Source organism: Nipponia nippon, unplaced genomic scaffold, assembly GCF_047370975.1.
Source record: "Nipponia nippon isolate SJK-2023a ecotype South Korea unplaced genomic scaffold, ASM4737097v1 scaffold_3, whole genome shotgun sequence".
NCBI lineage: Eukaryota > Metazoa > Chordata > Aves > Pelecaniformes > Threskiornithidae > Nipponia > Nipponia nippon.
Window position 1 is genome coordinate 55250828 of NW_028262347.1, and position 124056 is coordinate 55374883.

At 38.9% G+C, this 124056-nt stretch overlaps 1 protein-coding gene across 11 annotated transcripts; it reads left to right on the forward strand.

Moving 5' to 3' along the window:
• The first annotated feature begins 7073 nt into the window (after positions 1-7073).
• ATF7IP (activating transcription factor 7 interacting protein) lies at positions 7074-117439 on the forward strand. Of its 11 annotated transcripts, none has more exons than XM_087767988.1 (17): positions 16469-17090; positions 17633-17713; positions 60065-61125; positions 71108-71194; positions 75572-75717; positions 76896-77033; positions 78937-79002; positions 79707-79780; positions 80313-80401; positions 82207-82845; positions 84446-84513; positions 85893-86195; positions 101349-101427; positions 107537-107704; positions 108654-108839; positions 113127-113239; positions 114680-117439. In XM_087767988.1, exons 2-17 carry the CDS (start codon positions 17700-17702, stop codon positions 115094-115096), a joined length of 3648 nt encoding a protein of 1215 aa, XP_087624114.1. In that variant the 5' UTR covers positions 16469-17090; positions 17633-17699; the 3' UTR covers positions 115097-117439. The 11 variants fall into 11 exon arrangements, with proteins under 11 accessions (XP_087624116.1, XP_087624118.1, XP_087624120.1 ...); XM_087767989.1 differs by having other exon boundaries at positions 16470-17090; positions 107540-107704; XM_087767996.1 differs by having other exon boundaries at positions 16478-17090; positions 85977-86195.
• The last annotated feature ends 6617 nt before the right edge of the window (positions 117440-124056 follow it).

Genomic DNA, 124056 nt, shown 5'->3' on the forward strand with positions numbered 1-124056 from the left:
GGTATTGATCTTGTTTTACCACATAATAAAAAGAACCTATAGGAGGAAGTAATGAGAAAGTACTCAGAATGTGGTAAAAAATACCAGATGACAAATTCAATTAGGAAAAAGCTTTAAAGGCAAGACGATGATTTCTAGCAAAAATAACGGGCAACTTAACACTGACAAAACCCAAAACTTCAAAACGTTCCTTTTTTTTTTTTAATAAGTATGATTGCTTTTTTAGGTTTGGCATAAATATAGTGAGTTTTAAATTGCCCTTCATTTTCACTTTAAGTCACTGTGGAGAAAATTCAACCCAAGAAGGAAATACAACAGTCATAAACCAAACAATAATAAATAAATAAACCCAAACAAGCACATTTTTACATTCCACCCCTTTTCTGACAGCCACATTTTTATTTACAAAGTCTCCAGCAAGTTAATACAAGGCTGATCATCCTGTGTTTAAGACAAAAAAAAAAAAGAGAGAATTTTCAAAATACAACTAAGGAGATCATAAGATATTCTTAAGTCCCCATTATTTTGTAATTAACGTCTTCTTGAAAAAGTTCACTGCAGCTAAGCCCAAGTACCTTACCTTTTTAAGTTGTTACTAAACCACTCTGCATCTGATTCTTCACTGGCAATTTCCTGCAGATACACACCATTTATTGAGAAATTTATTACCACTATTACCACTCAGATTTGTTAACCCATGAGCCTTCCACTTTCTAGAAAGATCTAAAGCAGGTATTACATTGAAAAAATCCCAAGGTTAGAGCTGAGAAAAAGAAATTGAGAAAAGAAACTGATTCACCCTGAGGGTAAGCCTTTTTAAACAGTATAGGCATTTTTCTTTTAAAGAAAGTATTTCCATTTCTAAACATTCGAAAAGGTCAAATATTTTCATTCATTTAAACTAAGTCAGTAACATGACTGCATAGAAATCAGCCCACACATTTCAGATTATCTGCATAGTTCATTTGCCGAAGACATCCCATATTCATTACATTCCAGAGTGATGTTCAGATAGATTTCTTCCAACAGGCCAAAACATACTCCCAAGGAGGAAACATATGAAATATTCTTTACATTTCTTCATCAGTTTCTAAAAATACTTAAATGCATTGGATAAAACTTAATGAGACATATGTTCATAAAACTTTACCTGTGTAATTTGGAGGTCAAGCACACTGCATCTAAGCAGCATTGTGGGAGTTAAAACTGAGCACTACTTTCTCAACCTCTACTGTAATAACAATGCTGCCGCAGTATTACTTTGCATCTTCCAAACCAAGCTACTTCTAGAGCAGTATCTCTGAAGTAATGGAGAGATAACTGTGTTCAGGAAGTAAGTTACACAGTCAACAGACTTGATGAAAACCAGATTGTTCCACAGCCACCACATGAATACTTCTAGTGATTCTAAATGAACTGCAAGAAAAGTCGCTAAAATCAAAAGAGCTTTTATGGCTTTAAGGTTCTCCAGTATATCAGGTGCTGTTTTTACAACTAGGTTTCACAACTTTCTCATCTCAAAGAATAAGTGGGACAACGGGAGACAAGCTCTTCTTTCCAACAAACAGATTCCTGATCGGTGCTGAGAATTGACTTAATTTTTAGACCCTTTGGAAAAGGATCTTCATTTAATAGATTCCAATTGTCAATCAGGTCACATTTTGCTAAAATTACTTTTTCTTTCAAAGTCTGATAGACTCTTTAGCTAGATGTCAAGCACAAGAATTCACAGTGCAGATGATACTTGCTTGTATCTCAAAATACCGACAGTTTAGTGTAGTAGAAACAAATTTAACAAGCTATAAAAACATGTTTTTGTCACTACTTCTTCATCGTTGAACTCTGCACTTACTACTGAACTATATCAATATTTATGGTACAAAATACAATTTTCTTATTAAAACCAGAAATTAAGTTAGATCTAGTTTGTTATGGTGGAGGTGGAAGGTAGCAAAAGGACAGGACATCGCAGGGGGAAAAATGACTGGTAGGTGTTTAACCTAAACATGTCTGCTCAGTAAATAAATGAGCTACTTAATATAGCAAAGTCACCACAGAGTAAGTTTGATCACAAAACAGCTGAGCAGCAGAATATTTACTTCATGATTAGTAAAGTTCATTTTTAAAAACTATTATGAAATCAGAGAGGAATAGACTAGATTTAGGAATGTTCCCCAAATCCTCTTATTACCCGTAAAGGTAATGGATATTATTAGCATATTTAGTCACATTACGGGAAGGTAATCTACAGTGGAAAGTAACCTAAGTGAAAATGCCTTAAATAGCTTTAATTCATTATAGTAAAATTTCCTCAAGTATTTTGTTTACATTTACCGTGTTTGTGCTCTTTGTACATTGTTAAATTTATGTTTTTGAAAAGTTTAGGAAATGTCTTAACATATTTTCATAGATTTCTTCCTGCTGGCTGTGCTTTAGGTTTCTGTATTTAAAAAAAAGTGCCCTTATATGAAAAAGGAATTTAAAAAAATCTTCACCGGAAAGGTATCGTGCAATTCCTTATTCAGTGACATTTTAAGCCTTCCTAGTGAAATTTTTGAAGTCCCAAATGAATCATTAAATCACAGATTATGTTGTCAGATAGGGATATATTTTTTTTTTCTTGCCAGAAATATTTCTGTTAGTGAAATTACTTTCTGGTATTATGGTGTTTCTTTTGCCCTGTGTAGGAACTGCTTATAATCAGAGAAGTTGTAATCAGTCCATCCTATTAGGCTATTACTATGCAAGAAATACGTATTAATCTAGTCAATTACCGAGAAAAATTAACATAAATCTTACTGGCTCAAAAATGTTGTCCACTTAGCAAGGTGACCTCTTGTACATACACATTTTCTAGCAATGATTTAAAAATAAAATGTACAAATAAAACAACACTTCTTTTTCTCTCTATTGCTAACCATTTCTTATGATCATATTTTGTTTTCGTTAAAAGTCAGTAGTTGTCTGTATATAAAAAGTACATTTTCGTACTGAGAACTATACCTCTTTTGTGCATCACTTTCCTTTTTTTCCTTTTATCACTCCCATTTGTGACTCTGCAATGTCTCCATTAGCAATTATTAAATCATATGGAGAGAGTTAATATTTGGGAAATACTCAAGGTGTTAAGTCTCATTTTTCTAACACAATGTGACATACAGAAAAAAGGATCATGTAATCAGCTTAGTAGCGATATGTCATTCATAGGTTAGGAGCTGTCATATGACAGTACCTGGAAATAAGAAAATGAAATGTTATATGCATATTTCAAGCCTTAAGTTCAGTGGAGAATTGAGAATATCAAGAAGAAATTCTCTGTTGCACATAAAATACTCTTTTTAAAAAAAAAAAAAATTTGTAATGTGCGTTGGAATCTATTGGGTTTTTCTCTGCGTTTATCATTAGAATACCTGAACACATTAGGAGAGTCCTCAGACAGGAAAGTGAACTACGTGGACATCTACTTCTCTGGGGTGTTACCATTTTAGTATCTTGTAAATCTAACTCCAGTGTAGTGTTTGCTTTACACGTCACTTTCACAGCAAAAAAATACATTTTGCAAATAAAGAAAAACTGCTGAAGTCATGTTTTCTCAACAATTTTTTAACTTTCTTCTTGCAAAGAGTCTGAGCAATATAAACTGATACCACTGCTTTTTCGAATTTATGACCAGCAAGAGCAGTTGACAGAAATCTGGACTTTCACTTCCTCACATTACTAACCTCATAATTCAAATATGGTCATTGCTCTTCAAATTTAAGGGTGTTAGCCTACTGCTTATATTGGTATCTAAAATGCCATAGCAGGGAACTTGCTGTAACAGCTACATTAATACAACCTTGGAGTTAATTAACACAACTGTGGAGTATGTGAAAAAAGTAAATAAAATACAGGTTGTTTTTTTTTGCTTTTACAGCTGAATAGGAATACTGCCTGAGAAAGAAGTTGAAAAAGAACACTGGCATTAAAAAAAAAAATTATGGGGTGTATCCTTCAGTTTTTCTATAAACCCATTTTTAAGCAATAATAAAGCATCTGATATGTATTTGTAATGATAGAAAATGGCTATGATATCATGATGAACATCTTAACATAATTTATGCTAAGTAAAACAAGAATGAAAATAAATTTTCCATTTAAAAATAATTTTGATGCTGATTTTCTGTTAATCTTTCTTGTCTTTGGTGATCAACAACAAGCAGTTCTGAAAACAAAATTAACTGATTTTGTTTGTTTGCTTTTTAATAGTTTGTCTTTCTGTAACTATTTTGGAGCAAAGAAAGTTATTGTATTCCACTTCTGTCATTGTTGTAAAGCTTTGCTGAAGAATAGGACCACATTCTGTCTTTGCAAAAAGAATTCATACACCAAGCTAAATTTCTAGGCAATTATATATATATATACACATATATATGTATATATAAAACATGGAATGCATTTCTTTCCTGTCACCCTTCAAGTGTTTAATTTATTAATAATTTTAAAAACATAACAAAACCGCACAAAAACATCTTTCTAAACAGCATTGGAAATATTTATGAGTAATTCTTAAGAAATAGCCATTGGTCTACTGGGCCTTGCAGAAACTTTCCCATGCTATTTAAGTGTGAGATTTCAATGGCAACTTTCATATTTCTGTATTTCATTACAGAACTGGCTCGCTGAACTTCTTTCAGAGGTTTCTCAGTTTCTGTCCTCGTCAACAACGCATAAACTCTGGGCAGCTGGATTCTTCTGCATTTGAAAGAACAGTAGCATGTTTATAAGTAGACTTACAAACTCTTTGGAGATTGTCACCAATCTAGAGTCTGGGGATAATCACAATCAACAGCATCCCCTCTCTTCTAGTAGTAGTCGATGGGTCCCCTCAGCTGCTGATTAAACTGTGTTTTATCACCAAATGGAGACAGATATTAGGCCTGACAAACAAGATTTTTTTGAGGCACTCAGATTTTCAGTACTATCTTTTCCTCAGACATCCAAGAAAGATTTTTGTAATCATTAGTTTCTTGGTGCATTTCTGTATTTTCTATTTATTTGTGAGGAAAAAAAAAAAAAAAACAAGCTAAGAGCAGCAAATTCATACCTAAATGCAGACTTGACAAACTTTATATTTTTTAGGGTGACAAAACCTTCTTCATTCTTCCTTTAGGTGCACAAAATGCACTGCAGTGGACAAAATACTATGTTGCTGTAACGGCTTCCATACTAGATGAAGTTTGGAATGACACCAATTGTTTTCCAAAGAGATGGCTGTACTAATAGCCAGTCTTCTGAAAACATGCATCTTTTAGCCACAAAGCATTCACTCCTGATTGACTCTCAAAGGATCTATATGCATGGACCCTGCAAAAGTGCTCACCACCAGTGAAATTTCAAGTTAAACAATAGGCATGGCTAGGAACTGCCAACTTCTGGATAATTCTAGCCTTCTCTTTCTGAAATACCTTGTCCTCTGTACACAAAAGCTCAGAAGACTCAACTAAAATTCAAGTCTCCCTTTTTCCAAAACAAAACATTCCAGTATTGCACTGGAGCTCGATAAAGCTAGCTATGAAAGTTACAGAAATTACTGTTGCATGTGCCTGCCACACTTTCTCTTAGAATTTGTCATGCCTGTAGCAAAGATGGCAGAGCAAGATATATGTTCACATTTCGGCAGTTCAAGTTCTCAGGCTAGGACACCTGCTTAAAGCACTGTTGCAGATGCGTTTGCACAAATTTATGGGGACCTGTACACATTTCCTTCTTCTGTCTTGGCTGTGCAATGGAAGCACGTAGCAGGGAGGTCACACAAACCACTGGGAATGGCAGCATCTTAAAGCACTGCCCCTCAATCCGCCAAGCACATCTGACGGGACTTTTACAATGGCCGTGTCATAGGTACTGTTTCATGACATACAGGAACAGAGCGCCCTGTTGGTCAGGCTGGTCTGTATGCGATGGACAAAAACTTAATTCATATTTAGCTTAGTCTTGAAGCAGATAAATCAGGATGCCATTTTTCATGCCTTCAGTAGGAAGAATGGGAACTTTATTGGCTTTAATGGGAGGGAATGGGACTCTCCATTACGGGGTTAGTAGGTGACTGGTACTTGAATCTCAGCACTAAATTAGCACAGATGCTATCTAAGCGTTTCTGCTGAAAATTCTACATGTGTCCTCCTGTGCTCTCGTAGCTTCTTGCGTACATGAGGATACAGCTGCCAGTCTCTCTGCTAGACCGGACCTGTGCCGCGTGGGACAGACCAGCTGTTGGCAATGGTCATTCCTGCCTTTGGCTACAGCACAAAGTGTGCCAAGTTCTGGCTCAGATTAAAGCAGGTCCCATGGTTTTCTCCCCCTCCCACCCACACCCCTGAGGCAGAAATGGAGGGCGGGTGGGAAATGGCCAGTTGTGGGTTTGACCTGCAGCTCACCGAGGATAAGCCATGTGCCGTAGATCCACTTAAAGCACAGCCAGCAGTAGTTTGGTTTCTTGGCACTCTTGAAACCCAAAGCTGGTTATTAAAAAAATCCCAAGCCTGTGTGTTTTGGCCAGGTGCAGCCTGTCGTAGAGATAACGTCAAGTTACCCTGCACACAGCCCACAACCAGAACCAGAGGGGCAGTAAGGGAGCCGCAGCAAGTGATGCAGGAAGCTGATAACACAGGTTATTTTCAGAGATGCCCAGCGGACCTCGGGCAGGCTGTCGAAGGTGTCAGACAGGCTGCAGAGCCACACAGCCCACAGCCGCTGTGGCAGGAAGCTGAGGGCGAGAGGGAGGCAGGGAGGAAGGACGGGCCGATGCCGGCCCATCCCGCCCTGCCCCCGGCCCCACCACAGCGCCCCCTGGCACCGGCGGCGGCAGCGCGCGCCTCAGCCCCAGCGCGTTATCGCGAATAACCGTCGGCCGCCGCCCGCCAAGGGGCGGAGCCACCTGCTCATTTAAATAACTCGGCGGCTCATTTGCATGCCGCCAAGATGGCCGGCCCTGGGATTGGCCGGCTCCGAGGCAGCCCCCACTGCCGGCCCCTGTGCCCACGGAGGGGGCGGGGTCAGCCGAGAGAGGGGAGGGGACACGGGGCCTATTTGCATAACGGCCCGGCGCGTGCGACGAGGGGAGGCGGCGTTGGTGCCCGGAGCGGGTTCCGATTTTGAATCTACGGCGGCCGCGGCACCGGGAAGGCGCGAGCGGCGGCGGCGGCGGCGGCGGCCGAGCGCTGAGGCAGGAGCTGCGGCGGGACGTGGGGGCGCAGGTACCGCACGTCCCCTGCGGGGCGCGAACGGCCGGGCAGCGGCAGCACTCTAGGCGGAACGCTCCCCCGCGCGGTGGCGGCGGCGGCAGTGCGCATGCTCCGGGGCTGCAGCTTTGCACACGCGCCGCTGCGCGCACCCACGCTCGCTCACAGGCGCAGCGCAGCTAGGCGCGCGCTGCATGGGAGCACGTGACGCTGCTCCAGTGCAGGCGGCGGCGCGCATGCGCGGTGCGGTTTTCGCGCAGAGGTGGCAGCAGGTGGGGAGCGGGGTGCGGGGAGGCGCCTTCCTCCGCCCCCCACGCGTGGAGGGATCCCCGCGGCGGCCGCTGCGGGTCACAGGTAGGTCTGGCGTGGGGCAGGGCACAGCTGGGGCACTCCGCCGAGCCCTGAAGGCGCAGAGAGCTGGGCAACACCAGGCAGTTGTCTGCTTGCGTTCTGCCTTATGCACCGGTGAGGTGAGGCGGAGGCGCCGCCCCCGCCGCACGGGGCGGGTGTTTGGGTGGGACGGCGGCACGTCCGGCTGCCTGGCGCCTCGAAAGCCTTTTCTTACTCCCTGTCCGAATTGGGGATGTCGTGACATGGGTGGTGCTGTACGCAGCCAGTGGATATCCTCGCAAATACAGCGGGTGTGGATCTTGAGTGTGGCGGTGGATGGGCTGTGGAAGCAACGAGGAGAAACTGTTTTTCTTGTTATTGCGCTCAGTAGCGCACTGATGAACTTCAGATTAAAGTTTCTGCGGTATACGGGCATGCTAATTTACTAGAAATGAGGGTGTTTCAGTGGGGGGAAAAAAAGGTGGCCTAGTTGCGCATTATTTGTGTGATGTCATCAGTAAACAAGGCCAGAGTGGCTACTCCAGGTTTCTGTGAAGGCCCACATCAAACAAAATGGCAGAAGTTAACAGTTTAAGTAGTATATTCATGTAAAGAAGGTACATTTGAACTTCTAATTTTCTTTGAACTTAAGCATTTAAAGTATTGAAACTGTATTCATGGTTAAGCGTTTCACATTTTAATTCTGATGTGACATTGGAGCCTGTTAGAGGTGTAGCATTGTCCTCAAGCAGTTTTTTCTTTCAGCAGGTATTTATCCTTCTTATTAGATCTCTTAATCTTTGACAGATATCCAGTGGAAATGCCTACATTAGAATATTTTGTTGGATAACCATAATCTTGAAATAAATCTGTGTATTGTAATGTCACTGTGACCCTTAACACAGATACACTTGGTGGATGGAAAAATTGAATGGAATTGTTGATGGAAAAATATTCTCTTAAAATAAAGGAGCGAACAGCTCAATTTTTCTAGGTAACAATCAATGAGCTTAAAACTGCAGCCTTCGTGCAGTCACAGAAAAATAATACTTGTGCATCCAGGCAGTTTATTTAATGTGCTAATTGACGGAAGTAAGTATGTTAATAAACGTGTTTGGTCAATATCTCCGATTATACAAGCAAATACAATATTATTATGAATAAATTTATTGGCATTTGCATCTGCAAGATCAGGATATTCTGCAAGTATGCTGTTTGGCTTTCTTTTGCAAGTTAAAATATATTTTGGGCCATTATCTGTTATACCAGTTTGATCTAGTTACAATTATTACAGTTATTAATATTTACTTTATATTTAGGGTTTTAAAAATAAAAACGTGAAGAATGTGCTTAACTTCTGCTTAAATCTGAAATTAATAAGGTATATATGAACTCTGTACATATATAGCAGATATCAATGTAAGAAATAAGTATGTTTTTCTGGTTAGGTACTGGTTTGTGTAGTCCTACAGGAAGGTATGAAGGAGAGGATCACCTCGAATATTAAGAATTTGGGGGGGGGGGGAAACAAACAGAAAAAACACTGCTGTTTGATATGTGATCTTGGGTAGGTAATTACTCAGTTTTCAGATCTCTGAAATGGGGCTAATGGTAGTTGTCAGGCCCATCATAAAATGAATTCAGTAATGATTGCGTGAGGACTCAGGCAATTCATGAATCATGGCAGCTACACCCACTGTTTATTCCTCAAGTTTGGCAGTTATCTTATTATTTGATATGCTCCAGAAGTATCAAATCAAGTTCCTATGTACGTATAATCCAGAGAGGAATTGTACTAATAATTTCAGGTAGCAATACATTTTTTTGATAAATGCCAAATAATTAAAATACAGAAAAACTTGCTTTGTCACTGTTTATAAGTAACTGCTCATTGTGTGTTCTTTTTCAAAGAATCTCAAGAGATCTTTGTGTTCTCATCGTTATGTTCTTAGTTTAGTAGACTTACTACATCGCTTGGAGTAAAAGGCTTTTTATCAGCTGCAACCTTGCTACCAAGTGTAGCAGTGCTGAACTGATGCTTCCTGTGATAATGTGGAACAGGGTTGTATTTTGCTGTATGAATTAATTTAACAAGGCTATCTTGAATGCTATGTAGGCTTGAAACTGATCATAACAGAATTGATTCATAGAAGGATACAATAATTGTATACATCAATTGAAACAGTCATTTTGATGCTTTCATTGAGGAACCTCTTAATTCTCATTTCCTAGCCATTACGAAGCCTGTTTTCAATAAGATGCTAATCCCAATAGATAAGCTTAGATGTGATACTCTGCCACATTTGCTGATACCTTCTGCTTTAGCTTGTATTGTTATGCCCATTTCACATATTCAGAAGATCAACATTAACTATAGTATGTTAGTTTTCCTGTAAAGGCTACTTTAGTAGTGCTTCCATTTGGGGCATAAAGACAGGAAATGTGGTATAATACAGACATATGTTTTCCTCCCAGCATGGGAGGTGATCTTGCTAGCCAAGAGACTGAACAACCTATGAATAAAAACAGTTTAATTATAAATACTGATTTTACAGAATTTGTTGCAAACAGAAACAGTTTACACGTTAAACAATTTTTTAAATCCTATTTTAGTAACTGATTCCTAATTAGTAACTAAATCCTAATTTTCATTGTGTTTTATTGTGATTTTTGGGAGAAGGCATTTTTTCTGTTACGGACAGACAATATTTCCACAGTGAAAAGTAGCTGACTAAACCAGATACTCTATTTTCCTTCCAGAACAAGAGAAAAAAAAAAATCAAATTTCTCCCCATCTAGATGTCTTTAATAGTATTATCATAAATTAGGCTTATCTGGGCATATTGTCAGATATTATATTTATGCCGAAAACCTTAAGGTTGTTCACGAAATGTAGATAGTAAGGCCAAAAGGTACTTTACCAGTATGTTGCTCTTACTTAAATAGTTTGCAAGTTGAATTCATTTTTTCCATTTGCTCTCCACCTGGTGTTTTTCTATGTTATTGGCTAGTTATATGTTTATATTATGAGTTTATTTTGGAAATTACTGCAGTGACACAGATGTACATCAGAGTTTTCATAAGGGATATTTGATGAGGAAAATAAGTTGCAAGTTATAAAATATATTATGATATGGGAATGTGGGTTTTTTGATATTTTTTTTCCCTAATATATTTTTGAATAATATTTCTCTTAAATGCAGTGAAATCTAAGATTGTTAATATTTTTCAGTTAAATCTGTGGCTGGACTCTTTACTTCTCTTTAGTATGTGGCATTACTTAGAGATTTACCTACACGCACAAAACAATTGGGAACTCATACACTGGCCAACACAAACAATGCTTTCATGATATATATTTGTAATTCTGGTATTTCAGTTATACTCATCACACTATATGCTGTACTGTATGAAAAAATACTCTCCTGTTTCCACCATACTGTAAGAAACTGTTCATCAAGCAGCAGTGACTTATCGGAATGCAGGATAGAGAGTAAGATAGCGTTGTTGTGTGGGTCAACAGAAAACTTTGTATTTTTTTGACAGCTCATTAAGAAGCAGAAAGTTAGGTTCTCTAAAGCAAACGCTGTTCAGTTGGACAGTTACAGAATGTCTTAATCTCTGAATAAAGTTTAGATCTGAATTGGGTAATACTTCATACTTAAAATTCCTGTAGCTCAGTCTTGTTTTGGATATTAAAGCCTGGTGGCTGATCCCAAAGAAGGTAACTGTAAAGTCTTCTAGCTTTGAGATTTTCAGTCAGGAGGATCTGGAGCATAGATTTTGTCAGCCTTTGAGTTCTGGTTATCTTTTTAAAAACAAAATTTTGCATGATGTTGTGGGATCTTAATTTTCATTTGCCCAAAGAGATTTTGTGTATCATTTGTAGTGTGTTTAGGTGTCTTACCTTTTTTGTTTATATGGGGGTTTTTGTTACTTTTTTTTTCCTCCCTATTTCTGTAGCTATAGGGGTCAGAAAATCCTTGAGTTCCTATGATCAGATGCTTCCAGAGACTAAACCATTCTACATTAAAGTTCATTGTTAGCCTACAGATCAGACTATAAAAGTGAGTGTGATCAATTTTAGAGATATAAAATACTGGTACCAGTTATCCAGAAACTGGATCTGCAGAATGCATTAGTATTTTTTTACGATGGTAGAGATTGAACTAAACCAATATATTCTCTAGCTTTTCAGGGTGTAAACAATTGAATTGTGATTCAGAAATGGGAGTGTGTTTTGGTTGGCTGGGGGGGGTTTTGTCTTTGGTTGCATATTCTGGTTTTAGTTAATGTTCTAGTTCTTACCTCTGTTCTGTCTTCACTATTTGTGTGCATATATATATATATATATGCAGAAAACCAAAGTTGAGAGTAGAATTTCAACTAAACTTGAGTTTTATGTAGCTTTGTGTTTTATGTTTTCATTTGAGATTACGTTAGTATTAAAGAAAAACCAGAATGCTGTTAGTGAAAAATAAATGCCTGCATGAAACTTAAAAAATACACGAATAAGATTATTAAATGGCACTTAGGAATTCCACTTATAAATGTGTTTAACAAATATAAATTATCTTTTTTTGCTTAAGCAGAAAATTGCAAAACAAGTACATGACAAAAATGTTTGTGTCGCATCCCTACAAGTTTTAATAGAAAACTGCTCAGTTCTAGTATAGTAGTCCAATTTTATGTGATCATTGTTTGTCAGTTGTTCTATCCTTAGTAATTCTTGAAAGAGTTGTTGGTTTTCAGTAAATTTGACAGAGTAGTAAGTATCAAAGATAATTAATTCCTGAAAATTTTGTGAAAACAAGCAGCTGGGCCAAGGAGAGGCTACCATTGTCCCCAGTGAGGGAACTTGGCAGTTACACGTTGTTTTGGGGGGGGTAACTTGCTGTCAGTCAGGACATAGGTATTGTCTGTCAAAGCAGTATGGAGGCTGTCATGTCAACATGCAGCTTCGGACTAGCCATGTACGTGCACTTGCTTGCCCAGTGTAGTAAGGCACCAATGATAACCTGAGGTTACTCTGATAAAAAGTAGCAAGACAATGTTTATAAATCTGCCAGAGATGTGGTTTCATTAGTTCCATTGCTCACTCATTATCTTATTTAGTACCTCTGATGTATACTTCTTAAAATTGCCAGTGTATTTAACAGCGAGTCTGCCTCCACCTGATTCCCTCTGCCCCTTTTTGTTAGTAATGATTCCTTGGTGGTATAGCTGAAGGCATAATGGTAACTATATCTAGTATTAAAAAAAAGCCTGATCTTCAGTTGTATGTCAGCTTCCATCATAACACTGTGGATGAATTCAGAACACTCTGTATATGTATTTATATTGTATAAATGCCCTTTATTTTCCTTTGGGATTTATGAGTAACTTTACCAAAAAAAAAAAAAAAAAAAAAAAAAAGCTATGCCCTTTAAGATGTTTTATTTTGAGCTGTGCATGTTCTAAATGAGTAAAAACTGTACTCGTGAGTTACCAGCTCTTATTTCTTCCAGGAACAAACATCAAATCATGTGAGATGTTAGTAAAATAGATGGCTGTGTGCAAAGTTTTTTTTGGAATAATTTATTTTCTAAGATATTTAGGTAAACTAATAGAGTTTGTTTGCTGTGTGTAACTTGGATATTTTTAATACAAGAAAAATGTTTTTCTCTTCTAGATTCAGTTTCTGAAAATGCTCTTAAGTAAATTCACATACTCAAAGCACAGGTTTTATGAATGATATAACTGTGGATATGTCAGCTAGCTGTTGAAATAAGCTGTATATTTGCTCCATCATTCTGTGCTGTCCTAAGCATTATCATCCATTTCACAATAGTGTAAAGAAGTGTTACAGTTAAAAAAAACTGACATGAAAGAAAGTTCCTTCTACCTTTGCCTCCAAGTTATTGCAGTTTCCAGAAGGTCATTTTAAAAAGATGTTGCATTCTAATTTTATTTAAGTCTTTCAAAACGTGTTTAGTAGCAGACTAGCACATAAACATACGTGCTTGCTGACTTCAGTCAATACATTGAAAATTTCCTTCATTGGTCGTACCATCAAGTGGCTTGGAATTATGGGAAGACCTCAAATGTCATGCAGACTTTGACTTTCTGGAGTTTAGTGTTCCTTGTCTCATGGTCATCATGGACTCTTTCTTTTCCCCAATAATTTAAGTAGCTTTTATCTGCAAAGTTCTTGCAGTCCTTAAGTGAGAGCTGAGATGTTTCTAGAAGTTGGCCTACTGGCCTGTGTAAATATAGGAATAAAGGAGGGTTTCAGTAGATGGTCTATTGAGACTTCAGTTCAGATCCCTACAAAAAGTAGTAGTCTCTCATTAATTTCATCAGTGTAAGAACTGTTTTGTCCACTTAATGTTAACTAACATGCAAAAAAACCCCAAAAAATAACATGAAAAGAAGAGGGTAAATGAGAAAAGTGGATGAGATGTGGTTTGTACACAAGGCAATGTGGATTATATGCAGCAGACTGGTTTCTAAGCGTGTAAGTAGAGCAAAAGAACTTATTTATGCTTTCGCTGCTTTTTTACTGCCCTTGTAATGTGAAATGACATAAAACGCTGTTTGAAAGTCCAGAATTTTCTGCCTCCCCTTGAGTCTTTAGGGTAGGAGGCCTAGTATAAAGTCTGACTCTATGTAATGATATTTGAGAGGTGTGTTGGGGGATGATATTACTTATATAGGGCAGCAATTAGGGAAATGACAGGGTACTATTCTCTTGAGTTTCTTGTTTGATGTTCATGAGAAGGTTGGAAAGTGGAAGCTCTGTTTTAAGATTTAACTTATGACTAGAATAATTGAACTTGCTGAGATGATACTGCAGTGTGTTGGCATACCATCAAAAGAGGGCAGAGTTAAGGTTGTTTGGAGTTCTTATTGTGTATTTAAGAGAAATCTAAACATAACAGGTTAAGTTTAAATTCCATCCTGAATCCTTTTAAAATGCCCAGTTTTCTTATTTTTTATTTTCAGAGAACCTGTATAGATGCCACCCTAAGTAGCAATGAGAAATTGTAGTCTCATGCTAATATAGGAATTCCACATTAGTGTAGGTTCACTTTAATATTTCCTGGACCAAAGCATTCTCAAATGAGTTACTTCACTCCTAATTTTGTGTTTAATTAAATGTCAGGTTTTATTTTAAAATTAGTTTGGGTAATATTTTTTTAACATATCAACACACCTGTGTATGTTAACCGAAGTATACCGAAGTGAACTCTTGAGTAAATGCATATGGTTTCTTACCATTCAGCTAGATCTTTTGCAACTAGGCGTCTGTATTAACGTATCGGTACTTCTGCGTGTTCATGAAGCTTTCTGACAAGGTAAGGCAATTGACTGCAGCAACTGGCGTGTGACATGGGTTCTGTTTTCTCTGGCTCAGTGGAAGTGTTCTCTGGAATTTTTTTGCCAAGTAGTTATGCCTATTCAAACCTTTTCAAGTCATTGAGTTTCCATATATCCATCTCCAAGGCTGAATGTTAGAGAATGCAGTGTTTTACAAGTGCAGCTCTTGGGTCCTGGATTAGAACCTCCCTAGGTTTTTGTAGAACTTCTAGGACTGGAGGTCAGAATTCACCTTTTGATGTAGGAATTTTGTACGTGTGCTAAACATAGAATTCTCTTCTGTTTAAAACATTGCTATTGTGGAAATCAAAGTGTATGTATATTTTTCATATAAATGAAATACTAAGTTTGAATGTTACAAGGTACTGTAAATCCCTGTAAGCTGAGAGTGTTCTATGTATGAAATTCAGAATAAGCAACATGGAGTTATAACTGGCTAATAGAAAACATTTCTTTTGAATTTGTTGTAAGCTTTATTTTTGATTTAATAGTAGGTCTTGGTGAAGAAAAGCTTCAGTGTAGTGGCTAATTTTAAATTCATTGTAATGAAGTTGTTCTCCAGTCTTCACAAATTTGTTTCCGAGAGACTTGTCTTTTGGGCATTTGAACTTCAAGCATATTTTAATTTAGTCCTCTGAATCTGTACTGTATTATCAAAGACAGTAATAATCAGTGTAGCTGTTTACATGTATGTGGCATGTGCTTTTTCTTGTGTTGCAAATCATGCTTTTCCTTTTGTCCTTGTATTAGCCAGATGGTGTATTTCAACATTTTTAAGTTTGAAATACTAACCGTGGTGCTGATGAGTGCATCAGACAACTACTGCTGGCGTGATTAATCAGTCCTGAAATAACCAGCTACAGCTGGCAACAGACATGCACAGTTACGTAAGTTTAGACATTTTCATAAAAAAAGTAGATGGAGGGCACGTTCTCCCACTTTTTTTTGCGGGGAGCTTACCATCTTGGGCTAATTTTGGATCACAAAGACTATTTTTTGGTAGAAGGTTAGGAATAATACAACATTCATGTCCTTCAGGATCGCCCCATGTGCACTTGCAGCTATTTTGTTTTAAAATAACCGTATTTGGATTTTGTAGAAGAGGTGTACATGATGAAATGAGGCAGATACAGAGGAGTTCCCTCCAGAACAGATCCACTGTTGCCTGGACAAGAGCGGGTGATTGGCATTAATAAACAAATATTAAGAAGAACCTGTATTAACGCAGGCAAGCAGAACTTAAGATAAAATTGTGTATTTTTTTGACAACCCCACTGTCCCCCCCCCGTAGGTTCCCAAAACAGTTCTTTAGGAACAAACTACTCGGTATCATTACAAGAAGATTCCAGCAAAATTGCTGAAGGTGCTCTAGATATGTCTCTCCTTTGAAAAACTTACACAACATACTGCGTCATTTATAGAGAATTAGATACTTGATTTCTGCAGGCACTGAAGTTCTGGAGTGTTCTTGGGTTTTTTGCTAGCTTCCTTATTTACAAAGTAAACTTCCTTTTTTTCCCCCCCCCAAGTAAAACTGTTCTATTGGGCAACTAGTATTACACAATATTTCAAAATAGGTGGTGCTGTAAAAAGGTATAGATCAGACTCTTAAGATTATGGTTTTGGTTTGTTGGGTTTTTTTTAAGACAGAAATGAGGCTGCTCTTGAAAAGTATTCCCTAATGTTTGTCAGTTCTATGCATGACCTGGCTCTGTATCTGTGGCTGTTAATATGTGACATGGATTATGAACTGCCTGAAGTTGGGAGGGATTTGAAGTATGCAAATCCTGGATCACAGACCTAGCAGGGCTGCCTCTCCGTGGTTTTTGGTTTATTTTAGTTTTCTCTTTACCAGTGGTGCTGTGAGTAGCTGCAGTGTTGCAGCCGTGCATTAACCACTTCCTGCCTGTCAAAGAAACCATTCCTCTGGCCCCCCTCTGCCTGTTGCAGTGTGGCAAAGAGGGAGGTGCTTTGCTGTACAAATGTTTTATCCACTGCTGAGTTGTCACTGAGTGGCTGGTCTTGAGTGCACATTGCAGCCATCTTAATCACGTTTTCAGTGCAGCTGAGACAGTGCAGTTTCAAAATGGCTGACAAAGTGCTCTTCATTGCAGCAGTTTAGCTTGACTGTATGCAAATGAGCAGAGCTGTTGCCATCACATGCTCCAGACCGTAGAGGTAAGCACCAGCTCTGCTTTGCTGAGAAACAATTTCAGACTTTGTTTAGGCAAAATTAACTAATTCTAAGCTGTATAAAAGATCTTAAAATACTGTCTTATCAACAGGGGGGTGTTTTTTGCTGGTGTTTTGTTTTGTTTGGTGTTTCTTGGGTGTGTTTGTTTTTTTTTTTCCTCCCCTCTCTCACTGAATTAATGCATAGACCTCTATCCTTTCTCAGTTACAGGGTAGATTGGGTGGGACAGGAGAGGTCAAAGGTCATACCCATGTGTCTTGCTAATAAAACTTTCACTTTGGTTTACTTCCTTACCAGGCCAGAAGAGCTCTCACTTTATGCTGCCCTCTGTCAAGCCTGCCTTATACTTTAACTAAAACATAAAATAAACTCCGTATAAACTTTGCTAAATTTTTGTAACCAAGTGGTTAGATTTACATTTGATTATTTTCAAAATGTAACTTTTTCCAATGGTAGATAAGAACTACAAAACCTGTGTAAATACATCGGAATAGCAATGATTATGTAAATGTTAACTATTTTGCAGGTAGCAGTTATTTGCTACTCAAGAATAGCACTACTATAAATTCTGCAGAACTACTACAAATGATAGAATGAAAGTTTCAAGGTAAATTATTCTTTTATTTCTTTTGTATAACTTCTGAGTTTCGAAGGGCTAGTGGTTTCACGTGGCCTAGACTTTTCCTGTGTGTGTTACTGGTTGGCGGCCTAGCTATCTGTCATCCTGAATGTTCATTAAAAGGCAGTTGATAGGTGTCAGTGTCCAGGGATGTGAAGGTGGGAGAAAAGCAGTGCTCAGCTTTTTTCCATTGGGGAGGGGGAGAACAGAAAAGGAGGAGGAGAAAGACATTTTTCCTCACAACTCACTCATTTTCTTGTTTTGCGTTTGTCTCAAATACCTAGTTAAGGTCTTTATGGGATCTTAAGCTGGTTATGAGTTAATCTGAGAGTAATTAAATAGGGAGTTACTTGAAGTTCTCCAGAAACATATCAGGAGCAGCAGCAGAACTGGATAACTCATCAGGATGTAGCTCATAGTATTTTCTTGTCTGCAGTTGAACTTAGTGCTAAGGATGTGAAAGTCAGTACTAAACGCCTAAAAGTTTAGTCCTTCCTCAGTATTTTTGCATATTAATTTGGTGCTTTTCACATACTCTGTAACAAAGCCCTTGGTGGTTAAATTATTTTTTAAATATCTGTTCCCATAAATGATCTTCTATAGTTAACGACAATACACTGTTTATAAAGAAATGAAGTATTCTGGGCAAATGATGTGCACATCAGGTTCTCAGGAGGTGTGCTTTCTTCATGTTTACCATGTGCATTTGGTATGAAGAAATAAAAAGTAAAATACAGCATTTTAAGCCCAGGTTGATTGTCGACTTCAGCTAACTGTAAATTTGTATGTAACTGGTTATAGGATTTTCCTGCTTTAGGATAAAAGATCAGTGACAGGAATAATGCGAATGTGTGGTCACAGGTGATGATGAAATTCAGGTAGGTAGGTAGTTTTATTACTTGTTTTATTGCTAGTAGAATTTTGTTTAGTGGGTTTTATTTAAGACAGATTTTTGTTCATAGTGGCTTTTCTTGATTGGGTAAAATAAATTAAGATCCCAAGAATATTTGGGCAATTCTGTTGTTTGAGTTTTCAGACTGAAAATTTCTACTGAAATGCATTTATCTTGATAAGATGTGAAGTTTTGCCGTACATTCACCTCATCTAATGAATGCAGATTAGTAATGTAGTGAGATTCCTTCTTCCCATCCCCCAAACAATAACTTTTCTGGTTTTCTGCAAGATACTCTGGGTCAAGTCACCCTGACCCCAGTCTTATAAATGATTACTGAGGTTTGTGTTTGTGTGGTTTTTAGTCAGTTATTGTTGTTGACTAATTGCAAATGTTAATAACTGATATTGTTCAAAGCAAGCAGAAACAATTTATTCTTTATAGCAAGATCACCGAACCCCCACTTTGTAGTCATTGAAGGTGATAAAATTTTATGTCTAAAAGGTACTTTACCATACACATCCTGTGGTGGTTTTGGTTTTGGTTTTTTGGGGGGCGATAGGGAGGGGGGGTGGTTGGTTTTTTTGTTTGTTTGTTTGTTTTTAAGGACCACGTGAAAATGTTATAGAACAGTAGGCGTATGAAAATTGTCAACTACTTTTGGTTCTGTTCGTTTGGGCTTTTTCATTAACACTCTCTTTAATGGGAGCGTGAAAAGGAAAAGTATATTTTTCTACATTCACTGTAAGGAGTGGTTCTTCACATGTATTACATTTGAGTAAAATATACGTTCACACCATGTCTTTCATACAGTCCTTTTCATGCCTTTTTTGTTGCCCGTGTTTTTTTTTCTGAGCTGAGTAAGCTTACTTCCATTTTACAGCAAAGACGCAGAGAGATTGACAGAGTTCAGAGGAAAGTTTTTGTCTCAGTGTCTTCCCTTTCCTTTGGTTTTCGTTTACTTTGCTCTTTAACAGGCTGTTCTGAAAACAGTACTAGAAGTACTGTACAAAGTGACTGGCCCAGCAGTGAGCTGTAGTAGTGTTTTGTTGTAGTGAGCTGGGTGGGTGGTGTGGTTTGGGGTTTTGGGGGGGTTGTTTGTTTGTTTTTTTTTTTTTTCTTTCCTAAAGTGGGTGTTGGAATGCATAAAGTATGGTAGGTTTTGAAACCTGTGTTGCATATGGAATACAACCCTGTTTCCCAAAGTCCAAGCACACTGTAATGCTTGCTGTACAGTAGCACTGGTAGCTGACAGCATGATTTCTTCTCTGTTCCCTCCCATGGTGTTAATAGTTTGTTCTTTAGTAGTCAAAAAGAAAATGAAAAACACTGATTTACCTGCATGGGAACAAGGCACTTAAGTGGATGCTTTAAAAAAAAAAAAAAAAAACCTTTTATTAAATATATAAATTGGATGTTAATGATTTGAATTAGAAATAGTTGTGTGTAATGAATTAATGACTTCAACTGAATTGATCGCTATACATTTTTAATGCAAGATGCATTGTCAGACTCTGCTCAGTGTTCTTGTGTCTGCATTTTCTCCAGTTCTGAGACCTGCTGCATTCTAGAACAATTAGCTTTGGACTGCTGATAGGTAAACTTGAAAGATAGGCTTTCAGAAGTAAATAAATTGCTAATAGGGTAGCAGTCTCAAATACATGTGACTTTCCGAGAGAAATACCCAACAATAGTTTACTCTGAAGGAGTGTATAGATTCACATTTTTTTCAGTTGTTTTTTTTTTTGCAAATGGTGTACTTGGTTATAAGAAAATTATTCTTTCTTTTCATTTGTGCTCCAGCTATTTGGATAGTTTTTTCATTACTAAATTGTACTTCCTTGGAACCATTCTAACATGGCTTGATTATTTTTTTTTATGTTCCTCTTAAAACTCAGAATTGTCTCAATTTGCACAGCTGCATTCTTCTATTTTGGTAGATATTTTGGGAGCAAACAATTTCAGGCAGGATTCGAAACAAACTGGAATGGACTGCTGAATTAACACAATACTGTTTAATGCATGCAAATCACTTTCAAACAGCTGACTTGTTTGGTTCTTTAGGTACTAGAAATAAATGGTTACCAAGCAGTTAGAACTGTTTTGAATCTTAAATACTTAATCGCATTATGACTATTGTTAAACAGTTAAATTGGACCTTTATTTTTAGCTGTGAACTTTACTGTGTTTTTCTCAAGAATGTAGTGTCTTTGAAGGAATTATGAGTAAGGCAAATGTTAATGTCTTCTGCATCATCTTGATTTGCAGGTTAAGATCTGTCAGCTTTTCAGTAATTGTTTAGTAAATGACAAAATTCTTCATGTAAATTTAAGTGAGTAAAATGTGTTTTTTCTAAAGTTGATAAGGAGTCAAAATCAGTATTTTCCCTTTCTAAAAGAAAGGGAGTGCAACATTAGACTGTTACTGCCTGGAAGTTACCTGGTTTAGACACTTTCTTACCCCTTTTCTACAGTAGAAAAGCGGATACAACTAGTGTCAGCCCCCCCCCCCCCCCTTCCCTTCCCTGCTCCTCCTGTTGGTATAGGCTTCTGCTGTAAAATATCTTGAAATAAACCACACTGGCTAAGATAATAGCTTGATAGACAGTTCTCCACTACAAAAATGAACATAATTTTCTGTGACTTTCAAAGACCAACCTGAGAAAAACTTAGGAACTACCAAACTTCTGGCTGACACTTACGTGAATAATTTGTTCCGTTTCGTGCTTTGGAGGAGAGTTGACATCGGAGGGCAAGGGGCTGTTTTGGACTCTGTGTGTGTGTTGCCTACAGAAGGCCCAGGGCCTTTCATTTTCTTTTGTTCTGTGGTGGGTTTTTTCCTTTTGGTGGTTTTTTTTTTCCTTTAGATCAAGCTACAAGATGAAGGGTGGTGGTGGTGTGTTTTTTTTTTTTTTAGTCAAACTTTGTCAATGAAATGCTTTCATATCTAAAATTGTGTCTGAATTAGGCAAATCATTCCGTGGCAGACTTTTCTATACCTTTCTAATCTGAGATGAATCAACTGACATGCAAAATTTGAGGTTGTCGTCTTTGATAGGTACCAATTAAAACCATATAGCTAATAGTAATTACTTTGAACGCAACTGTCCTTATTACTTTTGACTGTAACATCTGCTCTTTAAGGTCGCTTCGATGAGAGACTAGAAAATTGTGTGCATGCTGGAGAAAGAGTCCCGTTAACTGGCTTTGAGAAGGCAGAGTCAGAGAAGCTCTCCGGCCTTTCCACTGACTGCATGCTAAACATGGGAAAGGCAGGCAGACATTTTGGCTTTTTCTGTAGTGGCAATCACTGGAGAATATAATTGAGTACGCTATTGTTTATTCTCCCAGGTTAGACTCTCACATTAAAAAAACAAAAAAACAACAACAAAAAAAAACCCCGCCCCAGCGCCCCACCCCCCCAAAATAAACCACACCAAAAAAAAAAAAAATCGCAAAGAAACAAAAAAGTAAACAAAAAAAAAAACCCACCCAAATATCCTGTTTTGGTAGCAGCTGAAGAGGTCCCTGTGCCAGTGCTCGGGGTCGGTGGGTCGGCTCTGTATGTGCCAGGCAGACGCTGCTGCGGCTGGTTTGGGGCTCAGCGAGCCCCCCAGTTACTTCAGCTCACCTCTGCCTGCGGGGCAGCCCCCCGTGCTCTGTATAACCCAGCTGGTGCGTTTCTAACTACTAAACCAATTGCTCCTCCTCTCCGTGAAAACATTTTGCCGTGGTAAACGAGGTTTATCATAGGTAGGGGTGCGAGAGGCAAGAGGGCGGAAGGTAAAGCCGAGGGGTGTGGGTGCCTCTGCGGAACGTTCTGGAAGCGGGGTGGTGCCTCCCCCAGACGGCAGATGGAGAGCTCGCCCTCGGGGCCGCCGGCAAGCTCTGGCCTGGATCTCCCTGAGCGGACTGGAGCCGAGAATAGAAAATGCTCCAAGTAAAGGCTCTTATTTTGCAGTATCTGTTTTACTGTGCTGAGAATCGTACTGTTATTCTGGTATTTGTGCGCAAGGCTGTAGAGCTGGGCAGCGGGGGGGCGGCTGTATGTGGGAATCACAAGGGGGTTTTTGGTTTGCCTTTTTTAAAGCAGCATTGGTGCCTTTTATTTTCAAGCTCAGAGGCTGTTCATCTGATGATTCATTCTGCAAATGACAACATCAGTGAAAAATGTATTCTGCACAGCACTTAAATGTGCTAACATACACAAATCTGTCTGAAAGTAAGATAAATCAGAAGATACACGTGATGTAAAAGAAGAGCAGTACCAGATCACTTGTATAGTTAATGGCTCTCATTTTAATGTGACAATAGTTGTGGAAAAATAATTATTTTTCCCTTACACATCACTTGAGGCTTTTGGATACAACAGCTGAGGATGAATTGCAACAACCAATGAAGAGTAATTTGCATTACTAAATACTTTCAGACACAAAATCGGTGTCTTTGTGACTTTAGATGAGCAAATTGTGTTATGTTCAAATAACCTAGAACCAGCCATACAGCAAATTGCGCTCACAGTGGAAAAAGGGACGTATGAAGTAATTTGACTATATATAGCCTTGACGCTGTTGGCATTCTAAAGAGGAACAACGTGGGGAACTAGAAGAGGCCCGTGATGAAAAGCAGGCTCTTCTGGTCCTGAGGCGCTCTGCCTTTGCCCTGCTGCAGTTGGCGTTGTCTCCTTCACTTTCCTTTTCCACTAAATGGTGCCAGGCTGCAACTACAGGTGTGTTGCTGGATGTGTAGCTAGCCAACCATTTCTGTGGGTTTAACTGTATTTTATGTAGGGTTTCACAAATTCATGTTTATAGTCAGTGTAATAAATAGTATGTTTATTTGCATTGTTTTATGCTTTAAGAGTTTCTTGTAAGGCAGCAAATGAGGGGGGGAAAGGTATTGGCAAATGATTCATCCTTTATATACACACATTTCATAGTAAGCAAAGCCTGGCTTCTTTTTTTCCCCGTGAAAAGTACAGTGACTTTTAGAATAAGCATTTGTAAAACATAATTAATTCATTAATGTAATTGGACTTTGCTTGGAAGGAAAAAGGTAAGAATTAAGAAACAAACTATTTGAAGTCAGAGTGAGGCTGAAATCCAAGCTGCTGCCTCCACCTGTCACTGTACCTTTTAGGTACTTGAAAAGGTAGAAGTCCACGGCTCCGGATGGGGGATTTTTTTCTTCATCTGCCTAATGAAGAAAAATTAAATGTGAAGTGGCAACAGCAAATTAAATGGCCAGACAGGTTACCTGTCAGCATTAGGTTAAAAATGGATCTGTCCTACTTGGAGCTGATACTTATCGGTAGGCTGTGAAATACTGGAAATAGCAGTTTAAGAAAAGCTGGTTGCTGAGCATTGAGCATACTCATTTTTTCGGTGTTATTTCAGTTACTACTGAATTTCTTTTGCTGAGACTATTGCCAATTCTCGTTGATATAAACAGTAAGAGCAGCACTTGACTTTTGACGTGGATCTGGATTATTAGTAAGCAAATAACTAGACGATATATTCTAGAACCCGTAGTAGTCTCGCAGGGGCGGGGGAGGCTTTGCTCAGCAATATCCTGCTGCAATTTAGTCTTGAAATGAGGCCCCCTTTATGTAAATTTTTACTGGCGCCAGCTAGCTGTAACTGCAGTCTGGCTCCGCGTCGGCAGCAACTAACATGTGTCATGGACTTCTCCTATGCACGGATTGCAGGAGCACTCGGGTTTCCGGACCGAAAGAGCCGCACTGATGAATGTGAAAAAATGTACACAGGAACCTCGGTGTAATTAGATTGCTAGTAAGTGAAAATACTGAGGAAATTTCAGCTTTCTTTTTTTAGTGTGCTGTCTTGCGCTGTGCTGTAATAAATTTATGCTTGTTGGTACTACTGTGTGGTATGTGGGAGGTACTTCACTGCACATAGTTGCTGCAGTGCTAATAGTTGGCAGCACAGAAGGCAGTACAAAGAGTCCGACTGGAGGCACTTGCAGTTGCAACGCTCCCTTGGAGGCTGTGGCATGCTCAGTGAGCTGCAGGGGCACTCCTGCCACGGTCAGCCACTTGTGTGGAAAAGTGGGAGTTCCAGCAGGCTTTAACAAGCAGATGTGGGCTAGTAGCTGAGAGGTACAACAGCATAGCTCAGGCTGGCTAAAAAATAGTACTCATGCTGCTATGTAAACAAAATAAGATCTTAGTATCAAGATGGCCGACCTGGAAGTCTACTTGTAGCTCGTGATACTTATGCAAATGAGCTACATGTAAGTGTCTTACTCAGAGGAGGAAGCTCATTTTGCACGTGCCACCTTCTCGCCAGGTAAGAGAAGCAACTTGTTTTCTGCATTAATGTTTTGGAGGCCTTCGAGGTTTTTTCCACTTAGGTGCCCATCCCCCACTTTGGCATAATGCCAGGAATTAAATTTAAATATGAGGCGTTTTCTGGGAAGCCCGGAAGTCATTTGTTCTTGCTGTAATTATTTTTGGGGCACTGTTGTTACGGGGAATGTTAACTAGTAATCATTGTAAAATGTTTACTTAAGTAAAACTGAAGACTTTAAAAAAACTAGAAATTTTAGTATGTTGTTTTTGCTGCTCCTGTTACTGTTTTTGTTTGGGTCAAACCTCTACTGTTTTGCTACTGTGTTATTTTTGTCTCTATAGTGACACCAGTTGATGCACATGGAGGCTTAGCAATACTGTGAGCTTACGCCTGAAAAGGGTACAGAATTAAGAAGCTTGAACCCACCAGTGGTGGTTTTTTGGCTTCATGGTATTATGAAGAAGCTTCATTATCCTGGTTGTAGTTTGAATTCTCTTCTTTTTGAGATGGCAAGGCTGTTAAAAGTATTGGACTGTGGTCCATGTATCTTTTGGTATAAATGCACATTCTCAAGTGCATTTATGTAAATTTTAAAAAGATGCATTTGTAAATAGGGAAGCAGATCAGAATATGATATTTATCGGATCTCCCTTCCCCCCGCCCCCCCCGAAGACAATAAGCTTGCCTTACAGTAGTAAATTTTAACAATGGCAGTATTGCTAATTACATAATATATTGTATTGTGGTTATGCATGTAGTGCATGAAATGACTGCATAGGGCAGATGTGCTAGTTCTGCACAAATGTATTTGTGTTGTTTCTATTTTATAAGTCAAAAAAGTTGTGACAGGGTGGGAGACTGGAAAGGGGAGATGGTAAAAGAAAATTACTGGATCTGGGAAGTCTGTGAGCAAGAGAAAAGAAATAATTGGAGATGTATGAATAGGCCAAGGAAAACATAGTCATTTAAAGGGAGACAACAGCTCAAGATAGGGATGTGGAACTGGCAGTAGGCGGGCCTGGTCCAGTTGAAGGAAAAATGAGATTAATTGAAGAGGATAAAACTAGAAAGGTAGAAGGGCAAAGTAGGCAGGTCGATTATTTGAGCATAAAATGGCAATGATAGGGACTAAAATTATTGGAGCCATTCTGAAATGGACTGTGAATTGAGGCCAATAGAGAAGATGTAAATATGCTAGGAAAGAACTACAAATGGTTGATATTGAGGAGGGGGGAGATTCAGTGGTAATAAAGGTATACTTCTGCATTGATATGGCAGAGTAAAATGCTGCCTGCCAACAGTTTGGGCCAAATGAGTCTTTTGTACGTATCTCATTTACTTTGAAACCTTTGATAACTTTTTGTTTTAGCAATAACTTAAGATTTGATATGGGACACAATTTGGCTTGTCATTTAGAAGTCTGGTTATATGCATGTTCAGACTAAAAAAAAAAGTACAAAAATGGTGTCTGGTGGTGTGCGTGCGTGTGAGAAAGTATGTAAATAGGTATATGGTAGATTTCCCCAAGTAAATTACATTAGAAATTGCAGTTAACAACTGTAAAGATTGTCCATAAAGGGCAAGTTCTGTTAAAATCAGTCTTGCTTTCATTGCAGTGGGAAGGAAGCAATTCAGGGCCCCTCCCTCCTTTTCTGTGAAGTATGTGAGGATGGTAGAGGAGAAATGGCATTGAGTGGGGCATGAAAAACATAGAAAACTGATGAAAAGAAATAAAGTGTTCCTGAGAGAAAACCTTGACTAATAAAGCAAAAGATAACAAAGGTGAGATTGTTAAAAATTGAGAAATAATTTGAACAGTAATGTAGGTGACAATGATAACATGGTTCATAGTGAAAGAGAAAAGGCAGATTACAGTGAATATTTTTGGTTTTTTTTAGATAGAAGCAAGATTACATTACAATATCTTGCAGGTGACTTAAGTACTTAAAATCTAGAAGTTGCAAGGAAGATACTAAAGAGTCCATGATAGAAGTTTCTTGACAAAGGCTATAAGCAGCTCTTTGTAATCTGCATCCAGGAGTTCTAAAAGAACTGGCTGAGAATATTTCTTTTCTGAGGTGTCCCTCCCAATAATTTAAAATACAGTGGAAATTCCGGAAGACCTTGAAGACTTCTTATTTGAAAAGGTCAAGCAGGATGACCTCAATAACTATTTAGCCTCACATCAATCCTATGGAAAAATAATGGCGGGATTCAGTAAATGCAAAAGAATATGATTAGAATTAATGCTGAGGTGGTTTAATGGAAGTAAAACATTATTTTAAAAAATTCTAATGTATCTTTTTTTTTTTTTAGAACAAGGTTCCTTGGTGTAAATACCCAATATGTATAACGTAGTTACGCTTTGATGCAGTCTTTTCCTTAACTAAAAACCACACCCCCAACTCTGTATCAATAAAAACATTAAATTGATCAAAAAGCTTTTTAAAGGTTTTAAAGGGCAGAGAGGTAGGAAGCATGCTCCAAGTAAAGTTTCTTTATGATTGGTATTGTAAAGCAGTTACTTTTGTTAACTTGTAGAGGACAGAAAGGTCAACTCTTACAGAGTCATTTGGATCGTTTGCTTGGTGGGACTCACTCAAAGAGTCTACTATTGCACAGCAAAATCTGAGTTTGTACATTTAGAAACTATCCATTATAGAACATACCTGCTTAACAGGAAACCCTACCCTGGAATTAAGTAGGGATCATAGAGACAAAAAAGTGAGCTGAAGTCCCTAATAGAAAGTTAATGTAGAGGGGCTGAAATTCTGTTGAACACTAATAAAGTGTATGACTGCCTTACTCTTTCTCTATCTGCTTTGGTTATACTGATGATGTGAATTCTGCATCAATACAGGTTACAGTCCTCTTGTCCATAGGGGTTTGGGGTTTTTTTGTTTTGGTTTTTTTTTTTTTTACAATGTTGAAAAATTAGGAAGGGTCCTGGGAGAAGGCACAAAAGTCACTCTGGCTCAAGGACGCAAAATTGTGAAATAACTTGAACGTTAAATTGGTAATTTAAGTTGGAAGGGACCTCTGGAGGTCATTTAGACTGACACCTTCTTCAAAGGAGGGTAACTTCAAAATTAGACCAGGTTGCTCCAGGGTTTGTCAAGGTGAGGTTTGAAAATCGGCAACGGTGGAGATTCCACAACCACTCTGGACAAGCTGGTTGACCACCCTTGTGGTGAAGAACTGTTCTCTATCTATCTGGAATTTCTCTTGCTGCAAGCTGTATCTGTTTCCTCTTGTCAGTGTGCTGTGCATCTCTGAAAACAGTCTGGCTTTATCTTCTCTGTGAACACCAATTAGGTTGTTCAAGTGAGCAATTAGTTCACCTCGCTTAGGTATCTATTCTTCATGCTACACAAATTCAGCTCACTAGTCTCACCTTGTCTGTCATGTTCCCCAGCCCTCAGCCATCTTGGTGGTCCTCCACTGGACCTGCTTACCAATCTCTCTCTCACATTTGTGGTCCCCAAAGTGGTTGTACCATACTTCAGATGTAGCTACACATGTGCCAAGCAGAGTGGAATAATAATTTCCTTTGATCTGCAGGCTGTGTTTTTGCTTATGCAGCCCAGTCTTCAGTTTTAAAAGGAAGAATTAGTATAAAGCAGTAATTCCATTGAATATGTTCCTTCAGATATCAAAAATTACTACTAAAATAGGTTCTCCGATCCAGAGGGAGAAAAAAAACTCATAGAGGGAAGGGTGAAGCTTTGTTTAGCTGTTCTGAATAGATGTGAACTCTACTTAGGAAAGATCAGCTAATCTGTGCTGCAAACAATGAATATATTACCTTTACTGAAAATAGTTCTACTCATTAAGTTTCCAGCTTTGATTGAGGTAGAGCATCAGCAACTTCCAGTGCATGGAGTTGGTTTCATTATGGGGCCAGGAAGGGGAAATTATGAAGTTCTGTCACACCTGGATTTGCTGTTACAAGATGTGATGAGAAGAGAAGTCTGAACATGCTGTAGCCCAGGATTTTGTGCTGTCTTAATGGCATCTATTACATGTTTGACAGCAGCAGGGAGAATGAAACTATTGTCTGATGAGCTAGTTCTCAAAGTGAGAAAGCTGTAGAATTGCATCTGCTTTCTTTTATTGGCTAGGATAAATCAAGTATCATGCATGCCAGCACAAGAGCTGCATGTGTGTTCCAGGAAGCGTTGCTGATGGTATAAGGCAAATTTTGTAAATAACTTGCGTTCTCCAGGCTAGGAAGTTATCAGTCAACTCGATAATGGAGCAGAAACATTGCAAAACCAAGTCTAAGACTGTTCATGTGGCACAGAAAATCCAGCTATCATAGGAACTATCAAAGTTAAACTGTTAAAATTTGACTTTAGTACCACTTAAAGTAGATGATGCAGGCTATCAGTTGGTTTGGACATGCCATGATTATTTCGAACTTAGTATGGGAGGTGAACTTCCTCTAGGAGGAAGGCTTTGCTTCAGTGCTGTTTGCTTGTACACAAAATCTGACCAGTTTTTAATCTCTAAGCACAGTTGTGGTTTGGTTTTTTGTTTTGTTTTGTTTTTTTTTAAATCTCAAGTCTGTTAATGAAAGCAGCATGTATCCCTGACTTATTAGTCCCTGTTTGCTGCTGACTTTCCCTAGAGGAAGATGGAAGCACTTCGGTGATCAGTACTGTAGTTATGGTAAGATGGAAAAGAAACTTTTCTTCCCAAACAGCTGTGGTAATTAACTGTTTGATTCAAATGCAACATATGTAGTAGTTTGCAAATTGTTGATAGGATCTTTTTCTTCACACATTGAATGACTGCTGTGATACTGCTGTATCTTCTGCATCGTTTGGTAAGGCCATCATACCGTTAGCAGCAGCCTTCTCTTTGAGAATTGTGCACTTTGAAAACAAGATGGAAATTCTCAGGATTCTTTGACTATTTAAAAAAAATACATGTTAGTACCTGTGCTCAAACTTCTAGCTTCAATCGGTTCTGAATAATAAAGTTAGCTTACAATTGTTTGAGTTTTGAGAAGAAACCATTTGGGTGTCCCGTGTCGCTGTCATGATCATCAAGAAGGCTGGTCTAGAAAAAGCGTCTGCACAGGTCTGTACTGAGGTCAGTAAGCACTGTGAATGGGAGTCAGTACTATGAACCTGAATGCACAACACTAGTATCTTAAGATGTAGAGCCTAGTGGAGCTTTGAAACTTTAGCATAAGCAGGCTAGGTCTACCCAAAAACACAATGACCACATGTAATTCTAAAATTATAGGGTATCTCTAACATGAAAGACCAAATGCATAAAATGGCAGCATCTACTTCCCAGACCTCTTTTGCGTTATGCTGTGCTATACGACTAGTCAAACACTTATATGCAAACGTATTGTGGTCTGGATATAATGTTAAGAGATTTCACTAAACTTTTGCATCTGGATACCAGTTGTGGGAGTGAGGTTTCTGTGGACACCAAACTAAGCAGATGCTTTCTAAGCTTTATAGCTTGCTCAAAGAATTGCTTCTTGATTTGCAATACAGTTTAAGTTCCAAGGAATAGAGGTGGTTTTGATATAAAGCATTTTCAAGCTGAGGGTAACTTATAGCAGGATTTCAGTCTTCCTTTTAAGATTCACAAGTAGATTGTCATGTTCTGACAGAACATGACAACGTCATGTATTTTACAAAAGATGAAAACAAGCAGCTGGTTTTCTGCTACCTATCAAGCAGGTGCTTTATTTCATGAATCACTTTCATTACTGTGCATCAAATCACTTATTTGTTTGGGAGATTAATCACCAGGTTAAAAGCATTACATAATTGGAAATACACAGATTGGAAATACAGTATTCCAGATGAGTGGTTTCTCAAGGTCAGTCAAGGGGTGAAGTGATTTGATTTTTTAATTTTTATTAGAAACATCATGAAATTCCATTCATTCTGATTCAGAAAGGTAGGGGACCTTGACACTTTCAAGATTTTAATGCAAAATCTTTTTCTAAGCTCTTCTGAGCTATCATTGTAGAAATTAGATGGAACAAAACTGTGCTGGTGGTGTTTCTCATTCACATAATATAAACTTTGCATATGAGAATCCATGTTTGTTATTAGTTGTTTCCCTGCCAAACTGGGCCAGGCTTCTTATTTCACCCCAGTCCTTTTTAGAGGTTAAATAAGCCTTCCTTTGTGTAAAATATGAAATTTTCATTAACTTATAACTGTTACCGAGCTACTACAGTCCATGTAATCTGTGCCATTTGGTGAAGCACAAGGATAATTTTGAATTGGACTTTGCTTTTGATGTATTAATCATATGAAGAAAATGACATTTTAGGCATTTGGGTCCCTTAAAAGTATACCACAAGATATTCATTTTATTATGTGGCTTAGGTAGTCCCCAAGACTTTCTCTACAGCAGCCAAACCATTTGTTGGCAGCTTGGAGAAAGAAAGGAGGCGTTTGCTGTGAGCTTCCTACATTTCTGGAATTTAGCACCAGTTAGTTTTCAAGGACAGGATTCACTTCACAGACATAGTCATGCAGAGCCATTTTGGATACTCTAGGATGTGGCTTCTGCAGCTCAGCTGTGATTCCAGAAGGGCACTGGTCTCCTCTAGGTCTTGTGTTACATCTACTAGCTTCATGCAGATTCTAGAGCATCAAAACCAGCACTAGTTGCCTGTGCTTAGGCTACTGAGTCTCATCCTCTGTGTTCTTAAGTTCCTTGAACTTTTACAGTTACCACAGCTTACTATAACCTCTGCCTCTCCATCCTGTTGTCCTTAAAGTTGGAAGGTCTGAGCACTTCAGAACTCTTCAGGTAAAACATGGCATTGTACTCTGCTTAAACTAAGATGCACGTGTTCAGATAATGGAGCACAAGTAGTTCCGTTTTCCCCCCATCAAGATACACCACTTTCTCTGTTCTGTGCTCTCATAAATTTGAATGATTTGATATAGGAAATGGATTCTATAGAAGCACTGTCTAAAATTTTTGGTGATTGATATTTTCTAGAAACTGTTTTCATAGGAGAAGCATTCTAATCCTCAGCAAAAATGCTGAAGCACTGAAATCTTTTTGGTTATTTGGGGGGTTTTGGTCATGTTCATTTCAATATCCTTGTGAAAAAAGACTACACAAACAGTGGCATTTGGAATGAACTTGTAACTTGTGGAATTTTGTTAGGAGCCATGAAATGATTAATGAAAACTTCCACTCTTCAAAATTAATTCAATATCTGAATAACATTCTTAAATAATAGGGAAGTCCCTTACTTGGTAAAATACAGCCTGCACAGTGTTATAGTGGCCCTAAGATCAAGAATTAAACCCAGGGTATTCAGAAAAAGTGTTAAGCTTCACAGAAAATCATGCCAGATCATAGAAATTCATAATTTGACAGTCATCTAACTTTACCTTTTTCCTCAAATAATACCATGTAATCTGACAAGAAAAGCGTTTTGGGTGGTTTTGTTCCAAAATTGCATAATGTGTGTTTTCAGATGTTTTAGAAATCTTCCTCTCATTCTTTGTTTTACTTGAAAAGCAATGATTTTTATGCGAGGTGTTGATTTTTTAAGATTATGAAATACGTTCCATATCCATTGTGAACTTGAAATATAGTCGTCTTAAAAAGCATAACCTAGATAAAAGCTGTCTTTTCAAAATTATTTGCTTTTGTATTTACTGACATGTGTTACTGAGTCTTCCACTTGTACCTGCTGACTAGCTGAAGCTTTTTTCCTAAGAAAATGCAAGAGGCAAGACTCCTTGACTCGCTTTCTTCTCTCACTTTGTCACAATTCTTGACTTTTGGCAGTAAAGTTTATAGAAAAAGACTCATCTCTGTATCTTGCTTTAGTCAAGAAAAACTGAGGCAGGAGATAATGCTGATTTGACAGGGCTAAATTGTTGATCAGTAATAGAACTGAAATGGAAACAAGATCATCTTCAGCACCAGTCTGGTGCTTTATTCTCCAGGTCATAGTATCTTGTGCTAAAGGTACACATCCTGCTTCATGATTTGTCTTTGCACATATGCATGCACACACTGTGGGTAGGAAACAAGTGTTAGAGTAATCCCAAATTTTTTATTTTGGGGTTGCCGAAGCAAGTTGAGTTGCCCACGCTGTCTGCCTGTAGATCAGTTCTTCTCTACATGGTGTTGAATTGCTTTTGTGTATTTAACCAATCTATTTCTTCTGCTCTAGTTGTGATGGCTTAGTGAGATGTAAACACAGTCTCTGCCCTAATAGCTTAGCAGCTTGAGTCCAAATCTTTAGAGAATCTAAAGTCTTTTTTTTTTTTTTTTTTTTTCTTCCTTGTGTGTGGCTGTTAGTTTGAGGAGAGGGGGAGGGAGAGTTATGGCAGGCATTTATGTAGTTCATATTGTGTTTTCACTGAGTGAGATCTCTAAGGAATTATTCTAAGTTTTCTTTCTTCTTGGTCACAGTACTTAATCTTACTTGGAAGGTTTCTCTCTTTTTCTGAGCATTAGTTTCAAGTGCTCAGGCAACTGTACATATATTTGGTATGAGAAGAGTCTTAATTTTTATCTGTGGTGAACCAAAACTTTATGGAAGTTTTCTGAACTGCTGGTTTTCATTACCAAAAAACATTAACAAAAAACATTCATGACCACAAACATTGAATCTGTCCAGGAACCGTTTAGTTGAATATTGGATTGTGCCACAGTTTGCAGAGGTGAATCAGTTAAGGATGGTCAGAGCTTCTCTGTTCAGCAAAAGCCGAATCCATTCTCTGGAGTTTGTCTGTCATTAAATTTGTTTTTTTTTTTTTTCAGGGCAGCCCTTTGGAATTTGGTTAAATGTCTAAAGAAAATACTGTGATGGGCAGAACAGACAATTCTTTTCAGAACCTGCCCACATTATGTTCTGAAAGTGGTGGTCCACTGGTACGGTGAGGTGGTTGTGGACTTCTTCAGACATAAATTTGCAACCATTTAGAAAAGTTTTATCAATAACTGGAATTCCTTGAGATGCAGATTTTTCACCTCTGGCTTCATTTTTTGACTTCCCAGCAGTCTTTAAAGGAAGACAGAGGTCACTGATAGAGCTGGAATGGCTTAGTTTGGGACAGCTGGTGTATTCACTGTTGTTCAGCTGCACAGATTTTTACTTGCTTGACAGTGTTCTGATTTTTTTCTGGTTTACAGCGACACTTCAAGTTCTAGTTTTGGTTTATCATTAGCGCATAATGTTGAACAGCTCAGACATCTTTGTGGCAGTAAAATTGCCCTGATGAGCCAAAAGCGTGGGGTTTTTCTTAACTTATTTGCTATTGAGCATGAGGAAAGAGGGGTGCACAGCTGGGCGTACAGGGAGGAAGAAATTGAGTTCAGAGTTTTGAGAATGTAGGCATACATGGTGGAAAAAGCATCTAGACAGCGTAGCTTAAGGAACTTCACATATAAGTAGACACACACATCCCCCCCATCATATGGTGGTAAAGTACGTAAGCCACCGATAGTTGTGGCTTGAGTAGACTGAAAATGAGCTGGATATAATCTAAGCTGTGATTTCAACATTTTGCATCAACATTGCTTAAGCAGCCCTTGTAACTTCCTGGTTCCAGCTATTCGTTCCTAGCCTTTGCTGTCTTGTTCATTATGTTGGCACAGCAAGGAGCTACATCAGAAAACTGATCTGAAAGGCTGCTGGGTGGGGAGCTGGTTCAATGGCTCACTATGCTGTGTTTTACAAACTGTTCTGCCAACATAGAAATAGCATAGGATGGAAATGGGGGGGGCTGAGGAATATGGGTGTAGGGTTTGTGACTGCAAAAATGCACATTGATCCTTTACTTCAGTGTCAAGTATCCTGTAAATATGTGCAGTAATTGTAGAATAGAATTTTTGATGGTTTGGGGGAAGGACCATGTTTTACAAGGGCAGAGAAAAATGAAAGATTGATTGTTTCCCAGGGCATTACATAATTTTTATGTGTTAAATTTTTGCTTTTGGTTTGGAGGGGGTTGGAGTCTAATCTCTCTTATTGAATTTGGAAAGTATTCTTATTATGTTGGCTTTAAAGAAGCTATGTCTGTGTAGAATAACAATGAGGAAGTTCTATAATTGTCTGCAAGTTGTGGTGTAATGTGAGATGGTTCTTTCTCACACTCTCATTTAGTCTGACTGAATAAACACCCTTCTATTTTCAAGTCTAACTTCTGTTGAAATGCTTCCTACCTTAGCTCTGTCTTCCTTTTTGTTTCCTCCACTTACTCAAGTACAGAGCAGAACATGAAGAAAGCCACAAACAGAGAATCAAACTAGATTTTGTCTCTTCTTAAATTTGAGCATGTAGATGATCCTCCCTTTTTTTTTCTTCTCCTTTTCTTCTTGGAGAAGTCTCAAATAGGATTTTTTTCAACCTTTTTAAGGAAGATCTTTCAAGAAGTGTTGAGTGTTGGCAGACCTTCTGTTGTAAAGCCTCTTCTGCTTAAAAGAGAAGCAGCTGTTCCTTGCCTGGATAAGAGTGGAAAGATGGAAGAACTTGAACTGACTGAAACAGTTACTCAGCTCTTCTGAAGCTCCTGTGGCAGTAAGGCATTGGCCAACAGGATTCCGAGACAGAGGAAGAGCCTCTAAAGCTCATTACTCACTCTTCCTTCATCATCTTTGCACAGTTTCAAAGTGAACGAGAGCTGTGTCATGCCAGCAATGTCAGCCCAGTTGCGTCTCAGTGGAGAAAGAACTCTGATGGCTAGTTCTGGATCTCGTGGTTTAGAATCTGGTACTCTGGTTGTAGGCTGAACACACTCTGACTGTGACAAAGGATCTCCACTGAATAAAGCAGAGGTGTCTAGGAGTTGGTATTGCAAACATGCATAAGACTTCAAGTTAAAAAGACTGCTTGAAAGAATAAACCCAGAATCCTGCTGTCAGAGGACTCCTATCTCAAAATGTGCTCTACATGATAAAAAGAATTGGGAAGCACTAAACTTGGATCTTGCTGTGAAGCAAAAAATATGCAGCCCCAGCAAAAAGGATACAAAAATGATTGTCCCTTTCTTTAACTGCTCTCAGATGGAGAGTGAGAAAATCCATCTAAGTCTGATTGACAAACTCAGTGAGAAAAACAGCGAAGGAAGCAGTTTTCTGTCGCTGTCATGCGAGGATTTTAGTAAAACATGGTAAGCAGAATCTGTTTCTCTCTATTAGCATTTTGGAGAGAATATCCTAATATTGTCCATCAGAAAGCGTAGCTGCCTCCAGTTCTGATGTAGTTCCAGAGAGAAACATATTTGTCAGGAGAGGGTGTGCCGTTCCTATCAAACTATTCAGTATTTAAAAAAAAAAAAAAACAACAAAATAACTTTAATAAGGAAATCTCTCCAAAAGAGGAAAAGCATACTACTCATCCAATCTGAGGTAGAATCCTTATTCAGTATCATTCTTTTCAGAACAAAAAAACTTCATGTTTGGGATGAAGGCTTCTTCCAGGCAAAACTGACAGACTGCTAGGTATAATTATACTGTTAATTCAAAGTCAGATTCTTTTTCTCTCCATAAAATGGACATGCTGATACAGAAAGAAGATCTATAGCCAAACTACCTCATAAACAGAACAAAAAAAGTGGGATTTTTCTTTTTTTAGGGGTTACCTGTGATTTACACTATTGTAGCCACATTTGCTATTATAACCACTTCATTTGTTGGACCAATACTAGCATAGATTAGTAATCCAGCAGCTGCTAAAAGGTGGGGAAAAATTTAACCATTAGTCTAGGCTCAATGCCAGAAAAGAATCCTCGGATTCTGTATTTATAGTCAACTCAATTTTATACCAGTTCATTGCCATTGTGATACCTATAAGGTCTTGCCATTTGAGGAGAAGTACTATGAGCATTTTAGGAGGTTGGCAGTATTTCTGGTTAACATCTTAATGTCATCCTTTTGAATGTCGTCTTTTTGAAGTCTTTTCTGGAATCAAAATGTCACAGCTATGGAGTAGAATGTTCTGTTAACAGGTTTTTTTCATAGATGGGGGTGGTCTCTTTTAACACTATCCTGGCACATCCAGTCTTGAATACTCACAGAAGATGTCATGGAAATTTGCCTTATTTCAAGGGAGAAAATAGAACTTATAGGAGACATTTGTCCTCTCAAAACAAATAGTTTTTTTAAAATGTCCCTTCAAGGATCAATAGCTTCTTGTGCAGGCAGTTTTTGTTGGAGCTGTACAAGATTTTAAAGAAGCAAGTAACAGCTTCCAAAGAAAATGGATTAGAAGGATTCTCAGGAGGTTACCCAGTTCAAGAGCTTCTGCTACCCTTTCCTTATTGTTCTATTATTTAGAGAAATTCTTCCCCAAGAAGGTCCCATGGTGACATATTAATATGACCTGGTTAATATTCATCTTTTGGGTACATAAATAAGATACTTTCATAATCACAAATGCAAACTTGGAGAGAGATGGTCACACATACAGAATCGTCAGGAGAGTCTGGAGTTAGTCTGCAAAATGACCAGGAAACAGCTCAGCTATGTTTTGTGCCAGCACATGAAGAAAGGATGTATATTGATGTCTTCAGTCATTCAAAGAGGAAATTTAGCTTTTGATTTTTGGGATAAGCTGAAACTGCAGTCCTTTCTTTACAGGAAGCAAGCAAACAAGCATTGTGGCTTGCTGGTTCACAAGGCAAAAGTCAGCCTGTGGAGGAGCTACATTTGGAATATCCCTTTTTGATGTTAAAGGTTTCTGAGTAGAACCTTTCTGGAGGTTGAGCTATTACAGCTAAACTTAAATCGTCAAAATCTAAGACAGCTTTCCTTTGAGGCTTTTATACCATTTGTCAGTGGAGGCATTCCTCAGTGTAACTCCTGCTGTCTGCTTCTGGCATCTAACTCTGGGTGGCATTTGGGAAGCTTTCTAGGCAAGAAAAATGAAGCTTATTGTAGGTGATCACTCTGAGTGACTCTGTGCAGAGGCATTTTTCTCCATATAATTTTCTATGGAGTGTGGGAAGGCAAGCAGTCTAAAATAGCTGTATAAATTCTTCATGTACTTCTGTGTTTGCAGTGTGGTGCTCCTGGATTGTTGCTTCATCAACTGCTTTTCTCCCTCCCACAACAGTAAAATTAAGGATGTTTTTTGTAGAGCTATTTTGAGCTCTTCAGACAACAGTTTGGAGAAGTCTTTTACAGACCAAGTGTTAACCACTACTGGAAGTGCTGGCAGTATCACTATAGCCTGGCCATCATTTTTTAGGTCCAGGCTCAAAAACTTTTTTTGGACTGTTGTGGCAAAATTGTTGCCAAATAATATATTAGTTAAGTTAAACTTGCAGCTCCTTTTTTTGGTATTGTATACTACTGTGAATGCTAGTTTGATGTTTTACGCAGACTATCAATGCTTCATGAATTCGTAATGTTGTCTTGTTTTCTTTATTTTTAAAGATTTGCAGTAGCAAGCAAAACAATGACGACATTACTGGAAGAAATGTGTTTTGCTTTTGTTTACTTCCATCCTTTCCACTTAGGAATGCAACACTGGCATTGGAGGTAGCTCTAGACCCGCTCTTTCTGAGCAGAAGGAGACGTGGTTCCTAGGAGGATTGTATCTCTAGATATATTTCTCTGGTTCACTAGGGTAGTATCTACAATCTTACCAGTCAGCATCAACAAATGTTGCTGGCTGACTTCTGTCCACAAGTTCACTGCCAGCTATTGTGCACAGTTGATGGTGTTGAGTGACTTGCAAACTGGGACTTAACAGCTGTCTTTGAAAATAATTCCACAGGAAAAAAAAATACAAATCTGTCATCCGAGGTGTGGAGATTAAAGCCAGGAATGCCTTTTAGAGTATTTCTTGTGTATCATGCATGATTGCAAGCCTCATTGGGGTCATTAGTGAAGAACCTCTTAACTCAAGACATAAGAAATACTCCTGGAAGTGTAAGTTGATCTCATCTGAGGCCTGTAGCTTCTTATTCTAAAAGACAGAGGTCTTCATTTATCAGGTGGAACATCTCTGCGGTCTTCCTTTTTATTTTGCATTTGTATCCTCTAAGAAGCCTAGCCCAAGAAAACCTGCAGCCTGCTGTGTTCAAGAGGACATTTCACATATAACTTTTTTCTAATTTCTTCTTCAAGGACCTTTCTCTAAGAAATTGAGGAAACACAAAGATGGATTCTTTCTTGGTCATGGAGAAGAGATGCCTTCAGACTAAAGATTTTTAATTTCCTTATGTTTAGAAGTCCCCATACCTTTGTAATACTGACATTAAGCTGTAATTCACAGGAAATATTTCAGATTCCTAGTACTGGTGTTTTGCTACAGATATGGCTGTTGACATTGGATCATCCCGTAACACAGAAGATAAATGCAAGCTACTTAGCAGCTAGAGCACCTTGCTCATAGAGACTGATGATTGAAAGGTTAATCCAAGAGACATCACCATGTAAATAACCAGCTTTCTCCAAATAATTTTAATCATCTTAATGGTTTACTGATTGCAGAAATCCAGTCTTCAAAGGGACCTGTGTCAATATGAATTTGCAAGAAAAATGACTAACTGAAGGGAAATTTTTTAATAAAGAGTCGTTGCCAAAAGTATACGTATGATTTGTTGGACTTACTCATGCAGCTGGATGAAGCAATATGCCAGACTTCAGAAGTCCTCTGCAGAAGTACCTCCATGCAAAAATTTAGAGTGGATTGTATCTAGACCTCAGTGTTAGAATGTCAGCTGCATCCCATCAAACCCTCTCTTGTCAAATGGGTGAAAACATAATGCATGCAACATATTATCCATGCTTTACCCTTATCGAGGCATTTGGGAATGATACTTCTAGCTGGAGACGGGCAATCTAGCTGTATCATCTTTCAGAATCACGGAATTTCTTTTTCCCTGAAGATGCTTAAGAATGTTCTGGGAAATAAGGCCATCTAATTAGTCTGCCAGGCAATTTTACCCATGAGAGAGTTCAGGTACTGACAGTGTAACAGCAGCAGGTTTTATATATTCATAGAAAGGGAAGAACCAAGCCCTTGTTCTTTCAGAGAATCATTATGTCTGGATTTTGAAGCAGGGTAGTATTCTGACTGGTATTTTCAGGTATTATCCAGAAATGTATCTAAAATGTCTCTTTCGTTGAAGACTACAGTTCATGTATGCCTCTCAATACAGAAGATCCTGAAACAAAAGAAAGGTCATAATAGGCTTAAAATTGGTCATGCAGTTTCTGTACACACCAACTTACCAGTTCATTCTCAGTGTCTGTCTCGTTGATGTGGTCTGGCAGCATATCCCCCAGAAGGTTCTGCTGTAAGTCCTGAACTAGACTTACTTATATAAGAAATAAAAATGGAAACCATCTTTCTCTGCAGTGTTTGTTTGTCAATCTGATACTGCTTTGAAATCTTCCATGACTTTCATTTTTGATGGAGCAATACAAGTTGACTCCTTTTTTTAAGGTTCATATTGCAAGATGAGAAAGTTCAATAGTTGGATTACTTTTGGATAGTTTTTTTTTTACTCTGTGTCTTTGAGACATCTGTGTAACATCAGTCAGGTTTGTCATTTCCTATTTCAAATGGTTAACTAAGCACTTACTTTTTTCCCTGATCTGTTTAAGGCTATGATTTGAAGAGCTGTCGCCTTGTGCATGCATGATTCCACTTACTTAGTATTTCATAAAAATATAGCTATTTACAGTTCTCATCCCAAGAGCCTACACCTAATTATTAGAATTTCATCCTCTCCTCTTTCTTCCTCAATCCTTACTCAACCCAAAGGGAAGTGTCACGGCATACAGCTCACATAACAGAATCTTTAGTACAGGACAGTCAGGAATACTTCTTAATGCTTAAATGCTACTTAATAAGGTCAGGAGAGAGTTTATCAGAATGGGACTCTGTGTATGAACATTGACTGAACTATTTAAGATAGTGCTGCATAGGAGTGGTGGTGCTTATTCTGCTGGAGTTCTGGAAAACTCATTGCCTCTTTTGAATACTATATACTGTATTCAAAGTGTGCAGAATAACTGTGTGGGGCATAGGATGCTGTCCTGTAAGGCATTGTCTGGTAGGAAGCCCCTCTGGGTTAGATGACAATCTGTGTGAGCAGTTTCTCAAGAAGCAGTTACCTCATAGCAATATTATCCGCAGAAATAGGTTGACTGCATGGATTTTTGCAGTCTGTTTTCTTTTCCTGCCACTGTGGAATCTGCTGCTTCGTGTCTGCGTATTGGTAGAGTCACTGAAGGTTATTTAGATTGGTCCTTTTTTGGTAAGATAGAAGGAGAACATGTATAGGCTCATGTGTGATACTCCTTGAGAGGGTTCAATCTCATTTATGGAGTATATGTATTCCAAGGGTAGAATAAATGTAGATAATATGCTAACTGCAATGTGGTTTGAATTTTTTATTATTGTTGTTACTATGAAAGTCTCTACTTCTCTTCTAGCTTACCTTAAGTGGAGAAACTAGAAATTAGAAAAAGCAAGACAGTCACTGAAACTGAGTGGGGTTTCTGTAGCACTATGATGGCTCTTTCTCACCAAATGCAAATATTCTAAGATATTTTATCTGCCGAAGATACACATAGATACTTAGAAAAGCGTAGAAGAGGCAGCTTTTCTCTCCTTTTTTTTCTTTTTTTTTCTCTTGTCTTTTGCTACCCCTGATTTTGATGGCTTAATGTGCAGACTGGGGAGGGGGGGTGTGTGTGTGTGTGTAGTATTTATGGGAGAGGATCTCCAAAACAGAATTATATAGGTGGATTCCTATAAATAAAGAAAAAGCACTCATTGGTCCATGAAAAATCTACTGGATTGCATTTCATAAAACAGCTGTGAAAAGCTCACTTTTTCATTTGGTATCTGATGTTATGCAATCAGCGCATTATAGATCTTTGGAAAAGGAGAGGAATGAGATGGGGTGGTTAAATGAGCGTTAGGTTCCAGTGAATACTCCCAAATGGCAAATGTCAAAATTGAGATGAAACTAAGAGATGTTGCTTAGCAACTGTGGTAGTCTCTGGTGGCCACAGATGAATACAGTGAGTGTTTGCAGCAGCAGTGCTGCTGTAAAGTGATTCTGTCTGAAGAAGAATGTCTAAAAAAGCTAGTTTTCCTCATGAATTTCAGTAATGATTTTTTCCTCGTTTTGGTGTGCCTTCAAACTACCTTTGTCAGGGATGGGAAACAACAACCTGGCAATAAAATTGATTTTGCAAATTGATGTTTTCCTAGTGGTGAACAACACTTTCTGTCAAATATTTTGGTATTATATTTTGTATTGTAGCAGCAATAAGCTGTAGTATTTCTGTTCCTTGACTTGTCTTCAGAATTTGAGGCAGGACTATACTGGATTAGTTGTGCATAGGCTATAGTAGCAGAACTGGGAGAAAAAAATATTATATCTGAGGATAAATTGCTTTCAGTATTTTTTCTTGTTGCATCAGCCCTGATATCCTCTGTGACCCTTGCAATGCTCCCTGCTGTGCGTTTATTCAACTGTACTGTGCACTCTTAGAGAAGTTCTGCAAACCTACTGTCAGCAGCTTCATTTCTTTCCTTTGCTTAAAGATTTACTAGTGCAAACGTATTTTGAAATCTAACTTCTTACGTATGCAGCTTTTGAACTGTTTTGAACATTCTTCTGAAATGAAATTTTGCAGGTGGAAGATGACAATGAGTAAATGGGATGTGAAGGTTGAAACCTATCTATGAAAGCACAATTTAAATTTATAGAAATTTTAACTGTACTCATTTTAATCAACAAGTTTTGTAGGTGTGAGGATCTGAATCAAAAATGCATTGCATTACGTTGCACTTCAAGTTCATCCTGATGTATGAATTCTTTGAATTAAAAAAAAAAAAAAACCAAACAAACAAAAAAAACCCGCACAAAAACGTGTTATGTTTCTGACAGGCACTTTAAAGCCTTTGTCAGTTGCTCAGTGTCCCCTAGTCTGGACTTCTGAAAATAACCTTCCTGTTCTAGAATGGGATCTTAAAGCTTTTTAGTGTACCTTGCCCTTAAACACTACTATGAATGTCTTTGTTTTATTTGACATCCTGTTTACCTACATTGTTACACAGGGTATTCCTAAATAGAAACAAATTCTGATGTATACCCTCTCTTTTCATTACTCTGCTTCACCCTTAAATATTAAACCTACTGTTTTTATCTATTTGCGTCTAGAATTTTGTAAGATCCTGTTAAACTTGGTATTCCTCTATATTTTTATCAGCAGCATTTAGTGAATGAATGGTTTATCTTAACCATGTCAGAACGGTAAACAGTCAAAAAATGAATTCAAGAAGAAGATGCAAAATGAAGCTCTAATCATATAGGTTGACCAAAGAAATGGAAGTCAGGTACTTGGAATTCATATCTCAGGTCTGATAGAAGTCTGTGTCTTATATCATATAAATGAGAAATTACATTTCAGTTGTATCCATTTTTTGCATATCTGACCAGAGATGCCAAACAAGCTGAATTTGTTTTCCTGGGAGTAAGGTAGCTAAAGATAAATTCACTTGTGCTTATTTCAGTCTGATCTTCTACTGTTTGCATATATTTCTCAGCTTCCATATACAAGAATTATATTTAAAACCCTGTGCAAATAAGACTAGATCCTTAAGTTCACAACCTAATTACCATCGTTTAGACTTTTCTTATTATAAGCTAGCTAATCACATTTTCTCCAACCACGTATATCTATATAAATACACAATATATGAAGTATATAAAATGTATTTTATATGTGTGTGTATGTGTATAATTGAAGAAGAGTATTTTTTTTTTAATGGCTTAGCTTATTGGTAGAAGATTGTTTAGCTTGAAAGGTACCTCCTCAACTCTGCAATTACTGCTCTCTTGCTGAAGATGTAACACTCCTTCAGAAGATTGGTGGACTAGTCACCTGTTTGCCTTTAAATTTCCTATTTTAGAGGGGGTTTTAATATCTGTCAGCTAATGCTGATCTTTTGGTCATAAAATCAGTCTTACGGCTAAGTTCATAGAATAGCCTAGGTTGGAAGGGACCTCGAAAGATCATCTGGTCCAGCCTTCCTTGGGAAAGGGAGCGTAGATGAGATTATCTAGCACCCTGACCGGTTGCATCTTAACCTCCAGTGATGGGGATTTTACCACATCCCTGAGGAGGTTGTTCCAGTGAATCACTGTTCTCACTGTAAAAAAATTCTTTGTTACATTGAGACAAAAGTTCTTCCTTTTCATGATTCTTTACCCACCAACTGGTTTCAGCCGAACTTTAAAGGTATAGAAACCTTGAAGTTGGTTCCTACAAGCTTTATGAGAATTGCTAGTTGGATAGAAGTAGAAGGGGTCTCTAGTGTTCCTACTGAGGTAGAGGTAGGGCTCTTATACAGTGGCTTCTGTTCAGTAGCAGTGAGCTCATCAATTAGCACACGTATAACTTCGGACAAGCCTGGGGAGATGCTTTCTTTTCTCTCCTGGGAGAATTCCAAAGCCTGTATTGACAAGAATAAGTTATGCAGAACTGGAACAAGCTCTGATTTTCATAGTTCTGTTTGTTATTTTTTAATGTGAAAGTATGTAGAAAAGACTTCCTGATTTTGTGTGTATGTATGGGGGGGTTTTTTCTGCCTGGTTATTGTTTTTTCTTACTGATAACCGCTTTTTTAAGGTAGCCTGCAATGGCATCAACAGAAATAAAGCTTTTTCATTTTGCCTTTTTGTTCTGGACAGTGCCAGAGAATAGAAGTGTAAATGCTTACGTTGTGTCTTTTGGAGTCGCTATGCTCATCTTTGTACTGCTTCTACTTAGAACTGGTTAGTACTGACCTGTCCAGAGAGGATGCCGTCCAATAGTGAAAACTAAATCTGTGCGTTGGTGGCACTTGCACAGGTTACTTCAATTGTATTTCAGCTCTGCCAAACATAAATTTTTGTTTGAAGGACAGAAGACTCAGTTTAGTTATCTGGGCATGTCATGGAAAAAATCAGAGATCGGTTCTTCAGGTTATTTCTACTACAGGTTTCACTCAACCGAGAAATGTGTTTGGAAAGGTACTAATGGTCACACTGTTGATCTTTCTGTATTTACGTATTTAGCATACTGGGTTTTTTTTGTTTTCAGTGGTGGGTTATCAGCTTCATCTTTCTGAAAGAGTTGCTAATACGAGCAAACCTAAGTAGTTTGTTAATGTTACCAATTGTCATGTAGAATAGCTAGGAACCCTCAATAATTTAGGAACTAGGCTCCAAAAAAGCTTGAAGTGCTAGGGGCGTAGGAGTTTACCCCCGCCTCACCCCTGGTAAAATATTCTGAAAACATTTTGTTCATCTTAGGCTTCTATTATATGCATCTACAAGATGTTTACAAATCAAGACATGGCACAAGACTGTTGCCACATGCAGTCTTTGCTGTGTGGCCTTTTTGCATTAATTGTATCAAATAAAGTATCTTCCTGGTTTCACCGTATTTGTCAAAGCACCTTAGAGTACTGGACAGATGAAAAATACATGTTTAAGTGGTTGTGGTAATAGGCTACAAAGGTAAATGTGGGCAAAAAAGGGTAGATGTCACTCTTATTTCTTCAGATAATATCAGTTTTCTTTAGAAGCATGTGATGTAATGCAAGACCTGATCTTACAAACTGAGTTAGTTTGGAAAGTAACTAGTTTAGTGGTGTTTTGTTGTTATTTTTAATCAAGACAATGCATAAACGAAATGAAGGTAGGAGAGACTTGAGAGTTGCAAATTGTGGGGGTGTTTTTTCTTGTTGTGGTTGATTGATTGGTTTTATTTCTAGGCTTTTTTGTCTGATCTTGAGTAAGCCAGTTAGCATTCTTTCTCCATCAGTAAAGTAAGTGCAAGATATATGCATTCAGTAGAGAGATAAGCCAGGTCTTTCTTAGCAAAGGAGTCATAAAGTACCAAGCAAAATAAAAGTAAATTTGACTGCTTGCTCACTCTGGTCATAATTAAATTTTTTCATAATGCAGTTAGAATTAAGATTCCTATCTCATGTGTGTCTCTCTGTCCCTCCCTCCCCCCTACCATGTTTCCACTTCCCCTGCATGAACTGTGTGTTTTCCTTTTTCCCAGACTTAGACTAATGGAGACATTTGATGTTCTCAATGAAGGGTGTGTGAGGACAGAAAAAAGAAACCGGGGTAAACCAGCTTTGTCTAAAATTGTTGTTGGAGGGAGATTTTATTGGCTTTTTGTATACATTAGAACTTATTGTCATCTATTTTACAGCATTTTTTAAGTGCTGTTGAATTCATGCATAATTTATCATCCGTACCTGGTTTCAAATTTGGTAGTTCAATGTTTGAAATTCTTCCTTAGGGATTCAAGGACTGAATGCTATCAGTTGAGATCAGAATGATCATATCTAGAATATTTATTGAAAATTATTTCAGTCTTATAAGTGTGACAGAATTTCTGGATGCCTTGTTCAAGATCAGTATTTGATATCTGGGTTGAAGACAGGTGTGGCTGCAGGTAACCGGCAAAAGGAGAGAGTCATCTAATTCAAACTAGTTAAACAGTAGGTGTATTTAGAATGCTGTCATCCAAACTTCTCTACTTTTACGTGTTACTGTTTGAAGCATGTGTCCCCAAATGGTCAGATCGGTTATCAGATACTATTTCTCCTGAGAAAGCAAAGCTGCATCACATTTGAATTACTGTATTTATAGGTGACTTTCGGCAACTTAGTGCAGCTACATTATAGTTTGCTTAGGTTAGCTTCTTTGTTGTTCTGTGTATTTTCAAATTATCTTGGAAGTTATAAACTCTAGAAGTGATTTTAATCCCTGGGTACTAAATGCTGATAACGTGCACAGGAAGGCACATTTATTATTTGTATTTGCTGTGAAGTCATACTGTACTGTGTAATTAAAAACCACAAATGATTACTTGTAAGCTGTCTTTAATACTTTGTGAAGAGGTTTAGATGAGCAAAAACTCCAATTGTTTGGTATATGCCAAGCAGAACTAGTGTTTAGGCGGTTTTATTCTGCTTAATTTTTTCCTAATATGGTTTCTCAGGTTTTTGGTAGGGTTTTTTGTTTGGTGTTTTTTGGTTTGTTTGGGTTTTTTGTTTTGTTTTGGTCTGTTTTTGGGGATTTTTTGTTTTGTTGGTTGGTTTTCTTTTAGAAAAGAATAGGGCCAGGAAAATCAGTTTTCTGTCTTTGTAGAAAAAATGATTGGGGGCAGGGGAGAAATGCTTTAATGCTGTCAACCTCTGCTAAAGATTATCCCAAAACTCAAAAGAAGATTTCTAATCTGTGATTCCTTAAGGGGTTACTTCTCCCTGTTGGTCCTTGTCACAAATCACTATTCTCTTTGATTATCAAATGCAGACACATGAATTTTGCAAATCATGTTTATGTAAGATGTAATTAGTTTTAGGCTAAGCTATTTCAAGCTTCGATAGTTGTATTCCCTTAAGGATGTTCTGGCACACTAGACATGGATTTTTCTCAGCAGTCTGACCTTTTTAGTTGATGCAATACTCAACTTTGTGATGATGACACTTTGTGTTTGTTTGAATGTTAAGTAGAGCCATCCAAACGAGCTGTGGGTTATAAATATACTCTTCCTTAATTCATTTTCCTGGTATGTTTAAAATAGACACCAAATCACTAAATGGATGGATAATCCAAATAGATGAGTGAGCAGAGAATTTGCACAGAAAATTTCTATAGCTCAAATGCATGTAACTCTGGCTTCATGTGACCAGGAGAACTTGAGAATGCTATGGAATAAAGTTTGTCATCCAATTTAAAGCATCAAAGTAATGTTTAGTAATAACATACTTGGATTATCATCAGGTCAATTGGCAGAAAGCTTAGTATGTGTATATATTTATATGAGCCACCACAAATAATTTTTTTTTTTAAATAGAGAATAAAATGTTTGCACATACTGCAGGATGTTCACTGAAATTTTTTAAAGGGATGGGATAGTATGGATTTCCATATTTTCTGTCCTAATACTCATGATATTGAATTCATAATACAGAGTATAATCAACATGTTATCTGTAATGGAGTACATAGGTCTGGAAATATTTAAATAAAATTTCATGTTAGGAGCTTGGTATTGGCCATAGAGCAGAGGCAAATTTTGTCTCCCTTTCTTCTTAATACTCTGTCCAAAAGCAGTGTGTGTTTCAGGGTCTTTCCACCACTGTATAAGCTAGTACAGTCCAAAACAGGAGTTAAATTAGATCTTTAATCTGCTTCTTTATTTTTGAAGCTTTCAAGAAATAACTACATATTGTTACATATGTCATTAATATTATTGCACTTGTTGCTTTTACATCAGAGGAGTAGTTAGGAGCATTTAAAAATAATTAAGAAGATATACACTTGAAGATATGAAATATATTTCATTGTGGGAACACAGTCTCCTTGTCCTGTCCCTAAAAAGCCTGAATAACCAGATGAAGCTGACTTTATGGGACAGCTGTAGTGCTTTGTCAGCCTCTGGAAGGTCTGCCTGTCCATTACAGCAAGTCCTTGACTCATACATTCACACCCAGAAAACCCAAGGCTGTTGTGTTGCATGTTCTGGTGCAGCAGCCCTGGTGTTCCTGTGATTGTTTTGTCAGCCAGTTCAAGGAGCTGAGTTTAACAAAGCACCGATCCTACTAAGTATATATCTGGAGGTTAAGCTCCCTGATCTGGCTCAGTGCTGTAGTCGTACAGGTAATGTAAGTTGGTATTGAAAGGCTGGTATGCAACACACTAGCCTTGAAGCTGTTCTCTGTTCCTGCTTCTGCCCCCCGTCTTGTGCTGGCCTCAGTGTTAAAAGCAGCTGCATCGTTAATAGCATCAGACTACTGATCTGGGCTGAGGCTTTTTTACTTGCTGGGTTGTTTAGTATTTGCTGGGTTAAACTAAAAGGTTAGCTTTAACATGGCTGAGGTCCTGGATCTAAATTCACATGCAACCTCACCCGTGCTTGCATCATATTGTCCCTTTATTTCATCCTTCATATGCGAACATGACTGCATACTGTGTAATGTAATATCAACACGCTTTGTGGAGTGGATGCAATTTTGTTATTAATGTTAATGCAAAAACATTAATAGGAAGAATAAATTTTTAATTTTTTTAAAGAACCAAGTACAAAAGGATTTTCCCATCAACGGAGTGATTATTTTCAGGACATTCCTCTAGTCCTCCCTTTGCTTTTGTTCAAATATCTTTGTTTCTCAGAGTATGTAACTGAGTTCACATGAGCGTATTAGCATTAGGTATAAGTCAGCACCTCAGAAATCAATAGGGCATATCGTGCTTTGCTGCTTCTTTAAGATGCTGTTGATGCAGATAAATACAACTGTGCCACTAGTGTGACGTTATTTAAAAATTTCTACCTACTTCCATGGAATTTTAAAAGTGTGGCAAGAAGATACTAATGAGAAGAGTGCGTCTTACATGGTAACAATTAAATCTAAGATGCCGCATTTGATCTCAAAAGAACTTGAGCAAACGAATTATAGCAAGATCATAAGTCTACTGACTATGCAGCAAGTATAGTGAGAAAGGGGGGGGTATGTTGAAGGTTCTAGAAGAGAAGAATACAGCGAGAATCAATACCTTTTCAGGTTATTCTTTGTCATCAACCCCCCTTTCAAAACTAGTTCTATTGTTCTTAATGTTTATTTCCATGATTGAAACTACATACAGAAACCATCTTATGTTTGTCCGCTTCCTGCTTCCCTTTCCTTGGTCAGTTTAGCAAAGAATTAATTTAAGTCTGGCAATCTGTGTCTGCAGAGCTTGTTCTAAGCATCCTTAAGTTGAAGAATCATCTATGCTATGGTTGCTTATATGTCTGATTATGGAATGTTTAAAGTGCATTTTGGGTAATACCTTGAGTAATTTTTCTTACAAGAGAATTTAATCTGCTGCTGTATACTTTTACTAGGGTAAATATATTTTATTCTGTTGTATGCTTGGTATAATAAGAAACTGGCTGCCATAGAAATTTATTAGAGAATGACTGCTTATCATTGTAAAAACGTTAATTACCTGCATTATCTAGGGTTCTTAGCATATTAATACAGTGGGTTACCAGCACTGAAAACACACTTTTTAATTTTTCTCTTGTATCTAGTAATGAATAGAGTATTAGGTTGATAAGTTTGTTTTGCAGTTCCCATCCTGCCCCAACATTAGTTTCTTTTGGAAAACATTTAGCTTCTGATTTAATGAATAACTGTCCTGTGGGCAGGAGGGCACAGTTGCTAGTAAAATTTATTAGCAGTAGCTAACTAACATCTGCGGAGTAAGCTACCTTTCCTTAAAGAAGGATGCTTGTGACAAATAGTTCTATCAGTAGGTATGGGTAATAAAGTTTCGGTAAATTGTAGCTTTTACAAGAAACTCTTTTTGAGATTTTTTTCTTCTAATGTTATTTTGGAGACTTCTTATATTAAAATTTTTGTCTTCCTTCACTTTAACCTTTCTATTGGGATTTTTGGTTAATTGTGACTCTGTTTCGTCAAGTCATTCCCAAGCTATCAGCTGCTGTCAGTGGTCACTCTGTGCCCGTCCGCGGTGGCCACTTTTCTTCCTTCTCTCCTTATGTAATTGCGACAGCCTTGTATAAAATACATTTTTACATACCAGAGGTGCTTATGTATACCTTACGTATCAGGTGGTGCTTTTCAGGCTGCCAAAAACCTGGATTAGGCAGCCGTACATGTCCTATGGGCATTGGGTGCTGTTCTTATCCAGCCCGCTATGTTGGCTTTCACCCGCCTTTAACCAGGTTCATGAAACAGAAACCTGGGGGCAGATGTGGTGCATAGGAAAGTACGGAAACCTCTTTACTTGCTTCTGCTGCAGTCAGAAGAGTTAATGCTGTCAGATCAGTAGTACTGAAAATCAAACTTGTATAGATGATAACCTGTTTTGTAGGTTGAAAATAGTAAAATGCTGTACATGTAGATCATTGCTGAAGTTATAATAGACCATGCATTGACATAATCAGTTTTAAATTGTGTGCTTTACTTACCCGTTTCGTATTTAATTTTTATTCTCAAAACGCCGTATCTATTTATGAAGTTTCTTTTCTTGGTTGAACCTGCTCGCCTTTCCAAGTCCCACACCGTCTTTAGTTTGAGTGCATGAATTGTACGGGTGTGTCCCTGATGAGGTGTGACTTACCAAGGGATAACTCAGGAGTTAAGAGTGTAAGAGTCCACATTTAATGAGGTTCAATGACATCTGTTAGGGATGTTGTGGGTGACTCAATTTTCATGTCACCGAACTGACATGGCATATTAAACAGAGTAAGAAAGATGGTTTCTGTTCCTGCTTCCTTAGAGATGAAGGCGAGAAAGATGATGTGCAGATTATAATAGTTTATGCTTTGATTTGAAAAGAGAATGACTTCAGAATTTTTTTTTTTCTATTAAAAAAAAAAAAGCAAACCACAACACCAAAACACAAAATCCCGGGAGAGTTCGGTGTGCCATACCCCCGCGTAACGGCCCTGCTTTTGGCACAAAAGCTGAAGCTCGGGTGTCGCTTCGTTCCTCGTGTGGGCAGAGCGCGCCTCCGCGGCAGCGGCCGCGCCGCCGTGCACGTTCCGGGAGGAGCAGGACCCCTGCGGCGTGTTCTCACGCGCGCACGACGTCACCAGGGGGGAGGCGCTCTATCGCGCCCCGGCTTGGTGACGCGCCAGGGCGCCCGTTCTATTTTTAGCCGGTTGCCGGGCAGATTTACATCGGCCTCCTGGGGTGGCTCCGCCTCGCGGTTGCGGATTGGTTCATGCAAAGCAACTCCCGCAGCCAATCCCGAGCGGGTATGCAAATTTCCCGCAGTCCCCGGCCATCGAGCAGGGCAGTTCTGGCTCTGCCGGGCCGGTAGCTGGTGAGGAGCAAGGTGGCTGCAGGGGCTCCCTCCTGGCCTCCCTCCGACGCTCCCAGAGAGAAAAGTCATCATTTCACGTGGAAAATAGGCAAATAGCCTTCCTGCCTCCAAAATCTAAAAAATTCTGAAAAGTCCCTGCCGGGCTTCAATTAGATGAAATTACGAAACAGCTGGGTCCTTCACATGCTGAATACCTGCCTCCTCCAAGCTGAGGTGATGCGCGCGGTGGGAGTTCAGCAGTGACTTGTGTGTGTGGAAGGACTGGTTTGAGCAAGGGACAAGCAAGCAAGGCAGCAGGTGCACTGCTCCTCCTGAGAAAGGGTATCTTCCCTAGAGGAAATACCGATAATACTTTATAAAGCAGCAGGTTCCCACAGCCAACTAATCAACTGCTATTTTAGTTCCATTTTAAATAGTTGCTTTTTTGTTACTGCTTTGCAAAAAAAACTTCTAAAAGGTTCTTGTATGCATGACAACACTTAGTAACATTTTAATGCAGCATCACCTTTTTTGTTGCAAGTTTTCTTTTCACTTCTGTTTCTTCTTCGGACATTTGAGAAGCGACCCCAGCGGACCACTGTTAGCATCAGACAGCTCACCTCTGAAGTCTAATGTCACCAAGTTGCAAGTGTTTGAAAGCTGAGGTTACATCACTAGTTAGTTGCATATGTAATATGTGAACTAGTTTAGAAAATACTTTACAGAAGGTTAAGGGTAAATACATCAATTTTTTTCATTAGAATAGTGTGATTCTTCGTTTTATCTAACAGAAAACTTGTAAAGAAATCGCCTTAAAAGGATGCAGTTCTGCATACATTGGAGTATCAGAAATTGGATAAATTTTTAATAGCAGATGTGTTCTGGCAGTTAGTGTCCACTTATGTGGACTTACTAGCTCCTCCTCCTATTTAAGGATAATGGTAACTGTTAATCCTGAGCCAAAAATGGAACTGCAGTATAACATTTAAACTGTCTATAATAAAAATATTCCACAAATGTATCTTAAAATTCACAAATTCCATTTTATATAAAACTTCAGTAAATCTGTTTTTTACAGAAAGAAACATACTTAGTGCTTTAGCTTGTGCTAAAAATTCAATCTGTAACAAAGCTGAATTTTGCTGTTACAGATATTTCAAACAGCAGCACTTGTTTTAGTGTTTGGAAATTTCACAGCTGAATTGAAAGCTTATGGTTTAAGTTGTTGATTAAAGTTTAAATCTTTAACACTTGGGGGAAGTAGGAAAACACAGTATCTACCACTGTTGTTCTGGCTGAGTTCCACTCAAGCAGTTTTACTGTTTTAATGACCTAAATGGCTGTTAAAATTTAGTTCACAGAAAAATACAAAACTCATCTTGGAGAATGAGCTTAAGCTTCACGTGCTAAAGAGCGGGTGTTTCTAAGGCACTCGAGTTGCTTGTCTAAGGCTAACTGGAGTATGTATTTTAATTAAAAGTTGTCTAGGAAAGATTCTCAGTTTTTTTCCGTTCTTCCATCTTCAAAAGTATGCATTTTATTTGTAGCAGTTATCAAGGCATAAACTGATGAACCATGTAAGGACAATTCTGCAAAACCCCCAGCAGATGAAAGATCTTAATTGTGTAAATGGACCTAACAGTCCTTTTTCCCCATGAGGAATCCATTTTTCCCAGAAGGCATGGCAGCCTCACAGGAAAAGAACTCTACAATGACTACTTCAGTATGAGAAAGGGGTTCATGAGCCAAAGTCAAAGGCGATATTATTCTCTGGAGGTAGAGAAGACACAGGACAACTGCTTAATTCACTGTGACACCAAAGCGATGAGAACGTAGTTCAAGTTTGTACATGAAGTTGTCGATCAAGTACAGTACACAGGACCATACAACCTGTTTGAAACTGTACTGTGAATTTACTCTGTTTTACCAAGCCTGTAACCATACATTTGGGTGTTTTTCTTAGGCAGAGATACACATGTGGACTTAATGTTTTACTGAACTGGTTCTTCAAAAGACAGTTTGCAAGGGTGGGGTAGAATGGCCTCTAATTTCAAGGCAGAAGTCATATTGCACTTGTGAAAAAAACACCGATTTTGACACTTCTGTTGGGACGCTAGAAAAGCACGGGCGCTGCACGGTATTTGAAGAAAGGAAAGATTACCAGCTGCCATACTTGAACCTGGGTTGGATCTCAGCAGGTTTTTTTTGATACAACATTTAACATCACAGAAATTCAGCAGTCTCAAAGTAGCCTAAAAATGCTGCTGCACGTTCAACACGGAGTCTTTTATTGCAGCTCTGCACCCCCTGTGCACTGCAGTTGTGGGTTAGCGCTTTTGTGCAGCTCCAGGTCTCAAACTGAAAAGCCTTGACTTTTTCTTACGTCATTTACCAGCTCTTTGGAAAATCTTGTTGGCTTAACGCAAACCTGCTCGCCTGCGCCGTGGGCCCCCGCGTTCGTGCCCTGGGCGACTCCTCGCCGACGGCCTGGTGGGGGTTTGTTGCTGGGTAGAATTTAAGGAGCCGCTGTCTGATTGGCTGCCCTGCAGCTGCTCCTTCCAGCCAATCGGGTACGGGGCCCGAGTGCGTTCCCCCGCGGCGCCGAGGCGAGGCCGCCCCGCGGGGAGAGGGTGCGGCGGGGCCGCGGCCGGCTCCCCCTCGGGCTCCCCCTCGGGCGCGCTTGCGACATTGCAGGGCTCTGCTGCAGGGGAAAATGCCGCTTGTCTCTTAGAGCGCGAACATCAATACTGGATATTGAACACGGGGGGGGGGGGGAGGGTGGGGTGGAAATAAGCGAAAGTGTTTTGTTTTGTTTTATTACAGTGGACCTTGTTTTGCTGTATGGTCATTAGGTGAAATAGGACTGGATGGTGATGTAGGGTTTTTTTCTTAGAAAATGGCACATTCTTCTTTCACTTTGTTCAGCCAACACTAACATAATTTTAGCCTAAAAGGGAGGAAAACTCAAATCATCTGTCGTGTGCTAGAAGAAATATTATTTGCACTTATCATATGTCATCGGTTTTGTTTATTACACTCTAAAATAAAGGCATAGTTGTATGTGGATCTCCGTAGGCTGGTGGTGTGTATGTTGCATTCAGTCAGATAAGTAGACTTGTATTAGTGGTAGAAAAACAAATTGTTGGCATGTTATTTCAGCGCATGTTCTGTAAGAAAAGATCACATGGTTATTTTTTTTCTTCTTTGAAAATAGTTTTTAAATTTCTGACAATTTATATCAACATTGCTATAGAGGATTTCAACTGAAAACTGCTTTTTATGAACCACTACTTAAAAGGTAGGTTCTATTCACCACTTTCATTCTCTGGGACTCTCCATCTAGAACAAAATACTCCTGACGATTTGCTGCCTCGCTTTCCGTGATTTGGCTATGCTACATTTTAAGTAACTTGCATATTTGAACACTGATTTTTATGATGAAAGGCTTTACTTCCTCCATGTAGTTCTTGTGCTTTGGCAAATGTTTTATGGTTGTGGTGCTTTTGGCTAGCACTGCGTGCACTGCAGGAACCCTGTGCCAATGCTGTTCTAGACTGATGATATTATGCAAACCCCATTGTGCGCTATTGTTTAGATTCCAGCTTCCCTCCCCCCCCATGTTTCCATGACCTTCTCTTTGTCTGCTGCCTGTTACCAGGCAGGATTCAGGCAGCTCCTTGCTGATTGGCTAATGTTTCGAGCAGCTCTTGGGCTGCTCGTATGAGCACACGATTATAGGCTGATCCATAGCAGCTAAGCTAATACCTTTGTTGCTTTAGAGCTGCAATCTCTCTACAGAGTAATAATAATAAAAAAAAAAAATAGGGAATAGGGGGGAAACTTTTTAATTGGCTGAGAGAGGAGTCCTTCACATATTTCTTGCTGCGCTGGCACATTTTGGTTTTGCCGTGTAGCACACATTTGGTCATGAGAAAGAAATCTCCAAATATTATTGGAGGGAGGTGCCTAATGGTGTGTTTGTCTCTCTCATGCTGAAGTATATATGACTTTCAAGCTTAAAATGAAAAAGGGAATTTTCATAAATGATATCTAAACAAATATACACAATGTTTGTGTGTGTTGGTGTTTTAAAATTGATTATTGTGTTTAAATAATCAAAACAAAAAAAGCAACCCAAAACCTACCACCTTATTTACAGCATTTAACCCTTACACACTTAGCTTTAAACGCAGGAGTTATTTTGTGGTGTTCTGTACAAATGCCTTTCTTTGAAATAAAAGAAGCCTCTCCGTTGGCTTGGTGCCTGGGCTACTGCTTTCCTTCTTGTGACTTGGTCACACGATGAGTAAAAATTGAAAATACCCAAGCATCAGATGACGGGAGTGCACAGCAAACATAGCTGAACTTTGTGTTAATTGTTAAGTATAAAAGGAGACTACCAACATACATTCATTTAGAACACTAGTAGTTTTAAATGTTTTATTTGTGTGAGACTGAATTCGCGTAACCTGCTCTGGAGTTGCTCTCTGAAGGGCAACCTCCTTACCCCTTTGAAAGACTGGAAGGCAGTATTTATCAGGTGAATGGTGATTGGCTTGCACCGGTATGACCAAACCTGTCCAGACTGGTTACCGATTTATTTGTTTCTTCTTTTCCTCCGCTCTCACATGAGATCTGTTACTTGGCTGCAGTGTGCTCCCTTGTGGGTATGGCTGGAAACGCTTTCAGGCTGGTCTGCAGCGATACATGATATTTAGCTGTTAACCAGCATTTAGTATTCATCTTTTAATCTCATTTATTCTTGTAATTTTGTCACTTATGGTAGCTTTTATTGGATATTCTTTGGTTGCAAAAGATGGTGGGATTGAGCTGAAAATATGCATGAGTTACTCAAATAACCGTTTAACAATGGAATTTTATGAGAAGCCTTTTTTCGTACAGGTTCACTGTAGAACTGTATTAGAGCTTTGTTTTTAAACTAGATTTTGGATAATATCCTAGGATATAAAATAAACGTAACTTTGAAATATATTAGAAATTCCACCTTATTCAGTATTTTTATTTTTTTTTTTTAAGGAAAAAGTAAGGATGGATCAATATAAAGGTATTCTGATTTGATTTTTTAAGACTGCTGTTCTTGGCAAATTTAAAAAGGAAGCGCCCTTCATTTTACTCTGTATTTACTGTATTTTATGTTAAAAATATGAATTAAAGATTGCTTGGATGATTAAGGAAACTAGAGCAGAAAATGTTAATTTAAGTTATATTTTATGATTAGTCAAGTGATGTACTTATGAATTTGATTTTAAGTTGTCTGTGAACATTTTATTAATCTGTTAGTATATCTTCCAGTCATAGGAAAAGTAGGACTGTGAATTTTGTAATATAAGAGCTTCTAAATTCTGGGTAATGCTTATAAACAAAAGCATTGTAGTCTGGGAGATCAAACTATTTGTCTGTCTTAATTTTGATACAAAGGCCCTGTATCCTTGTACTACATTAACAGAAGACTCTCACTAGCTGGTGACCTATTAGGAGCTCTTGGAATTGTTCAAGGTTAGCCAAGCCTGGAATTTTCCTATTGTTTTCCAAATTGCTTCTACAAGATATATATATCTGTAAGAGCATGAATGTTGGTTGTAGGGGATTATATGCATGGAACGTGAGTATGATGATCAGTGCTCTATTACATGACAGTCTGATACATGCTTTTATAGTGACGTGAAAAAACGTGCTTTACATTCTAAGTTCTTGGGAAGAAGGAAGGGATGTGCTTTCAAGAATTGCACGCGCACTTCTGAAATATTGGAGGCTTTTATGTGTTTGTCCTAACCTCAGGACTAGAATTACTGTGTTAAATGTATTCTCTTCTGATAAATGAAGATACTGTATTTAGCATGTAGACAGCTCTGGAAGGACATTAACAGCTCACCTGGAGTTCATATTTCATCTGACTGGAAATGGTTATGTGATGAGAACATTTTCTAAAAACAAGTAAACTGACGTTTCAGATCAGTGTTTCTATAGGTGTTACATTTTGCTCCCACTAGTGGCAATGGAGTAATAGACAATCCTGTTCAGAAAATCTAGTTCAGACTGGCAAAAATTCATGTTTTAATGCTATTATTGAGAGTCTATAAATAGAGCTGATACAACCTTTTATGAAGATTTGTTCATCTGTTCCTGAGGTGTGAAGTGTTGTTTAAGCACTATCAGTTACTCAAATACGAGAATTCTAGATTGTCATGCAGAAAAGAACTGAAATAAAGTGGAAAGGAATCTCAATGTTATGTTACTAGGAAATGCAAAACAGGGAAAAAAAATCTTATTTTTTTTTATCTATTGCTTTCTATTTTGCCCATATTTTTGTCAGGTCATCTTAACTAAGTGTAAAAGAAGCTTTAGAATTGTAAAGTACGGTATGTCATGATTGTAAGATTTAGAGTTTGTCTTGATAGTTGAAGTCATATTTTACCTTGGACTATATATCCATATCTTTCCATAGAATATCCCAGTTGGGCAATGCATAAATGTTAAATAATTTCCTTCAGAAACAAACTGTTCCAAGTAAAATAGGAAGGATCCAGCAGAGTATTACCAAAATGATAGGACCCCTAAAGCATGTGACCTACGATGAGATGCTGAGGGAGCTTGACAACTTTAATCTGCTGAAGAGAAGGCTAAAGGGCAATCTTACGACTGCCTAAATAAAACTTGAAGGCAGGACTAGTTGCAAAGAGGGTGGAGCCAAACTGTTACTTAGATGCTGCGTTATCTGTTTTGTGAATTTTACGACTTCGTTGTACAAAACCGTTGCTGATCTGACCTAGTATTGGCAATAGTCCTGCTTTTTTAATAAAAAAAAATTTATAACCCACCTGAAAAGACAAAATGCAGTTTATTAATGAGTTTCTCAGCTCTGTAAATGAAAGGGGATTGGGGGAAGTTGCAAAATGAACTGTACTAAATATTTAAAATGCATCCTTTGTGTAGTAATTGTGCTGTATTAATGATATAAACATTTGCTTATCTGGTGCCAGGGGCGGGGCGGGGGGGGGCGCACGATTCATATAGCGATAACTGCCTGATTTATTTTCTTTTTTTTTTTTTTTTATTTGCTGTAATATCTTTTAACTACTGTTACCCAAGTGAATTTTTGCATGTTTTGAGAAACTTAAGAAAAGCCATATCCTAGACAGGAGTAACTTACGATGGTGTAGTAGCTTCAGTAGAACTAAATTGGTTAGCATCAGCTGATTCAAGATCTTAGTTGCTGATTTTGATTTAGGATATAACAAGTTCCTTAACTGCTTTCTGCTTCTGAATGATATTATCATATCTAAACCCCAAGAACACATGGGGAAAAAAATATAGTTTAAAAACCCCTATGGATTTTTTTTGTTTGTTTTGTGTAATGGAAACAAATGAAATAAGATTTTGATGTATTTCAACAAAATTATTTTAACTTACTAGGTAATGCTGGATTTAACTCTGGTTTGATAAAGCAGATTTTCAAACATTTTTTCTTAATTTTTTTAATATATTAATGTTCATATTTTTCTTAATATTTGCATGGCTGGATGGAATGAATAAAATGATATGAAGGGCAAACCCATCAGTTTTCCTTGGAAAAGGAAATCTTTCTAAAAGGAGCTACAAAAACTGCAGTTTTTATGAGCACAAATGGTCTTAGTAAAATATTGCAAATTGAAAGAAAGTGCTCTAAATACCCAAGTTCAGTTAACCATTGTATAAATATGGAGGATGAAGGTCTCTCTTATCTATACAGAAGAAAAAAGTATCTTAATGACACATTCGGAAATTCTTTCAATATATTGAAGTTTTCTTAAAAGTTACTTGATATAAAAATCTTGTCATTTATCCCAGTTGTTAATTCTATTTGAAACTCGTGAAATTACATAGTTTTAGAAAGATAAAATAAATATAAACTGATGGACCAAGAATATTTCTTTCTTTTTTACGAGAAGAGAGGCTGCTGGCTCTTAATTAGCACAATATCTGTTTCTAGCTAGAAAACCTCATTATGTGGCTTTGCTGTAATAATACTATGAGACAACTGGTCTAAAATGAGTAGTCATAACATTACTACATAATGTTATAGTGTGATCTTGGTGATCTTTACATACATGTGCTTGTGCAGCATACTGGAAACTTGTATTCACTTTTTCTAACGACAAACAATTTAAGTGTGTTGTCAGGTGTTTCTTTGTTTTTGTCGATACAGTTAAACCGATTTGCTTTAAAATGTGCTAAATGCTACAGTCTTACTTAGGAACACTGTAATATGAGGATAATAAATTTTTTACCTTCACAATTCTTTCTGAAATTTTTTTTAAGGGTCAAGATGGATAGCACAGATGAACCTCAGAAAAAAGTCTTTAAAGCACGAAAAACAATGAGAGTAAGTGATCGACAACAACTTGAAGCTGTCTATAAGGTTAAAGAGGAGCTGTTGAAGACAACTGAAGTTAAACTGTTAAATGGAAAGCATGAGAATGGAGATTCTGATTTAAATTCCGCTTTAAGCAGTACAGACTGTATGGAGGACAAGAGGGAAGTTAATGGCCTAGTGGAATTGTGTGTTAACTCTGAAGAAGGAAGAATAGCGTCTGATGAAATTAGTGAAGCTAAAAGCCCTGAAAGCAGGGCAGGGAGCATAGTCAATGACATTGAACCCAAAACTCTAACGCTGTCACCACAGAATCTTCCTGCTGAGCGAGGTAAAGATACTGATACTGCTTTAGCTTGTGAGGCTGAAAATGGAGTGCTTGGTAGCAATAAAGATAAATTCCATGAAGAAAATAATAGAAAAGATCATTTGGACCAAAGAGAGAGTGACATCCCATCAGAAGGTGAAAGTAAACCAATCTGTGATATTAGTGACTCTTCTGAAGAGAAGGGAGAAACAAGTGACTTAACTATTAGTTCTGATTCATCTGGTGAGGAAAAGAGGACTGAAGAAATAACTGTTGAAGATGCTGTTGGAGAAGAAGTCATCTCTAGCAGTATGGAAGCTGACCAGAAACCAAAGGACAAACGAGACAGCACTGCAGGTTTTTCAGAAACCACTGTTCAGAAGACAATAGATGAGTCAAGTGAAAGTATCTTGGACAATACTGACTCTATGGAAACAGATGAAATTATTCCAATTTTGGAAAAACTAGCCCCAGCTGAAGATGAACTGGGCTGTTTTTCTAAAAGTTCTCTGCTTCCAGTGGATGACACAGTCCCAGATTTAGAAGAGAAAATAGACAACTGTTTGAGTTCACCATCCAAGCAGGAAAGCAATGAAAGTCTGCCAAAAGAAGCTTTCTTAGTACTGTCTGATGAAGAGGATCCCTGTGATGAGAAGGAGGAACGTGCTGAAGTGATACTACCAAACAAGTCAGGTCTTCCAGGTAAGAATTTTCTAAATTGGTAGTTTTGATTCAAGTCTGGGATTTTGTTTATTTCTTAGAATGACACACTTGGACATGTTTCTGAATCAAAAAGGCAGTCTTACCCACCAATTCTGTGTTACGTAGCCTTACAATTGTCAAAGATGGAATTTGAGGCCCAGAAAAAAATGAAAGTAACACCAAAAAACTGTCATCTTTGACATCTGGTTTGTTTTGGGGTTTTTTTTTTCCTCATACTCTTTGCAGACTGGGGTGGGGTGGTGGGTGGAAGAAGGGGAAAGACGAGTAATTGCCAGGCATGGAACAGAAAGATTTGTGGGAAGAGAAATGTGTTCATTTACTGGTCTCGAGGGGAAGAAAGGATTTCAGCTTTCTTTAAGGTGCAAATAAACAGTAAGAATGAAAACATGCTGGTAATCCAGGCATGCCACAAGTCCCATTTGTTTCAAATTTCTTTTTTTCACCAAAAGACGGTATTGGAGGGGTTTCATGAAAAACGCAAGTCATGTATGGTTTTCATGCCATATAGCTTTTATTATTTCACTCATGGTGGTTTTTATCTAACTTTTATCTGATCTCTATGCCAACTGATTAACATTTGAAAACATTAAGTGTAGGAAGCTGGTACTTTAGTCTCTTCATGTAGTTAGCAGATTTTTGTAATGTTAAACTGAATGGATGTCCTCTATAGTCATTTACTGTCATACAGTTTTGTAAGCATATTTATTTTTTGACATAGGGCACTCGTCATACTATTGCGCTTTTGAAAATAAAACAGATTAATAGTTTCCAGATAAATTGACACTGCTCTTTTATCTGTAATTATGAAAGCCGTTATTTCAAATGATCTTGGGGTGTTTTTTTCTTTTCATATAGCTTTTTATGAAATTATGACCATGCTAATCCAAATGTGTTTAAACATGCTTGACTGGGTAGGAATTCACAAAGCTTGCCCATCAAGTTGTGGAGAAGGGAATTTAAATTTTTCTGAATAGTACATTCCGTGTGAAATATTTCAAGCAAATCTTTTGGGGACCCATTTTGTACTAAATTTAACATGGCATTAATACCAAAAATTTTGCAGTCCTTTCACCAATTTCAGTCTTTCAGTAACAAAGATAATAGCATGGAGGTTGCAGGGGCAGGAAACAATTATGTGAGAAAACAGGTGGAGTTATCTTAGAAGATAAAGATTAACTTTTGGAAAGAACCTGTGAGGATTAAGTCTGTGGAGACGGTATGGAGATCATTTGAAGATGCTATATTGGAGGCACAGGTGCAAGCTGCTCAGTTAAAAAGTACGGTTTTCAAAAAGCCCAGACAAAAAACAGCATGGCTAAACAACGATGTAAAGAATAGTACTAGAGTACGTTCTTCAAATGGGCAGATTAATAGAATCTTTTTCTCAAGTAAATATAACAGCTATGTTGGCACTTAATGGAAGATCATGCATCAGAAGACCTTGGAGCTCGTCAGGTAAGTAAACAAGGACATGACAAGGAAGGCCTAATTGATGTATTTGAATTCTTTTGGATATCCAAACACCAATGATTTCTTACCAAGAACTTTGGGAAACTGATCTGTCTTCAGTTAAGGTGGCAAGTCCTCATGGAGGAAATAATAATTTGAAAAATGGAAAGTAAATCTACAGTGATCTGTTCCAGAGACTGTGCTGTGCGACAGAATTAATTTACCTAAAATGGAGGGTAACTAGTGAGGTGACAGTTTGCTGATGATACTATGAAGAGCTGTAGAAGAATCTTGCAGTGCTGAATGACTGGGATGTGAAAATGGCAAATGAAACTCATTGTGGTTAACTACAAAGTGGTACAGATGAGTATGAAAATGTTCGTAACTTGATAGGAAGATAGAACTGACTCGCCACTCAAGAAAGATTTTCCAGGATTATGGTAGGTAGTTTTGTGAAGACATTGATACAGTAGCAGTTGAAGAAAGCAAATAAAGAATGCTGGGAATAAATTAAGAAATTGAGGAAAACTTCACTGTGGGACACCAAGCTGTTAAATGTTTTGTATAATTCTGTTTCCTTCCCTCTCCCCATATCAAAGAACATGTCACAGGACTGGAAAAGGTACATGAAAGAGCAACAGGGAAGATGATGGGATTGCAGAGTAATTTTAATTCAACCCTGTGATGGTCTTTATTCCAACCCCCTGCTCAAAGCAGGTCCAATTATATCAGATGGCTCAGGGACAGTTTATTTTTGTGCATCTTCAAGGACTGATATACCACAACTTCTTCTTGGGTAGCCTAATATTTAACCAACCTCAATAGTGAAAAACTTTCTGCTTAATTGGAATCTTCTGTGTTCCAACTTGGGTTCATTGCTTCCTGTCCTGTTGCTGTGCACCTTAAAGAGCGGTGGCTCCATCTTCTCTCTACCATCCCGTTATGTAATGGAAGGCAGCAATACAATCTCCAATTAGTCTTCAGTTGTTACAGCTGAGCAAAGCCAGTTCTGTCATCTGTTCCTCATATAGCATGTACTTCATCCCCTTGACCTTTCTGGTGACCCTCCACTGGACTTGCTGTGGTTTTGTCAGTGCCTTTCTAGTACTGGGGATCCAAAAACCGGGCATAGTGCTTCTGATGGGGGTTTCTCAAGTGCTGAACAAATGAGAATCACTTCACTTATCCTGCTGGACACATTTCTTGTTAATATGGCCTGAAATGCTATTGAACTTACTTCACACTGCTGACTAATGTTCAAATTGTTTTCCACCAGGAATCAAGGCCCTGTTCTACAAAGTTATGTTCTAGCTAGTCAACCTCCAGCCTCTCCCTGGGGGTTATTCTTCCCCAGATGCAGGACTTCGCATTCACGCTTGCTGCATTTTGTGTTAGCTCATTTTTCCAGCTTGTCAATGTGCCTCTGAATAGCAGCTATGCCCTGCAGAATATTTACCATTCCCCCACCAGTTTGTATCTGCAAACTTGCCAAGTGTGATCTCCTGCCCACAGGTCCAGGTCACTTGCCAAGTGTGATCTCCTGCCCACAGGTCCAGGTCATTAGTAAATATGATAAACTGCATCAGCCCAGTATGGATCCCTGAGGACTGCCTCTAGTGCTAAGCCACCAGCTGGACTATATATCACTGATGCCAATTCTTTGGGCCCATCATAAAAAGCTACCAGGTCTGTCAGGCATGATTTGCCCTTACTAAATCCAAGCTGGCTACTGCCAGTCACCTTCCTCTCCTTTGTGCACCTGGCAATGGCTTCCTATGAGGATTTTTTTCCATGACCTCCCCAAGATGTCAGGTGAGGCTAACCAGCCTGTAGTTTCCCTGAATCATCCTCCTTGACCGTCCTGAAGATAGCTGCGACATTTCCCTTTTTCCAGTCATCAGGAGCTTCCCTTGGTTGCCATGAAGATGGTAGAGAGGGGCCTCACAATGCCAGCAGCCTACCTCCCTCAGCACTCTTGGGTACATCTCATCTGTTCCTGTGGACTTCTCTATATCCACCTAGCTTAAGTGTGTCCTAGCTCTTTCTCCTTGACTGTGGATAGCGCTTAATTTCTGCAGACTCTCCCAGGGTCTCTCCCTCTGTTCTCAGTAACTTAGGAGGGAAACTTGCCAGTGAAAAATGGAAACAGAAAAGTTGAGTTCCTCAGCGTTTTCCATGTCCTCAGTCATTAGGTTGCCTGCCTCAATGAGCAGTGGCCCCACAATTTTCCTTAGCCTTTGTTTTGCTGCCACTGTAGTTACAGAAGCCCTTCTTGCCCTTCACATCCCTCACTGGCTTCAATTCCAGTTGAGCTTTGACTTTTCTTATTCCATTCCTGCACAACTGGACAATGTCCCTGTATTCCTCTTACTTCCTCCTCCTGTGTAATTCTTTTTTACATTGGAGCTCTGTCAGGAGGTCCCTGTTCACCCATACTGGCTTTCTTCCATGCTGGCTCTATGTCCTGCACATTGAAATGAACTGTTTTCATGCTTTGAGGAACCTGTCCTTGAAGAGCAACCAGCTTTCCTGGGTCCTTTTGGTTTCCAGGGCAGCTCCCTTCAGGATACTACCAAGTAGGTCCTGAATAAGGTGAAATCTACTGTCCGGAGGGCAAGGACTGTAATGATATTCATCCTGCTGACTTCTTGCAGGATTTTTAATTCCAGTCTCATGGTTGCTGCAGGTGAATCTACCCTTGACCTTCATGTCCCGGACCAATTCTTTCTTGTTTGTGAATAACAAGCCCAACGGAGCATCTACCCTAGTTGACTCATCAATTGCCTGTGTCAAGAAATTGTCTGCAGCACACTCCAGAAATGACCTGGATTGTGCCCAATCATATAGCCCTTCCAGTTAAAGTATGCCCATGAGTCAGTCCTAAAGCATGCAATTGTGTGAGATGGCTCTATTGACTTTCTCTCCTTGGTCAAGTAACCTGTATTGAGTGCCTAGCATAACATTGCCTGTGTTGTTGCTTTGCCATAGTCTCCTTGCCCACAAGCACTTAATTGGCTCATCACCTCTCCCATGGCAAAGCTCTGGGCGCTCCTCTGCATAAAGCACTACAGCTCCTCACCCTTTCCAGCTTGTCTTTCCTGAAAAGACTATGTTCATCTCTTGCAATGCTGTAGTCATTTCAGCTATCCCACCATGTCTCTCTAATCCAAATGAAATCATAATTTTGCAGTTGTGTAGGGACTAGTAATTCCTCTTGTTTCTTGTGCTGCATTCATTTGTTTACAGATACTTGAGATGATGAACTCTGAGTCACGATGTTTTCACAAAGGATAAATAAGCGCCTTCCCTGTCATGCTGTTCCTCAGATGTTTCCTCACTGCTTCCCATACCTCAACTTCCAGGTTATGACAACCATTCCCTACCATGCCTAGTCTCAGGTCTTCCTCATTAGGTTAGAAAGCCTGCTTGTAGAACTCTTGTTCAATTTTGTCAGATAGATTCAGTCCCTGCTCAGTAATTCTTGATCATCAGAGATTACCACAGTGAAAGCTGTGAAAACCTTGCCTGCAACACCTGTCATTCAGCAAGGTGTTGATCTTCTGGATGCATGCACTCTTACTAGAGCTTTCTTTTGTTCCAGTTCATTGGGAGGATTGGTGATCACACTACCTTAGGCCCTTGTGCCCTTCATCCTTTTCTGCAGAGATCCATTGTCACTCTTGGTATGCTTAGAATTGCTTCTGGTAGTGGTGTTGGTGCCCGCCTGTGGATAAGCAGCAAGAGGTAATAGGCTGAGGGCCAGATGAGCCTTGGTAGCCTCTTTGCAACACTGGGGATCCAGACCCTCAGCAAGAGCTAATATCTTGAGGCATCAGGCCAGGTTGCTAGGTGAGTACCTCCTGTGGGAGGGAGCCCCTGGTGACTATCACCAATGTCTCATTTATGCAGGTGGTTGGTTCAGACTCACCTGGCTCTGATGCCTCTTTTAATAGAAGATTTTCCTCTTAATGTGTTCTATCAGTGCTATACCTGTTCAGTAACTGCAGATGTAGAGGAGGAGTCTTCATTTTATTGCTCGAAGTCACATGCTTCTTACCTCCTCCATTTTGAAGATCTCCAGTTGTTACTGTTTTGAATATACCCTCTAGCTATCCCTATTTCCTTACACTGTGGGGCTTGCATTTTTGTCTGTGCAGGGTTGTAGTTTATCCCCTCTTTGTCCATTCTACACAGTCAATTCATCTCCTCCTACAGCTTCTTCGCTTTCTGACTCAGATCAGAGAGAGAACTTCTAGACAGGGATGGGACTGTACTTTAGAGTAGGATCTTTCAGACTGAAAAAAGAGATGGAGGAGAGATGTGACAAAGATCTGTAAATGGTAAGTGGTATGGAGAATGGATATTTGCTGTCTCTTCCTCTACAAGAACCTCATGTATCAAATGGAGGAAAGGAAAAAAGTGATAGGCAGGATCAAGGCATGGAAGAAGAGATGATTCTCCATGTGGAGAACTATGGAGCTCCTTGCTAGCAACACTGACTGCTAGAAGTTTACCTACATTCATCTTCTGTGGAAGAGGAATTTTTTTGAGGGCTGCCAAGCACAGAAACCCTAAGGCTCTGGAGGTCTTCCACCAGCAGTTTTTCAGAAAGCTGAGGAAGTTTTCTGGGACAGTGTAACTATGTTCTTTTCTCCTCCTGTTGACATGAAAGTGTTGGAGATAGGATCCTGGATTAGATGAACTGTTGGTTTTACCTAGTGCAGCTGTTGCTATGATCTTTCTCTTACCTAATCTGTACATTCTCAAGTTTAACCAGGTTGAGGTCTGTCTTTCTCAGAATTGCTAGCATTTTTAGTATATTCTAGACACCATGATTCTAGGCTTCTCTACAGCAGTGGCATTTCATGCCTTCCAGGAATATTTTGAAAGAGAACCTACTAGTTACTGATCTTTAAGGGAGTCTGAAGTCAAGCAGCACACCCAAATACAACCTTTTAAGAATAGAGGATGCAGTTAACATAAAAGAATACAGCTTGTCTTCTAGAAAGTAGCATTTGAAGAGAACTTCAGAGCATGTGAATGGCAGATAAATAACTAAACATGAACTTTTGTTCCTGTGTTGTGATAGAACTAGCTGTCAGAGTTGAATTCACAAACAGGAAAATAAGTTACACTTAAATGGCACCAATGAAACCACTTTTCTGCAATAATATTTCTAGTTCTGGTTTTTACTTCCAAAAGGGATAACGGAAGGCTTTCAGAGAGTTGCTGCAAAAATATTTCAGCATTTCAGAAACAAACCTTATACTGGAAACCTTAAAAGAACATAAGTTTTGTTCATCCAATAGAAGATTAAGGAGGCTTATAATATCTGCAAACGGGAGCAGAATATATGGTGGAAAGAGGTTTCTTTAATGTAGCAGACAAAGACACAACGGCTGCATTTTTGATCCACTGGATTTTGCAAACCAGAGATCAGGCACACTTCTGTCTGACAGACTTTGGAGGACCAATTAATGGATGTTGGATTCATCAGTTGTAATCTTTAAGTCTTTTATGGCTTTTTTCAACTAGAAATGTGATTGTAAATAACAGGATGAGAATATTGTGCTTTGAGTTTGAATAACTTGATAACTTTTTTTTTAATATTTTGTGATAGGCAGGAGGGGTAGTGACGAAATAATAGAGTAGTTCAGGTTGGGAGGGACCTCAAGAGGTGTCTAGTCCAATCTTCTGCTCAAAGTAGGGTCAGCTGTGAGATTAGACAAGGTAGCTCAGAACTTTATATAGGTAGGTCTTAAACTTCCACTGATGAAGATTCTATCAGTTGGAATCTCTTGTTTCTGCCTACATGTGTTCTCTCTTATCCTTTGCCATGCACCTTTACAATGAGCCTAGCTCCATCTTCTCAAAAGCCACCTCACAGGTATCAGAAAGCTGTTTTTAAGTCCCCATTAAGCTTTGTCTTCTTCGTGCTGAACAAACCCAGCTCCCTCAGCCTCTCTTACAGGTCATGTTCCCCAGCCCCTTAGCAGTCTCTTGCTCCTTACCGAGAGATGGCATAACAAGTGCCAAGTAAAGAGCAATAACCACTTCCTATGATATACTGTCTCTGTTCCTGTAAATGCAGCTCAGGATGCTATGGACCTCCTTTGCTGCCAGGGCACGCTGTTGGCTGATACTTTGCTTGCTGTCTATGCGAATCCTCAAAGCAGAGCTGCTCCCCAGCCATGCGGGCCCTAGCCTGTGTCATCGTGAGGGTTCTCCCTTCCCAGGTGCAGAACTTTTGTATTTGTCCCTGTTGAATATCATAAAGCATTTGCCATCCCATTTCTCCAGCTTGTCTAGGTCATGATGATTCCTTTGAAAATATATGAATCCATGATTTCTTCCTAAACAAAAGTAGTCAAATCCTGTCATGTTTCTTGGGAAAAATCTGTATTTCTGATTTATAATAACTTTTGAGTAGAGTTTGATCAAGGATTCACTACTCAGAAAGGCTGTGCTTTTGTACTTGTGATGGCTGTCTGTGCACATGAGTTCTAGCCAATCTACAAGGAGAATGTTGTGATTACAGGATTATGGAATAGTGAGAGTATGATTCTGCAGTCCAGAGTAACTTGGAAATACTGTTCAGATGCTCTTAGGCTTACTCATTTATGTTTATTTCCATTTGTATGTATATTTTGGCAGAAGTGGCATCCAAATATACATCCAGTCAGTTACTAGGCAGATCTAAATGCTTGCAGCTGTAGAAATTACTAAAAGATATTTTCATTAAGAAAATAAGAGTATAAACTCTTTAGTGACAGGCAAACATCTAGTAAAAAAACAACCCAAACACCTTTGTGTTCAGATCCACAGCAAATAGTGTGACTTATTAAAACGACTGTGTGATAAATACAGTGATAACTTAATGATATCATCAAATTATTATTTTTTTAAAGGATTGCATTCATTGCTTCTGCCTGTCTAGCATCAGGATAATGAGATCGCAGCAGCTTATCAGTGAAAAATAAGCTGATAGCCAATTGTAAAATTATCTCCGTATTATGGTTCGAACCTTCTTAATTAGAGACGTTAGCTGGGCATCGTGTTTGAACTACTTTTAGTTAAATGAGCTAAACTTATTCACAGAGTGATGGAAGTTTGTAAGGAAGGGACTTCCTCATGCCTGAAACTACGTTGTTCTCTACATAGAACTCAAAAAGCTCAGCTTTGAAACTCGTAACGTGGTATTTTAAAGACATTCTAGGTATGTGTATCTTTGCATGGAATATTTGTATCTTTCAGTTGAATATTAAAATCTGTAAATTGTGGAAAAAGTACTCTTGAACTTAATGACTCTTCTTCAGATTCTTAGGTAAGCAAGTCCTGTTTTACTGATAATGATTAAATAAATTAAGCTTATCTATAAGTCTTAAAAAGCAGGTGGCATTGGCACTATGCCATTTTATTACTTCAAAAATAAATCGGATCGGTTTTGAAGAATTTATGTGGCATTAATATTATTTCTTGCATAAATCAACAAAATTAAAAATCTCATCATTTCAGTTTTTTTTTCTGACTCCTTCCTTTTTCTGATTTGTTAGGCGACTTATTTTAAAGTGTTTAAATCTTCTTCATAAGAGAAGTAAACTTCAGTGTTAAGAGAGCATCAAGCATATCTTTGCAGCCAGAACTTTCTCTAAAAAAGCTAGTAAAGTCTGCTGTAATAACAAAATGAAAACAGGAAATTGGAGAAGCGTACAGATCAAGATGTGCGTAACAGTGCTGACTTGTTCTGTTATATTCTGGACAGATTTTAATATAATTTTAAAAGTAATAGTTTTATCTATCTGTATTGAGCAAGCACAGGAGGCAGCAAATACAGCCTGTACGAAACACATAACAGAAGTTCATGGAACATATAATAAAAGTGTTCAGGAAGTGTTAGCATTTTTCATTTCAACCTGTGTGCATTTCGGGGTGTTATTTCAGATTTTTCTTTATTTAAGAATTTCCTAAACTGTGTGTTTTTAAACGACTAGTCTTACATTGTGATACTTTGTATTAGGAAGAAGCTTTAAATGTAAATTCATATTGGTGACGAAAAGAAGAATCTGGGCCTTTTCTACCATAAAGTGAACCATGGGTGAATTTGCTAATCGTAAATAAACATACATATTAATATTTTGTTACTGAAATTTTATTTTTTATTTCCTAGGTGAAAAATAAACTAAAATAATTTATTGAGAACTTTAACTACATTTAAAAGACATCATTTCATTTCAGAGCTAACTTTGAGGCATTCTGTTGATTTTAAAGCTCCGCAAATCCAGAAGTGAATCTTACTGTGTTGTATGGTAGTTCAAATTTTTACTCTGAAGGTTTCCTCTGCTTTTTTTTTTTTTTTAAATCTCTGCATTCCCTCTGTGTCATACTTAATTCTCTTGCCTTCTCCAGCATGGTTTTCCGTAAGTACTCTAAGTTCGCTAGTCAAAATGGAACTCTTATGAGACTTTTGTAGGTCAGCATAAGTAACATATGGGTTTTTTTCTTCTGTTTGTAGAAGAGGTGGAGGAGGAGAGAAGAAAGAGTGAGGATGATAAAGAAGAAGAGGCCCACAAAGAAGACGAGGAGAAACACACAGAGAGAAGTATGTAATGTTAAAACTATTATGCTTCACTGGTGGCATACGTTAGAGAATCATTGAGGTTGGAAGGGACCTTTTGGATATTATCTAGTCCAAACTCCCTACCCAGAACCACGTCAACTAGAGCAGTTTGCTCAGAACCATGTCCAGACGGGTTTTGAGTATCTCCACAAATGGAGAGTCCACAACCTTCCAGTGTTCCACTTCCAGTGTTTGACCACCCTCACAGTAAAAAAGTTTTGATACGTTTGAATGGAACTTCCTGTATTTCAATTTGCATCCATTTCTCTCGTCCTTTCACTGGTACTAAGAGTCTTGCTCCGTCTTTTTCACTCTCCACCCGTCAGGTAATTTACACGCATTATAAAATCTCCCCTAACCACCTTCTCCAGTTGAACAATGCTAGCTGTCATTTCCTCATATGATGGATGCTCCAGTCCGTAAAACATCTTGGTGGCCCTGCACTGAACTCTCTCCAGTATGCTAAAATCTTTCCTGTATTTAGAAGCCCAGAACTGGACACAAGACTCAAGGTTCAGTCTCACAGCACTGATTAGAGGGGAATGATTATGTCCCTCGACATGCTGACAATACTCTTCCTCAGGCAGCCAAGGATGTTGTTGGCCGCCTTTGCGAACAGGGCACATTGCTGGCTCATGTTCAGCTTGATGTGCATGAAGACCAACAGGGCCTTTTCTGCAAAGCTGTTTTCTGGCCAGTCAGTTCCCAGCCTGTACTAGTACATGGGTTTATTACTACCCAAGTGTAGGGCTTTGTATTTCCTTTTGTTGAACTTCATGAGGTTCCTGTTAGCCTGTTTCTCCAGCTTGTCAATGTGACTCTGAATGGCAGCATAACCATCTAGTGTAGCAACCACTCCTTCCAGTTTTGTATCATCTGCAAATTGCTGAGGATGCCCTCTATCGCATTATTTAGGTCATTAATGAGGATGTTAGTGTTGGTACCAGTATCATCTGCTGGTGTACGTTACTAGTGACGAGCTCCAACTGGACTTTGTGCCACTAATCACAGCTCTTGGAGCCCAGTAGTTGAACCAGTCCATTTATCTGGGCCATACATCATGAGTTTGTCTCTGAGGATGTTTTGGGTGTCAAAAGCATTGCTAAAGACAAGATAAATGGAATCTACTGCTCTCCCCTCATCCACCAAGCCAGTTGTCTCGTCATAGAAGGCTATCAGGCTGATGAAGCATGATTTCCCCTTGATAAATCCATTCTGACTATTCCCCATCACCACCACCTTAATATGTTTAGAGATGATTTCCATAATTACTTGCTCCATCACCTTGCCAGGGATTGAGGTGATGCTGACCATCCTGTAATTCCCGGGGTCCTTCTTGCTCTTCTTGAAGATGAGAAGAAAGCAAATGTCACTTCTGTCATCAAGAACCTTCTGCTATTGCCAGAATCTTTCAGAGGTTGAGAGTGGCCTTGCAGGTACCTCAGCCAGCTCTCTCAGCACTTGTGAGTGCATCCCTTTGGCTTGCATGGACATGTGTATGTCCAGTTTGTTTAAATGTTAACTCGGTGCTTCTCCGCTGAGAGCAGGTCTGCCTTTGCTCCAGACTGTCCCACTGGTCTCAGGGAGCTGGCATTGCTAAGGGCAAGTCTTTTCATTAAAGTCTGAGGCAAAGAAGGCATTGAGTGCCTGGGCTTTTTCTGTGTCCTTTGTCACTTGCTCCCGTGCCTCATTCAACAGGGGTGACATGTTTTTTCCTAATTTTCCTTTTGTTGCTGGTATACTAGTAGAAGCCCTTCTTGTTGCTCTTCATGTCCCTCACCAGATTCAGCTTAAGGTGAGCTTTGGCTTTCCTAACCCCATTCCCACCCACAGTGACTTTACCTTTCTCATAGGTCACCTGTCCCTGGCAGATGGGGGCCTCTGCCCCCTGCAGGCAGGGAGTCACTTGCTGCTAATCTGTAGTGGTACTGCATCGCTCAGGCTTAGCCAATTCAGACATTTCACTGGGCACAGCTCCCAGCCCCATATCTGCTATGAGGGCACTGAACCAAATCTGTCGTTGTCCTGTACATCTGCAGGCAGAGCGGGGGCTGCTGTTCTGGTGCTTCCGGCCTTTGTCATCATGGAAGTCTCCATTTCCCATCTGGATAAGCTCAGGCTCTGACTGTACCTCCTTTGGTACAGCTGGGTGTTACAGTTCTTGAGGCTGCAGGATCTTGGAGTATATCCAGTCAATCTGTTTCTCATAATTTCCGATGCTGTGCCATTCTCTGACCTCGTCCCATAGCTCTTTTAACTTGCCAACACAGCTCTCCCACTAGTTTGCACCTTCTGTAGCCAAGAAGCTCATCTCCCTCTGCCATAGCCTCAGCCAGAATGGGAGGCCCAAGATAATACCTGCAGCTCAAGACTTGCAAAGCCATATCTTCCCCCAAAATAGCTCAGTCTGGGTGGAGGCTCTGACATTACCGGGAGAGTTGTTCCAGTGGCTGCCAGAGACCACACCATGTGGTACATCACCACCATTACTGACTGCAGGGACCATCCCCTTTCTGTGCGCCCCGCTGTGCTGTGTTTGTTAGCTGCTCTCTGGGAGCTGTGCTGTAGGCCCAGCAGTAACATAGGCCTCTCCTAGGACCTGCTGAAAGGGTGTTTGAGCCTCCATAAGGAATTCAGCTGGAACATAAGCACAAAGCACCCTTTGATCAAGAACAGCTGATGCAGCTCATTAGAAGCTGTTGGAGTTTCCTAGAAGTCACAGCCTCCTTTACATATCCTTTCCTTTCCACTAGTAGCAAGCACCCTGAGGCTCTTTGAGAGAATCTAACTGCAGTAAAATTAGATGTAGCATCTGCTTCAGAACAAATTACCTGAACATTAAACATGTTCTGTTAAATATGTAAGTAGCTCTTGAATGTTACAAACTACTTGTTGTACTATTCATTGGTTAGGCTGACTGGGAGTAGGAAAGAGTTGTATGGAAGATCCTAATGAACTTGTCTTGACTAGTCTGGGAATAGTGTTCTAACTATTCAGGTTTTTTATAATTTTGTTTCTACAAGTTTTTCTGATGGATGAAAGAAAGCTGGAGATGTACCTTTTTTTTTTTCTTCCTTCGTTTTCCACTGTTTACTGTTATTCTTAAAAAAAAAATAAAAATAAAAATCATACCTTAGACATTTACATTGCTTGCAAATATTCAGCATTCTGCAAATGTTTATGAAGAACCCTGTGGCCCTGTAAAACTTAACTAAAATTTGAGGACCTAAGCTTTCACAAACTTTTAAAAATAACCTAGGTTGTCATGCAGATTTTAAAATATTACCTTTTAATAACTTTTAGTACGTTAGTGCATTTTTAGTGCAACTCAAAAAAAAAAAATCAGAAGCCATCAGATTAGACTGAAACCATCAGAAATCTAACCATCAAAAAAATCAGACTATAAAAAATTTGTGAAGTTAGAAATATGACTCAGAGTGTATGTAATACTTAAGAAAAAATAAGAAAAAATGGCAGTGGAAAGGAACTATTTGTTATGCTATTGCAGTCTCCAGTGAATCTTCGTTGATGTACTACTAATTCTGTTTTTTCTGTATCATCCTCAGGTTTGGGGGGGTTGGGGCTGTGGTCTTTGGTGCTTTGATGGTGGTCACGTACCCACAGTATGCTCTGTAGCTTCCCTTCCTGATAATTTACCTAGGCTTGTTGTTTTATATGTGCATGTCTAAAGGATACAGTGCCAGCAGCTGGAGGAGTGAATGAGGTCTCTTTTGGTTCTTTTGTGTTTCAACACTGTGATGAAAATGACTTTTATAATATAGTTCTGTTTTGAGCCTGTTCTTTTGTTAGATTTTTACTTTCTTTCTTACCCAAGAAGTAAGAAAAAGGTTTGAATGTTTTTTCAGTCAGGGATTGGAGGTACTGGTTGAAACTTTATGACAGGTAGGAAAAAAGCTCATTGCTGCCACAGGCAGAACGAGATGTAGTTTTATTTGGCTGGAATCCTGAGAAAAGGGTTCCTTTTTCAGAAGAGGGTTTTGTTTTTGAAGCATGCAGAAACCATGTTTCATTATGGGATGGTGCTGATAGGAGCAGGAAGAACTGGAGGCAAGTTCTGGAGAAGGGAATGGGGGTACTAGAGCCATTTTGCATTTGGGGCAGTGGTTTGGTGACTCACAAAGCAGAACTCACTAACAGGGCAGCAATATACAGAGGTCAAAGGGACTGTTGTTCTGCTTTGATGTCGTCAAACATCTTGTTTTTCCAAAGGCATTCTTAGTGGTTTAGGATGAAAAAGCTTAAACTGGGGACAAATGAAACTTCATAATAATCATGGCATTATGCAGATACCTGTTTTTTCAAAGCTTTCTCACGAACATTTGTATCTAATTGTTCCAGGTGAAGTATTGAGGAGAAAACGTTCCAAATCTGAGGACATGGACAGTGTTCGTTCTAAACGTCGTCGGTACATGGGAGAAGATTATGAAGCAGAACTCCAAGTAAAAATTACAGCCAGAAGGGATGTTGATCAAAAATTACAAAAGGTAGAATTGAAGGTGCAGAGCGAAGATGGCAAACACACACCTGTCACTTGTCTTACCATCTATGAATTAACTATCCTTTCCCACGTGCTCCCTGCCTGTCCAAACACTTTCTCTTTTTTGTGGTTGAAAACTGGATGTAATTCAAATAACAAAGGTGGCTTAATTCATATAAAGTCCTATATAGCCCTACTTTTAAGAAGAGACCAAATATAATTTGAAAAATATGTTGCAAGTTATATTTGAAATGTATTAAATATTTAAACTCTTAAGTCTCATGTGACTATAGATGGAGAATCTTAGCAAAGGAGGTATTTCAGTGTGGTAAAGGTTTGTGGTGTGCTTTATTGTGTACCTAGCTTTAAAGAAAGTCTGTTTCCAAACAAGTGCAACCAACATAGTGTTTTGTAGATTTTTTTACAGCTGTTATTTGCCTGATTGCACCATTGGCATGTAAAGAAACCTACTTTCTTGAAGAAAAGAAAAATGTGCCCTTCTTCCATTAGTTAGCTAGTGTGGGTTGTAGCTTTGTTAACGTAGGATGCAGAAAACTGAACCACGTTTGTTGCTTGTTTATTTTTGTTTTCTAAGGAAAATTTTTGTAGTGCAACAGGTATAGGAGGGAGAAAAAAATTAAATTTTAAGTGTAACAAGTAAACTTTGCGGAAATCAGTCTCTTCTTTTTTCCATTTTTAGCTTCTGCAAGAAAAGCAACACAGGGCATTTCTGCTAGGGGAAAACGCATCTCAGAAATAAAGTTTTGTTGAATGTCTTTAGTTTCTGTTCTTTGAATGCCAGTGCCCCTCTCAAGAACAGAAAAGTAAGAGGAAAAATTAATTTGTGTAAACACAGCACTTCATGAAAATATCTTGTGTTGTTACGGTTCTTTTAATATGTAATAAGGTTTTATACACTTATCATACTGCAATGGAAGTAATTTCTTGAATTAATGGCGAAGAGGGACCATTGGTATTTGCCAAAATAGATGTAGAAACTTTTCTTAGCTGTGCCACCACATGCTTATGGGTGACTATAGATTCATTTGATTGACACGGCACAGCCGTTGTCATTGTTCTGTTAGTAGCAGGATACTTGTTAAGAGTTGAGAATATTTTTATAGATGGTCTCCCAAATTCTGGGATTGCATTGCTATTTTTCTGTTTTTTATAATAATTTTGCAGGTTATCCAGAGACTGTTAGAAGAAAAACTTACTGCTTTACAGTGTGCTGTATTTGACAAGACTCTGGCAGACTTGAAAACCCGAATAGAGAAAGTAGAATGTAACAAGAGGCATAAAACTGTGCTTACTGAACTACAGGTGAGTGTTTGTGTGTTGAACTGCATACTAGAGTCAAATTTAAAAATAAGTTCCTCGACCTTTGGTAGTAAGTTTTCTGTAGTTGTCAGTAGGGAAACCATTTTGACTCCACAAAGGGAAGGTAGAGGGAAGCAGCAAATACTAATGTTGCTTTTGAGTTGTAAAATTCTGTTTGCCTACTCAGAAAAAAGCAAGCAACCAATTAATCATCAAAAAAACCCAAAGTAAATCTGCCTTCTGGTGAACTGATTAATTAGCTGTTAGTAAACAGCTTTTCCTCTCTTCTGTTCAGTTTAGACATTCTTCAAATAAATGTTAAGTATGAAAATATCTAATGCCTCTTTGAAACCAGAAATTTGCTTAAAAACAGAAAAGTGCAGAAAGGAGGGGACAATAGCACTGGACTTTGTAGAATGTTCAAAGAAACATCACATGACACTTATCTGTGTTATTTCCCCAGAAACTAAATAATTACGTTCTAGCACGGAAACAAATAGCTAGCGTTGAATGCAGTATGCTTTCTTGCACTCACTATAGAAATGATGTACGTAGTGGTGTAGGATGAGGACCATCATAAAAATCAAAGAATTTTGAAGTGACAAGACAATTAAAAGCTTATGTCGTAACAAATTCAAACAATAAGGCTATTTTACTTTTAACATAAAAAAAAGTATGGAGTTTGCCAGACCAATTCTTACTACATAACTCTTCCCCCTCGCTGCCCCAGGCATCTTATGTTGACTTTTTGTTGAGTGCTGTCTAAGACTCTTTCAGTATACTTGTTTATCAGCATCTTTAGCCATCAACCACAGTATCGAATTAATAACATCGTATAAGGCTGTGAATGTGTTGATGTTAATATACTTGCAATCTAAGCTTACTTGGTTTTATTATGCAAGGTGCTCCAAAAGACTTCTACATTGTAAAAGACAACAGAAATTGAAATGTAAATGTAATTAAAGGCAGACTATAATTGTATCCTGTCATGTTGCTTTGTAAAAAACGTGAAAGAGGTGGGGTTTCTAAATGGACCAGCTCCTTTTAAGTAAGAAGTTCTGAAATCATGGTATATAAAACGCACTTGTTTTTTAAAAACTTCTGTTCTTCGAGTGCTAACCTAGTGTTTTCAGGAGTTTGTAAGAAGAATTTAACTCTTCTTTGGGGGGCGGGGCGGGGGGGGGGAGGTAGGGGAGAAAAGAAAAAGTACCTGATTAGAACAAGTGGCACAGCTACTGCCTCCAGAATAAGTCAGCCATCAGAACTGCAACCTAGACAGGCTAAATTAGGATCTTGTAATGCTAATTACAGAAGGAATGGTCACCAAATAGTATATTGAGGGAAGCACAAGAAGTAAAAGATGAGATGTAAGAATGGTGCTTAAGATAATGAACCTGACACCTGAACATCAAATAGAGTAGAAAAGAACAAAGCTGACAGTAAGGTGTGTGTGATATGTAGTGTATCAGTGAGAGGGAGAAATAGGATAAATGGGGGAAGAGTAGATAATACGAAAGGCAAAAAAGGGTGTGTTTTTCAATACGGTTGGTACATAAGGCATTAAAACAGTCAAGTGCTTTCAGTTGCTTTCATTCATGCAGAATATTGCGTGAACCTCTACAAGATGGATTCTGTTTGTGCAATTGCGAATAGAAAGGAAAATAATTCAAGTTGTCTCTAAGATACCTTGGTTGCGATACACGTGTGTCTTTCTGCTGCTCTGAAGTAATATAGTTGTACTGTATTTCAAGGAAGAATAATTTCCCCTGATATGAAAATGGCCTTTGACTTGATGTCTTAATTATGTATCTTTTAGCTTATATAATTTCTTTGATGGTTCTTGGAGAGGATATTTATGGTTTTGTCTGTCTGTCTCTTTGTTTGTTTTCATCTTCTTCCCATTTAGGCTAAAATTGCTAGATTGACAAAGCGGTTTGGAGCAGCCAGGGAGGACTTGAAGAAAAGACAGGAAGTAAGAACTAGATTTGTTGTATTTGTTTTTCTGAGTTAGCTTAAACCTTGTGGTGAAAAATAAAGATATTCTATATGCAGAAAGATGTGACCTGGTTATTCAGTGGTGTTCACAAAGTAGGTTTGTCTTGTTTGGTTACAGGCAGTGATATCAAAGAATAGTCTTTTAACATCTGTTATGTAATTCTGATTTGTACAGAAGGTTCTTTAGGCATTATTAGTGTGAAAGCACCTTAAACTGCATTGAAGTAAATTAGATTTACTTACATATGAAGAGTACAGAGTAAATAAGAATGAATCCGAGTACCTTGATTTTTGAGGGGGGAGGGGAGAGAGGGGAGGAATGGTTACAAACAATAGTATTTGTCAGTGTCTAGAATGAGTATTTTGGATTAATTACTGTGAAGAAATGGAAGCTAAAAGTCCATTAACATTCAAGAAGAAATTTTGATTCCCATGCTATACAAACTTAAACACAAGAGACTTAAAAAAAGGGAGGATATAGGAGAGGGAGACAGGTAGGACCAAGGAGGTTTTGGAGGGTTGTAAAACATGTCAAGCTCTCCTGTAGTGTTGACTCCAGAAAATGTAGATCTCGCACAGAAATGAATAAATATGAAAAATAATGAAAGCATAAGTTTGCAAGCTGACTTATGGTTGTTTTGTTATGGCTTTTCTCTCTCTCTCTTTTTTTTTTTTCTTTAGAATTCACCAAATGCACCTCTGTCTCCAGGGAAAGCAGCAAGTGACACTACAAACACAAACAATGCGACATATCGGTAAGCACACTGCATCACTGTGATCATGTTAAAATTTACAATAGGATACTTGAGATACCTAGTGTAATAGATAATCCATGTATTTTCTTTTTTTTAATTAAAGTGCTCTTCCTTTTCCTTCATTGATCTTCAATTGTACAATTCAATTTTCTTTCACAGAAGTCACAAATAAACAGTATTGAATCCATTCTTAGGTAAACTGAGATGAGTGTTGTTTCAGTGGTTAAAAAATAATGGATAAAATGGAATTTTAATTTCAAGGAAAGGAAAATTCTCATGGTGAAAGGCAAACTTGGTGCAAGCACTTGAAAATTTACCAATAATTCTGCCTTTTTTTTTTTTTTTTTTTTTTTTTTTTTTAGTAGAGGAGTATCCAAAGTTAATTTGCATGGGGGGCAGAAGATAAATGGGTTTAGAAAATCTCAATGAAAAGAATAGCTGTAAAATAAGGGTTTTTTTTCATCATTGTACTGTTCATAATTATACCTGGTGTGGCTCATTGAGAAATGTGAACTGAAATTTCATTCCCCAGAAATGCTGGCACAGTGAGGCAGATGCTGGAGTCAAAGAGGAATGTAGGAGAGAGCACACCAGCAACTTTTCAGGCCCCTGTGAATGCAGGTAAGAAGCTGCCTATGGACTGTAAACACACTTCTTAGAATCATAGGATCATTTACGTTGGAAAAGACCTTTAAGATCATCAAGTCCAACTGTTAACCTAGCACTGCCAAGTCCACCAGTAAACCATGTCCCTAGCACGACGTCTACACGTCTTTTAAATACCTCCAGCGATGGGGACTCAACCACTTCCCTGGGCAGCCTGTTCCAGTGCCTGACTACCCTTTCAGTGAAGAAATTTTTCCTAATATCCAATCTAAACCTCCCCTGGCGCAACTTGAGGCCATTTCCTCTCACCTTATTGCTTGTTACTTGCGAGGAAAGACCGACACCCACCTTGCAACAACCTCCTTTCAGGTAGTTGTAGAGAGCAATAAGGTCTCCCCTGAGCCTCCTTGTCTCCAGACTAAACAACCCCAGTTCCCTCAGCCGCTCCTCATAAGACTCGTGCTCTAGACCCTTCACCAACTTCCTTGCCCTTCTTTGGACACGCTCAATGTCCTTCTTGTAGTGAGGGGCCCAAAAGAGGTTTTATTGTTTTCCGTTAAATGGAACTAACTGAACAGAGCAAAACCACATCTTATAGCTTTTTTTGCTGACATCAAAAATCATTATTTTTAGCTCCCTACCACATTCCCAGTTTATATTTGTGTAGCGTGCTTACCAGGTAAGGGAAAAAGATTGTTGATTTGGCCAACCAGAACATGTGGGTAAATTAGATACTTCAGGAGACTACTTGCTGGGTATGGCAGCAAAACTTGCAGGCTCTCAGCTGCCAAGAAGTGAGACACGTCGCTCAAAGGCCATATCATGCTCATATTTTCCCCTCTAACCAATAGCTACAGAAGTTGATTGGGGAACTAAAGAAAGTCACAAGCCCCATTTCTTAAGGGAATCAAGTTGAAAAATTGAATTCCTAAATTAGAATTTTATAGGGAATGTAGAATCAAAATCATCATTAATTATATTCATCGTAGTCACACCATCCTTAGTTTTAAAAATAGTTTACCTGATATTGAATCTGAATCTTTTCCACAGAATCATCTCATAGTAGGCACGTACTGGCTTTCTGTAGTGTATTATGCTCCTGATCTTTAGATTAAATCCCGAAATTTTGTTGCTTAAAAGCGAGTATCTTCTCTGACACATTAATACTTGGTTTAAGTGGAACCTTCTGGATACGAGGTCCTACCTATACAAAGCAAGTTAGTTGTAACTGACTTAGTTTTTCTTTTCTTGTGTTTTCTGAAGGACCAGTTGTTCTACCATTTCTGCAATGAGTGTTTAAAATGCTATAGTTCATTGTTTTCAACAGTTAAATCTTGGAGCTTCCTTCAAGCCTGTTTGTGTTGTAGTTCTTTGTATATCTTAATTTTTTGCTATTTGTATGTAGTTCTTCCAAACAGAAGTACAGTATTGACTGTATCTTTAACTACACCATTGAATATCAGAGTATACAACAGAAAAAGAGTATCTATAGCCTTTCTTAGCAATAAGTTAACCATACACCACTTTTTTCATAGAATCATAGAATGGTTTGGGTTGGAAGGGACCTTTAAAGATCATCTAGTCCAACCCCCCTGCCATGGGCCAGGGCATCTTTCACTAGATCAGGTTGCTCAAAGCCCTGTCCAACCTGACTTTGAACACTTACAATGATGGGGCATACATAACTTCTCCAGACAACCTATTCCAGTGTCTCACCACCCTCATCAGAAATCATTTCCGTTTGTTGTGTTGGAGTGAAACTGCCTGTGTGGTTCAAATACTTGTTTGTTTTTTTGTTTTTTTTTTTTTTTTTGGTGTAGTGCCAGCTTCCGGTCTTGCTGCGCCTCTGACAGTTGTCAGTGGACATCCTAAGCCTCAGACTCCAGTGACCTCCACCAGCTCTTTGACAACAACAGTTCTTCCCACATCTAACACAGCTACGGTTGTAGGCACTAACCAAGTGCCCAGTGGCAGCACTCAGTCAGTGTCTGTCTCATTGCAGTCTTTGCCCGTAATCTTGCATGTACCTGTTGCAGTGTCGTCCCAGCCTCAGCTCCTGCAAGGTCACACAGGGACTTTGGTCACTAACCAACAGTCAGGCAACGTTGAATTTATATCTGTACAAAGCTCATCTACAGTTGGTAGCCTTACCAAAACTACAGTGTCTTTGGCATCAACTAACCCAACTAAACCAAATAACAGCCCATCTGTGCCCAGTCCTGGTATTCAAAGGAACTCTCCAGCCAGTGCTGGGTCAGTAGGCACAACATTGGCGGTACAGGCTGTTTCTACTGCACATCCTGTTGCCCAGGCCACAAGGACTACTTTGCCCACAGTGGGTACTTCAGGACTTTATAATGCTACCAGCAGTCGAGCCCCCCTACAGATGAAGATTCCCCTCTCTGCATTTAGTAATACAGCTCCTATTGAACCACCCACCGTTACAGCACCCAGAGTTGGTAAGTTATGCTTGAATGTTGACACTGGGAAAGGAAAATAGTTGTCAAAGGAAAACACAAAACTCCACTCCTGTGGAAATTTGTTTGTGTATTTTACCGAGATGTTCCTTCTGGGTTGCCTTTCTGTTGAAATTGTCAAGATCAAAATCATCTCTGTCATAGATGTGTTTTAGCCATTGTTGAAAATCATCTCTCTTTAGAAAGAGTCAGCAGTGTGGCTCTGTAAGCTTTGTTTTATTTAGAACTTGATTTATATTATTCCTAGCATGAAATCAGAAACTCCTATTCTACCATTAACAGCTTGGTATTTATTTTTAATATAGCCTCTCAAAATAATCTGGCTGCTTTTCTAAGAAAAGGCGTACTGAAAGGAAAGTATAATTATTAACTTAATTTTCACAACACTTAAACAAAATGGGGGGGAAACCACAACTGAATACTAACCTAGTTCCAAAGAAGTACATTTATTGTTTTTAAAATAAAGTCTCTGAACACAATGAATGTTCAAATACGGTATTGAGATTAACTATTTTAAAATACTTTCTCTCCATCTTTGGCTATGCCATGATGATTCTCTGCACTTCTGATTTTACATACCTTGAAAATTTTTTTTTCTAAGAGGTCCTCAAGATTTCTAAGTGAGTTGGAATTACAGCAAGTTTCTCATTGGCACAATATGATGTTAAAATGAACTTAAGCAGAGCTTGACATCAGAAGTAGTTTTATTTCATTTTCCCATCTCTAAGTTACCTGTGTTAAAATACATCTTCCGTAAAGTTGCACAGTTATATGCTTTGTATTGATTTTTCACTCTAAAGCTAATATAATGATTTTAATACAACATAAAAAGGGTTGTGACAGATCAGGCACAGTGACCAAAGGAAGAGCCTATGTGTCCAAAAATGTGTCTGGTTTTCTCTAGTGCATATAGCCTTAGTGTATACCCTAGTAGTTTTCTCACCAGAATTGAAACACTGCTTTGGGCCAGCACTGTTGCTGACAAGCTCTGGTTAAAATGAAAAGGAATGAGAAGGGAGAATTTGGATTTAAATGTTTACATCAAATATTCAAGCAACTTCTGCTTAAGTTGCTAGTGTAGATATATGTATGGCTGAGGTAATAAAGATACTCAGTCTCCCTGCGCAAATCGTCTCAGTAACGTATTTTGCAGTCTGTTTAACCATCTGTTCAGTCAGTTTTTTGTACAAAAGTGTTAACTGTAATTTTTTTCAGTTTAATATCTTGTCAGTTTACATATAGAGGGAGGAGAATTTGGAGTTAGGATTTGTCCTCAGATAGGCAAGGGAATTGTTCATAAAATATTTTAAATACACTGTCAGACTCTCAAGGAAGGAAACATACTGCTTCTAGGCTGGAAAGTGCCATTTTGCTTTTCTGTATCTTCTGTTCCCTCTGAAAAATGGCAGTAATCAAGCTTGAATACTTACAATTGAAAATTAGGGCTGAAAAATATTAAATGTGCCACATACTGAATGTTTAGTATCAAACAATTTTGAATATTGCTTCCAAATTTGTATAGTGGATAGCAGTATTTAGTACTGATTAGATACTGCAAATGAACAATTTCTTGACCCCTCAGAAAACCAGACAAGCAGGCCACCAACAGATACTTCGGCAAACAAGCGAACTGCTGAAGGAGCAACACAGGTAGGTTGTTGATTATGTTTCTATATAAAATTCTAAAGTTACAATCCACAGGAGGAAAGTTCTTTACCTTTATTGCTCATGATGAAACAATTTTAGTTTCTTTTTTTGTGCTATCCTTTCTAGTTTCTGTCCATTTGTATTTTTCTTCTTCTTCTGATCCAGAGTATTACTTGGAGCATGAGCTTCTGATAATCTTTTCAGAAGTTTTCTGATGGGGTTTGTGTAAGTAGATGAGTTAGCAGTTCAGGAGCACACTAAAAACATGTCTGATACAACAGAGCTAACATACAAAAGAAAACCCTGCCCAGTTTTTGTCTGAAGGGCTTGAACTTAAAGCTACAAATACTCTGTAAATTATTGCAGCTCTCTCATTTCCACACTAATCCAGAAGTTAATAAGAATTGGGGTTCTAATATTTCATTACCGTATGTCATAGGAAAAAAAAAAAAGGAAAAGAAACTTTCTTCAGGAATAACTACTTCATGATAAAGGAGAACTTGCAGTACTTCTGGATTCCTTGTCTAAGATTTGTTGAACTTGCTTTGAAATTTAAAGGTTGACATTAAGCTATTTAAAATTATTCTTAATTAATTTTATGTCTGCATACAGATATTTCACAAAGCACCTCATACTTACACTGCTGTTAACTGGAAGTCATTTCATTAAGGGGAATAAAATAAATTTCTTTGAGCCAAAATTTCCACATTTAATAGTGTTTCAAGGTACAGTTAAATCTGAATTGTATTTCAAAGCAAGAAGAAAATATACTGGACAAGATTCTGTTTTACACCTGTTGCAGAAATAGTCTGAAAAAGATAACCAATATTATAGAGTATAAACTGTGCCTCACTCTACCTTTTTATTAAGGTATTTCATAAAGAATGGTTGTTTGGAACTTCATTTTTCAAAGATACCTGTGGATTATAGCTATTAAAACATTTGTCAGTACTTGATATGTAGGAAATTCAGTACCAGAATGGATGACAGATGTATGGTTTTAAGAATTAATTTTCAATATAAGATGCATATTTTGGAATTTTTCTTCTTTGGTAGAGCCTGAAACCCGGAAAAGATTTTAGAAAAACAGATTGTGTGTGATGGTGGTATTTAGCAATGGAAGGTGAGCAAGGAGGGAAATAAGACACGTGATGCTTTCCGGTTTTCAGTCTTCTGTTATAGTGTACGTTTCTAGGTTTGCTTTCAGTCAAATCAGTTAAAGCATGTGTAATGCCATGGTTAATAAAGAAGGACCTGATGCATTTTAATTGGCTAGTGAGGTAGGAAATTGACATGCCCTATCGTTTGAAAAATCCAGTTAATGCCACCTGCTTTTTGTTATGTAAAATCCAAAATATTATGTATTACTCCACACTTCACAGCTCTCAGAACAAAAAGTAGTTCGCTGTGTGCCGTATACCTGTGGCATATTTGATGGTACAACTTTGATCAATTGTTTCGAAAAGCAGTTGAAACAGGAAGAGACTTCATCAGAAAATAAAGAAGCGGTAGAAGCAGCACAGACGAATTTTAACTTCCCCGAGGATGTCCTCTTTGGCTTGGAGGAAGAGGAAGAGGATGCTAAGAGCATCAAAAACACCCACAAGCAGACTGGCTGGGCAGCTAACCTATTAAAACAATGGCTGGCCAAAAATGGCAAGGATCCTAGCTTTGAATTGGTCCCAGTAAGTGAACTCAATGATATCTTAAGAGAGTTTTATTACACAATAAGGAATCATGATGGAAATACCTACAGTGTGGCAAGCTACAAGTCAATGCGTGCTGGCTTAAACCGGCATCTCAAAATGCCACCTTATAATCGTCAGATTTGCTTGATGAAGGACAAAGAGTTTGCTGGTGCAAACATGGTATTTGTGAGCGTGCTGAAGATGCTGCGCATGCAGGGAAAGGATGAGACTCATCACCATCCTCCTATAGCTGTTGAGGACTTGCGTAAGATTAAACAATCTGGTGTGCTGGGATTGCATAGTCCACTGGCACTTGTCAACAAGGTGTGGTTTGATTTGCAGTTGCATTTTGCCAAACGAGGGAGGGAAATTTTAAGAGATCTGGCTCCAGATGCTTTTGTTGTTGAGAAGGACAAGAACGGGCGTCGATATGCTATGTTTAGGTATCCTGGCAAAGGAAAAAATGGAGAAGATCCTCATAAAATGGGTAAAATGTATGATATGCCAGGGGACCCAAACTGTCCTGTTTTTTCCTTGGAGCTTTATTTGTCTAAGTTGCCTCCGGAGCCCCCTGCCTTTTACCTGCATCCTTTAAAGCTAACGTCAGAGCAAATGCAAGAACAGCCTGTCTGGTACAAAAGAGAACCAATGGGTGTGAACTACTTAGGTACCATGATGCCCAGGATAAGTGTGGCAGCCAGGCTCTCTCAACGATATACCAATCACTCGCTCCGAACTACCACCATCCAGCTACTGTGTGAAGCAGGACTGGGGCCTAGAGAAATAATGGCAGTGACAGGCCATCGCTCTGAGTCTGCTATTAGACACTACTGGGGAGCAGCAGAAGTTCGCTACAGGGCTTGGTCAGATATAATGGAGAATAACGCCCCCAGTTACCTATATAGCAAGATCCCAAATGAAGTGATAAAAGAATCACTATCTGGTGCCTCCACCTCTTCTATAAACCATGTTGTTCTAGAACAAAGCAAAATTTTATTCCCTAAGAAATCTGTGGTGCCACCTGGCACTAATTCTGTGACTTTAGTCCCTGAGGGACACCCAGCTCTGAATTCCAAAAGCCCCGTCCTGTTGAACCACGGTTCTTCGAAGGTGTTTCTCCCCAGGAGCATGGCCAGTGGGAATCTAACTGCCAGTCCCCTTCAAGGCTGTTGTAATGAATCTGTCTTTATAAAGCGTGTGATAAAACAAGAACCAATGACTTGATGCTTCTGTAATGGAACTGATTTCAAATTAATTGCTAAAATGGAAAAATTACCAGATTTGCTTTTTCACTTGGTCTACTAAAGAAATTTCTTACGGTCTAGTTCAGCAAGAAGTATCCTGTTCGCCCTCCTGAAGTGAGTTATGGAACAGAAACTTAAACAGAGCAGGGCTTGGAGTTTGTATGACTTTCTGTGGCAGCTGGGACTCTTTTAAGTGGCAGAGCAGAGTTATTTAAAAAAAAAAAAAATGAAAGGGAGATACTGATTTCCACTTAGCTGAAGAGCTATGCTGTCTTCACTAAGTGCATGGCTTTTATGTTTTGTGAAGAGTGTTATTTATTATCCCATTTTGTGCCTGCTGGCACTAACGTAGCATCTTACAAATCAAATACTTGATTACTGAAGAGCACGGAGAAAGTAGAAGCTGAATGAAATAGACACAGATATGCTACAAATATACACATATGCATGAAAACACCTGGAATTGCTTGACCACTGTCACACTCTCTGTGCAAATTGTTATCAGACCTACCAGAGGATTGTGCCTTTTTTTGTTTGTCCTTTTTTTAAACATTCTTCTAAATTGATTTTTTTCTGTGAGTTACAGATCTGTATTGCAGGTCCTTCCTTTTCGTATTTAATATTTCTGGCGAAGATTTCAGTCATTCTGTTCTCCAAAGGCACTATTTGATACAAATGATATTAAATTGGGATCTCTTCAGTTGTGCATGAAATGGGGAAAACATACTCGAAAGTATGGCAAGTAATCAGAGTTGAAGTGTTGTCTCTGTATGTGCTTATCTTGTGAGAGGTTTGGTTTTATTTCCTCTCACCTGCCCCTTCCATTACATTTCGCATTGTCCTTGCAGTATAGTCAGTATAGTCTTCGTCGGTATAGTATAGTTCACAGGAAGCACATCCTGTTCTTCCCCACCAAACCCTATCCAAATATTATTTTTGGTTTTAACTTACTTAGATTAGTTCACTATAGTAAACTGATCCTATCATTACATTTTCCATTGGAGATTTTTACAGGTTAGAAATTCTCAGGATAGTGGATGTGAATTTTGTTGGAGAAATGAAATTGTAGTTTAAAAGGCTCTTTAATGAAGAAAAATTACAAATTAGGAGGGCTAGTCAGAGCTCATTTTTAATGAATCACACTTGAGAATCTAACTCATGGTTTGTCTCTGCTATTCTATGCCATGATTTTTGTCAGCAATTCTGACAAATTGAGAGAGCTTCCTGTAAATAAAAATGGAAAACTGGTCATCAAATCGCAAATTATGGCAGGTCCGCTTTGGAAGAAGGAACAGTGTAGCATTTAAAACTGTTTTCCATTATGTTAACTGAATGAAATGGCTTCATCTTTTTGAAATGCATGTGTATATGTGTATACACACACACCCACACACACAGACGGTTTATCACACTAAGGACTTCACTGGAAGTGTTTATGTTGCTCAGCAGTGGACAAAATAGAGAAAAATCCCAGCTGAAATAACAAATTGACCATGATAAACTCGTAATTCTGTGGAGAACTTCCTTGCTGGGAAAGGTTTTCAAATATTGAATGAGATTTATCACTTTGTTATAGTCTGAACAGAGGACTTGATGCCTGAACTTTGGAGTTTTTATCTTGGCTGATAATGTTTACCTTTGTGGCCTTGGGTAGGTTATTCATACTGACTGTGTCAATTTTCCAAAGTGTAAGACCAGCACAGTGTGTTCCATTTTCTGATGGATCATGTTAAAGATTAAAATGTTTTGAAAGTGCTATATACATCTTACGTATTGTGTTTACAGTCACTTTTATTTGCTGTTGTTATGATTGAGCTAGTTGATCAGATATGATTGTTAACATAAAAATTACTTCTGCACAATCCTGCACTTCCTTAGTTGCAGCATTAACTTACGACATCAATGACTAGAGGAAGGAAATCATGGATCCGGGATTATAATTTTGTCAAACCTAGAGTAAATCAAATGGAAATGGTAAAAAAAGTAATCCTTTCTAATGGCTAGAAAGAAGAAAAATTGAAAAATCGAAGGGCAAACAGTTCTCAAAATATAGGAGAACTGTGCAGTAACTTATTCTAAGATATTTTAGAGTAACATAGATTTCCAAATTTTAGGGATTCCTAGAATTCATAATTCAGCCAGACTGGCAAATTTAATTTCTTGTTTGAAAAGACTTACTTTAAACTTCCACCAAGGTGGGTATGTATTATTTTTTTCCCCAAAAAAAGTATTCCTGTCTTTGTCTCAGGTAGCTGCTTGTTCCAGCATACTGGTGTTGAACACTTATCCTGCAGAAACAAGAAAAGTATGTTGCCAGGAGATGATTCTTTGTTCCCTCTTGCTGCATACTGTGGTCATACTGACCACATGCCCTGCTCTGATCCTAACTGCATCTAGGTAACTTACTGTAACAGCATATTGCTGATTGTTTCATACCTTAACACAGATCTAGTTGGTGATTTAAATTGAAAAAGGGACTCTCTTGGCCAATCGGGGCATGTCTCTGATTCTTTTTAATTATCATTTGGCTTCTAACTTGACTTCCATTCTGTTGGCTCATATTGGATATTTTTGGCTTCTCATTTGTTAAATTCTAATTCTATTGGCACCAACTATACGATGTCCTCTTACTACCTTCAGTTTGAACCTGATACTTCAAAGCTACTGACTGCTGTATTACTAGCTTTTTATTTTTGTATGGGAGAAGTTTTTTTTTGGAAATGAAAAAAAATCATTCCTGGTTTGGGCTGGAAGTATTATTGCTTCACAAGAGCTGGAGTTGGTGTTCACTAAGCTTTCTGCTAATATTTGAATTAATTCTAATTAATAGAACATACTTCTAACCTTCCAGAACTGAAAAAGCTTTCTCCTGTTCCCCCTTCCACCCAGTGTTAAATGAATCTTTCCTACATGTATTTCCTTTCTAGAAAAGCTGAAGTAGGCAAACAAAACGGGTGTTTTGCTGCTTTTGTAAAGTCAGCTTTGGCTATGTGTACGGTAATACGGGGAGCAGGGGATCTTTTTTTCTTTTTGTCCTTTTTTTTTTTTTTTTTTTTTTTTTTTTTTTTAAAACTGTGAGATAAAATTTCAAGTCAATCCTGTTCATTGCAGTACAGGTTATGCTGTGTGGACATAATGAATTCTATCAAAATGGGCATGAATTGGACTCCTCAGTGGTGTATCAGCAGAGAACCTCAAACAGCAGGATAACTGAGTTCCTTTTTTTTTTTTTTTCTCCTTTTTTCTCCCTTCCCCTTTCCATTATATTTCCATTATAGGTGAAGCAAGTTAGCGAACCAACAGGTTAAGTGCAGTTTGTCTAAACATAAATTTAGATTTGGCTGTAAACTTCATACAAAATTGTTAATCCATTTAAAATTCACTTTAAAAATCTGAATATAACAAATATACTTTGAAAGCAATTACTTTGAAATCTATCACTCTTGAACTTTCTAAGCAAATCTTTTCCTAAAATAAGAATATTTCATTTCAGTTGCAAAAAAACAGCACTTAGCCTTAGCCAAGTCAACTAAACTAATTTTTTAAATAATGGCTGCCATATCATTGATTAAATTCCATTCCCCTTGATGGAGATGGCTCTGAAAACAGTCGGGAATGACTGGAACCTTATATAATACATCCATATATTTATTTTTGCATCTCATTTTCATAATGAAGTTCTGGTACTGGTTCTATGCATCTAGAACTTGTGTTTTATGTGCTTTTTCCTGATAAGTTTGGAAATCTCTGCTGTTACTTCAAGGAGTACCCTAATTACTTTTTATGAAGTTGGCACAGTGTCTTACAGTATGTTAATTTTTTTTATTCTTCTATTGCTATTTAAGGAATTCATCCCCACTGTAAGGTACTGTGATCTACAGTGAGGGAGATCTGGAAGGTAAATGTTTTTCACTATATGCACCTTCTCTGTGCCCCCTGAAGAGCTCCATTGTGCACAATGTCAAATACCTGAAGGCATTGGAAGGATGCTTTGAAAATGAACGTGTTCTTGGCTTTGTTGTGGTTTTAGTCTGGTACCTCTTTTTTGGTTATCCTGAACTATACAGCTTCTCAATAGTTGCATACTGTTTAGGTCAGCGTAGTCAAAGTTTTCAGTAAGCAGCTTGGACGTATGATTTTGCTGTATGACTGCTTCTCCTTTTTCAGCCTTCCTCTGCTTCTTGCTCCAAAAAGAATGGCCACAGGGATGTGGAAGGGGGGCATCTTACTGTTTGTGTTAGTCTCTCAACTTCAACTTTTTCCTGCGTAGGCAGAAATTCGAGGGTTGTTATTCAGTCCCAGTCATTTTACCAATGGCCGTTCCAGTGCCTCGGTTCCTAAAACTGCATTTCTGAAGACATGACAAGCACTTTTAATGTATTGGGATAAATATTGTTACAGAGGCAAAAGCGTTTTTAGCTATATAACAAATCTTTAGGATGGTTTTAAAGTATTTTATTATGAATCCCAGTTATAGATAGAAGATTTATATATATTATATATAATATACAAATATAGCTATGGTATACTGAGGGAATCTATGACAGCAGCTTTTATTACGTTGTGACATAAAATAACAGTGAACAAATTTGAATGGGGTTGGATGTGTTAAAAATGGCTGGCATAAAGTCAATCTGTTCAAGAATGATTACGTGATATTTATTAAACCCCAGGTCAGGTGAATAGTCTTTTCTTCCCTGTTCCCCATTCAAGGTGCACCTTATCCTCTTACGGAGTAAATCTTTTTTCAGTCTAAATTTCATTTGTGCATTTCACCTTTTCAGCTAATACTAGGTTTAAAAAAAAAAAAAAATCCACCAGTGTCCTATCCGTTTCCCATTGTTTCTGACGTGCCTTGATTTGTTTGGTTGAACTACAGTTTAATTTAAGCTATTTTACTGACTATTGGAAATTCATCTGGTAAAATGTTAATAAAGTACATTTATAACCCCTGTCCCTTTACTCTGCAATGTGTAACAAACTTTGTGAATGTCTGTTGGGAAACAATGTGAACAAAGTGGATATGTCAGCTTACAATTCATAAGCAGCTATTAATTCTATATTGTTGAAGCATTATTGATGAATATGTTTCCTTGCATTTCATGGTTTTGTCACTGAAAATAAACATGCATAATTATATATGTAAAATGGGATACTTGATTTTTGTCTCTGACCCTGGGGTGGTTTGTGCTGTTTAAAATGCAACTAGCTCTCATCTGTGAGGTGGAACCTTTACCTGAGACTAATTAGAAATCTCAATTATAAAGATGTTAGCAGGAGAATAGTTTAAAAGTCATACAAGAATAGATTCACTTGAGTTTTGTTCCTTACAACAGCTACCCAATTCAGCTACATGATGTCCTGTTGGGAATTTTTCAGATTATTTTTTAATTCATTTTTTTAAAGTGGTTTGTCTTTCTCTGAGACCATACCTGTGTCACCTAAACCACCCCCAGTTACTGAGAGCAGCTTTCAATAAGTAAATACGCTTGTGTTTTGTAGACTCCAATTTGTCATTTGGGGCCAAAAATTTGAGAGGAATATTAAAACAATCTAACTGTCATTACATCAGACATGGATAATAGCTTTTAAAAGCTGCATTAAACGAATCTGGAAGTACTATAAATAAAATATATTTACTGATTAATAAGATGATCTTCCATCACCCAAGATGGCCATCTTACATAATACTGTTGGGAAACTGTCAGTGGGCTTTGGGGAAACAAGGTAGATGTTTCACCTTAAAAAGAGTAAGAACCAGTAGAGACACGTGTGTGTGCACATGCACGTATGTATGTGTTTATTATATACCCTTTCAGTTGTTTAATTAAGGAAAAACAAAATCACAGCAGTAGAGAAATACTTTAAGCATTGTGTCAAGTGTTCCTTTATGGCTTTTAGTTGGAATTATGATTGCTAGCACCTAAAAACAGCATTTCTGGCAACCAGTCTCTTGGATAGCCTTCTTGATTTATGATTCTTACCAATAGGGGTAGCAGAGCCCATGTCTACTCTTTGCACCAAAGAAATGAGAGGGTATATAATATTTAGTGGTTACTAAGAGTGGTTATTCATTTTTTCCATGTTTGCATTGTTCTTGTTCTGTAGGAAGAATTGCACAGTACCGATTAAGGGTAAGGGGAACACAGCAATCTTGTAAATGCAATACGTAAAATGTCTGTTAATAGTGTTCAAGTATTCTACAAGTATGCAACCACACACTATCAAAACATGTATTGCAGCCCTGTGAAATTTTGTTTGTGCAAACTGTGATCTCGGTAAACTGCTGACTTTATTGCATTATCATTTTCATTTTTATCTTGGTAAGAGATGACAAATACATTCGGTACCTGGTCAAATAAATTTTCATGACAGCTTTGCAAGGCTGGAATAATTACTTCAATTTTGTGGGAGTTAATGCATTGGAAAAAATAACTTTTAAGGAGTGATAAATCTGACATTGAAGCAGTTAGTGACTGAAATATGCTCAAAAATGTATTTAAAAAAATCATTTCCACAGCTGCTTAGACTGTGCTTGAAATCTGTAGTTTTGTATATGGATGACTAAAAAAGTAATATGGGCCTTATAATTATGCATACAAACAGAGTATCACCACCCTCCCCGCACACACCCCATTCCCAGAATGTATTTTTACATTCCCCATAATTTAAGATTGATTTTGCTATTATATAACGCCTGGGTGCATCGTGTATGATTGTGGTGGTGTGATGCTTCATGGATTGTCTGTATTACAACCCCCAGAATTTTTTCTGGTTTGTTACTGTAGAAACTGTTAATAATAACATTGTCTGCACTGTGTCAGTGCGCCACATGTAATCTAAAGAATTTTGATCTTTTGCTACCCTGGAATTAATTTTTATTTTGCACTGTATTTTTTGTTGTTGCATTTTTTTTCCCCTTCGTTTTCCACTTTTACATACTGAAATGTTCCTTTATGAAAAGCAGGTGGCATTACAATGAATAGCTTTGTTATCACTATGTGATGAACTGAACCATGGCGTTATATAATACCAAAACCTTTTTTATTTAATCATATGTATCATGTATGAATAGAGAAGTGTATATTCAGAACTTCCTTCAAAATACTAACATTTACCTTTTGGTTTTTCGTGTGGTATAATACATGTGCATGTTGGTGTGTGTGTGTGTGTGCGGTTATAGAAAACGATGTAACAGGTAACATTTTCTGTTCAATTTGAGTTTTAGAGATTTCTTTCCCAGTGTTGTGGTTTAAGCGCAGCCAGCACCTAAGCACTACACAGCTGCTTGCTCACTCCCCCCCTGGTGGGATGGGGGAGAGAACTGGAAGAGTAAAAGTGAGAACACTTGTGGGTTGAGATAAGAACAGTTTAGTAATTGAAATAAAATAATATTATAATAAATAATAAATCGTAATGAAAAGGAAAATAACAAGAAGAGATAAAACCTAAGACAGACAAGTGATGCAAATGAAAAACAATTGCTCACCACCAACCGACTGATGCCCAGCCCGTCCCTGAGCAGCGTCCGTGCCCCGGCCAGGTCCCCCCAGTTTATATGCTGAGCATGACGTCATATGGTATGGCATAGCCCTTTGGCCAGTCTGAGTCAGCTGTCCTGGCTGTGCCCCCTCCCAGCTTCTTGTGCACCTCCAGCCTCCTCGCTGGCAGGGCAGTATGAGAAGCTGAAAAGTCCTTGACTGCTTAGCAACATACTAAAACATCAGTGTGTTATCAACATTATTCTCATGCTAAATCCAAAACACAGCCCTATACCAGCTACTAGGAAGAAAATTAACTCTATCCCAGCCAAAACCAGGACACCCAGTTTTCTTCAGTAGTCGGCTATTGACATATATATGCTGCGATGTTCTAACTACTTACTTCTTTCTGTGTTAATTTTCACAATTGTGCAGTTATGGTGGAAGATACCTCCTTTTCTCAACATCATGTCTACCAGATGTGCTTTGCCCCTCCCCGCCCCTTTTTTCTTTCTTTTCAAAATTACAAATGATGAGTCAACCTAATTTGCAGCAGTGCTGATCTGAAAAAGATGCTGGGCAGCAAAGCGAAGGGGATATTCTTTCTCCCACTACAGCGCAGTTTACAACAGTGTGAAATGGTGTCAGCATGTGGAAAAATGGAGCATAGCACATAAGATAGTAGCCTGTCTCAAATGTCCCTAGTTTTCCAGAGGCAGATGAGGAAACTGCCTCAGGATCACTTCAACACCAGAGACAGCCCTTCATTTTATTGCAAGGCTGATTCCTTTCTGATTTCCCTTTATTAATTTACTATTGACTAGTGTGTAGGTTAATTATTAGCTATTGTAGTGGATGACATATGGAATATAAAGTGAGTCTTCCAAAAGAAGGAAGAAAGTTCTTAATTACAAAGCATTTTACATTGCTTTTATTGCAAATCTTAATTGTGACTTCAGATTCAAGTGACCGTGTTCACTGTACTTACGCATTTTTAACAAGTCCCAGGATTTTTACTACCTCTAAGGACTCTTTTTCTATTATACTTCTTTTCGAAATTTCTATAGTACACATATGGCATTGGTTCTAGAAAGTCACTGTATAGTTCTTTTCTTCCTCAAGGAAAACTGTATTATTGCTGCTTTTTCCTGGCACTTCTCATAAGTATACCTTTTTGTCAGCACATCTGTTTTTCAGTACTTTCTTTAATTATTAAAAAGACTTTTGTGGTTGGGATTGAAGAAAGCAGATGTTATGTTGTCATAGTATGTGCAGTGGAAAATGCATGAAATTCTGAGTATAGGTCACTCTTACCAATCCTTTGTAGAAAACCCTGAATCAAAGTGTAATTACTGTAATATGAATAGACATTTTGTGTATGAAATTAAAACAAAGTCTGTTTCTAGTAGTTTGCATGGTAAAAAAAACATTCTGAAAATGTTGCTCAGAAGAATCAGTACTATAGATCACTTTTCAGCAGAAGTTTTGCAGCTAGTAGAACACTTAGAAATACCAATTTCTAATAATTTAAGTGAGAAAAATGTACAAATCTGAATAGTTGCTTTCATTTATGCATACTTGTCATTATCTTCCATATGCACTATAAAGCAGTTTGCGGTTAACTAATTAAGTGGTGTTTAAGAAGGTTATGACTTAGCCTCTGTTGCAGAACTTAGCAGGTGTCACTCAGATATTTGAAAGCAATGAGGATTTACTTTTTTGTTTTTACCCCTCTTCTAGGGTCTTTCAGTTGCTGCTTTCACAAGTTATGTGCTTGGCATTAACATACTTTTCCTTCGTACTTGCCAAGTTAGATGCTTGCCTGGGGCATTTGGTATGCAAACACAGCCTGGGGATAGTTATATATTGGTAAACGTGGTAGGTGTGGACATGACTTAGCAAACTGAAAAAGCTGGGGCAGAGGGCCTGCGATTTAACAAGATTTTCTTTAAAGGAAACACTTTTCAAAACAGATCAACATTGTGAATGTGAAGTGCTGCCTTCTTGGCTGGCTGTTTTGGGAAAAATGCCCAACACTGAATGAGAATAGCGGAGTAGCATTACAGTACACTCGCACCATCCTTCCACATTTGGGCAGGTGCATGCTCGGCTGCTGCTTGGCTTGTCATTCTCTTTTCCCCTGCTGCCTTTTTTCCTCCTCCTGCTTCTTTTTTTCACCTTTGTTTCTGCTCTTGGTCATACCTTGCAGTCCTCTTCCCCCACTTCACCTAGTGTTTTGCCTTGCAACTCCAAGTTGCGTGCATCTTCTTGGGCTGGATCTACATTAGACTTGAGTATGAAATGTTCTGTTACAGGACACATAGTTTTTATGCCAAAAACCTTAATTGCAAATGGAAGTTCACCAATCAGATGAAGAATAAAGATGTGACTATATTAAAATCAGGAAGTCGGAAAAAATGAAGTCTTGTATTTTTCTTGTTTTCTTCCTAAAAATTTTTTTCATGTTTATCTTTAAAATGATGATGTTTCAGAGTAGGGTTTGTTAAGTTTAATTTTTAGTTTAATTTTTAATTTCATTTTTCCGTTCCATTGTTCTGTATTAAGTTAAAATTGTTGCACTACTTGCTGCTATATGAAAGCAGAGAAGGATTTAAATTAAGGCAGCTCAGATACAGTTGTGGTTAACTGGATGGTTTGGTTCGTGATGTTACTACTTCCAGGTTGTACAAAGTTACCTTATCAGCTATGGATAAAACAGGTCCAAAATGGCAGTGTGAATGACAATACTGTAGAGGATTTCCAGTTATTTGGAGTTTAAAGGCATGTACATTAACATACGTGAGCTGTTATGAAGGATGGAAAAGGGAGTTTGGCAGTTTATTTTAAATCTCAATGTAAACTTTTTTTCCTGTTTGATTACTAGAAATTACCTAGGTGCTGTTGGAAACAATCAGATTTAAGTGCCACTTCTGGTCTGTTTGGAGACTGGTGCTCTGGTTCTGACAAATGATGAAATGGTGGTTTTGGAGGTTGTGGTTTTATTTGCTGTGAGGTTTTTTTGTAACTGTGATCTTTAAATAGATAGAGATCACTTCATGTCACTGTGGTTATTTCGTTTCTGTTCCAGCTTATTTGATATTCTAACATGACTGAATCTTCTGTTATTCAGACTTGCTAGGCAATATGTGAACTAAAGCACCAGGCATATGTTTTGGGTTCTCATTAAATGGTTTTAATTGTTTCGCTAGTGTCACTGTACTGATTAAAAGGTGTTATGATTGCATCATCTTGCTCTTCTGCAGAGATCAGCTGAAGCAGATTCAGGTTCTTGGCTTCCTGTGTTTGGAGAAAGCTGAAAACCGATAGCAGACCAGAATGCGTTGACTTTGCTTTTCTGTGTTAGCAGTTTCTGCCCAAATGCTTGCTGAAATCTAATATTAGGAGCTGAAAGACTTGTCCTCTTATTTCAGTTTCTGACATAAATGTGAAGGTTGTTCATAGATGACTGAAAGTCCAATGTCAGGCTTCCTTTTGCCTTGATCAGGGCTGCAAGCCTTCTTAAGCTGGTTTCTGATTTTGCTCAGAGCAGCGTGTCTGAATCTCCTCTTCTGATGTGTGACATGGCAGTCTCCTCCTCAAAATCCCATTCCCTTCTACTTACAGAAGCAGTAGCAGTTGTTTTTCTCTAGCCTTTCCTCAAAAATAGCTCTGTTATAAACTGGAGTTTTCACAAGTCCTTGTAGCAACAAAAATTTCCCTGAGAGAATTTCTGAGTAAAACAGTCATGATACTCAAAAGGGGTGTTTTTTATATTCTTGGTTGGTTGGGCACAGGATTTTCTGAAAACTATTTATTACTTGCTTTTGGCAGGGATGATTCCAAAATGGTTCCATTTGTAGGTCTTAACCATTCAGGTGGTAAGTGACAACACTCCTACACCATACCCCCCTAGGTAGGAAACACAGTGTGCCATATTTTGAGTGTTTCAGGTTTCCTTAAAATTTTCCTCTACCCCTGAATTTCATTCAAAGGAGATGCAAGGTCAGTGAACTAGGGGAATCTAGTTGGGGAGGCTAGGGAGTTAGGACTTCAGTGTGTGCCGTGTGTGGGGTACACAGTCTTCTTGGAGTAGCTGGAGTGTTTGCCCTGGAACCAGGACTGTGGAATGTAACACAGCACCACTCAAAACGCTGCCCTGGAGATCTGTACCTTCTAGTGTTGGTTGTGCAAAGAACCTAACTGCTTAGGGGTTGTTCCTGTTGAGGAGATTGCTACTGGTGGTGTTTAGTAGAAAACCTTGAATAGCGTGGCTAACTACAAGAAGGTCTTTCCTCCTGAGAAGTGCACGTATGAGACCTTGTTGGCTGATTGGATTTCTCATTTAATATTTGCCTGTTTAACTAACTCAACATTTTGGCTTTCCAGATACACCAAAATAAAACATGCATGCGGTGACACTTGCTGACTTGGAAATTCAAAGAACTTTCTTGACTGGCACAGTTAAGTAGGGCTTCAAAACAGTTAGCTCTCATACAGAGCATTTTTCTAAGGATTTAGATTTCCTTGCAGAGGAAGAATTGAAAGGAAATTACTTCAGATTAATGTATTTTATAGTGGGGAGAAATGAATAGCTTAGTGTTAGTTTTTTCTTTCTCTAGTTCCTTATAAATCCCCCACTCCATTTTTCAATCTGCTTTCTCCTGGCAGTGAGGGCCATAGTTCAAAATACACATCGTTGACTGGGAAGATTATCAAGTTGGAATGAAATTCCTCTTGACTTTATGCTAATCGAGTAGTCATTGATTATTTGAATGTGCCTTTTATCTTAAGCTTCAAGTGGGTAAATCAGCTCATCATACTAAGAAAACTGAAGCTGCAAAGTCTTTGAAATAGAAATCGCTCAACAGAATTACATGGTTAATGCATCTGAAAGATGTTTCTCTATACATAGATGGAGTCCCTATAGAGGTCTCTTCTATCACCTGTGACCATAAGTAGTTAGATATTTCTTACTCAAATTGTGCATCATGTAGGTTATTAGCAGAATTTCATCAGTGCCAGCATCAGAACTTAAGGCAAGAAGAAATATCGGTTGTAAGAATGCATAATGAAGAGATCAGTTAATGTCAGGCACTCAGTTCAGTGACCAATAATTTGGACACAGCTTTTGTTGGCATTTAGTAATCATATTATACCTCTTTTCCCTCTCTGCAAAGCCTTGCCCACGTGACAATTGTCTTTAGGACCGCCTTAAAGGCTTAGTTTTGCCCAAATGAAAGGTTATAGAGCAGATAATCTCAATGCTTAGGCTTTTTGCATCTGTCCCCATCAGACTGCACAGAAAAATCTCTAATATTCCTAGGATTTATCATGTTGGCATTTGTACAGGCCATGTCGGGCTGATAACTCTTACACTTTTTTCCATGTTAATTGTTCAGAGGTTTTGATAATTATGTTATTGTCTTAACCCTTTGTCTGTCCTAAGGAACTCTAATCCAGAAACGGGTAGCAGTTCAGTCCAACAATAAATTATCATCTCTTCTGCAAAACCAAAAAACCTCTAATTTTTGCAGCAAGTTTAAGGAACTAGAAATTCACATCATTCAAGATTTTTTTCTCTAAAGTATACTTAAAACACAGAAACATATAGGACCTCCCCCAGTATTTGTTCCATCACCTCAAGGAAAATGTTGGTGGTCCCTCCAGTCTGAACAGCCAAGGGGCAGCAATTGATGCAGAAGATAAATTTTGTTTGATGCTCCTCTAGGTTTTTTTATAACATTTAACCTTCACAATAGCTTAAAAGATCCCTTTATCCTCTCTAAAGAGATGGTTACAAGTGGCTTCATAAGTAGAATAATAGAATGCTAAAATTTGTGGTAACAGATAAAAATATAACAATGAAATTACTTTTAAAAGCTGGATACAATTGGAGTTGTCTGATGGCTTTTGATATGTTTTATAAGCATACTGGTTCTAGTGTAACTTCCTTTTTCTTATTGTGAAGTCAATTTCTTTATAGGCACATAGGCCAAGCTGTCTCAAGATAAGTAATATATTGTCTTGGTGACTGTTCTGTCAAAAGGCTATACTACTATAGAGATAAGCACAGATTACAACTGAATTAAAATATTAAGAGTCATAATTGAAAGGTACTCTGTAACACCAAATTGTTACTTATTTATTTACCTGTAAAATAATGATATGCTACTGGTCATCAGGTTTTTTTACTCCTTACAAAGCTAAAAATACTTTGATACCACAATACAGTCATTTGGTTATTGCCTGTTTTTCAAGTCCTGGGAAATTTGTCTGAAACTTCCTCCTCCTCCTCATTTCATCAGTTCCTTTCTAATAAGTGCATCAATTCTGAGACCTCTCCTTCTCAATGTTCAATTCGTATCCCTTTTCCACCTGTGTTCCCTGGATTTGCTTTTGCAAAATGAAGGAGTTTTGTCTTTCAGAGCGGGAAGGTCACAGGAAGCGATTCAGGAGGTGTCATTGATCTTACACTGGATGAAGAGGATGATGGCTCTTCTCAAGGTAGGTGAAAAAGATGCTGGGTAATTGAGCTACAAGTATTAATTCATCCCTTGAATGACAGAAAGGAATAAGCTTCTGGTTCTGCTTAGTGTATTTTATTTCTTGGTGTTTCAGTTAGACAGGGCTGTTATTTAAGAATTCTCATAGGCATTAAATAAAAGGAATTCTACTTATTGTAAAACAGTCTTTAAGATTTTTACCTTTCCGTTAATTTAAGCATTGTTGCTGTCTATGCTTAAATCTGTTAGGCTTGTGGAATAATTTGAGATGTTTGAATTTTTTATTATATTTTGGAAAGTTCTTCTAGATGTATTTTGTTTTTCTGTTTACTGATTAATTAAAGACCTTTTAATTCTACAGTTGGTATTCAGGGATTAGATTATTACAGCTTCTAATCTTTTGTTTAACTAAAAAACTTTGTGTGCAAAAGTTTAGATACCAAATGCAGATCTGTTCTTTGCTTTAGGACTGTATGCCAAGATGAGAGTAAATATAGTTGTGCTCTTACATCGTTTGGCAGTGTGGATGCACTTCATCTTTTAAAAGAATACTTTTTTTTTCCTAAATCTTGTGTAACTGTAGGCAGGTCTAATTATAATTAGCATTGGATTAGTGAAGTATTGTAGTATTTCAGAGAAGTAATAAGAGTCTGTATTTAAGACCATATATTATGCTGTCATCTTAACTGAAAATTTGATATTTCTACTATTAGAGATAAAATTTTAATTCTGCATGGTCTCTAAATGCATGCCCCTGTGTTGCATTCTGAAGTCCAGCCACCACGAAGTTTGATTCCTCTAGACAACCTCAGTAGCTATCTCTCTAGCTAGTGCATTCAAGTTTTACACATACATTCTTAATATTTTGACTTGCTCTGTATTTGTGTTACACAAATGTAGAGAATCATACGAGGATGTGGTGGCATTCCTTTAAGTGAGGGAGAAACGTAATGTTACCACCAAAAGGAGTTCATGTGGTACACACGTATTAGAGAAGCACTATACAAGTCAGATAGCTGACGGTTTGGTTCTTTTATCAGGAGAGGATATATGGTGGACACTGAATTGAGTATGAGCCAACAGTGTGTTCTCATTTAAATTTAAGTTAGTATTCCCCCTACATTGACGCTAGCGTGACCACACCTGAAATACACTGTCCAGTTTTGGTTCCCCCTTCTTTGAGTTCAAGAGAGTTGTGGTAGCACTGGAGAGGGCCCAACAGATGGTGTCAGAATGGGGGGGGCCTAGAGCACATGACTTATGAGAAGAGATCGACAGTCCATGGCATGTTTGGCAAAGAGCAAACCGAGAGACAATGTAACAGCAGCCTACAACTACTTGGAGGATAGTTACAAAGATGATGGAGCACAACTCTTCTCAGCAGTGCCAGATGATCTATCAAGGGACAGCAGCCATGAACTACCAGTTCAGGAGGTTCAGGTTGAGCTTGAGGAGAAAAGAAATCACAGTAGGAAGGTAGTGCAGCACAGAGGTATGGTAGAAACCCCACTCTTGAATGTTCTCAAGATTCAGCTGGGCAAAGTTGCAACTCATTTGATTTAGTGTTGGTGACAGTCCAGCTTCAACAAGAGGTTAGACTACACGGCCACCAGAGGTCCTTTCCAGCCAGGATTTTGATGATTCTGTGACTTGTTTAGGTGAGTGTCAGAATAGCATAGGGAATCAAGTTTTTACCACTGTCATGTCTTCTGAGGGTTAGTTCTCAAAAAGATAAAAAAGATGGTTGCACTTGGACTGTGGAACTCTGTCAGGTAAGATTAAGCTACCCAGTCCTATTTAATATTCTATAAAAGACACCAACAGATCTAAATGGATTTGTGGTATGTTTTCAAGTAGCATGTCAGTATTGTAATGTATTTCAGCTAAACTTTTTCTATCAAAAGTCATTTTTCAGAGAGGTTTTTCCTCTCTCATTGCATAAAGTATTTCTTCACCTCACAATTACCATAAAAGATCAACACCATGGTTACATGTGCAACTATAAGAATGCTTCTCTAAGTACTTGCAGGCTGGGTTAGCTCCTGTGTGTCTCTTCACTGCAAAGCAGAAGCCAGACTCTCACTGATAGTCCGCAGCCTTGCAGATTAGTTTATGTTTAGAGTTTGTGTGAGGAGTCAGTATTTTTCATATAAGCTGCAGAAATGTATGGAATAAAACCCTAATAAAAGTTTGACTTTCACCATACAGTGAAAACACATCTCTAGGATTTTGAACATAATCATAAGCATGTATATACTTTTGGCTAAATATTTTTTCCACTGAACTTTGTTTACAGCGATTGTGGAGCAAGCTTTATTTTGTTCTAGATAACCTCAGGATAGAAAGTACCTCCAGCATTATGGAGTTTACTGCAGTATGCTGGAATATCAGTTCAGTACTAGTTCAAATAGAAGAGCAACACTTACAGAGTGTTCCCAAGAACACTCAGATCATGATTATCTTGTTTAAAGCACTGTCACCCGCATACTAAGTAAAACTAATTCTGATACTTATAAAAGGTATTTAAATAGATGATAATGTCTGGAGAGAGATGTCTATCGTGCTTCTCTTTAAATCTCTCGTGGTACAACTAAGAAACAAAGTTATGCTATTTTGGTAGTATACAACTACAGTGTGTGTCCTTGTTGGTTGAAATTACTCAAGATTCATGTTGAGAGTAAATTTTAACATTGTGATAAATTTTTAAACTTGTTTGTGTAATCTACTCTCCATTCCTTCCAGTGATGTTTCCATTTGGATCAATAATTAAAATGAATATCTGTAATACTGTATACCAAAGTATGCATAAAGGGTAAATTAGACCTAAACTTTAGGTTAAGAACCATGGAATTTGTAGGTGTTTTGTGAGGTTATAAAACTGAAATCAGAATTTCTGTACTGGGTCATAGAAGAGCAGACCTGTATAGACTGTCATGAAGCTCAGTCTTCAGTCATGGTAGATAGACAAAACCCTGTGCGTTATTTTTTAAGGGCTAATCGTGGTTTCGAGGGTGGGGGATTTTTGTTTGGTTGTTTTTTTGGGGTGGGCTGTTTTTTTTTGTAGTGACTAGGGCCTCTAATGATATGCTTGAGCCACTGGCTTTGGACATCCTACAAAACAGAGTAGCTGTCCTTCAACAGGTGTTGCTTTGGCATTTTGAAAACCCACTCCTCTGTTATCACAGAAACATGTGTTTCTGACTTCTAACCCCTTTTTTACATCCAGCAGTTTGCATTCAAATAGTGTTTCATGTAGGAAAAAAAAAAAGTATTACCATCACAGTGTGGAAAGACTCACCCGATACAACCTAGGTTTGCATTTCCTCTTTTTACTTTATTAGACAAGCAACGCACAGACATTCCATGGTCAACAACATATGCAGGTTTTCCTGATTATCTTCACTGCGCCACACATGATTTCCCACATTAGTAGTAGAGGTTCTTATCAATTCCTAAATGGATGATGTTGCAGTCTCTACTATCACCATCTTTTTTCTCGTTCTCAAGTCTTAGCTTTGTTCCTGTGTGATATTTTGGTCCACCTCCATACCGGTAGCATCTTCGAGTTTAGTAGACTGGCAACTAAATTTAGTGCACACCTTCTGATGTGTGGAAAAATTATTAATGAAAATTATGCATAATATTTGAGAAACCATGTTGTTAATTTCTGTTCAGAACAATTGTCCTTTTAGCAGAGAGAAATCTAGATACTTTTCTGTCTGCAAGTATCTTGCAATACTTGTACAGTCCCCTTGCTGTCCTTTTTATTACATTTTTATTAACTATTTGTGTAGCACACTGCATCAAATTATTTCATAAAAATACTAAAACAACTAATAGATTTAGCTGATACCTATCCCTAGTCTAAAGTGGATTTGTAATCTAAGAAAGATACACAAGTGTACTCTCAAACAGCCATGTTCCAATTTTTTTGCATTTATCTTTTTGTATGAAAAATATTTATGAAAAATACATACAGTATCATTTTTTGTCTTATCCTTGAACATGCGTATGGTATATTTGCTGTTCTGTAATCCTATTATACCACTTCTGAATTAGCATGCTGATTAAAACTCCTTCCTGCGATAACTGCAGTGTTGTAGGCCCATTTTTTGGCATGGAAATCAGCCCCTCTTCTTTTTCATTTTGTGTATTAGAGTTGGAGTTTTGGTTATGCCTCCAGGGCTTACTATGCACCCAGTCTTCCTGTTTGCCTTTTATTACTTAGCTAAATTAGCCTTTGCTATTTGTTGCCATTTATTTGGTGAAGTTTAGTTGGTTATCTTTCATCATTTCCTGTGGCTGGTACAATCCTGCCCTAGTTTCCAGCAACTGGAATCTCCTCAGGGCTCTTGATTTGTCAGGGACAAATGAACTTGCTTCTGTGTGAGATTAAAACCAAAAAAGCCCTCACGTTTGTCCAGACTGTCATTTTTACTTCAACTACATTTTTACAGCAGTAATGTGTCTGGATTTTTACTAGTTGGGTCATGAGCGCATCTTCTCTAGGTCACGACTAAGAATGCACTTGCATCACTTAAATTATCCAATGGCAGTTGAAATGTGCGTCAGTCTGTAAATATTCAAAGTAAACAGGCACATGCATCTCTGTAGGAATCTCTGAAGAGTCAAATAATTTGTTGAATAGTGGGAAATCACTCATACTCACGGAAAATAAAAGAAGCTTTAACTAATCAAAAGACCTGTTAGTTGATGAAAGAGCAGGAAACATCTCACCTTTTGTTTTCAAAATGAGCATCCCTTTACTGCTCCTTATATAGACTTTGGAAAAAAGGAGGAAAAGAAAATTATATTTTCATCAAATGGCTTCAGTGAAGTAGCTCGGCTATTCAGTCTACAGAAAGACAATATGGTCTGCAATTTGTATTGTATTTTATTTTTGAGGTCTTGAATTGTATTTAATTTATCATATAGCAGTTTGTGAAGGGTACTGCTACTTCAAGCTAGTAGTAGCCGTTGTTAAAGACAGCTCAGTGAGACCATCAAAACAGTCTCCCAACTACTAAAAAAACCTAACATTTTGAGCTACGCTGCCATTAACCCCATTCTTAATGCTTTGCAATCTAGTTATATACTTGATAGTTTCTAAATGTGTTTTTCAATATGTTGTTAATATGTTTTCTCAAGAGCAAAATACGTATTAACGTCTTTATATTGTGTGCTCTTTTACTAAATTAGTGGCTGCTCCATGTACAATTTTATTAGGGCAAATCTTTTTTGAATGAGTGCCCTTAAAACCTACTCTTTTACCTTGTGTGTTTTAGTTTTTGGTGCCTTGTCTGCCTACTACTACTGTAATCTAGCTGAAATATCCAGGCAAAAGCTTCGCAATTCTTCTTTATTCAACTTGTGCACAGGCTTGATTACATGCAAACTTGCATTCAAATTAGTATTTTATCTTGTCACAAATAAACTGAAGCAGGAAGAAATATTGCTGTAGTAAACTACAGATACAGACACTATTTATCACTTCTCACAAGTCAGTAGGTCATGTTGAGGAGGGTGTCAATGTGAGAAAACACCTTAAATTCTCTTTTTAAAGTTTTCTACAAATAATAAAGCAATTCCCCTTTTTAAGAAAATAGCATGAAAATTCAAAACAGCAGCAAACGGGGCTGCGTAACATTGAACAAAGGAAAGAGTCAGCAAATAACAAAGGGATATAAGCATCAAAGGTAGACAAGATTTATGTAGGGAGCTCTGTCAGTTTTTTGAAACAAATTGAGTACAGCAGTGCTTAGGCCTTTTTAAGGTTTTAGGCTATTTTTGGTTTTTTTAATGGAAACTTTTAAAGACTTTGGCATAGTGTTCCATTAAAGTCAGGTGTCCAAATTATGCTGAAATACACAGATTTCATGATAGAATGAAATGTTATGGAGCATGGGGGAGGGGGAAGATTGAGATGATGAAAGTGAGGGGAATTGAATGAATTTTCTAGTTTTGTTTGCAGAATGAAAAGATCAAAGAAATGTCATGCTAGCAAATATTCTTTGCTAATCTGTGAATGATACAGGAAAAAAGAGATTTAAAAACTCTGTGATGTTCTAATTTCTGTTTGCTATTGTGTATAACTTCATTTTGTTTTAAAGCAGATGGCAAGAAGCAGAACCAGACACCTGTTACAGGATTGAGCATATCCACCCAGCCCTTGGCTCGACCCTTGCAGCCTTTGCAGTCTTTACAGCCAAACCCTGTGCAGCAGACAGGTGTGCCAACAAGTGGACCTTCCCAGACCACCATACATGTATTACCTACAGGTAGTTTCATTTTACATGTGAATGCAGTGACTGCTTTTTTTCTTAAACTAGACTCTTGTGTGTTCTACATTGTGCTCATCTCTTCAGGTGAATGTTCAGAATGTTTGAGTCACTTTAATCGTCCACTCTAGTCAGTTTCCCATAAGGTTTTTTTAAAAACTGATAAAGGGAAAAGGAAAGATGGTCCTCTTGGTTTGGAAAGAATTCAGGATCAAATTAATTCCATGGAGAGGAAGAAATCCTGCTAAGGATGGTCATGGAAATTATTAAATGTACTGTTGTTTGTAAAAGTGAAGGAGAAGAAACCTGTAGCAGTTGCATCATTTAAGTAATGGGGAAAAAAAACATTAGCAACTTCATTCCTAGCTCTGTTCACCTGCGCTTGGCAATTAATCCTTTTGGCAGAGTGAATGGCAAGGCTGACATTGAAGTTCCATCCCTAGTGAAATGTTATTTTGTCTGCAGTGTAATTTCCCCCCTCCCCTTTTCTTTCTAACATAAAGAAACATAGATCCTCTTTTTTTTCTTTATTTTACTCTCTTCTTCTGTAAATGATTGTTGAAGATTAGTTGGCATTGGAATTGTCTTATGACTGATCTGTTCTACAAACTCTTTGGTGGTGGGTTTTATATTCTCCACAGCTGTGCTTACATTCAAGACCTTTTTCTTTTTTTTTTTTTTTTTTGGGGGGGGGGTACTACGTTTCTCTCTTCTGTTTGCCATTTGTATATATATCTGCATTATTATTTCAGGTGAAAACTACCATTTGTTTAGGCTGGATTTTTTTTCTTGCATTATCAAAAGCAGATAGAATTTCGCAAAGGCAGTTTGTATTTTGCATGGCTCAGATGAGTCAGGTTTCCAAAGCAAGTCTGTACTCTGGAATAGGCATATCAGCCTATTATCATGGAATTCCATTCTAGGTTGTAATCTGTCTGTCTTTTTGCAGCTCCGACAACAGTGAATGTAACTCATCGGCCAGTGACTCAAACTGCTGCAAAACTTCCTATACCCAGAGCCCCTGCTAACCATCAGGTGGTCTATACCACTCTTCCTGCATCACCAGCTCAGAATCCTATAAGAGGAGCTGTCATGCCAAGCCCAGGTTTAAGGCCAGTCAACCCACAGACTGGAGGTAGGGGATGCTTTCTTCCATGTGCATTTTAGTCCAGCACAGTTTGATATGTTCTACCTGATGGATGTGGGGTTTGGTTTTTTGGTTTGGGTTTGTTGTTTGTTTGTGGGTTTTTTTGCAACACTAGTCCAAATTATAGAGGTTAGGGTTTTTTCCCAGCTTACAAACGTGAGAAGATCTCAGGCTATTAACAGATCATTCCCCCTGCAGCTATGTGAATGAGGAAAAACTGGATTTAAGTCCTCTCAGGCACTAGCTCTGACAATTAAACTTCTCTGGATGACATGCCCAATACTGTACAAGGTAGTGGAAGGTAATGTGATGAGCACCACTGTTTTGTAGAAAGATAGTTAGAGACCATTTTGTTATTATGGAGTAAGATTAAAACATACAAGTATGTAGTAAATTCTGTTCTATTTCCTGTCTAAAAGTTACATTTATATTAGGTATCCTAATGTAATTCCTTAACAGGTCTCTGATGTCCTGTGCCCAGCAAATTTTCTTATTATCTCTAGGCCTGGACAGATGAAATTTCTCACCAAATTTATCAGAAATGGTTGCATGCTTGAGTTTCCTTGACTAGAGATGTCAGCAAGTTCATCTTGACTTTGCAAATGTGTAACTGGTGTCTTCCTACAGGAGGAAACTCATTTTCTGAAATGAGTAGCAGATGTCAAAAATAAAGACCTTAAAGTGAAATGATAGTTTATATTTTGTTGCAAAGTGGTGAATCTTAATTGCCTTTTTTTAGCTCCCCACAATTTCTACACTATGGTTATTTTAACACAGTTATGTTAAACATAAATTTCCCTGTTCTATTGCACTGAGTATGAGGCTATTTTCGTGATGTCCAGGTAGTGATTTTTTTTTTTTTTTTGACACCCTCTGTATAAGCCAGACTCATGACACTGCGTGCTTGAGCCATGTAGGTTTGTGCAGAAATCATTCATTCATTGTTCTGAAATGATAGTTTTTGGAAAGGAGAATACTCACGTATGCTTATAGTATTACTTATGACTCCATTCAGCTGCATTGCCATAGGCTGTGAAAAATCAGCTGTGCTAGCTGAACAGAAGTTGATCAGACTGTTCTTGAGCTATCTCCATGAAATGTCGGGGTGTGAGGAAATTGCTGTTCCTTTCAGAGTACTTGTTCATGTTTCTTAAACTTCCTGTACTCTTGTGCCATGTGCGTTTGAGTTCAGGCTCTTCTGACTAGCAGTATCTTTTGAGGGGCATGTCTGCATCTTGCGTTCCTGTTGGCAAAAGGCCATAAAAGGCAAGGTAACCTCAGCCCGCACTTGGTTTTCTTCATCATTACCCTTAGCTACACGTTAGACATGTGTGATCTACCTGTTGTTTTGGAAGGAGTTTTGAGTGCTTAAGCATGCATTCACTTATGTTAATTATTTTTAATAGTATTTTCTTCTTTTGTGCCAAAATATAAAATACATGTTTTTGTCAGAATCTACCACTTCTTAGAGCAGTTATTATGACTAAATACACATCACTAGTATTAATATCTACAGAATACCTGTTAGTGTCAGACATGCGAGATAATTAATGTGTTGTTGAAGAACATAAAATATGTAATTTGCTATTTTAAGGCCTTTTCTAGGAGAACTCAATGAGGTAGGGAATTCATATGTTTGTCGGGCAAGGTCATCCAGCAACAGATCTCTGTGTAATGCGCTTCTGACCTGATGGTCCAGTGACAAAACGAATGCTTGTCCTTCAGTTGTCTGCTTACAAATTCTCAGAAATCAAGGCAGGTTTCCACCAAAATAATTAAGATTCAACTTGACCAGACCCTGAATAATCTAATCTAAGAGCATTCTTTCAAGCGAAGGTTGGGCCAGATCATCTCCAGAGGCCCCTTCAGACCTGGACTTTTCTGTGATTCTGTTAGAGGCAGTTCCGTTACTCTGGCTTGAAAAGCATGTCTGCATATTATACAGTACTATTGTCTGACAAGCCACGTAAGACCTAAGAATATGGCGGTTCCTCCATAGCATTGTGCATTCCCTGTACCTCAGGACAAGGAAGCCAGATGATTAGCCTGAGCAGATAAAAGGCCAGTTTAGAATACAAATTATTTCAAGGCTTCATATTTGCATACTGGGTAGAGAGGTTCCACGTATTGCTAACAAAAAAGCACTCATGTTTCTTGACCCCTTTTAGCTGTCATGAGTTTTCATCTTTTAGTCCATCCTACATTTTTCACCATCTTTTTATGCAGCTTTCAGAAATGCTGCTACTGATGTGTATTGGTTTATATTACCGTTGAAACAGTCTTTAGTGTCAGGTGAACTGAAGCAGATGCTTCAGGAGCAAGATCTCTGCACTTTGTCTTTGAAAGATTAACTGTGAGAACTCATCCGAAGTGTTTTGCAAATTGTAGTTTTGTACTTCTACCTCAACTAAGTAGTATGCCTGCCTAGAAATAACACTAAATTTGTACCTTGTATCTTATTAAGGCATTTCCGTCCATCTTTCTTCAGATTATGGTCATTTCCTGGGACAGAATCTCAGTCATGCTAAAACAGCATATCTGATTGGATTCTCATAGATGAGAAATAACCAGTTTATCCTTCAGGAGTTTGTATAGCTTCTTTAGCTGCTTAGATAGATGTGCCAATAGGAAAAAGATGTGAAGCAGCTACCTAGAGTTCAGCACTTTATAATAAAAGCATTAAGATTTAGTACTCTGAGCTCCCTGCCTCAGATTCACAGATTACGTAGACTTCTGACACTCATCACCTATGATCATAGCTTGATGACTGTTAATATAGAGAAGAAATTACCATACAATAGGTGTGGTTTTCTGACATTTGTCGCTCTGCAAGCTTTTCTTCTGAAGTATTGGAATGCTTCAGGTTCATACAAGTGTGGAACTAGGGGGTGGTGGAGATTGCCCTAAATCTTGTATTTCTAAACAGAAATAGAGGGACACCCTAGGCAACCCATAACAATGAGCAAAAGCTTTGAGCTCACAGAACATACATGTTCCAAGAGTAAACGGACAAAATGTTACTTAAGAGAGTGAGATGTAGTATAAAAAGAATGAAAACTTAGTAGTTTGCAAGAGTTCTGGATATTATCTACAAGGCTATAAAATTACCTAGTTTTTTCCTGCCAGTGAGGTCAGTCTGCTGTGGGAATAAATGAAATGGTAACGCCTGTGAGTAACATCCATTGTGGTGTCCATTCTGTGAGGAAGGACAAGCTTCTTGGACAGTGACGACTTGTTGTGGCTTAACCCCAGCTGGCAGCTAAGCCCCACACAGCCACTCACTCACTCCCCTCCACCCCAGTGGGATGGGGGAGAGAATCAGAAGAGTAAAAGTGAGAAAACTCGTGGGTTGAGATAGAGACGGTTTAATAGGTGAAGCAAAAGCCGTGCATGGAAGCAAAGCAAACCAAGGAATTCATTAACTGCTTCCCATCGGCAGGCAGGTGTTCAGCCATCTCCAGGAAAGCAGGGCTCCATCATGCGTAACAGTTACTTGGGAAGACAAATGCCATCACTCCAAATGTCCCCCCCCCCTTCCTTCTTCCCCCAGCTTTATATGCTGGGCATGACGTCATATGGTGTGGGATATCCCTTTGGTCAGTTGGGGTCAGCTGTCCTGGCTGTGTCCCCTTCCAGCTTCTTGTGCACCCCCAGCCTACTCGCTGGTGGGATGGGGTGAGAAGCAGAAAAGGCCTTGACTCTGTGTAAGCACTGCTCAGCAGTAACAAAAACATCCATGTGTTATCACATGTGCTGTTTTCAGCACACATCCAAAACATAGCCCCATCCTAGCTACTATGAAGAAAATTAACTCTATCCCAGCCAAAATCAGTACACTTGCCTCTTGTTTTCGGTGCCATCCATAGCACAGCCTTCTGGCATTTGAATACTGAGTGGCTATCATTCTGTTGCAGCAGCATTTATCTTCTCCTTTCTGAATCCCAAAGTGACGTAATTTTTCTTGTCATACTTCAGCTCCCTGTATCGCCCACACTCCCCCTCCCCACCCATTTCTTTCATGCTACAAATTATTACAACATCATTCTGTCCCCTCTGCAGACATAAGCACTTGCTCTCTTTCACTTTTACAGCTTCAGGGGATGGGAGGTGGTTTTGTTGGTGTGCAATACTTCATCAGTCTGTTGGCAGTTTGAGGAGAGTGTGTCAGTTTGAAATTTAGCGTCATCCAACTGAACCAAGGAGTTGGTCTTCCCGTGTTCTGTTTAGTTGATTTTCAGTATTGAATACTCAAAGTATTCACTGTGCTTCTTACAGGTATGACAGTACGAATGCCTCAAACAACTGCATATGTTGTGAACAATGGACTAACTCTTGGATCTGGAGCACCTCAGCTTACAGTGCATCATCGACCACCACAAGTGCATGCTGTGAGTAGTCCTTTTGAAATTACTTAATGCAATTTACAGGCTTGTCTCTGCATTAATGTCTTTCAGATTGCTTCTTAGTGTGAACTGCAGAATAGTGAAATGCCTTGTAGACACTTTGCAGACATTTCAGGTGCATAGCACCACCCTGTTCACCTACAGCAACTTCTGCCAAGAATGGTAAAAGCTATGGAATCTGTTAGCTTACCCCAGAGTTCTCGAGATCACTAGTAGCACGTATTGAAGAATGGTGCATGAATTGTCTGCAGGTGACTTGTGGAGTCAGGGGTACAGAAGAACTGCCACTAAAAAGTTTAGTTATGGTGTGGCTACGAATTGGATAACCAGTTTCTCAGTAGAGCTGTTTGCAAAACTGAGGTAGGAGAACAAGGTACAGACAAGATCCTCAGGGTTGCCAACTCCCAAATTTCAGAGGGTTTTTTATCGCTGTTAGGGGTGATTACTTCTGCATCGCCTCAAACCCCTTTCATAAGTATTTGAGAATTTACTCTGACTCATTTCATATGGTTTTGTTGTTCAGACTGAACCAAATACAGTGCCTGCATAGTCACTGTTGGGCAGTCACATCACTTGTGATGTCCTGAAATGGTAAATATATTGCCAACAAGGCGGCTCACCGTTATTTCCATCTAGACACCATTCAACTTCATGCATTCTCCAGTGATAAATAATGAGAATAAATCAAGGCAATATCACACAGAACACTTAAGACGACAAAAACTACCCCAGATTCCAACCTGAAAGGCCCCTGGCTTGAAGAATAACAAAATTTTTTGCTCATTGTAACCACATTCCTAAATTCACCTTAACTAACATAAATGAGACACCTAGGAGTGTTTCTGTGGTATGAAAAAAAAAATCAAGGGAAGGCCACATTTGTGCCCTTATTTCAAAATTTTCTGCCAACTGAGGCTGAGCTTTTGTGATCAATTTAAGGTGATAATATCCATGTGGCACCATTACCCGTTCTTCCTTTTGTGACTGAAAACCTACCTGTTGAAGAGAGGATGAGTTGTCAGCTTAATCCACTGCCTGGGGTGTTCTGGGTAATCTGGGAACTGCAGCTCAAATGTAGATTAGCTCAAAGTCATTGTGAACCTGCCTGCTCAGCTTTGGTAAAGGGCACAGTATTCAGTCCATCTCCTCTTGGGTGGGAAGCAAAGAGGATATAGGGAAATAACTGTGGCAATGATCATCTATACAGCTAGGGATTTATATGCGAATAATAAGACCTTATGGCATCCTCAGTCCCACCCCTCCTCAACCTTTGCTGCTGCTGTCTTGCCTGCGTGCTCTCTGCAGTTGTGATGGCTGGGTGACTGCAGTCTCATTTGCTTCCATTTGCCTGGGGAGTGATGAATTAAAGCTTCCTTCCACTGCTGTAGACTCTGACCTTTCCCTTATTGCTCTCATGTTGCTTAGGAGCCACCGCGCCCTGTACATCCTGCCCCACTCCCGGAGGCACCACAGCCACCACGTCTGCCCCCTGAAGCTGCCAATACTTCTCTGCCTCAAAAGCCACAGCTGAAGCTGGCACGGGTACAGAGCCAGAATGGTATTGTGCTGTCATGGAGTGTAATGGAGGTGGACCGGAGCTGTGCCACTGTGGACAGTTACCATCTCTATGCCTACCACGAGGACCCGAGTGCCACTATGCCCTCCCAGTGGAAGAAGATCGGGGAAGTGAAGGCCCTCCCACTACCTATGGCATGCACTCTTACGCAGTTTGTGTCTGGCAGCAAATACTACTTTGCGGTCCGGGCTAAGGACATCTATGGACGTTTTGGACCCTTCTGTGACCCCCAGTCCACAGATGTGATCTCTTCCCAGAGCAGTTAAACTAGAGATCTTTGGAGCCTTTAAACCTGTCTTACTACCAAGAATTACCCCAGTTTTGGGGGGTTGATCCCATGCATGAAATTCACTTTTAAATCCACTCTCTGCAGGATTATTTTAGACAGTTGTGTGATACACTACATGCATTCAGAACCAAAAGAAAAATAAAGTCTCACCTGCAGCAAGAGAGCCTGTTTTTTCTGGATAGCTCAAGTCATGGGCTGTTTGAAAATTTCATTTTCCCTTCCATGAGAGCTGTTCCACCTAGATACCTACCTACCCTTTATCCAAGGGCACCCTGGATGCCTGGGATTCTGCTTCAGAGTGGGAACAAAACAATAAACTACAGTTTTTCTGAAGCAAAACATATACATCTGTAGTATCTATCAAGGCACTAACATGAGGGCAAGAACAGATTTGCCTCTTGCTCCCCCACTGCTCTGTGAGCAGGCTGTCATATGAAGGGTGGTTCAAGGTCTCGCTTTTGTACTGGAAGATTTGAGTGGTGTGGTCTTATTTTACAAACTGTAATGACCTCTCTGAGGGGAGGGAAGGGAACTTGAGTCTGGCCAGGGAACCAATATGTGTGTAAATTTGGAGGTGGTGGGGAAAAAAGAAATTACCCCACTGCTTCCTACCTCTCCTAAATAAGAATGCTCCTCTACTTTCACCATCCTTCCCCTGCTCACTGGGAGCGTTCCCAGGTCAGATCTGAAACTGGATTGTAGAGACTGCATTCACACTTCTCTAGCTCAGATAATTTCTCTGCCCCTCCCTTCATACATCCAGTCCTATTTTTTAGATTTATTTTGTGCCTTAAAGAATAATTTCAGAAATAAATGTAGCCAGATACCTTGTGGTGTTCTTTTATTTGCTTGGAGTTATTTTTCCCTTTACCCTTCTAGCCTTTCGTTACTGCTTCTCATTTTCTTGGCCTGCAGTAAGTGTTCTTTCTGTAAAGACCAGGAAGTGTAACATCTGCTGATGCTGGACTTGGGTTTTTATCTGCAGTATCATTCAGCCCTTTCCTCTCTGTAATTCTTGAGTAGGTTGTTTTTGTCCTGTCAAGGATATTAGAGCATACAGACAGTATTTTCCACCAGAGCCTTTCCCTCTTCTTTTGGGAAAGCTGTATGCTGCAGTTCAGCCAAAGAAGAAACCTGTGTGGTGTGGCACCATGAAAGCTTCTAGCTGTTTGCACTCTGTTTGGATGTTCAGTTAGTACAAAAAGATAGGAAGTTGGCTTTCCAGCCCTCTTCTCTATGTCAGTCGCCTGCCTGCCTCTGCAGAAAGCTAACACACCCAAAAGCAGTTTAGAAACAATTTTAGACGCTGGCCTAAAACTTGTGCGTAAATGCAAATGTTAATAGACGCTTTCATGATGCTTCTGAGCTGAGAAAAGAAATCGGTGCATCTGCCCCACTGTTGTTGACAGGTTAAACTTGCTTTTTGCAGAACCAACTTGTAATGCACCTGGACAAGAAAGTATACGTAAGGGTTTTATTTTGGCACTTTTCAGAACAAGGACGGCAGTCTCATTCCTGCCCAGCAGAACCAAACAGTGGATTTAGAAGGGGAAGAGTCTTTTTTTTAATCCGCTTCGCCACGTAGCAGAGCTGTAGGAGAAAACATTTTTTAATTTCAGTGCTCTCTTCCTTAAAACCAGTATTTTTAAATGTAAAGCAAGGTTGAAAAAGGGCAGGAAAAACTAAATCCCAAAACACAGCTGGTGAAATATGCTATGAGATTATGGGTTCTTTAGTAGCGTTCCCTTCGAGAACTTCTATCAGTGAAAGAAACTGCATTGTAGACTTTTGTTTATGCTGTTTTACTGCACTCCTTCATGTAGCTGGGATTGTCGCTTCTGTCAGGTGAGTAACGAATATCTTCTGTATGGAAACTTGCATTTAAGTACATCAGTTTTATTGATTTGGGTGAGCAAAAAGTCTGTCTAAATCCAAGTATCATGAGAGAAGGTTCACGCTGAATCTCATGTATGAATGATGTGTAACCTTTCCTTTGAGTAACAGTTGTCCCTGTATTGCTGGTGCCAATAATCAATAATGCCTTGAATTTTTCTATGTTTACTTAAACGTTTTGTCTGCCTATTTCAAGGAATAATTACTTAATAATGCATTTAGTCTACTTACGGAAAGTTGGGTCCTTATAAAGCCAGTTCTGTGTTAGAGGGTAGAGCAGTTCATTCCAGTTGATGGCTGTCAAGTCCTACTTGGGCAATTTTTTTTAATGCATCTTTGAGGTGGTACCAAAGAGCCATTGGCCGTATCAGTACAATGAGGTTTTATAGTTTGAAAGTTAAAATAAATATTAGAATACAACCTAGAACTCATGCTGCTTATTTAATTGTGATTCCAGCCCAAACTATACGTGAGCTTTTCTATAGTTTGTGCTTGCGTTTAGGTCACTTGTTCTTAGCTTTGTCTTGCTTGGGATAGGTGGAAGGTCAAAGTCCTGTGTTAGAATCTTTTTCTTTCCTCCAGTGGAGGTATTACTAGGGATGGCCTGGTCCTGTGTTTGGAGGTTTTGTGGGCTGTATCTTTAGAGAAAGAAGACTCATCTTTATTTACTAAAGAAAGATGTAGTTCTCAACTGAACTGACTGTAAAACCTGGCTTCTGGCTTAATAGATCCATTTCTGCTATGTACAGCAGAGTACAGTTGATTTTTTTGTGAATAGATCAAATAAGCTAGCTACCGTTTGTTGACTGAAGCCGTGGCAGCTGTGGAGTGAAAGCTGACTTCTCTGTTGTTTCATCCCAGCAGAGCTGCTAAAGGTCTGGTTTCAGGATCTTAAGCAAGTAGTGGTGGCAAACTGTGTGATAAAGCATGGCTTGACTTTCGAATGCCTAGCTTAGTTTGGGGACCTTAAAGGCAGCCGTTTCTTAAAACACCCACACACAAAGAGAAAACTACGCCATTTCTGCAAAATCGTTTTCATGGTGGAGCAGATCTCTGCAGTGAGTATTCACCCCTTATGCTAAATGCTAACAAACCAGAGTATTGCTGCATTCCTTAACTTACGGCACTTTTCCCTGTGTTGTGGGGTGGCTGGTTATTTTTATTATCCTTTGCCTCCCAGAAATGATAAAACTATTGAGAAACTAAATTTCTGCTAGCGACAAACATTCAGAAAGAATTTATTTCATTTGATAGACTTTATTTGAAAGTATTACCAAAATACCAGGGAACATGCAGTACAGCTCTGTTGGCACCGTGCTTCTAGACTGGGCTCTTCATAAAAGTGTTAGTTGCCGGAGGCTTCCAATAATCCACTTTTAAATATGCTAAAAATCTCTATATGGCTTCTAAGTGGAAGGGTGGCTTTTAGTTTCTTCTCTGCACTTCATGCAAGTTTTTCCATCTTACTTTCAGTACCCTGCTATAAAGTTGTTCCTGCCTTAGTGTTCTGCTGTTGCCACTGGGTACATGATGTTTCAGCAGTACCACCTTGGATCTAGTTCCCTGTGTTTTAGCAAACACAGCACTGATTCTACAGCTCTGTTTTCCATCCTCATTTACTTTCTGGTTTGTTTTAGGTTTGGTTTGTTTTCTCTGTGTGGTACAAGGGCATCTGGACGTCCAGGTTGAAAGGAATTTGAGTTAGTTCAGTTTCTGGTTGGAGAGGAGCCCTGCTGTGGAGTGCTAATGGCAAAATGCCATTCCTTTCCACTGCGTTCCTCCTAGTCACAGCTTCACTGGCCTCCTTTATTTTAGTGTAGGTCTAAAAAAGCTTTATTGGATTCAAATAACTAAACGCTAGGACGGGGGCAGACTGTAGGTATAGCATCTGTACTGTTTCTGCAGTGGCAGCTTCAGAAAACGTGAGGCTGCAGAGGCAGGTTCCCCTCAGCCTGTATTTATTTCGATGCTCTGACCAGCTTCCCTCGGAGGAGCAGTTGGTCTTGGACTTCGCTCCTTCGAATTGTGTGTGCTGCCGTTGGCCATGTTCGATCACTGAGCACAAGCCCTGAGACGCTCACGCATCCCAAGGGTTTTAGCACAAGGCTGGAAATGCCCGTGGTGTCTTCCCTGTAAAAATAAGGGGTCTTACCCTGCTTTCTTTGAAAACAATGGCAGAGCCCCTCGTGCCTTCAGTGGGAGCACGACTGGGCCCAGTAGTAGGAGCCAAGCACCATTTTGTACTGTAACAAAAATAGTCACTTCAGCCCTTCCTTTATGCTGTTTGTCTTAAATGTCCAGCAAATTAGAATCTGTATTATATGAAGGGACAGGTCAAATCTGTTCCTGCTCCCCAAACAGCCATTCCCCAGTATTAGAGTATTGCATACACTGTAAAAAAAAATCAAGCTGTGATTCTACCTTCTTATAAACTCCTTAGTATTTTCATTTAGTCAAAAATATCTATCCAGGTTTTTTAAATAGATGCTTGATATATTAAATATATATTTTTTTAATTTGTTGGTTTGGGTGGGGGTGGGCATTGAATGAAAACACTAGAGGAAGAGGAGTTCAAATGACACTGAGCCAGCCCTGCCACCAAAATCTGTATCCCTTCTGAGGGGAGAAAGAAAAAAATAAGGATGGCTAAGAGAAAGCAAATGAATTAATTTTCCTTTTCATCCCTTCTAAGTACCTGTTAAAATGCATCTTTATTTCTCATTTTCATTATGCAGGCTGAGCATTCTTTTTTCTTTTTTTAAATATATATATATATACACACACATATACATATATATATATTTGAAGTGCTGTCTTAATTTAATGGGGTATAGCTGTAAATAAGACAACTGGGTGGTAGCTGTTTGAGGAGTCCTGTTCAGTTTTAGTAATTTATTGGCTATTGGGAGTCAAATGTGCAAAATCCTGTGTTAGGAAACTCAGAATCTGATTTCTTGTTTTGTTTTGCAGCTGGACTTGTAAATACAAAAAAAATGTAGGACTGATTTAATGTCCAGTTTAAACTGGGCAGTTGCAAGCTCTCCCCATTTTTGTATGTACTGTAGACTAGTGTGTGTGTGTGTCTGTGTTCCCTGTAGTGGGGTTTTGTCTGACAAGCCTGAAATTTATACTTTGAAATAAACTACTGGGTTTTTAACATTTTGAGTCATCTGTGCTTAGTTCCAGACATCTCAGGAGACAACTCGTTGAAGAAGAGCCGGGTGTGCGCTCTCTCCCTTCAGCAGTGCCGTCAGCGGGAGGAGGGGTGCTGCAGGCGTTTCAGGTTGGCCGGCTTGTTGCCACTTTGCTCAGGTAACATGGAGCAGCAATGGTTTGGCTCTAGGTCATTCCCAGAAAGTCAGCTGCATGATGCTGCCCTCCCAGCCTTCTCACAGAAGCAAAATAACGAAAGCAATCCTTTAACTTCTAGAAAATCACCTTCCGGGCACTTTAGCAAAGCAAAGAGGGACTACGCATCCTGGACAGACAGAATCCAGTAACTTGCACCCCAAAGTTGCCCCAGAGGGGGACAGGAATGGAACCCAGGTTGCTGGTGCTACTCTCCCTCCAAGGGGCTGGGTTTGGCCTCTGAAAAAATGGTCATTCTTTTAGCAAGAGACTTTGGACAAAGTGCAGGAGCTGCCTTTGGTTTTTCACAGCACCCTTAAGCATTAGAGCCCTGAGCCGTGCTTCTCAAGCTGGGGGCAAGCTGTTGTGCACAGAACTAATTGCATCAGTCAAGGGTAATGACATCGGTGTAATAAAAAGGATATTTTAATGCAGGCATCAAGAAAGTCTCTGCCCCCCACCCTATTGCTTTTCAAGGGTAGAAGCCAGGTATAGCACCATGACATAGATGGTGCAACTTAGCTGAGAACCAATAAACTGCCTTACTAGAAGGCAGTATACTAAAAGCTGCCTCTTGCACCAACTCTGCTGCCACACTGCATGCAAATTGAGTACTTAAAAGTTTGAGTTATTAATGTACCTACCCTGAGTTAGTGCTGAGCCCATACTTCAAGGGCATATAATTAATTTGTGACGGTAATAGTTTTCTGGCACTTATTAAAGCTTGCTTCAAGTGACGGACCAAAAGGTGATGGACTGTTGTGAAGTGATGCCTGAACACGATTACACTTGAAAGTCCAGAGAGTTTCTCAAACTGCCTATTTAGAATAAGAATATACATACTGTGCATAGTTTAGACCATTGGTTTTATCACAAAATATAGTGTAACCACTGTGCTGAAAGCATTCTCGTAATTGCAGTTTGTGCTGGTATAAAGCGAATAAGTGAACATCCAGAGCCCTCACTCTGTTTTGCTGCAGGGTAGCTTTGCCATACACTCAATGGTATGTCTGGGAAGAAGTGTTACAACCCGAGAGCAGGGTCTGAAAAAGTGGGGCAGCTTCTCCCACAAACCCCCTGCTTAGAGCACACCTTCCCATTTTTTTCCCAGTGAGAGCTGCAGAGGGGAATAAGGTGATAAAAAAGACCCTTGAGCTTTATGCAGCTGCCTGAGAATTAAGCTGTCGGTTCTCTCTTGCCCCTGCCTGTAGGTGCATGCAGCCCCCCTCTCAGCCTTCTCCTCCAGTTCCTGACGTTGCTGTGCTGGGGAGAGGAGCTAGATCCAGCTGCTGTGGTTGTGGTTGGCAGATCAACCCGGGCTGGCCTGCTGACAAAGGAAGCATGCAGGGCAGCACGGTAAGAGAAATGCAGTAACCTTTAACAGCACAACCATCAAAGGCAAAAAAAAATAGCCACAGTCACATGGATTAGAGTCCTAAGGCTCATAAGGTCCCATTGATGTAAACATTTACTCATAGAAAAGGGCTCAAAAGTAGAGCTCTCTTTTCCCACAACTCTGGGTTTGAGCACAGCTCCTGCCTCAGGGTAGGAGGTGGGAGAGAGGCAGAGCTCCCATTTCCCTGCATATTTACAAATGGGCCCGGCCCTGCTGCTGTGTGCGGCCACTCCCTGCAGTGGGAAGCGTCTGGGGGTGCCCTGATCAAAAACACCGTTCAACACAGTAATCAGTCAGCAATTTCCTGGTTCCTGGGGACCGGCTTTTAAATAATACTCCTCCATTAGTATTTTTATATAAGATTGGCTGAAAAGGCAGTAAATACAACCTGCACTGTTGCTGTGTTGCCTAGGAGTGACAGTCAAGTAGCAAACAGCCATCCTCCAGCCACTCTGTGCTTCCCGTCTCAAGCAAGCTGCTGATTCTTGGGTCTCTGCTTGCTGTCAGCTCAGATCCCTGTACTGCCCTTCGTGACCCAGCTCCCTTCCTTCTGCGTGTGCTCTTAAATGCCTGTTGCAGCCTGCTCAGTTCAGGCCAATCTGTAGCAGTGGCTCTGTAGCTGCTGGTCTCCAGTATGGGACTTTAAAACATGTCTCTCAAGGCAGTGATCAGCTGTAAACACCTGAGGGCTACACAAAAAAAAATGCTTAGTTCAGATTTGGTGCTTGTGCAAAGCATTAAGACTGCTGCCCTGCAAGGCTGGAGCTGCAATCGGAGCATCCCCGCGACAGCTCACAAAGCTGACAGACCAGGCAGAGGGCAAGACACCCTTGATGGCGGGCCAGCAGGAACAACAGACAGGCCTTCACAGGCTGCCAGCAACCACCACAAGGTGAGTGACACATGGCAGGTAGAGCTTCCCTGCCCTGGGAGCTGCCAGGGCCCAACACAGAGGCAGGGCTGTTTGGCTGAGCGCTGCTGTGCATGCTCAGGCGGACATCACAAGTCCCCAGTGCCCCACTGCCCTTCATTCAGCACAGCTGGAACAGGGCGGGGGGTGGAGTTGACTGCAATTTTTGATTGCAAAACATTACGTGGAGGTGGTCTATGTGCACAGAGCTTGGGGCGAGGACCCGCCCCACAGGGGCCAGGGCTGACACAGGGGCCAATGTCCCTGGGGTCCCAGCTGCAGGCGAGCAAGACACCTTCACTAACAGAACCTCAGGGGCGCTACATTTAAAAACTGTGGCTAGGGATGCCTCCTCCTCACCGCGGCGGGCAGAAGGCAGCTGTGCAGCCCAGCCATCTCTTTTGGCTCGTAAGAGGCACCAAGTGAACAGCACATCCCTCTCCAGCACAGACGCAGCTGCAATGGCAGATACACCCATGCATATCCTTACAAGAAAGCAGCTCTGTGGTGAGTACTTCAGCAGTTACAGTCATTGTATACAGTGCTCTCCTGCCCCTGTATCCCACCCACTCCTCCTACCCCTGCACAGGGCACAGACGCTCCCTCCAGCCTCTCGCACGTACCTCCTTCTGCTCCAGCAAACAAATCACTTCAGTCTTCACACAGATTTTCATCCTCAGCAAAAGCTTTCCCGTAACTTGTCGTCTCCTCCTGCCCGTGCAGGAAATCAGCCCTACTGTGACAGCCAAGTATTTAGGCTAGAACCTCATCCATGCTGCAGTAACTCACTCCCTTCCCCATCACACAAGCTAAAACTCCAGGGGCCTCATCAAAACCTCACACTGCTCATCCTTCACCTTTGTAATACCGGGCAGTTGCTTTGCAGTTTAGCTTGGACTGCCAAGGCCATGAGGCAAGAGCTGTTTATTCTGTTTTACTTAATTACACGTATAACACCTAGCACAAAACAGCTCAGTGACTCGACTCCTTGGTGTAAACATAGGTAACTAAGACTAATATGTAAGAGCCTTGGCCCCCACAGCCATCTTACTGTCACGTTCCACCTCCATAGCTGAGGAAGCAGGCAAAGAGGTCACTGACCAGCTGCATGGGCTGACCAGTAAGAGACCTATTGCACAGAGAGATGCAGACTTTTCCTGCTGCTACACTGCAGCCTGGGGCAGGGGGGAGCCTGAGGGGTGGTATTTCCAAAAGCATCAGGCTGCTTTCAGAAATCACCAGGCACATCTCTTCCACACACTACCTTTCACAGCCTGACCGTGAGACAAAGGAAATCTTGCAAAAGCCCCGCTCTGTGTGCCTGTTGTCTACTGATCTGCCCTGGAGAACGCAGCCTTGACTCTTTGCTAGTGACATTCCTGGATGAGAA

Coding starts and splice junctions, on each gene's coding strand:
- ATF7IP (XM_087767988.1), top strand. Junction 101,428..107,536: donor GGATGATGGCTCTTCTCAAG/GTAGGTGAAAAA, acceptor TTTGTTTTAAAG/CAGATGGCAAGAAGCAGAAC. Junction 107,705..108,653: donor CATACATGTATTACCTACAG/GTAGTTTCATTT, acceptor GTCTTTTTGCAG/CTCCGACAACAGTGAATGTA.